This window comes from Euprymna scolopes, chromosome 46 (assembly GCF_053919585.1).
Source record: "Euprymna scolopes isolate OS-2025 chromosome 46, ASM5391958v1, whole genome shotgun sequence".
NCBI lineage: Eukaryota > Metazoa > Mollusca > Cephalopoda > Sepiida > Sepiolidae > Euprymna > Euprymna scolopes.
The window spans coordinates 92,982,654-93,126,832 of record NC_136527.1 but is presented as its reverse complement, the minus strand read 5'-3'; positions in this window follow the sequence as shown (position 1 = coordinate 93,126,832).

Here is a 144,179-nt window from a genome sequence, read left to right as displayed (position 1 = left end):
TAATTCCTAAAACTTCTTATATCATTCTCCATTTTTTTTCAAACTGCATCTCCACCGAAACACAAGGTCACAGAGTGGCACTAGGCAGATCAAATGATTACATTTTTTTTATGGATCATTCTTTTCTGAGCCTATTAAAATAGCTGCCACTTGGCAGGCGTAAGTCGACTTAAAGTGTTCTTGTACGCATGCGCAAATATACATTTTTACGTTAAAGTTGGTTCTTTTTTAACTGTCTCATATCTGTCTTATTTAAGATCATATGCGTTTTGTTTATTTATCGCGGACTATTTTCCTCGTCTTTATTAGTTGTTGTTTCGTGACGTTTTCGCCAACTATTCCTCTGGCCTTTGTCAAGTGGTTACCGCGACGGGATAGGAACTCCGTATCTCCTAACTGCATTCTCAGCAATTACTGCCTTCCATAGTTGTCGTCTAAAAAATAAATCATTAAATAATACTCATCTTAATAAGCATTCCAATTAATTAAATTATATAAACGTTTTATAGTGTGTAAAAACACCAAAAACTTTTCCAGATAGGTAGAAGAGTAACTTATCTTACATAACATTTGTTATATTTTTTACCACCTTTTTTAATCTCTGTGGATTGTAAAACAAACCCTGCTGTTTCTATTTTTATTACTACAAATCTTATATATGGCATAATCACGTTGACACACCGGTTCTCGCCAGATCACAGAAGTTAAGCAACATTGAACCTAGCCAGTACGAGATGGGTGACCATTTGGGAATTCTAGGCACTGTGTGTGCTTTCCGCTTGTCTCGGCATTTGTATCCAGTTGTCCTGAACCTCCACTTGCCACTGGTATTCAACAATGTCGACTCAGGGGAGGTCGGGCTGGAGATTGCGCAACTCTTGCCACAAAAATTTCATGTGCAGGCACCCTTACCATGGGTATCCTTAGTCTGTCAAGACTGAAGGAAGCCTTGTACTACTAATCGTAATTAGTCTGTCTAGAAATGTAATCGATTAACTAAAATAATATGAGAGTTCAATAGAAACGTTGTTTTAATTTGAATAAAATATGCGCGGCTCTATACAGACTTCTTTCTCCATGTGAATTTTATTCTATTCAAATTAAAACAACGTTTCTATTGAACTCTCATTCTTGACGTTATTCTTACGTTACCTTCAAACATTTCAAAATACCACCGCCAGATACAATGCAAGGCTCTAAATTTACAGCATGGCAAGGAAGAAGAAAAGGAAAATAAGAAAAAAAAAACAGAAGATGGAGTATACCTCTGAAAAATATTTGTGATGAATTTCAAACAAGTAAAATATTTGTTTAATTTCCTAATATTACATTATGATTTGGCTTTCAAGCGCACTTGATGCGTATTTTATTTTATATAAATAATATATTAACTTTAACCATTTATTTGATATTATTTGATTCAAGGATGGAAAAAATTCACCAGATAAAAGTATATATACCGTACTTTGTGGTAATTGCATCAAGTCCAGGGTAATTGCACCAAAGTGCTCTTTTGGCAACCACGCATATAAAGAGGACTTCTTTTTTTTAGTTGATGCAATTACCCCAAAGTAGGGTATACATTTTTTATTAAATGATTAATAATTGGCAAAAAAATATAGAAACAGTTTTAAACGATTTTTATTAATCGTCTGTGATTTCTTTTATTTATTTAATAATTTAAAATGCAAAAAAAAAAGAAATTTAAAAACAGTTTTTTTTTTTTTGTTGTTTTCTTTTTGGCTCAACAGTGTTCCGGTATTAACATTTGTAATAACAGGTTAATTTGATTCCCAAAATATATGGTGGAATTAAGAAACGAAAAAAGAATGGAGAGAATGGAAAATGATCTGTATGCCTAACTATATCAGTTTTAGAAGTTTCCAGGCGATGAGAATGGGGGAAAACTGAACATTCCCCCCCCCCCCAAAAAAAAAGATTTTAAGCAATAAAAAATAATGAATATATTGATAGAAGAAGAAACACTGTTGGGTGAAGGGTGGGGGTAAGAAAACAGGAAATAATTTTTTTTTTGGAGGGGGGAGGGTTAAATTGATTAGATATTAGGGAGGTAGAGGAGAAAAGAGGAAGAAGAAGAAGATCCGGGAAGAGAAGGGGAAAGAAAGAGAGAGCAGATCTGAAAATAAAGAAAAGATCTGGAGAGAGAGAGGGGGTATGGAAGAGGAAGACGAAATCCGGGAAGAGGGGGGGGGGAGGGTATGGACATAAAAAAACATTTAAGCAATCAAAAATAATTAATATTTTGATAAAATAACATTGTTGGGGGAGGAGGTAGGAAAACAGGAAAGAGTTTTTTTTAGAGGGGGGAGGAGGGATTAAATTAATTAGATATGATTTGGAGAGAGAGGAGAGTGAGGAGGAGAGAGAGAGTGGCTGGGGGAAGAGGAAGAAAAAGATCCAGGGAAGAGAGCAGGGGAAGGGAAAGAGAGAAAAGATCTGGGGAGAAAATGAAGAGCAAGGAAGAGGGAGGGAGAGAAAATGGGAAGAGAGAGAGAGAGCAGTTTGAAATATAGGAAGACATAAGGCAGACTATGGATGGGATGAAGATAGAGAAAAAGGTCAGAAGGTCAGTGAGGGTCATCAAAGGTCAAGGCAAACAGGCTGGCATTATTATGGCAGGAACTTTATTTGCTTTACATCAACTCGATTTGAGTCATTTAAAGCGGAAACTATACATTTTTGCAAAAGATTGCATAAGATTCAGTTGAAAGCAAGTTACTATTTTACCCTTGAAGGGAGTAGGGGTTAATACCTTTCGCAATAGTATTAGTGCATAGTTAGACACAGTAGATATGACAGAATTTTGATGTGGCATAGCTGATTCAATAGTCCATAATGGCGTCCATTAATCGCAGCCCTCTCTCAAGATATGGAGGCATAATTGATGGAAATAAAGAAAACTGGAGGAATAATAGATGGAGGTAAAATAGATGGAGGTATAATAGATGGAATCGCTCATTTTTTTTTAAAATCAAATCGATTGATTGCCTGCTCTAGTTGGGGACCTATTGCGGTGCATCGAAAGCTTAACATGCTTTCCTGCAGTGACTTAATCCACAATATGTTATAGTCTTCATTGCACTGTAGAGAATCTATTGTTAATTCTATAAAATTATTTTTATATATACTGGCTTGAATTCAAGTTTAAAATACAAAACTCAAGTATCATGCTTCAATTGTGCTCTAAACAGAAACATTCAGTTCGAACGCGATCCTGTCGTATAAAAGAACCTACTGTTGATTTTATGAAATTATTTTTACATAATCGCTTGAATCAAATTTAAACATACAAACTTCAAATATCATGGTTCACTTGTGCTTTAAAAAGGAAGCATTCATTTCGAACGTGCCCCTGTCATATAAAAGAATGCACAGTCGATTTTATAAGGTGGGCCTTTCTGCTTGTGTGGTGATAAAACTTCTCACGTGCACTTGTGATGTTAGGTTGTATAAAAGTGTTAACTTTGGTCAAATTCGGACTGTACTTTCTTTAATCGGATTTTTTTTGAATTATCGATTTTCATTACTCATCAGTCGTATTTCAATATAATACCTATGTAAGAACATCCACAGACAGATCAATAAAATAATCGGCCTAGCTGTTTCTGAGTTTATAGGGAACAAGCTCTCTCTCACACACTCACACACACTTGCATAAACACACACACACACACTCACTCGCATAAACAGACACATACACTCACGCACATACTTGTATAAACACACACACTCACACATACACTACTCGCATAAACACACACATACACTCACAAAAACACACACATGCACACACTCGCATAAACACACACACACTCGCATAAACAAACACATACACTCATGCACATACTCGCATAAACACACACACACTCACCCACACACTCGCATAGACACACACGTACACTCACAAACACACACTCACATATACACACACACATACACTCACACACACTCGCATAAACACACACTCACACACACACACATTCGCATAAACAAACACATAAACAAACAAACACACAAACAAACATACTAACACAGCTCCTTTTATACAATAGTAGAGAAATAGATATTTAGCATTTATTGATGGAACATGAAATGAACTTGGCCTTCGGGCCAGGATCAAAGTGTAGTATCCTTCATGACGCAGTTTTTTTTTTATTTTTGTTACTGACCAGAGTGTCCCCCTTTTTTGGGGAGCTGGTTTCCCTCCACACTAAAAACCGACCTTATGTCTAACTCTGCCCTCGAGGGGAGGCAATGAAAAAAAAAAAAAACGAGATTGAGGAAAGTTTTTAAATTTCATTTTTGGCTAGGAGTAAACTCACCATCGTAAAATTGTTGTCTTTTCTGTAAATTGGGGATCATCTAAGTCCATTAAAGCCATAGAATGACTGCGGTATTTTGGCGAGAGTGTCTAGTGTTGGATGAGTCTAAAAAGTAGAGGCAAAGTTGCATGTTCACCGACCTCCAATTTTTTACCCCCGCCTCCCGATTCGGATTTCATGTCTAAGCAGAAAGGAAAAATTTCGACCTGTTATATTTTATTGCGTAAATCATTGTAAAGTTTTTGTTTATGTTAAATAAATTGGTCAGGAGCAAAGTGTAGTAACTGTTCTATTACTGCACTTTATTTTTCTGTCCTTGGTCAGTGAAAGAGAAATTTGTCTAGATGGAGGCAATTTAAATTTTTGCTCTAAGCCAGTGTTGCATTTTGGGCAATTGTTTTTATTTCGCCCTCTATGTTAAAAACTGACCTCGTAACTTAACTCTGCTCTCGTGGGGAGGCAAGTAAATAAGAAGAGTGTCTTCTCAACGGGGTCTGCAAATGCATTTGAGAGCGATAAGAGACGCATAAATACTTCAACTAGTATCTCATTTCACCTTGAGAAAGAGAGAGAGAGAGAGAGAGACACACAGAAAAGGAGTAGGAGAAGTAAAACAAAAAAAAGGAACCACAAATAAGGAATCATACCAGCGACCCCCTTTTACATAGTGCTATAAAATGATGGATTTGCACTCCTCCGCTCTGAATATTGTCGACCCTCGAGTTTGGACAATGGGTGTGTTTTGCCCTGAAGCTTGCGAACCTTACGCCCCTCCTGCAAAAAGGCACGTGATTCTAACATAAATGGCGGCCTACAAGTCAGGGAGGAGGTAGACGATGAGGAGGCAGTGGCAGCAGTGGATGTTGGGACATGGTGGGAAGTAGGGGGAGAGGAGGAGGCGGACGTGGATGTCACAGATGTTGAAGTTGTCGTCGACACAGAGTGCAGACAGGGAGCTGGTCCGGTCGACCCCCCAGTCTTACACTGCGTGTTTTGCGACCACCACTGGATATTTTGAACGTTTGAGGCCTGCGTATTTACAGAACCTGTCTGGGTCACGCACTTTGTGCTAGCAGTTGCAAAATTGCCACCGGGAGTAGCTGTAGAAGAGGAAGTGGCAGTAGTGATGGATGCGGTAGTCACGGCAACAGAAGTCAATGCCGTCGTGGTGGTGGTGGTAGGAGTAATGGAAGAGGTGGTTGAGAAAGGCGTGGCTGTTGAAAGATGGGTGAGTTTGTGAGATGTCGACGTCAAAGTCGTCGACGTAAGCGGCTTCGATACGCCAACGCTGGAAGAACTTTCTGCTGCCGATGAAGAAGGGCAGTCCGTAGCACCAAATGTGTTTGGAAGTACTTGAGAAGCGGAACAGTGAAGACCAGATTTCTGTTCCGATGGGGCAATTTTCTTCGGAGAGGTATGAAACGGTGTACCTAACATACTCTGACCCACAACCTCAGACATCTTAGTTTGAAGCCCCCCGCCGTCACCTGAAGAGATGGCTGGTGTTGGGCTATCGCCGCGTTGTGTTGTGGCAGTACCGGTTTCTAATTCTTTGACCAGATTTGGGTCAAATTTACCGACAAGGTGGCGAACGGTTTTCCCGTCTCCAAGCGGTAAGTCAACCCCTTCCGGTGGAACAGCCAACATCGATTCATCCATACTTTTAGCTTTTAGAATTCGGACTCTTTCAGGGTCAACATGCGTCACGGTACTTTTGTCGCTTGGGTGAACGTTCTTTGATCCGGAGTCCTTACTGCCGGCAACTGCATGGCACTCGGATTGTCTCTCGATGAAATGGCAAGACAATGGCGAATCACGGGCATTGGACATGGCAGCCCCTTCAAACAGGTGCGACTTGGATGCAGAGAGATCTTTGATGATGTTGGGCGGTGGTTCCTTAGACCTCTGTTCGATGTGCTTCGTCATCTTTGTCACACATCCGGACAAGATGGATGGCTCTTCTGAGGACGACAGCACATTTGCATTGACAGCAGACGCTTGTTCTTTACTAGGTAGGGTAACCGGGGTTGTCTTTGAATGGCACGGATCATGATCCTGGTCCAGATCTGTCTGTGATTTATCGTCAGATCCCTGAAACTCCTGTTTTCTTAAAGCTTTCGGCGTAAGCTGCGCAGTTGTGGTGGTGTTAACGGCGTCGACACCTGCTGGCGTGCTAGCTGTATTTTTCGGACTGACACAGGTTGATGTGGTTTTGCTAGCAGTTGTGCTGGGAATGTTGGCAGTGGATGCGGCAGTGGTAGTTGTTGGAGGTGTAGATGAGGGTGGCATAACTTTCGAGGAAGTTGCCTGAACCCCCAAGGCAGTAGTCAGGGTGGTTTGGTTCGGGCTTTCTGACAGGCCAGCCAGATCTTCCGTTTCTTTGTCGAAGGAGTCTTTTGCCAAGCATTCATAATCTGTAAAAGATGAAAGAAAATTAATTCAATAAAAATGCTGTTCTCAAATATAACAGTCACTGGGTCAGGATTTTATTTTGGAAATGATATGAAAGTAGGTATCACAAACCAGCCTAGAGTTTAGCATGCAAAAATGGGTAAATAAGTGAAAGTTCTTTTAATTTCAACTTGTAATAACTCATTTTTCTTTTTAGGGTATTTTATAAAATTTGGACGTAAACAAAATTTAACCTTTTCTCTTCATGTAACGTAGTCGTCACACGCGTTTTCAGGAGAAAGCATATCCCTTTATAAAAATTGTTATAAAATATTTACTTTATAATGTTAGATATAGAGACGTGCCAATGTACATTTGAAATCCGAGTTGTGCACCCACGCACATTCCAGATGGAATTGATCTACATTTTTGTGTTTCATAAAAATGACTGGAATTGTAATCCATCTATATATATCTATAAAAGTGAACGTGTCTGTGTGCGTGTCTGTGTACATTTCCCTTCATTACCGTTCAGTTTGTTCAGGTATGCTGAAAACGAATATCGCAAGGAAAATTAGCAGAGACAAATAGTTTTGGAGCAAGTTTTATTAATGCGTGTAATGCATGTATTGCAAAATGTAAACCAATGGCGACCATGTTTGAACAGGCGGCATATGAAAGGGGCAAAACCTCAGTTTGTTCAGGTATGCTGAAAACGAATATCGCAAGGAAAATTAGCGCAGACAGACGAATAGTTTTCGAAATATTAATGCGTGTATTTTGAAATGTAAATCACTGGCGACCATGTTTGAGCAGGCGGCATATGAAAGGGGCCAACCCTCAGTTTGTTCAGGTAAGCTGAAAACGAATATCGCAAGGAAAATTAGCAGGGACAAATAGTTTTGGAGCTAGTTTTATTAATGCGTGTATTTTGAAATGTAAACCACTGGCGACCATGTTGAACGGGCGGCGTATGAAAGGGGCCAACCCTCAGTTTGTTTAGGTATGCTGAAAACGAATATCGCAAGGAAAATTAGCACAGACAAATAGTTTTCGAGACAGTTTTATTAATGCATGTATTTTGAAATGAAAAGGGAAAACTAGCAAATCAAAGTATTGACATATTTTTTATTTTACAAAGGAATCACTACTTATGAAGGCCCAGAGACCACTCGAGGGTTTAAAGAGTGTACAGTAGTCAATGGGACAATATCACAGTAATCGTTAGAAGTGTAAATTTGGTAAATTGGATTACTTAAGAGGAACGGCTCATCAAGAACTTGTTTGCATTGGAATTGAAGACGACGAAATAAAAATATAAAGTTGAAAGAACTAGCGAAAAATATCATTTTAACGATGCCTTTCAAATCGTAAACTGAGTGTTTACATTTTTTTACATTTTTCGAAGACAATAAAAAGTTTTTTTAAAAAAAAGCAAACGTTTAGAATCCTAAAAAGATCTCCCGGGAGCATTTTTGCAACATGAAAAATATACAAACCAAAATAAAGAGAGGAGGCCACCCTACTCAAAAATATGGTTTATTACATCGCCTAAAAAAAAAAAAGAAGAATCGGGGGCTCCAATAATACGATAATTTGGTGGGGAAGTAAATTGTTTTCTTTTTTCTAACTTGGTTTTAAAAAGTTTTTATTGCTAACATTTATTTTCATAAACTCTAACCATTCCTCACAACCCTAATCCGGCCGGTCGGGGAATAAGTTTTTATTTTTTTAAATTTTGTTGAAACCGACAACACACATACGCACGCACGAACACACATACACACACGCACGCACGCACGCACGCACACATAAGCATAACGCTTGTCAGCAAGCTAAAGAAGAGAGAAAGTGGGGGAAGGAGATCGTGTTCTCTGCACTGCACGTGCCGGGGTCAAACAGAAGTTAAATGAAATCGATTACAAATGGCTCCACAAAGTTGTGTCTGAACTTTTTATTCTATGAAACTTAAGAGTAATAAAACGAAATAATCGTGACCCGTGGAAATTCCACGGCGAATATTTCGCATTCAATAGAACAAAACGAAAAAGTAGTGAACAAATAAATATATAAGAAAATGAATGTTACCAAAGGCAAGATAAGTTACTCTTCTACCTACATAGATCAAGTTTTTATTGTTTTAACTCATTTTAAAACGTTCATTTAACGCAAACAAAAGTAGCGCACAGTTTTAAGTTAGAACAATAAATAAGTGTCTGACATTTTACAGACATCTTGTGAGACTCGATAATCGCTCCAAACTCGAAAATTAAGCAAAATACTGGTAGCAACACATCCAATAAATGTCAGCAAACGTTCGAACATGTTTTCTTTTTCACATTAGCGAAACTCTTATCAGAGCAAAAGCGAAAATGAAAAGCAAACACAAATGAAGAAGTCGGTTTTTATCGTTGAGCATAAAAAAAAGAGTATCTAATCTAATAAACCCCGTGCTATAGGTCAATCTCCAAAGTCTGTCCCATCGCCTCAGTGTTGTATCCCTGTTTACAAGTACTTTAATCGGATGTGCTCTGATGAACCCATAGCACTTATACCAGTGCCCGGAAAACTTGTCCCGGAAAAACTCGTCTCCGGAAAAACCGTACCCGGAAAACTCGTACCGTTCAGTTTGTTCAGGTATGCTGAAAACGAATATCGCAAGGAAAATTAGCAGAGACAAATAGTTTTGGAGCTAGTTTTATTAGTTCGTGTATTTTAAAATGTAAATCCCTGGCGACCATGTTTGAACAGGCGGCATATGAAAGGGGCCAACCCTCAGTTTGTTCAGGTATGCTGAAAACGAATATCGCAAGGAAAATTAGCAGAGAGAAATAGTTTTTGTGCTAGTTTTATTAATGCGTGTATTTTGAAATGTAAATCACTGGCGACCATGTTTAAACAGGCGGCATATGAAAGGGGCCAACCCTCAGTTTGTTCAGGTATGCTGAAAACGAATATCGCGAGGAAAGTTAGCACAGACAAATAGTTTTCAAGACAGTTTTATTAATGCGTGCATTTTGAAATGAAAAGGAAAACTAGCACATCAAAGTATTGAAATATTTTTTGTTTTACAAAGGAATCACTACTTATCAAGGCCCAGAGACCACTCGAGGGTTTAAAGAGTGTGCAGTAGTCAATGGGACAATATCATAGTAATCGTTAGAAGTATAAATTTTTTAAATTGGATTACTTAAGAGGAACGGCTTATCAAGAACTTGTTTACATTGGACTTGAAGACGACGAAATAAAAATATAAAATTTAAAGAACTCGCTAAAAATATTTTAACGATGCCTTTCAACTCGTAAACTGCTTGTTTACATTTGTGTACATTTTTCGAAGATAATAAAAAGTGTAAAAAAAAGTAAACGTTTAGAATCCTAAAAAAATCTCCCGGAAGAATTTTTGCAACATAAAAAATATACAAACCAAAATAAAGAGAGGAGGCAACCCTACTCAAAAATATGGTTTATTACATCGCTTAAAAAAAAGAAGAATCGGGGCCTCCAATAATACGATAATTTGGTGGGGAACTAAATTGTGTTCTTCTTTCTAACTTGGTTTTAAAAAGTTTTTATTGCTAACATTTATTTTTATAAACTCTAACCACACCTCACAACCCTAATCCGGCCGGTCGGGAAAAAGTTTTTATTTTTTTAAAATTTGTTGAAACCGACGAAATGAATTTTAATGTAAACTTCGTTTGACGTTGGCACGTCGCACGCACGCACGCACAGACACATACACACACATACACACGCACACATAAGCATTCGCTTGTCACCAAGCTAAAGAAGAGAGAAAGTGGGGGAAGGAGAGAAAGGGTCGTGTTCTCTGCCGGGGTCAAACGTAAGTTTAAAAAAATGGCTCGACAAAGTTGTGTCTGAACTTTTTATTCTATGAAACTTAAGATTAATAAAACGAAATAATCGTGACCCGTGGAAATTCCACGGCGAATATTTCGCATTCAATAAGAACAAAACGAAAAAGTAGTGAACAAATAAATATATAAGAAAATGTTGTTTTAACTTATTTTAAAACGTTTATTTAACACAAACAAAAGTAGCGCACAGTTTTAAGTTAGAATAATAAAGAAGTGTCTGATATTTTACAGTCATCTTGTGAGACTCGACAATCGCTCCAAACTCGAAAATTAAGCAAAATACTGGTAGCAACACATCCAATAAATGTCAGCAAACGTTCGAACATGTTTTCTTTTTCACATTAGCGAAACTCTTATTAGAGCAAAAGTTAAAATGAGAAGCAAACACAAATGAAGAAGTCGGTTTTTATCGTTGAGCACAAAAACAAAAACAAAAAGAGTATCTAATCTAATAGGCCTCGTGCTATAGGCCAATCTCTAAAGTCTGTCCCATCGCCTCAGTGTTGCATCCCTGTTTACAAGTACTTTAATGAGATGTGCTCTGATGAATCCATAGCACTTATACCAGTGCCCGGAAAACTTGTCCCGGGAAAACTCGTCTCCGGAAAAACCGTACCCGGAAAACTCGTACTGTTCAGTTTGTTCAGGTATGCTGAAAACGAATATCGCAAGGTAAATTAGCAGAGAAAAATAGTTTTGGAGCTAGTTTTATTAATGCGTTTGACCATGTTTGAACAGGCGGCATATGAAATGGGCCAACCCTCAGTTTGTTGAGGTATGCTGAAAACGAATATCGCAAGGAAAATTAGCACAAACAGACAGACTACAAGTTTTGGAACTAGTTTTATTAATGCGTGTATTTTGAAATGTAAATAACTGGCGACCATGTTTTAACAGGCGGCATATGAAAGGGGCCAACCCTCAGTTTGTTCAGGTATGCTGAAAACGAATATCGAAAGGAAAATTAACAGAGAAAGACAGACTACTAGTTTTTGAGCTAGTTTTATTATTACGTGTATTTTTAAATATAAATCACTGGCGAGCATGTTTGAACAGGCGGCATATGAAAGAGGCCAACCCTCAGTTTGTTCAGGTATGCTGAAAACGAATATCGCAAGGAAAATTGGCAGAGACAGACAGACAGACTACTAGTTTTGGAGCTAGTTTTATTAATGCGTGTATTTTGAAATGTAAATCACTGGTGACCATGTTTGAACAGGCGGCATATGAAAGGGGCCAAGCCTCTGTTTGTTTAGGTATGCTGAAAACGAATATCGCAAGGAAAATTAGCAGAGAAAGACAAATAGTTTTCGAGATATTATTGTTTGTATTTTTAAATATAAATGCATAAACACACACATACACACACACTTTCATAAACAAACACACTCGCATAAACATACACATACACAGAAACACACGTACACACAAATACACACCAACACAAATCAACTTTCCGTTAAAAACTGTCATGAGCTGGGGAGGGGTGGGTGGCATAAGTGTCAAGCGAATTTGAAAGTTAACGAAATGGATTTCATTTCAACTTCGTTTGCCAATTCCCCTTCCCTTCGCCCACTCCCCCCCACCTGCCCCTCTCTCTCTCTCTCTCTCTCTCGCACGCGCGCGCGCGCTCTCGCGCGCTTCTCCGTGTCCTTATATATAGACAGACAGAGAGGGAAAAGGGGGGGAGAGACCGAAAGAGACAGAGAATGTGTCTACGCTCTCGTCCACCAACGACGCACACACCCACATACACACACACACTTGCATTAACACACACATACACAGACGCACACACGTCTACATTCACTCTTCAAACTTGTGGGAACATGCCAACCGGATGCTAACGTCTCCAGCATAGAGACAAAATAAAAAAAATCTTCGTTTGCACATGGCTCCACGCATCGCTTCCGTTTGGAAAAAGAAAAATAAGAAACCATAAAAAGAATTATGAACCAATGGCAGAGCTCCCCGCCGAAAATAAAGGCCTGAAATATGACAGCCGCTGGGAGCCGGTTTACGACTATAAAAGGAGGGGACCAGAAAGAAGACGAACAGAAGAAAAGAGATTCGCCCAGCTGTGTCAGTGAACGCACGGACATTCTTCCACCCGACCTCGCTCTCCAGTTAAAAGCCTGATACATATCACCGAAGTAGCACGACTGGCCGCCACTTACCACCCCCGTCGTCTGAAAAGATAACCGCCGCCCTGCCGCTGCTTTATTTTTGCCTATTTCTCTGATGTCAAACAAATTTAAGGTATTTATATTTTCCTCATTTCAAAGTAGACAAGTAGACGACGCATTTATTTAAGGTGTGTAAACTGCACGAGTGTTCAAATGAACGTTGTTACTATGCGCACAGTTCATAAACAAGTCGAATTTCTTTTCAAATTTCGACACTTGTGTAGTTTACACGATTTTCACGTTTAACGTCTTTTTATATTTAATTTTATATTTTATTATACAAAATACTGTTAGAAACCCAGCCAATAAAAATTACCGTGACAATTGTGCAGTTTATAAACCGTGGTGTTCTTGGATAAAATATTTTAAATTTAAATCTAAATTAACGTCTTTTAATTTAATTTGTTAGATGAAAGTATATATATAATATTATTTAAGGGCGGTCGATAAACTGTATAATTACCGTGAGAATGGTGCAGTTTATAAACCGTGGTGTTCTTGGATAAAATATTTTTAATTTAAATCTAAATTAGCGTCTTTTAATTTAATTTGTTAGATGAAAGTATATATATAATATTATTTAAGGGCGTTCGATAAACTTTAGAATTACCGTGACAATTGTGCAGTTTATAAACCGTGCTGTTCTTGGATAAAATATTTTTAATTTAAATCTAAATTAACGTCTTTTAATTTAATTTGTTAGATGAAAGTATATATATAATATTATTTAAGGGCGGTCAATAAACTTTAGAATTACCGTGACAATTGTGCAGTTTATAAACCGTGGTGTCCTTGGATAAACTATTTTTAATTTAAATCTAAATTAACGTCTTTTAATTTAATTTGTTAGATGAAAGTATATATATAATATTATTTAAGGGCGTTCGATAAACTGTAGAATTACCGTGACAATTGTGCAGTTTATAGACCGTGCTTTCCTTGTATAAAATTCTGGATGTGTATTTTCCCCCCTAAAGTCCAACCCTATCCTCACCGTGGTAGGGGGGTGTAACGTTGTAGTTTAACAGCTACACGGCTAAATGGGCTCTGGCAAAAAAAAAAAAAAAATCCAGAAAATGTCGGCATGAGTTTGTTGCGTCCGTCATCTGGTCGTCTTTTTATACGCTTGCATGTGGCGAGCAAAAAGGCGTGAAGGGGGCAGGCTGAAAGGAGAACAATACCCGAAAGATGTAAACCGAACGAAAGAGAAAAATGGGCCTCCCTCCAAGGCCCTGTGTTCTCCCCAGCCTGCTCCCAGTTTCCCCGACTTTGCATGCAACTGGTTTTGAGCTTTTGGAAAGCTCTTTTCTCAGTGTCGGGGTGTTGACTCCACTTCCAAGTTAACAAATAGCTGCAAGTCTGGGTACGGTCCGATTGGTTCCGAAGCTCTTCCGCTGTGAGGTGCGCTTTCGAATCTCCCGAAGGGGGCTACCCTCTAAGCAGGCGACACGTGCTCGTGTTACTATGTAATGCATGCTTGCCTCGACTCGACTAAGGACGACTAGAGTTCGACTAGATTGTGTGCTCACAAGCCGCTTTAAGGCCGCTTTTATTATTCCTACTGTCTACGAACTCCGAAACGGTATGGTAGTGCAATTATATATGACCGTCCTCCAATACGAAATGGTAGTGCAATTATATACGACGGTCCTCCGATATGATAGTAGGAATGCCAGTTTTGTGAGCGATCATCGCCGTCTTATGAACACAAACTAGTGGTATCTTTACGAATCCTGTTGGGTAGAGAGAACACCCCTGTTTTCTGCTCCGCCTGTTATTCTGAGTAGAAACCGCTTTTTAGGAGATGTTCGCAGCAAAGCTTGTTTTTATATAGTGCCCCTCCTTTCGGGAGTTCATCACCTCGCTGCCCAGACGAGAGCTTTCCCCAGTGGAACCTCTTTTTTTTTTCTTATTTTTATTTTATTTTCCAGTTTAATGGCGAACGAACAGTCACCAGCAATTGGTCTGCACCGACAGGAAGATGAGTATAGTATCACCCTTTCTTCTTTCTGTTTCGATTTCAGTCTTTGTGATTTGATAATTTAATTTAACTGTTTCCATTGTTCCAGCTTTCACAGAGCAGTAGATTATCAACACTATAAATATCATCTCTTTTTTATAGATTGGAACAAGCAACAAAACCTAGCAGCATCACCGTTCCTGTCTGCCACATGTCTTGTGCAGTTTGAATCAAGTATTTCTTTCTTTGCGTTCAAGCACATCTGGGTACAATCAAACTGTGTATGATGTATGTCTATCTGTTTCTTCCAACATTAGCATCTCGAAGTGTTGGCAGCAATCATTGTCATAGAAGTAGAGTAAGTATTCTTTTTCTTTCCTTCTGTGTGTATATTTTTGTAATTTCAGGTACTCCTCTTGATCATGATGGAATTCTACTATCAGCTATTGTGAGAATTATGTGGATTGGAAAAAACAACTGAATCCAGCAGCATCAGCTATCCTAGCTGCCACATGTTTCCTGTAGTTACAGAAGTCCTCAAGTAAGTGTTTCTTTCTTTGTGTACATGCACATCTGGGTCCAATCAAATTCTAAACTATTAGCTTTATTTAAATGAATGCAGTTCTGCTTGTATTTCTTCTCATCAGCTAACTTATGCAACTGCAAAAAAGAAATAGTAGTACATGTGTGTTTGATCATAGCCAGAAAGTTAAATATATCATTTTAAAAAAATCCATTAGTTATGTTGTCTCTCTTTATTATATAAATCAAAAAAAATTGTTAATAATTAAAAGAAAAAAATCATCACAGTAAAAATTATATATATGTAACAAAAAACACAAACAAACATGAAATTGCCATGAGTTTCAGCAAGAAGCAGAAAAGAGAAAAAGTGGAGATAACACCTGGGAAGTAACAGGTAAGAATTTTCTTTATTTCTTTTATTTCTTGTCTCGAATAGCACATAGATTTTTTTCATGTATATATTAAAAAAGAAATAACCCAAGTCCAAAAATTGATGGAAAAACTAAGCATTAAAGTTCAATTAAGCATTAAAAAAATAACTTCTAATAATTATGTGATCTACATATACAAATTGTCTCCCTTGAATATATATATATACATATGTATGTATAAATATGTATAAATATATTTATTCAAGGGAGACAATTTATATATTGTCTCCCTTGAATATATATATATAACCAACCCAGAGATGTCTCGTGATGCGGAGTTCGAATCGTTCGACTGGTATTAATCGTGACACCCTGCACTGAAGATTCCCTTGAATATATACTAGTATGGGTTCCTGGCGTAGCCCCGGTGTTTGGTGGTGTATGCTCACCCCCCCCCCCCCACAACCAAAAAAAAAAGCAAAAAAACTGTTAATTGTTTTTGATTTGCCCCCTATTATGAACCCTTAAAATTGTTTGTTTTGGGCTCAAATCAAGATATTAAGTTAGATCCATGTCCAAGAAAACTATATCTAAAATTTCAAGTGTTTAGCCCCATAATTGTCGGAGTTTTGTAGAGTTCTCAAAGGTCAAATCGTTGAACTTTGACACCTTAATCGACAAATTTCTGTCCAAATACCAATCGCATAGATTTTCCAAAATCTCAGTACCCTGTATATCAAATTTTGAGTCTGTAGACTAAAATTGACAGAGTTATTGCCTAGGGAAATGTACACACACACAGACATTTTCACTTTTATAGATAGAAAGATATATGAGAGACAGAAAGATAACTATATACAATTATTAATGAATTAGTAGAGATAGTTGTTAAATTTTTGGGGATATGTATGGCAATTTAGATGACAAGACTTACTGCTAGAGTGCTCAATGCATTAGTAAAGGTTACTGTTTAGACTTAAAATATATATAGAGAAATTCAAATGGCAGGACTTATATGTAGATCGCTCAATACATCAGGAGAGCAAGGTAATAAGTTTAAAAACTGCATACGTCAATTTAGATAACCACACTGTTTTTGGTATTCATGTGTGAATATGACATAATGTAATATAAATTTTAATAATTTTATTCAAAATGTTATGATTCTCAATAAAAAATCCAAAATGTCAATATTGCTCTATGTATGATAAAGCATTGGCATATAATTTTCTTTCAATAATATAAACGTTTGATAATATCAGCTCTTTCTAGTGATGAGCACTTATTTAAAGTGTAATTATTAAGTAAAAATCTAAATAAATGTGTTTATTGCTCTGTCTTACTCATATAACTTTAGTTAAATCTTAATATTTATATCTCTTGTAATAAAATAAACGTTTTATAATATTAGCTCTGTCATGTGTTGAGCACTTACTTCAAGTGTAATTATTAAGCAAAAATCTAAATAAAATGTCTTCATTGCTCTATGTCTTATTAGGCACTCTTATATAACTCTAGTTAAATCTTAATGTTTATTAATCCTTTAATAAAATAAACGTTTTATAATATCAGCTCTGTCTAGTGTTGAGCGCTTATTTCAAGTGTAATTATTAAGTAAAAATCTAAATAAAATGTGTTCATTGCTCTATGTCTTATTGAGCACCCTTATATAACTCTAGTTAAATCTTAATATTTATATCTCTTGTAATAAAATAAACGTTTTATACTATCAGCTCTGTCTAGTGTTAAGCAGTTATTTAAAATGTAATTATTAAGTAAAAATCTAAATAAAATGTCTTTATTGCTCTATGTCTTATTGAGCACCCTTATATACCTCTGGTTAAATCTTAATGATTATTTATCCTATAATTAATTAATCGTTTTATAATATCAGCTCTGTTTAGAGTTGAGCACTTGTTTTATAGTGTATTTATTAAGTAAAAATCTAAATAAAATGTCTTTATTGCTCTATGTCTCATTAAGCAGTCTTATATACCTCTGGTTAAATCTTAATGATTATTTATCCTGTAATTAATTAATCGGTTTATAATATCAGCAAGTTAAATCTTTGTTTATTTATCTTTTAATAAAATAGAAGTTTTATAATATCAGCTCTGTCTAGAGTTGAGCACTTATTTTAAAGTGTATTTATTAAGTAAAAATCTAAATAAAATGTCTTTATTGCTCTATGTCTCATTGAGCACTCTTATATAACTCTAGTTAAACCTTAATGTTTATTTATCCTGTAATAAATAGACGTTTTATAATATCAGCTCTGTCTAGTGTTGAGCACTTATTTAAAATGTAATTATTAAGTAAAAATCTAAATAAAATGTGTTCATTGCTCTATGTCTCATTGAGCACTCTTATATAACTTTGGTTAAATCTTAATATTTATATCTCTTGTAATAAAATAAACGTTTTATAGTATTAGCTGTGTCTAGTGTTGAGCACTTATTTAAAGTGTATTTATTAAGTAGAAATCTTAATAAAATGTCTTTATTGCTCTGTCTCATTAAGCAGTCTTTTATACCTCTGGTTAAATCTTAATGATTATTTATCCTGTAATTAATTAATCGTTTTATAATATCAGCTCTGTCTAGAGTTGAGCACTTATTTTAAAGTGTAATTATTAAGTAAAAATCTAAATAAAATGTCTTCATTGCTCTATATCTTATTGAGCACTTTTATATAACTCTGGTTAAATCTTAATGCTTATTTATCCTGTAATAAAATAGACGTTTTATAATATCAGCTCTGTCTAGAGTTGAGCACTTATTTTAAAGTGTATTTATTAAGTAAAAATCTAAATAAAATGTCTTTATTGCTCTGTCTCATTAAGCAGTCTTATATAACTCTGGTGAAATCTTAATGATTATTTATCCTGTAATTAATTAATCGTTTTATAATATCAGCTCTGTCTAGAGTTGAGCACTTATTTTAAAGTGTAATTATTAAGTAAAAATCTAAATAAAATGTGTTCATTGCTCTATATCTTATTGAGCACTTTTATATAACTCAAGCTAAATCTTTGTTTATTTATCCTTTAATAAAATAGACGTTTTATAATATCAGCTCTGTCTAGAGTTGAGCACTTATTTTAAAGTGTATTTATTAAGTAAAAATCTAAATAAAATGTCTTTATTGCTCTATGTCTCATTGAGCACTCTTATATAACTTTGGTTTAATCTTAATGTTTATTTATCCTGTAATAAATAGACGTTTTATAATATCAGCTCCGTCTAGTATTGAGCACTTATTTTAAAGTGTATTTATTAAGTAAAAATCTAAATAAAATGTCTTTATTGCTCTATGTTTCATTAAGCAGTCTTATATACCTCTGGTTAAATCTTAATGTTTATTTATCCTGTAATTAATTAATCGTTTTATAATATCAGCTCTGTCTAGAGTTGAGCACTTATTTTAAAGTGTAATTATTAAGTAAAAATCTAAATAAAATGTGTTCATTGCTCTATATCTTATTGAGCACTTTCATATAACTCAAGCTAAATCTTTGTTTATTTATCCTTTAATAAAATAGACGTTTTATAATATCAGCTCTGTCTAGAGTTGAGCACTTATTTTAAAGTGTATTTATTAAGTAAAAATCTAAATAAAATGTCTTTATTGCTCTGTCTCATTGAGCACTCTTATATAGCTTTGGTTTAATCTTAATGTTTATTTATCCTGTAATAAATAGACGTTTTATAATATCAGCTCCGTCTAGTATTGAGCACTTATTTTAAAGTGTATTTATTAAGTAAAAATCTAAATAAAATGTCTTTATTGCTCTATGTTTCATTAAGCAGTCTTATATACCTCTGGTTAAATCTTAATGTTTATTTATCCTGTAATTAATTAATCGTTTTATAATATCAGCTCTGTCTAGAGTTGAGCACTTATTTTAAAGTGTATTTATTAAGTAAAAATCTAAATAAAATGTCTTTATTGCTCTATGTCTCATTAAGCAGTCTTATATACCTCTGGTTAAATCTTAATGCTTATTTATCCTGTAAAAAATTAATCGTTTTATAATATCAGCAAGTTAAATCTTTGTTTATTTATCTTTTAATAAAATAGAAGTTTTATAATATCAGCTCTGTCTAGTTTTGAGCACTTATTTAAAATGTAATTAATCAGTTAAAATGTAAATAAAATGGCTTTATTGCTCTATGTCTCATTGAGCACTCTTATATAACTTTGGTTTAATCTTAATGTTTATTTATCCTGTAATAAATAGACGTTTATAATATCAGCTCCGTCTAGTATTGAGCACTTATTTAATATGTAATTATTAAGTAAAAATCTAAATAAAATGTCTTTATTGCTCTATGTCTCATTGAGCACTCTTATATAACTCTGGTTAAATCTTAATGCTTATTTATCCTGTAATAAAATAGACGTTTTATAATATCAGCTCTGCCTAGTGTTGAGCACTTATTTAAAATGTAATTATTAAGTAAAAATCTAAATAAAATGTCTTTATTGCTCTGTCTTATTGAGCACTCTTATATAACTCTGGTTAAATCTTAATGTTTATTTAGCCTGTAATAAAATAAACGTTTTATAATATCAGCTCTGTCTAGTGTTGAGCACTTATTTAAAGTGTAATTATTAAGTAAAAATCTAAATAAAATGTCTTTATTGCTCTATGTCTTATTGAGCACTCTTATATAACTCTGGTTAAATCTTAATGTTTATTTAGCCTGTAATAAAATAAACGTTTTATAATATCAGCTCTGTCTTGAGCACATTTTTAAAATGTAATTATTAAGTAAAAATCTTAGTAAATGTATTTATTGCTCTGTCTCATTGAGCACTCTTAATTAACTCTGATAAATCTTAATATTTATATCTCTTGTAATAAAATAAACGTTTTATAATATCAGCTCTGTCTAGTGTTGAGCAGTTATTTAGAGTGTAATTATTAACTAAAAATCTAAATAAAATGTCTTTATTGCTCTATATCTCATTGAGCACTCTTATATAACTCTGGTTCAATATTAATGTGTATTTATCCTGTAATAAAATAAACGTTTTATAATATCAGCTCTGGCTAGTTTTGAGCACTATTTCAAGTGTAATTATTCAGTAAAAATCTAAATAAATTATATAATGCTCGTTCTTAGATATTTGAATAAAAGTAACCTGTTATAATATCAGCTCTTTTTTCAAAGCTTTGTATTTAGTTTTGAAAACATTTGTCATTTATAGCAGAGAAATTTCCTTTAAGAGTGCTCAATGTATGAGTTAATTTTTGGAGTTATTTGAAAAATACAAATTTCTGTTATGCGATCAAAAATTTTCTTTGAGACTGCAAAATAGATAAGTACAGCTCTGTAGTGAGTTTTAAAATTGTGTATTGCGAGTATGCTGGAAAAGTAATTACCAGAGTGCTTAATACTGTGGTAGAGTTCTGTGGAAAGATTTGAAAGAATTTTTCTCATTTGTGCTAGACAAATTTACTTTGAGTAAAGCTCTTTCGTACGTTTAAACAATATATATATATATATATATATATATATACATACATACATATATATATGCCAATGATGCTTGCATGTGCTCCATAGTTTAATATAGCTGTGTAGTAAATTTAACAATTGTGTTGTTTAATTATGCAAGACGATTTTACTTTAAGAGTGCTCAATGCATTTATAGAGCTTTGTAGTAAGATTTGGAAACATTTTGGCAATTATTTTAGACAAATCTACTTCCAGAGTGCTTAATATATTAGTAGAGCTAAATAAAACATTTGAGAAACAGATATGGCATTTCAACTGCATAAATTTATTTTTACAGAGTTCAATACATTAGTAGAGCTAAATATAGACTTTCAAAAAATATGTATGGCAATTCAGCTACACGAATATACTTTGAGAGTGCTCAATACATTAGTAGACGAAAGCATAAAATTCAGAAAACATGAAGAACTCTGCAGTATGTTTTAAAAACCTAAATGTCAATACGTAAGTATAGATATACTGTAAGTTTTTAATATATATATATATATATATATATATATATATATGACAAGTATTTGAAACAAGCTTCCTATTTGAGTGCCTAATATATTTGATAGCTCTATGGTAACTTTAAAAAACATATTTCCAAATTATGTTAGACAAATTGTCTTTGAGAGTGCTCATTTTTAAGTAGAGCTCTGTAGAAAATTTTTGAGACATGTTCAGCAATTTAAGTTCATATCAGTTAATAAATAGAGCTATATAGTGAGTTTTGCAAGCTTATATGTCACTTATCCTAGACAAGTTAACTCTTGTAGCTGTGCAATACATAAGTAGAGTTCTGCATTAGTTTTGGGGGTATGGTTCTCACTTTATTAGGGCAATAACTTGGACACATTATACTCTGGACAAATCCATTGAGGACAACCAAAGGTACCCTGTTTTTTTTTTCCACTCTGTTGAATAAGACTCATCCGTCTTGGTTCACTCTTGGGACATTAAAACAAAAAAGGTGAAGAATTAAAAAAAAAAACGAATGCAAAAATGTAAATGTCTTTGCAAGTCATTCATTTTCATAACACAAAAACATCTGTAAGAACTTGATAAAAGAATGCACAAACAATAAAATACAACTTTGCTGTCTTGGAATCTAAAATCAGTAGAAACTTCCCCTACTGAAATTCCCGCACACCTCAAAAAAAAAAAAAGAATCCTTCCTAATGCAATACTTTTCAAGCAATTACAGTGTCAGACTTGGTACTGCAATGACTCTGTAAACTGAAAAAATATGTATAAAAAAAAATTGTTAAGCAAAATTGATTCATGTTAACACCTCTCCCAACACCACAGATTAACTACAAAAATACTTGATAAAGCAAAACCCAATTACAAATGTGTATGAAAAAAATCAAAATAAAAAAAAATCAAAAAAATCAACCAAGCAATGGATCATGATTTTCTGGTGTTTGATGGAATGTGAGTAGGCATACAGCCTGGATAATTTTCAAAGGTAAGTGATGATATTCATTATTATAGTCTTTTTGGATTAGTTAGATAGATCTCATAACTATAATTGTTTTATGTATATATTTATATGTCTAGATGTTATGTGTGCTATTTGTATGTTCCCTTTAGAAAAGAAAATTTAACTTAAATACACGTTGATGTGTCAAGGTAACAGCAGGCATCGATCGGGCACTTCCAGACGCCAACCTACACGGTGCAGAGAAAGAACAGAAAAAAAACTAAGTCCCGATGTGCCTAGCAGATCAGAAGGCATTTTGCTACGCCTACATGCACCCAACATGGAAGTAGGCGTCGATCGGGCACTTCCAGACACTTACTTACACTGTTTTGATCTTGGAAATTTTCAATTGTATACACGTTGACTTGCCTTGGTCTATAGGATTCTCATTTACCTATACCTACGTCCCCTCTTGTTTGGACTTAGAAATTTTCAATTGAATACACGTTGAAATGACTTGGTCTATAGGATTCTCATTTACCTATACCTTCATCCCCTCTTGTTTGGACTTAGAAATTTTCAATTGAATACACGTTGAGATGACTTGGTCTATAGGATTCTCATTTACCTATACCTACGTCCCCTCTTGTTTGGACTTAGAAATTTTCAAATGATTACAATCTGAGATGCCTTGGTCTATAGGATTCTCATCTACCTATACCTACATCCCCTCTTGTTTGGACTTAGAAATTTTCAATTGAATACACGTTGAGAGGACTTGGTCTATAGGATTCTCATTTACCTATACCTACGTCCCCTCTTGTTTGGACTTAGAAATTTTCAATTGAATACCCGCTGAAATGACTTGGTCTATAGGATTCTCATTTACCTATACCTACGTCCCCTCTTGTTTGGACTTAGAAATTTTCAATTGAATACACGTTGAGAGGACTTGGTCTATAGGATTCTCATTTACCTATACCTACGTCCCCTCTTGTTTGGACTTAGAAATTTTCAATTGAATACACGCTGAAATGACTTGGTCTATAGGATTCTCATTTACCTATACCTGCGTCCCCTCTTGTTTGGACTTAGAAATTTTCAATTGAATACACGTTGAGATGACTTGGTCTATAGGATTCTCATTTACCTATACATACGTCCCCTCTTGTTTGGACTTAGAAATTTTCAATTGAATACACGTTGAGATGACTTGGTCTGTAAGATTCTCATTTACCTATACCTGCGTCCCCTCTAGTTTGGACTTAGAAATTTTCAATTGAATACACGTTGAGATGACTTGGTCTATAAGATTCTCATTTACCTATACCTGCGTCCCCTCTAGTTTGGACTTAGAAATTTTCAATTGAATACACGTTGAGATGACTTGGTCTATAGGATTCTCATTTACCTATACCTACGTCCCCTCTTGTTTGGACTTAGAAATTTTCAATTGAATACACGTTGAGATGACTTGGTCTATAGGATTCTCATTTACCTATACCTGCGTCCCCTCTTGTTTGGACTTAGAAATTTTCAATTGAATACACGTTGAGATGACTTGGTCTATAGGATTCTCATTTACCTATACCTTCGTCCCCTCTTGTTTGGACTTAGAAATTTTCAATTGAATACACGTTGAGATGACTTGGTCTATAGGATTCTCATTTACCTATACCTACGTCCCCTCTTGTTTGGACTTGGAAATTTTCAATTGAATACACGCTGAGATGACTTGGTCTATAGGATTCTCATTTACCTATACCTGCGTCCCCTCTTGTTTGGACTTAGAAATTTTCAATTGAATACACGTTGAGAGGACTTGGTCTATAGGATTCTCATTTACCTATACCTACGTCCCCTCTTGTTTGGACTTAGAAATTTTCAATTGAATACATGTTGAGATGACTTGGTCTATAGGATTCTCATTTACCTATACCTTCATCCCCTCTTGTTTGGACTTAGAAATTTTCAATTGAATACACGCTGAGATGACTTGGTCTATAGGATTCTCATTTACCTATACCTTCATCCCCTCTTGTTTGGACTTAGAAATTTTCAATTGAATACACGCTGAGATGACTTGGTCTATAGGATTCTCATTTACCTATACATACGTCCCCTCTTGTTTGGACTTAGAAATTTTCAATTGAATACACGTTGAGATGACTTGGTCTATAGGATTCTCATTTACCTATACCTACGTCCCCTCTTGTTTGGACTTAGAAATTTTCAATTGAACACACGTTGAGATGACTTGGTCTATAGGATTCTCATTTACCTATACCTTCGTCCCCTCTTGTTTGGACTTAGAAATTTTCAATTGAATACACGTTGAGATGACTTGGTCTATAAGATTCTCATTTACCTATACCTTCGTCCCCTCTTGTTTGGACTTAGAAATTTTCAATTGAATACACGTTGAGATGACTTGGTCTATAAGATTCTCATTTACCTATACCTGCGTCCCCTCTAGTTTGGACTTAGAAATTTTCAATTGAATACACGTTGAGATGACTTGGTCTATAAGATTCTCATTTACCTATACCTGCGTCCCCTCTAGTTTGGACTTAGAAATTTTCAATTGAATACACGTTGAGATGACTTGGTCTATAGGATTCTCATTTACCTATACCTACGTCCCCTCTTGTTTGGACTTAGAAATTTTCAATTGAATACACGTTGAGATGACTTGGTCTATAGGATTCTCATTTACCTATACCTGCGTCCCCTCTTGTTTGGACTTAGAAATTTTCAATTGAATACACGTTGAGATGACTTGGTCTATAGGATTCTCATTTACCTATACCTTCGTCCCCTCTTGTTTGGACTTAGAAATTTTCAATTGAATACACGTTGAGATGACTTGGTCTATAAGATTCTCATTTACCTATACCTTCGTCCCCTCTTGTTTGGACTTAGAAATTTTCAATTGAATACACGTTGAGATGACTTGGTCTATAAGATTCTCATTTACCTATACCTGCGTCCCCTCTAGTTTGGACTTAGAAATTTTCAATTGAATACACGTTGAGATGACTTGGTCTATAGGATTCTCATTTACCTATACCTACGTCCCCTCTTGTTTGGACTTAGAAATTTTCAATTGAATACACGTTGAGATGACTTGGTCTATAGGATTCTCATTTACCTATACCTGCGTCCCCTCTTGTTTGGACTTAGAAATTTTCAATTGAATACACGCTGAAATGACTTGGTCTATAGGATTCTCATTTACCTATACCTACGTCCCCTCTTGTTTGGACTTAGAAATTTTCAATTGAATACATGTTGAGATGACTTGGTCTATAGGATTCTCATTTACCTATACCTACGTCCCCTCTTGTTTGGACTTAGAAATTTTCAATTGAATACACGCTGAGATGACTTGGTCTATAGGATTCTCATTTACCTATACCTACGTCCCCTCTTGTTTGGACTTAGAAATTTTCAATTGAATACATGTTGAGATGACTTGGTCTATAGGATTCTCATTTACCTATATCTTCGTCCCCTCTTGTTTGGACTTAGAAATTTTCAATTGAATACACGCTGAGATGACTTGGTCTATAGGATTCTCATTTACCTATACCTTCATCCCCTCTTGTTTGGACTTAGAAATTTTCAATTGAATTCACGTTGAGATGACTTGGTCTATAGGATTCTCATTTACCTATACCTGCGTCCCCTCTTGTTTGGACTTAGAAATTTTCAATTGAATACACGTTGAGATGACTTGGTCTATAGGATTCTCATTTACCTATACCTGCGTCCCCTCTTGTTTGGACTTAGAAATTTTCAATTGAATACACGCTGAAATGACTTGGTCTATAGGATTCTCATTTACCTATACCTACGTCCCCTCTTGTTTGGTCTTAGAAATTTTCAATTGAATACACGTTGAGATGACTTGGTCTATAGGATTCTCATTTACCTATACCTACGTCCCCTCTTGTTTGGACTTAGAAATTTTCAATTGAATACATGTTGACTTGACCTGGTCTATAGGATTCTCATTTACCTATACCTGCGTCCCCTCTTGTTTGGACTTAGAAATTTTCAATTGAATACACGTTGAGATGACTTGGTCTATAGGATTCTCATTTACCTATACCTTCGTCCCCTCTTGTTTGGACTTAGAAATTTTCAATTGAATACACGCTGAGATGACTTGGTCTATAGGATTCTCATTTACCTATACCTTCATCCCCTCTTGTTTGGACTTAGAAATTTTCAATTGAATACATGTTGACTTGACTTGGTCTATAGGATTCTCATTTACCTATACCTTCATCCCCTCTTGTTTGGACTTAGAAATTTTCAATTGAATACACGTTGAGATGACTTGGTCTATAGGATTCTCATTTACCTATACCTTCATCCCCTCTTGTTTGGACTTAGAAATTTTCAATTGAATACATGTTGAGATGACTTGGTCTATAGGATTCTCATTTACCTATATCTTCGTCCCCTCTTGTTTGGACTTAGAAATTTTCAATTGAATACACGCTGAGATGACTTGGTCTATAGGATTCTCATTTACCTATACCTTCATCCCCTCTTGTTTGGACTTAGAAATTTTCAATTGAATTCACGTTGAGATGACTTGGTCTATAGGATTCTCATTTACCTATACCTGCGTCCCCTCTTGTTTGGACTTAGAAATTTTCAATTGAATACACGTTGAGATGACTTGGTCTATAGGATTCTCATTTACCTATACCTGCGTCCCCTCTTGTTTGGACTTAGAAATTTTCAATTGAATACACGCTGAAATGACTTGGTCTATAGGATTCTCATTTACCTATACCTACGTCCCCTCTTGTTTGGTCTTAGAAATTTTCAATTGAATACACGTTGAGATGACTTGGTCTATAGGATTCTCATTTACCTATACCTACGTCCCCTCTTGTTTGGACTTAGAAATTTTCAATTGAATACATGTTGACTTGACTTGGTCTATAGGATTCTCATTTACCTATACCTGCGTCCCCTCTTGTTTGGACTTAGAAATTTTCAATTGAATACACGTTGAGATGACTTGGTCTATAGGATTCTCATTTACCTATACCTTCGTCCCCTCTTGTTTGGACTTAGAAATTTTCAATTGAATACACGCTGAGATGACTTGGTCTATAGGATTCTCATTTACCTATACCTTCATCCCCTCTTGTTTGGACTTAGAAATTTTCAATTGAATACATGTTGACTTGACTTGGTCTATAGGATTCTCATTTACCTATACCTTCATCCCCTCTTGTTTGGACTTAGAAATTTTCAATTGAATACACGTTGAGATGACTTGGTCTATAGGATTCTCATTTACCTATACCTTCATCCCCTCTTGTTTGGACTTAGAAATTTTCAATTGAATACACGCTGAGATGACTTGGTCTATAGGATTCTCATTTACCTATACCTTCATCCCCTCTTGTTTGGACTTAGAAATTTTCAATTGAATTCACGTTGAGATGACTTGGTCTATAGGATTCTCATTTACCTATACCTGCGTCCCCTCTTGTTTGGACGTAGAAATTTTCAATTGAATACACGTTGAGATGACTTGGTCTATAGGATTCTCATTTACCTATACCTGCGTCCCCTCTTGTTTGGACTTAGAAATTTTCAATTGAATACACGCTGAAATGACTTGGTCTATAGGATTCTCATTTACCTATACCTACGTCCCCTCTTGTTTGGTCTTAGAAATTTTCAATTGAATACACGTTGAGATGACTTGGTCTATAGGATTCTCATTTACCTATACCTACGTCCCCTCTTGTTTGGACTTAGAAATTTTCAATTGAATACATGTTGACTTGACTTGGTCTATAGGATTCTCATTTACCTATACCTGCGTCCCCTCTTGTTTGGACTTAGAAATTTTCAATTGAATACACGTTGAGATGACTTGGTCTATAGGATTCTCATTTACCTATACCTTCGTCCCCTCTTGTTTGGACTTAGAAATTTTCAATTGAATACACGCTGAGATGACTTGGTCTATAGGATTCTCATTTACCTATACCTTCATCCCCTCTTGTTTGGACTTAGAAATTTTCAATTGAATACATGTTGACTTGACTTGGTCTATAGGATTCTCATTTACCTATACCTTCATCCCCTCTTGTTTGGACTTAGAAATTTTCAATTGAATACACGCTGAGATGACTTGGTCTATAGGATTCTCATTTACCTATACCTGCGTCTCCTCTTGTTTGGACTTAGAAATTTTCAATTGAATACACGCTGAGATGACTTGGTCTATAGGATTCTCATTTACCTATACCTTCATCCCCTCTTGTTTGGACTTAGAAATTTTCAATTGAATACACGTTGAGATGACTTGGTCTATAGGATTCTCATTTACCTATACCTTCATCCCCTCTTGTTTGGACTTAGAAATTTTCAATTGAATACACGCTGAGATGACTTGGTCTATAGGATTCTCATTTACCTATACCTTCATCCCCTCTTGTTTGGACTTAGAAATTTTCAATTGAATACACGTTGAGATGACTTGGTCTATAGGATTCTCATTTACCTATACCTTCATCCCCTCTTGTTTGGACTTAGAAATTTTCCATTGAATACACTTTGAAATGACTTGGTCTATAGGATTCTCATTTACCTATACCTTCGTCCCCTCTTGGTTGGACTTAGAAATTTTCAATTGAATACACGTTGAGATGACTTGGTCTATAGGATTCTCATTTACCTATACCTTCATCCCCTCTTGTTTGGACTTAGAAATTTTCAATTGAATACACTTTGAGATGACTTGGTCTATAGGATTCTCATCTTCCTATACCTACGTCCCCTCTTGTTTGGACTTAGAAATTTTCAATTGAATACACGTTGAAATGACTTGGTCTATAGGATTCTCATTTACCTATACCTACATCCCCTCTTGTTTGGATTTAGAAATTGTCAATTGAATACACGTTTACTTGACTTGGTCTATAGGATTCTCATTTACCTATACCTACGTCCCCTCTTTTTTGGACTTAGAAATTTTCAATTGAATACACGTTGACTTGTCTTGGCCTTATCATCCCCTCCTCACCCCTATGCCAGAATGTTCGACCACCCTATATTCTTTAATGGAACTTTTTTCAAATTGAAAATGTCTGGTTATTTTTAACTCGTTTGAAAAGCTGGTTAAGAAGTAATACCTGTAAGATTATGTATTAACTTTAGCTCGAAGTAATGCATACTTTAAAAGAAAAAAAAATTAATTTACCACAAATCAGATGAGGTATTGTTTGAATCCTTCCCCGGCATCTATAATAGCCACGATAAAGTCTTGTTAAGTGGTAAGGGCCATCTAGAGGCAAGAGCAGGGTGTAGAGACGGCTCGTCTGTTAAGATGTGGTTGTTCAGTGACGCGGGGTATAGGCGCGGCTTGTCTGATCGTGACGTTGTGGAAATGACGCGTTATACCCGCAGATGTTCAAAATCCCCTTTTCTTTGCGCTCGAGATGACAAAAGCTTCCGTTTCTCGTATCAGGGCAAGATCTCATCTTGTAACATACATCAAAACAACAATGATATAAATGTGGGTGTGCCACAGGGGTCAATCCTTGGCCCTTTATTATTCCTGATTTTCATAAACGAATTCCCTGATAAAATTGTCTCTGAGATGGGTATATTTGCTGATGACACTATGCTCTATAACAGACTCAAAGGAAAAATAAATGAAGACATATCTAAGGAAATTGCTAAAAACTCTCGAGGACGCATAGTAGCATGTCTGTAGTAGAATGGGGCCAAAACTGGATGGTAATATTTAATGCCGGCAAGATTAAGCTTATTTCTTTTAATGGGGCCGTAACTGGTTGGTAATGTTTAATGCTGCCAAGACTAAGCTCATTTCGTTTAATAATTACAAGAAACTTTCTCAAATACTGAATGCCATGACTAATGATAAACTGCCTGAAAGTATTTCCCTCAAGATTCTAGGGTTAACATTCACAGACCAGAAAGAAAGAGGTTGTCATGACCAAGATTGACATCAAGACTGTTCCTCATATTATTGTCATTATTTCTCCCCAAGCAACACCTATCTACAACTCTCACTGGCTAGGTTTCACTTCTGCGTGCTCATGTTCAATAGAATCTTCCCTTGGTGAACAATGGTAACACTCTGCTGGTTTGTAATGACTGTGCTCCAATGATATCATCAGAAAAAAAAACTTCATCATTCAAAAATATTTTCTCCAATCTATTGTTCCCCCTCGCCAAACTTTCACAAGAAACACCCGTCCAGCAGAAAACACTATCACTAATTCCCCCCCCACTGTTTATCTGTGCCTAAACCTAAACGTAGATTCCATGAGCAAAGCTTCTTTCTTAAAACTACACGCCTATGGAATGGTCTTCCGTTTTTCTGCTTTCCAGCTGACTACAATATGGTTGTCTTCAAGTTTAATGTAAACAAGTTTTTGAGGAGCCGTTCCATATAAGTAAACAAATTTACCGAATCTCCATTGCTAATGGTTACTATATTGTCTAATGCACCTTTGGCAGTCGGACTGACGTATACCCACAATTTGTTGTCTCTGCTTTTGTATTCAATGTATTTTGTGTCTTTCTTCCAAACCCTTACACGACCACTACAACAACCTCAATAGCTTCGCCATCCAGATATACTTTATTGGCTTCATGAGACAAAATGCACCAAACATTGATGCTTTTTGTTTTTCTATTTCCTTTTGAAAAACTTCATCATGTTCTGCAAAACCAAAAACAAATACAACCCACCTTTTCCCTCTTCCTAATTCCCCTTTCTGTCTCCCCCCCCACTTCCTGACTGGTTTCCTAACTTAAAATGTACCAAACATTAATACTGTAACACTTTTCCCTTGTGGGAATTAAAATGCAGACACAAGACTGAACCCTTAAGCTTACTGTAAACTGTTTTTGACTCCTGGTGGGGGCATGAGACCAATGAATTCGTCAATCATTTTTATAACCACCGGCTGTGCTAAACCAACCAATGAAATCTTCCAAAGTTAATATAAAAATTGTCGAATTTTGGATTCAGTCAGTTCGCCGTTAACTACATCACGGACCGCATTTGATTCTTGGCCGCCATCTTGGTTACTGCCAATTACACTCAGGATCTGATCTGAACTATGCCGCCATCTTTGTTCAACATAATGTCTCAACACTTAACAGTAACACTAATTATCTTTATTGTCTGCACGCCTGTGGAATTGTCTTCCATTTTCCTGCTTTCCAGCTGGCTACACTGTGGTTGTCTTCACGTCTAACGTAAACAAGTTTTTGATGAGCCATTCCATACGAGTTAACGAATTTACCGAATTTCCATTACTAACGATTACTATATTGTCCAATTTCTACTGTACACTCTTTAACCCTTATCCTCGAGTGGCCTCTTGGCCTTCATAAGTGGTGATGCCTGTGTAAACCCCCCCCCCAAAAAAAACTGTATTTCTCGTGGTAGATTCCACGAACAAAGCTTCTTTCTCAGAAGTGCATGCCTGTGGAACTCTGTTCCGTTTGCCTGTTTCCCACCTGACTACAACTTGGATGTCTTCAAGTCCAACATAAACAAATTCCTGATGAACCGCCCCCTTAAGTAATCCAATTCATCAAATCTCCATTACTAACGATAACTACAATATTATCCCGTTGATTACTGTACACGTAATAATCCTTATCCTCGAGTGGCCTCCAGGCCTGGATAAGTGGTGACTCCTATGTAAAAAAAGAGAGGGTAATTCTTGTGTGCCCAAATGCTTCTAAGTACCACAAAAACATTGATTTTTTCTTTTCTTTTTTTTTACTCTTTCACTCCAAACGAACGATGTTGCCACTTGGAATGTAACATTACTATTTGGGATCGTGTCTAACGGGGGACTGCGGAGAGTCGAACAGCGAGATGTTTGTTCACATTACATTTAAATATCTGCAGATTAATGCAGTCAGGGAAGCAGGAAACAAGGAAAAAATTCCAAAGTCTAACAGTTAAACGGAAGAAGGAAGAGTAGAATGCTTTCCGGCATCTAGGGACATCAATAATGAAGGGGTGAGATTTTGCTTATTGTCGACTCTTTCTACTACAACCATTGATCACCACACATTCAAAGAAAAACAAAGACTTTTATTTAACTTCAATCATTGTAATACGTTTTATTGCGTGTGTGTGTGTATATATAAATATATATATATATATATATATATACATGTATTTTTTTTTGTTTGTTGTTGTTGATTTATAAAGTTCATTTTAATATTTTTGTTGACTGTTTTTTGTTTCATTTTTTATTTTTTATCCAAAGCATATACCAATTTTTTTCAGCAGACTTGAAGCATTTTACTGAGAAATTAGAAAAAAATAAAAAATAAATTAAAAAAAATAATAATAATAAAAATGTTTGGAACCACAATTAAATTTTTTTCCCCCTTATAGAAAAAAAATACATTTTTCTCTTTTATTTTCACTTTAAAAGACTGTGTGGGGTTATTTTGAGAGGTGGGGGAGGGAAATATTTATATATAAATTTTTTTTTTTCCATTAAAAAAATTATTTTTTTCACTTTAATTAATTTATTTATATTTTTTTTGGTTTTTTATTTCGTCCATTTTTCTTTTTTTAAATTTGGAATGGGTTGTGGTTGAGGATGTTTTAAAAAAATCATATATAAACATTAAAAAAAATGAAAACATTGTCTTTTTATTCTTAAAAAAATTGGGATTGTATGTTTTTTTTACTTCATTTCAAAGCATATAGTTTTCTGGGTTTTTTTTGTTTTTTTTTTCAAATCTTTCTAAAATTTGTTGAACTTTTGGAGGAGGTCATCATTTCCGTCATAAATTAAATAACGCTGTAAAACGGGAGGATGAGAGGTCAACTCGTTAAAACAAACAAAAAACGACAAAACATCTACAAGAATGAAGGTAAAATGTTTAGAGAAAGAACACAGAAAGAAGGATCAAATATGTCACTGAATTGCATGAGCCGTAAAAAAAAACAAAAAAAACCTTATCCCCAAGTAGCCTCCGGGCCTTGATAATGGTGACTTCCATGTAAAAAAAAATGGAAGAATCTAGGATCATTTAACAAACGAAAGGAAAATTGATGAATTAATAATGCCCAAATTTTCTTAATCTAATTCCTAAAACTTCTTATATCATTCTCGATTTTTTTTCAAACTGCATCTCCACCGAAACACAAGGTCACAGAGTGGCACTAGGCAGATCAAATGATTACATTTTTTTTATGGATCATTCTTTTCTGAGCCTATTAAAATAGCTGCCACTTGGCAGGCGTAAGTCGACTTAAAGTGTTCTTGTACGCATGCGCAAATATACATTTTTACGTTAAAGTTGGTTCTTTTTTAACTGTCTCATATCTGTCTTATTTAAGATCATATGCGTTTTGTTTATTTATCGCGGACTATTTTCCTCGTCTTTATTAGTTGTTGTTTCGTGACGTTTTCGCCAACTATTCCTCTGGCCTTTGTCAAGTGGTTACCGCGACGGGATAGGAACTCCGTATCTCCTAACTGCATTCTCAGCAATTACTGCCTTCCATAGTTGTCGTCTAAAAAATAAATCATTAAATAATACTCATCTTAATAAGCATTCCAATTAATTAAATTATATAAACGTTTTATAGTGTGTAAAAACACCAAAAACTTTTCCAGATAGGTAGAAGAGTAACTTATCTTACATAACATTTGTTATATTTTTTACCACCTTTTTTTAATCTCTGTGGATTGTAAAACAAACCCTGCTGTTTCTATTTTTATTACTACAAATCTTATATATGGCATAATCACGTTGACACACCGGTTCTCGCCAGATCACAGAGGTTAAGCAACATTGAACCTAGCCAGTACGAGATGGGTGACCATTTGGGAATTCTAGGCACTGTGTGTGCTTTCCGCTTGTCTCGGCATTTGTATCCAGTTGTCCTGAACCTCCACTTGCCACTGGTATTCAACAATGTCGACTCAGAGGAGGTGGGGCTGGAGATTGCGCAACTCTTGCCACAAAAATTTCATGTGCAGGCACCCTTACCATGGGTATCCTTAGTCTGTCAAGACTGAAGGAAGCCTTGTAATACTAATCGTAATTAGTCTGTCTAGAAATGTAATCGATTAACTAAAATAATATGAGAGTTCAATAGAAACGTTGTTTTAATTTGAATAAAATATGCGCGGCTCTATACAGACTTCTTTCTCCATGTGAATTTTATTCTATTCAAATTAAAACAACGTTTCTATTGAACTCTCATTCTTGACGTTATTCTTACGTTACCTTCAAACATTTCAAAATACCACCGCCAGATACAATGCAAGGCTCTAAATTTACAGCATGGCAAGGAAGAAGAAAAGGAAAATAAGAAAAAAAAAACAGAAGATGGAGTATACCTCTGAAAAATATTTGTGATGAATTTCAAACAAGTAAAATATGTGTTTAATTTCCTAATATTACATTATGATTTGGCTTTCAAGCGCACTTGATGCGTATTTTATTTTATATAAATAATATATTAACTTTAACCATTTATTTGATATTATTTGATTCAAGGATGGAAAAAATTCACCAGATAAAAGTATATATACCGTACTTTGTGGTAATTGCATCAAGTCCAGGGTAATTGCACCAAAGTGCTCTTTTGGCAACCACGCATATAAAGAGGACTTCTTTTTTTTAGTTGATGCAATTACCCCAAAGTAGGGTATACATTTTTTATTAAATGATTAATAATTGGCAAAAAAATATAGAAACAGTTTTAAACGATTTTTATTAATCGTCTGTGATTTCTTTTATTTATTTAATAATTTAAAATGCAAAAAAAAAAAAAATTTAAAAACAGTTTTTTTTTTTGTTGTTTTCTTTTTGGCTCAACAGTGTTCCGGTATTAACATTTGTAATAACAGGTTAATTTGATTCCCAAAATATATGGTGGAATTAAGAAACGAAAAAAGAATGGAGAGAATGGAAAATGATCTGTATGCCTAACTATATCAGTTTTAGAAGTTTCCAGGCGATGAGAATGGGGGAAAACTGAACATTCCCCCCCCCCCCAAAAAAATTTTAAGCAATAAAAAATAATGAATATATTGATAGAAGAAGAAACACTGTTGGGTGAAGGGTGGGGGTAAGAAAACAGGAAATAATTTTTTTTTGGGGGGGGGAGGGTTAAATTGATTAGATATTAGGGAGGTAGAGGAGAAAAGAGGAAGAAGAAGAAGATCCGGGAAGAGAAGGGGAAAGAAAGAGAGAGCAGATCTGAAAATAAAGAAAAGATCTGGAGAGAGAGAGGGGGTATGGAAGAGGAAGACGAAATCCGGGAAGAGGGGGGGAGGGTATGGACATAAAAAAACATTTAAGCAATCAAAAATAATTAATATTTTGATAAAATAACATTGTTGGGGGAGGAGGTAGGAAAACAGGAAAGAGTTTTTTTTAGAGGGGGGGAGGAGGGATTAAATTAATTAGATATGATTTGGAGAGAGAGGAGAGTGAGGAGGAGAGAGAGAGAGAGTGGCTGGGGGAAGAGGAAGAAAAAGATCCAGGGAAGAGAGCAGGGGAAGGGAAAGAGAGAAAAGATCTGGGGAGAAAATGAAGAGCAAGGAAGAGGGAGGGAGAGAAAATGGGAAGAGAGAGAGAGAGCAGTTTGAAATATAGGAAGACATAAGGCAGACTATGGATGGGATGAAGATAGAGAAAAAGGTCAGAAGGTCAGTGAGGGTCATCAAAGGTCAAGGCAAACAGGCTGGCATTATTATGGCAGGAACTTTATTTGCTTTACATCAACTCGATTTGAGTCATTTAAAGCGGAAACCATACATTTTTGCAAAAGATTGCATAAGATTCAGTTGAAAGCAAGTTACTATTTTACCCTTGAAGGGAGTAGGGGTTAATACCTTTCGCAATAGTATTAGTGCATAGTTAGACATAGTAGATATGACAGAATTTTGATGTGGCATAGCTGATTCAATAGTCCATAATGGCGTCCATTAATCGCAGCCCTCTCTCAAGATATGGAGGCATAATTGATGGAAATAAAGAAAAACTGGAGGAATAATAGATGGAGGTAAAATAGATGGAGGTATAATAGATGGAATCGCTCATTTTTTTTTTAAATCAAATCGATTGATTGCCTGCTCTAGTTGGGGACCTATTGCGGTGCATCGAAAGCTTAACATGCTTTCCTGCAGTGACTTAATCCACAATATGTTATAGTCTTCATTGCACTGTAGAGAATCTATTGTTAATTCTATAAAATTATTTTTATATATACTGGCTTGAATTCAAGTTTAAAATACAAAACTCAAGTATCATGCTTCAATTGTGCTCTAAACAGAAACATTCAGTTCGAACGCGATCCTGTCGTATAAAAGAACCTACTGTTGATTTTATGAAATTATTTTTACATAATCGCTTGAATCAAATTTAAACATACAAACTTCAAATATCATGGTTCACTTGTGCTTTAAAAAGGAAGCATTTATTTCGAACGTGTCCCTGTCATATAAAAGAATGCACAGTCGATTTTATAAGGTGGGCCTTTCTGCTTGTGTGGTGATAAAACTTCTCACGTGCACTTGTGATGTTAGGTTGTATAAAAGTGTTAACTTTGGTCAAATTCGGACTGTACTTTCTTTAATCGGATTTTTTTTGAATTATCGATTTTCATTACTCATCAGTCGTATTTCAATATAATACCTATGTAAGAACATCCACAGACAGATCAATAAAATAATCGGCCTAGCTGTTTCTGAGTTTATAGGGAACAAACTCTCTCTCACACACTCACACACACTTGCATAAACACACACACACACACTCACTCGCATAAACAGACACATACACTCACGCACATACTTGTATAAACACACACACTCACACATACACTACTCGCATAAACACACACATACACTCACAAAAACACACACATGCACACACTCGCATAAACACACACACACTCGCATAAACAAACACATACACTCACGCACATACTCGCATAAACACACACACACTCACCCACACACTCGCATAGACACACACGTACACTCACAAACACACACTCACATATACACACACACATACACTCACACACACTCGCATAAACACACACTCACACACACACACATTCGCATAAACAAACACACAAACAAACACACAAACAAACATACTAACACAGCTCCTTTTATACAATAGTAGAGAAATAGATATTTAGCATTTATTGATGGAACATGAAATGAACTTGGCCTTCGGGCCAGGATCAAAGTGTAGTATCCTTCATGACGCAGTTTTTTTTTATTTTTGTTACTGACCAGAGTGTCCCCCTTTTTTGGGGAGCTGGTTTCCCTCCACACTAAAAACCGACCTTATGTCTAACTCTGCCCTCGAGGGGAGGCAATGAAAAAAAAAAAAAAACGAGATTGAGGAAAGTTTTTAAATTTCATTTTTGGCTAGGAGTAAACTCACCATCGTAAAATTGTTGTCTTTTCTGTAAATTGGGGATCATCTAAGTCCATTAAAGCCATAGAATGACTGCGGTATTTTGGCGAGAGTGTCTAGTGTTGGATGAGTCTAAAAAGTAGAGGCAAAGTTGCATGTTCACCGACCTCCAATTTTTTACCCCCGCCTCCCGATTCGGATTTCATGTCTAAGCAGAAAGGAAAAATTTCGACCTGTTATATTTTATTGCGTAAATCATTGTAAAGTTTTTGTTTATGTTAAATAAATTGGTCAGGAGCAAAGTGTAGTAACTGTTCTATTACTGCACTTTATTTTTCTGTCCTTGGTCAGTGAAAGAGAAATTTGTCTAGATGGAGGCAATTTAAATTTTTGCTCTAAGCCAGTGTTGCATTTTGGGCAATTGTTTTTATTTCGCCCTCTATGTTAAAAACTGACCTCGTAACTTAACTCTGCTCTCGTGGGGAGGCAAGTAAATAAGAAGAGTGTCTTCTCAACGGGGTCTGCAAATGCATTTGAGAGCGATAAGAGACGCATAAATACTTCAACTAGTATCTCATTTCACCTTGAGAAAGAGAGAGAGAGAGACACACACACAGAAAAGGAGTAGGAGAAGTAAAACAAAAAAAAGGAACCACAAATAAGGAATCATACCAGCGACCCCCTTTTACATAGTGCTATAAAATGATGGATTTGCACTCCTCCGCTCTGAATATTGTCGACCCTCGAGTTTGGACAATGGGTGTGTTTTGCCCTGAAGCTTGCGAACCTTACGCCCCTCCTGCAAAAAGGCACGTGATTCTAACATAAATGGCGGCCTACAAGTCAGGGAGGAGGTAGACGATGAGGAGGCAGTGGCAGCAGTGGATGTTGGGACATGGTGGGAAGTAGGGGGAGAAGAGGAGGCGGACGTGGATGTCACAGATGTTGAAGTTGTCGTCGACACAGAGTGCAGACAGGGAGCTGGTCCGGTCGACCCCCCAGTCTTACACTGCGTGTTTTGCGACCACCACTGGATATTTTGAACGTTTGAGGCCTGCGTATTTACAGAACCTGTCTGGGTCACGCACTTTGTGCTAGCAGTTGCAAAATTGCCACCGGGAGTAGCTGTAGAAGAGGAAGTGGCAGTAGTGATGGATGCGGTAGTCACGGCAACAGAAGCCAATGCCGTCGTGGTGGTGATGGTAGGAGTAATGGAAGAGGTGGTTGAGAAAGGCGTGGCTGTTGAAAGATGGGTGAGTTTGTGAGATGTCGACGTCAAAGTCGTCGACGTAAGCGGCTTCGATACGCCAACGCTGGAAGAACTTTCTGCTGCCGATGAAGAAGGGCAGTCCGTAGCACCAAATGTGTTTGGAAGTACTTGAGAAGCGGAACAGTGAAGACCAGATTTCTGTTCCGATGGGGCAATTTTCTTCGGAGAGGTATGAAACGGTGTACCTAACATACTCTGACCCACAACCTCAGACATCTTAGTTTGAAGCCCCCCGCCGTCACCTGAAGAGATGGCTGGTGTTGGGCTATCGCCGCGTTGTGTCGTGGCAGTACCGGTTTCTAATTCTTTGACCAGATTTGGGTCAAATTTACCGACAAGGTGGCGAACGGTTTTTCCGTCTCCAAGCGGTAAGTCAACCCCTTCCGGTGGAACAGCCAACATCGATTCATCCATACTTTTAGCTTTTAGAATTCGGACTCTTTCAGGGTCAACATGCGTCACGGTACTTTTGTCGCTTGGGTGAACGTTCTTTGATCCGGAGTCCTTACTGCCGGCAACTGCATGGCACTCGGATTGTCTCTCGATGAAATGGCAAGACAATGGCGAATCACGGGCATTGGACATGGCAGCCCCTTCAAACAGGTGCGACTTGGATGCAGAGAGATCTTTGATGATGTTGGGCAGTGGTTCCTTAGACCTCTGTTCGATGTGCTTCGTCATCTTTGTCACACATCCGGACAAGATGGATGGCTCTTCTGAGGACGACAGCACATTTGCATTGACAGCAGACGCTTGTTCTTTACTAGGTAGGGTAACCGGGGTTGTCTTTGAATGGCACGGATCATGATCCTGGTCCAGATCTGTCTGTGATTTATCGTCAGATCCCTGAAACTCCTGTTTTCTTAAAGCTTTCGGCGTAAGCTGCGCAGTTGTGGTGGTGTTAACGGCGTCGACACCTGCTGGCGTGCTAGCTGTATTTTTCGGACTGACACAGGTTGATGTGGTTTTGCTAGCAGTTGTGCTGGGAATGTTGGCAGTGGATGCGGCAGTGGTAGTTGTTGGAGGTGTAGATGAGGGTGGCATAACTTTCGGGGAAGTTGCCTGAACCCCCAAGGCAGTAGTCAGGGTGGTTTGGTTCGGGCTTTCTGACAGGCCAGCCAGATCTTCCGTTTCTTTGTCGAAGGAGTCTTTTGCCAAGCATTCATAATCTGTAAAAGATGAAAGAAAATTAATTCAATAAAAATGGTGTTCTCAAATATAACAGTCACTGGGCCAGGATTTTATTTTGGAAATGATATGAAAGTAGGTATCACAAACCAGCCTAGAGTTTAGCATGCAAAAATGGGTAAATAAGTGAAAGTTCTTTTAATTTCAACTTGTAATAACTCATTTTTTTTTTTAGGGTATTTTATAAAATTTGGACGTAAACAAAATTTAACCTTTTCTCTTCATGTAACGTAGTCGTCACACGCGTTTTCAGGAGAAAGCATATCCCTTTATAAAAATTGTTATAAAATATTTACTTTATAATGTTAGATATAGAGACGTGCCAATGTACATTTGAAATCCGAGTTGTGCACCCACGCACATTCCAGATGGAATTGATCTACATTTTTGTGTTTCATAAAAATGACTGGAATTGTAATCCATCTATATATATCTATAAAAGTGAACGTGTCTGTGTGCGTGTCTGTGTACATTTCCCTATGAAATAACTCTGTCAATTTTTAGTCTACAGACTCGAAATTTGATATACAGGGTACTGAGCTTTGGGAAAATTGATGTGATCGGTTTTTGGCCAGAAATTTGGCGATTAAGAGGTCAAAGTTCAACGATTTGACCTTTGAGAACTCTACCAAACTCCTCCGACAATTTTGGGTCTACACACTTAAAATTTTAGATATAGGTTTCTTGGACATGGATCTAACTTAATAACTTGATTTGAGCACAAAACAATAAATTTTAAGGGGTAATAATAGGGGTCAAAGTTAAAAAAACTTGACCGCTTTTTTTTTTTGTTCAACATACACTTCCAAACACATGGGCAACACTGGGCTGAAATGCTAGTCATCACAAAAACAAAGAACTGTTTACATTCGAAAGTCAGAAGTTATGAATTGCACAATGCAAAATAAAAAAGAAGAATGTGGTATTTTGATGTTTATAATTCCAGGAATGTCGATTTATCACTATATAAGGGGAAAATAAACGACAGAAAATAGTAGAGAGCAGACTGACAGCAGTGAGCATGATTGACATTTTGACATCTCTCCGTCAGCGAGCCACACACCAACCAACCCCACATAATTAGCATCTCTCATGCTCTCTCTCTCTCTCTCCCTCTATTTGTCAATAAACAAAAAGCTTAATCGTAAATAAAACTTATACTTTGAAATTCATCTGTACTGATTTTAAGAATAGTGACAAAAAATTTTCAATGTGTATATATTATATACATTACATATACATTCAATAACACACATAATAAAATAATAATTAATAATATATGTATTACAATACTTAATAAATAATTAATTATTAATTTTATAATAATATTGAAAAAAAAATTGTTAATTATTTCATGCAGAAACGTTGTTTTGCTTGAAGGGGAAGCCAGATAAAAAAAACCCTTGCTTTTGACGCAGTTTGCAAGCCGCACACGCGCAAACCATCATCATGATCTTCTGCTTTAAAAAGCTAAATTTGTGGCGATATAGCATCCGTATCCTCCTGGCCATATCGATAATGCACTCGTAACGTAAGTTATGCGATTTCACGCCCAGCATGCATCAATTTATTTTCTTCTGCTTACAAAATTTTGCTTTCTGTTTTGCTTCTGGCTGATGGCACCCAAGTCCCGTTTTATTTTCTCTTTTAATGACCGCAATCTCACAAATCAAAAAAAAAAAATTTTATTTATGACCGGGCAACGCCGGGGCATCCTTGCAGCATTTCTATTTTGCTTTTGGTTTCACTTCTGCCTGATGAGTTTTTTCTTTAAACTGAATTTTACCACCGAGCAATGCCAGGTGCCCCTCCCACTCGTTAATCCAGAATATAAATCTCACCAGCGTGCCAGAGGTTTACTTGGCCAAAAATGTGGTGAGACGACAACAACTACGGATGGCAGTGATGGCTGAGAATGCAGTTAGGAGATTCAAAGTTCCTATCCGTCGCGGTTACCACCTGACGAAGGCCAGAGGAATAGTTGGCCGAAACGTTGTGAATAAACAAACCAATAAAAGATGAAAAACAACAACTAATAAAGATGAGAATAATAGTCCGAAATAAAATAAATTAATATATATGATGCTCATCTCAAAAATGAATTCCAATTAAGGAATAATATATATCTCACCAGCCTGTTTAAATGTATGTATGTATGTTTGTATGTCTGCCTAAAATTTTCGACAGAGGCGACAGATTTTCACGAGATCAGTATCGTTTCGAAGCTCGACCCTTCGGACAACAAATATCAAACAATTAGCTAAAAACATTCATTCCTTCAGCCTCAACTGGGCACTTTTCTACAGAGAGGGGGTCAGTTTTTTTCATTTACTAAAATACACACACACCTCCAAACACCCGGGCAATGCCGGGTACCCCCCCCTAGTAATAAATAAATTATAAATAATGATAATAATAATGAAAATGTCAACCCACTTTTCATTGTTCTGCGAACACTACCTCCTGTAATCTCAACTTGTTCAGCACCGTAACGGTAGACCATGATATCCTTAACGTGGCTCTTCTCAGTATAAGACGACAACAGGTGGTCCTCCACACCAGCAGCAGCAGCAGCAGCAGGGTACAAAGGGTGGAGCATTTCCGAGTTGGGCCCCTCGTCGGGAAACAAATCGCCGCAATCCAACGACCCTGACTGCTGATAAAAAAGAAGCTCGGATGAACCAAAATTTCCTGGTGACAAAATCGGGGTGCAAGTCTTCCGTCGTTTCGTCCGTTCTAACCGTGAGCGGTCACTTTCTGATCCCAAGCTCGATGACCTTTGGACAGGGTTCTTTTTTGTTTCTTCATGAAAGAGACCCATAGCAGTCAGTTCATGGCAACTTGACCTACAGGAAAGAAAAAAATAAAAATAAAAGACACAAAACTCAAAGGTAAGCAAGAAATGGCAAAAACACTAGAGGATGACCTCCAATCTGTAGTGGAATGGGGGACAAAAATGGTTGGTCACATTCAATGCTGCCAAGATTAAACTTGTTTCCTTCAATAACTACAAGAAACCTTCTCTATCACCAATAGCAATAGCCAAAGACTCTTTATCCGAAGGTACATCTTTTAAACTCCTCGGCCTAACGTTCACATGAAAAATGAGTTGGACCAATTACATTGAGAGCATTGCCAGGACTGCCGCGAAAAAGGTAGGTTCGCACATTCCAGATGGAATTGATCTACATTTTTGTGTTTCATAAAAATGACTGGAATTGTAATCCATCTATATATATCTATAAAAGTGAACGTGTCTGTGTGCGTGTCTGTGTACATTCCCCTTCATTACCGTTCAGTTTGTTCAGGTATGCTGAAAACGAATATCGCAAGGAAAATTAGCAGAGACAAATAGTTTTGGAGCAAGTTTTATTAATGCGTGTATTGCGAAATGTAAACTAATGGCGACCATGTTTGAACAGGCGGCATATGAAAGGGGCAAAACCTCAGTTTGTTCAGGTATGCTGAAAACGAATATCGCAAGGAAAATTAGCGCAGACAGACGAATAGTTTTCGAAATATTAATGCGTGTATTTTGAAATGTAAATCACTGGCGACCATGTTTGAGCAGGCGGCATATGAAAGGGGCCAACCCTCAGTTTGTTCAGGTAAGCTGAAAACGAATATCGCAAGGAAAATTAGCAGGGACAAATAGTTTTGGAGCTAGTTTTATTAATGCGTGTATTTTGAAATGTAAACGACTGGCGACCATGTTGAACGGGCGGCGTATGAAAGGGGCCAACCCTCAGTTTGTTTAGGTATGCTGAAAACGAATATCGCAAGGAAAATTAGCACAGACAAATAGTTTTCGAGACAGTTTTATTAATGCATGTATTTTGAAATGAAAAGGGGAAACTAGCAAATCAAAGTATTGACATATTTTTTATTTTACAAAGGAATCACTACTTATGAAGGCCCAGAGACCACTCGAGGGTTTAAAGAGTGTACAGTAGTCAATGGGACAATATCACAGTAATCGTTAGAAGTGTAAATTTGGTAAATTGGATTACTTAAGAGGAACAGCTCATCAAGAACTTGTTTGCATTGGAATTGAAGACGACGAAATAAAAATATAAAGTTGAAAGAACTAGCGAAAAATATCATTTTAACGATGCCTTTCAAATCGTAAACTGAGTGTTTACATTTTTTTACATTTTTCGAAGACAATAAAAAGTTTAAAAAAAAAAAAGCAAACCTTTAGAATCCTAAAAAGATCTCCCGGGAGCATTTTTGCAACATGAAAAATATACAAACCAAAATAAAGAGAGGAGGCCACCCTACTCAAAAATATGGTTTATTACATCGCCTAAAAAAAAATAAGAATCGAGGGCTCCAATAATACGATAATTTGGTGGGGAAGTAAATTGTTTTCTTTTTTCTAACTTGGTTTTAAAAAGTTTTTATTGCTAACATTTATTTTCATAAACTCTAACCATTCCTCACAACCCTAATCCGGCCGGTCGGGGAATAAGTTTTTATTTTTTTAAATTTTGTTGAAACCGACAACACACATACGCACGCACGTACACACATACACACACGCACGCACGCACGCACGCACGCACACATAAGCATAACGCTTGTCAGCAAGCTAAAGAAGAGAGAAAGTGGGGGAAGGAGATCGTGTTCTCTGCACTGCACGTGCCGGGGTCAAACAGAAGTTAAATGAAATCGATTACAAATGGCTCCACAAAGTTGTGTCTGAACTTTTTATTCTATGAAACTTAAGAGTAATAAAACGAAATAATCGTGACCCGTGGAAATTCCACGGCGAATATTTCGCATTCAATAGAACAAAACGAAAAAGTAGTGAACAAATAAATATATAAGAAAATGAATGTTAGCAAAGGCAAGATAAGTTACTCTTCTACCTACATAGATCAAGTTTTTATTGTTTTAACTCATTTTAAAACGTTCATTTAACGCAAACAAAAGTAGCGCACAGTTTTAAGTTAGAACAATAAATAAGTGTCTGACATTTTACAGACATCTTGTGAGACTCGATAATCGCTCCAAACTCGAAAATTAAGCAAAATACTGGTAGCAACACATCCAATAAATGTCAGCAAACGTTCGAACATGTTTTCTTTTTCACATTAGCGAAACTCTTATCAGAGCAAAAGCGAAAATGAAAAGCAAACACAAATGAAGAAGTCGGTTTTTATCGTTGAGCATAAAAAAAAGAGTATCTAATCTAATAAACCCCGTGCTATAGGTCAATCTCCAAAGTCTGTCCCATCGCCTCAGTGTTGTATCCCTGTTTACAAGTACTTTAATCGGATGTGCTCTGATGAACCCATAGCACTTATACCAGTGCCCGGAAAACTTGTCCCGGGAAAACTCGTCTCCGGAAAAACCGTACCCGGAAACCTCGTACCGTTCAGTTTGTTCAGGTATGCTGAAAACGAATATCGCAAGGAAAATTAGCAGAGACAAATAGTTTTGGAGCTAGTTTTATTAGTTCGTGTATTTTAAAATGTAAATCCCTGGCGACCATGTTTGAACAGGCGGCATATGAAAGGGGCCAACCCTCAGTTTGTTCAGGTATGCTGAAAACGAATATCGCAAGGAAAATTAGCAGAGAGAAATAGTTTTTGTGCTAGTTTTATTAATGCGTGTATTTTGAAATGTAAATCACTGGCGACCATGTTTAAACAGGCGGCATATGAAAGGGGCCAACCCTCAGTTTGTTCAGGTATGCTGAAAACGAATATCGCGAGGAAAGTTAGCACAGACAAATAGTTTTCAAGACAGTTTTATTAATGCGTGCATTTTGAAATGAAAAGGAAAACTAGCACATCAAAGTATTGAAATATTTTTTGTTTTACAAAGGAATCACTACTTATCAAGGCCCAGAGACCACTCGAGGGTTTAAAGAGTGTGCAGTAGTCAATGGGACAATATCATAGTAATCGTTAGAAGTATAAATTTTTTAAATTGGATTACTTAAGAGGAACGGCTTATCAAGAACTTGTTTACATTGGACTTGAAGACGACGAAATAAAAATATAAAATTTAAAGAACTCGCTAAAAATATTTTAACGATGCCTTTCAACTCGTAAACTGCTTGTTTACATTTGTGTACATTTTTCGAAGATAATAAAAAGTGTAAAAAAAAGTAAACGTTTAGAATCCTAAAAAAATCTCCCGGAAGAATTTTTGCAACATAAAAAATATACAAACCAAAATAAAGAGAGGAGGCAACCCTACTCAAAAATATGGTTTATTACATCGCTTAAAAAAAAGAAGAATCGGGGCCTCCAATAATACGATAATTTGGTGGGGAAGTAAATTGTGTTCTTTTTTCTAACTTGGTTTTAAAAAGTTTTTATTGCTAACATTTATTTTCATAAACTCTAACCACAACTCACAACCCTAATCCGGCCGGTCGGGAAAAAGTTTTTATTTTTTTTAAATTTGTTGAAACCGACGAAATGAATTTTAATGTAAACTTCGTTTGACGTTGGCACGTCGCACGCACGCACGCACAGACACATACACACACATACACACGCACACATAAGCATTCGCTTGTCACCAAGCTAAAGAAGAGAGAAAGTGGGGGAAGGAGAGAAAGGGTCGTGTTCTCTGCTGGGGTCAAACGTAAGTTTAAAAAAATGGCTCGACAAAGTTGTGTCTGAACTTTTTATTCTATGAAACTTAAGATTAATAAAACGAAATAATCGTGACCCGTGGAAATTCCACGGCGAATATTTCGCATTCAATAAGAACAAAACGAAAAAGTAGTGAACAAATAAATATATAAGAAAATGTTGTTTTAACTTATTTTAAAACGTTTATTTAACGCAAACAATAGTAGCGCACAGTTTTAAGTTAGAATAATAAAGAAGTGTCTGATATTTTACAGTCATCTTGTGAGACTCGACAATCGCTCCAAACTCGAAAATTAAGCAAAATACTGGTAGCAACACATCCAATAAATGTCAGCAAACGTTCGAACATGTTTTCTTTTTCACATTAGCGAAACTCTTATTAGAGCAAAAGTTAAAATGAGAAGCAAACACAAATGAAGAAGTCGGTTTTTATCGTTGAGCACAAAAACAAAAACAAAAAGAGTATCTAATCTAATAGGCCTCGTGCTATAGGCCAATCTCTAAAGTCTGTCCCATCGCCTCAGTGTTGTATCCCTGTTTACAAGTACTTTAATGAGATGTGCTCTGATGAATCCATAGCACTTATACCAGTGCCCGGAAAACTTGTCCCGGGAAAACTCGTCTCCGGAAAAACCGTACCCGGAAAACTCGTACTGTTCAGTTTGTTCAGGTATGCTGAAAACGAATATCGCAAGGTAAATTAGCAGAGAAAAATAGTTTTGGAGCTAGTTTTTTTAATGCGTGTATTGTGAAATGTAAATCACTGGCGACCATGTTTGAACAGGCGGCATATGAAATGGGCCAACCCTCAGTTTGTTGAGGTATGCTGAAAACGAATATCGCAAGGAAAATTAGCACAAACAGACAGACTACAAGTTTTGGAACTAGTTTTATTAATGCGTGTATTTTGAAATGTAAATAACTGGCGACCATGTTTTAACAGGCGGCATATGAAAGGGGCCAACCCTCAGTTTGTTCAGGTATGCTGAAAACGAATATCGAAAGGAAAATTAACAGAGAAAGACAGACTACTAGTTTTTGAGCTAGTTTTATTATTACGTGTATTTTTAAATATAAATCACTGGCGAGCATGTTTGAACAGGCGGCATATGAAAGAGGCCAACCCTCAGTTTGTTCAGGTATGCTGAAAACGAATATCGCAAGGAAAATTGGCAGAGACAGACAGACAGACTACTAGTTTTGGAGCTAGTTTTATTAATGCGTGTATTTTGAAATGTAAATCACTGGCGACCATGTTTGAACAGGCGGCATATGAAAGGGGCCAAGCCTCTGTTTGTTTAGGTATGCTGAAAACGAATATCGCAAGGAAAATTAGCAGAGAAAGACAAATAGTTTTCGAGATATTATTGTTTGTATTTTTAAATATAAATGCATAAACACACACATACACACACACTTTCATAAACAAACACACTCGCATAAACATACACATACACAGAAACACACGTACACACAAATACACACCAACACAAATCAACTTTCCGTTAAAAACTGTCATGAGCTGGGGAGGGGTGGGTGGCATAAGTGTCAAGCGAATTTGAAAGTTAACGAAATGGATTTCATTTCAACTTCGTTTGCCAATTCCCCTTTCCTTCGCCCACTCCCCCCCACCTGCCCCCCCTCTCTCTCTCTCTCTCTCTCGCGCGCGCGCGCGCTCTCGCGCGCTTCTCCGTGTCCTTATATATAGACAGACAGAGAGGGAAAAGGGGGGGAGAGACCGAAAGAGACAGAGAATGTGTCTACGCTCTCGTCCACCAACGACGCACACACCCACATACACACACACACTTGCATTAACACACACATACACAGACGCACACACGTCTACATTCACTCTTCAAACTTGTGGGAACATGCCAACCGGATGCTAACGTCTCCAGCATAGAGACAAAATAAAAAAAATCTTCGTTTGCACATGGCTCCACGCATCGCTTCCGTTTGGAAAAAGAAAAATAAGAAACCATAAAAAGAATTATGAACCAATGGCAGAGCTCCCCGCCGAAAATAAAGGCCTGAAATATGACAGCCGCTGGGAGCCGGTTTACGACTATAAAAGGAGGGGACCAGAAAGAAGACGAACAGAAGAAAAGAGATTCGCCCAGCTGTGTCAGTGAACGCACGGACATTCTTCCACCCGACCTCGCTCTCCAGTTAAAAGCCTGATACATATCACCGAAGTAGCACGACTGGCCGCCACTTACCACCCCCGTCGTCTGAAAAGATAACCGCCGCCCTGCCGCTGCTTTATTTTTGCCTATTTCTCTGATGTCAAACAAATTTAAGGTATTTATATTTTCCTCATTTCAAAGTAGACAAGTAGACGACGCATTTATTTAAGGTGTGTAAACTGCACGAGTGTTCAAATGAACGTTGTTACTATGCGCACAGTTCATAAACAAGTCGAATTTCTTTTCAAATTTCGACACTTGTGTAGTTTACACGATTTTCACGTTTAACGTCTTTTTATATTTAATTTTATATTTTATTATACAAAATACTGTTAGAAACCCAGCCAATAAAAATTACCGTGACAATTGTGCAGTTTATAAACCGTGGTGTTCTTGGATAAAATATTTTAAATTTAAATCTAAATTAACGTCTTTTAATTTAATTTGTTAGATGAAAGTATATATATAATATTATTTAAGGGCGGTCGATAAACTGTATAATTACCGTGAGAATGGTGCAGTTTATAAACCGTGGTGTTCTTGGATAAAATATTTTTAATTTAAATCTAAATTAACGTCTTTTAATTTAATTTGTTAGATGAAAGTATATATATAATATTATTTAAGGGCGTTCGATAAACTTTAGAATTACCGTGACAATTGTGCAGTTTATAAACCGTGCTGTTCTTGGATAAAATATTTTTAATTTAAATCTAAATTAACGTCTTTTAATTTAATTTGTTAGATGAAAGTATATATATAATATTATTTAAGGGCGGTCAATAAACTTTAGAATTACCGTGACAATTGTGCAGTTTATAAACCGTGGTGTCCTTGGATAAACTATTTTTAATTTAAATCTAAATTAACGTCTTTTAATTTAATTTGTTAGATGAAAGTATATATATAATATTATTTAAGGGCGTTCGATAAACTGTAGAATTACCGTGACAATTGTGCAGTTTATAGACCGTGCTTTCCTTGTATAAAATTCTGGATGTGTATTTTCCCCCCTAAAGTCCAACCCTATCCTCACCGTGGTAGGGGGGTGTAACGTTGTAGTTTAACAGCTACACGGCTAAATGGGCTCTGGCAAAAAAAAAAAAAAAAATCCAGAAAATGTCGGCATGAGTTTGTTGCGTCCGTCATCTGGTCGTCTTTTTATACGCTTGCATGTGGCGAGCAAAAAGGCGTGAAGGGGGCAGGCTGAAAGGAGAACAATACCCGAAAGATGTAAACCGAACGAAAGAGAAAAATGGGCCTCCCTCCAAGGCCCTGTGTTCTCCCCAGCCTGCTCCCAGTTTCCCCGACTTTGCATGCAACTGGTTTTGAGCTTTTGGAAAGCTCTTTTCTCAGTGTCGGGGTGTTGACTCCACTTCCAAGTTAACAAATAGCTGCAAGTCTGGGTACGGTCCGATTGGTTCCGAAGCTCTTCCGCTGTGAGGTGCGCTTTCGAATCTCCCGAAGGGGGCTACCCTCTAAGCAGGCGACACGTGCTCGTGTTACTATGTAATGCATGCTTGCCTCGACTCGACTAAGGACGACTAGAGTTCGACTAGATTGTGTGCTCACAAGCCGCTTTAAGGCCGCTTTTATTATTCCTACTGTCTACGAACTCCGAAACGGTATGGTAGTGCAATTATATATGACCGTCCTCCAATACGAAATGGTAGTGCAATTATATACGACGGTCCTCCGATATGATAGTAGGAATGCCAGTTTTGTGAGCGATCATCGCCGTCTTATGAACACAAACTAGTGGTATCTTTACGAATCCTGTTGGGTAGAGAGAACACCCCTGTTTTCTCCTCCGCCTGTTATTCTGAGTAGAAACCGCTTTTTAGGAGATGTTCGCAGCAAAGCTTGTTTTTATATAGTGCCCCTCCTTTCGGGAGTTCATCACCTCGCTGCCCAGACGAGAGCTTTCCCCGGTGGAACCTCTTTTTTTTTCTTATTTTTATTTTATTTTCCAGTTTAATGGCGAACGAACAGTCACCAGCAATTGGTCTGCACCGACAGGAAGATGAGTATAGTATCACCCTTTCTTCTTTCTGTTTCGATTTCAGTCTTTGTGATTTGAAAATTTAATTTAACTGTTTCCATTGTTCCAGCTTTCACACAGCAGTAGATTATCAACACTATAAATATCATCTCTTTTTTATAGATTGGAACAAGCAACAAAACCTAGCAGCATCACCGTTCCTGTCTGCCACATGTCTTGTGCAGTTTGAATCAAGTATTTCTTTCTTTGCGTTCAAGCACATCTGGGTACAATCAAACTGTGTATGATGTATGTCTATCTGTTTCTTCCAACATTAGCATCTCAAAGTCTTGGCAGCAATCATTGTCATAGAAGTAGAGTAAGTATTCTTTTTCTTTCCTTCTGTGTGTATATTTTTGTAATTTCAGGTACTCCTCTTGATCATGATGGAATTCTACTATCAGCTATTGTGAGAATTATGTGGATTGGAAAAAACAACTGAATCCAGCAGCATCAGCTATCCTAGCTGCCACATGTTTCCTGTAGTTACAGAAGTCCTCAAGTAAGTGTTTCTTTCTTTGTGTACATGCACATCTGGGTAAAATCAAATTCTAAACTATTAGCTTTATTTAAATGAATGCAGTTCTGCTTGTATTTCTTCTCATCAGCTAACTTATGCAACTGCAAAAAAGAAATAGTAGTACATGTGTGTTTGATCATAGCCAGAAAGTTAAATATATCATTTTCAAAAAATCCATTAGTTATGTTGTCTCTCTTTATTATATAAATCAAAAAAAATTTGTTAATAATTAAAAGAAAAAAAATCATCACAGTAAAAATTATATATATGTAACAAAGAACACAAACAAACATGAAATTGCCATGAGTTTCAGCAAGAAGCAGAAAAGAGAAAAAGTGGAGATAACACCTGGGAAGTAACAGGTAAGAATTTTCTTTATTTCTTTTATTTCTTGTCTCGAATAGCACATAGATTTTTTTCATGTATATATTAAAAAAGAAATAACCCAAGTCCAAAAATTGATGGAAAAACTAAGCATTAAAGTTCAATTAAGCATTAAAAAAATAACTTCTAATAATTATGTGATCTATATACAAATTGTCTCCCTTGAATATATATATATACATATGTATGTATAAATATGTATAAATATATTTATTCAAGGGAGACAATTTATATATTGTCTCCCTTGAATATATCCCAGAGATGTCTCGTGATGCGGAGTTCGAATCGTTCGACTGGTATTAATCGTGACACCCTGCACTGAAGATTCCCTTGAATATATACTAGTATGGGTTCCTGGCGTAGCCCCGGTGTTTGGTGGTGTATGCTCACCCTCCCCCCCACAACCAAAAAAAAAAAGCAAAAAAACGGTTAATTGTTTTTGATTTGCCCCCTATTATGAACCCTTAAAATTGTTTGTTTTGGGTTCAAATCAAGATATTAAGTTAGATCCATGTCCAAGAAAACTATATCTAAAATTTCAAGTGTTTAGCCCCATAATTGTCGGAGGAGTTTTGTAGAGTTCTCAAAGGTCAAATCGTTGAACTTTGACACCTTAATCGACAAATTTCTGTCCAAATACCAATCGCATAGATTTTCCAAAATCTCAGTACCCTGTATATCAAATTTTGAGTCTGTAGACTAAAATTGACAGAGTTATTGCCTAGGGAAATGTACACACACACACAGACATTTTCACTTTTATAGATAGAAAGATATATAATGAGAGACAGAAAGATAACTATATACAATTATTAATGAATTAGTAGAGATAGTTGTTAAATTTTTGGGGATATGTATGGCAATTTAGATGACAAGACTTACTGCTAGAGTGCTCAATGCATTAGTAAAGGTTACTGTTTAGACTTAAAATATATATAGAGAAATTCAAATGGCAGGACTTATATGTAGATCGCTCAATACATCAGTAGAGCAAGGTAATAAGTTTAAAAAATGCATACGTCAATTTAGATAACCACACTGTTTTTGGTATTCATGTGTGAATATGACATAATGTAATATAAATTTTAATAATTTTATTCAAAATGTTATGATTCTCAATAAAAAATACAAAATGTCAATATTGCTCTATGTATGATAAAGCATTGGCATATAATTTTCTTTCAATAATATAAACGTTTGATAATATCAGCTCTTTCTAGTGATGAGCACTTATTTAAAGTGTAATTATTAAGTAAAAATCTAAATAAATGTGTTTATTGCTCTGTCTTACTCATATAACTTTAGTTAAATCTTAATATTTATATCTCTTGTAATAAAATAAACGTTTTATAATATTAGCTCTGTCATGTGTTGAGCACTTACTTCAAGTGTAATTATTAAGCAAAAATCTAAATAAAATGTCTTCATTGCTCTATGTCTTATTAGGCACTCTTATATAACTCTAGTTAAATCTTAATATTTATATCTCTTGTAATAAAATAAACGTTTTATACTATCAGCTCTGTCTAGTGTTAAGCAGTTATTTAAAATGTATTTATTAAGTAAAAATCTAAAAAAAATGTCTTTATTGCTCTATGTCTCATTAAGCACTCTTATATAACTCTAGTTAAACCTTAATGTTTATTTATCCTGTAATAAATAGACGTTTTATAATATCAGCTCTGTCTAGTGTTGAGCACTTATTTAAAATGTAATTATTAAGTAAAAATCTAAATAAAATGTGTTCATTGCTCTATGTCTCATTGAGCACTCTTATATAACTTTGGTTAAATCTTAATATTTATATCTCTTGTAATAAAATAAACGTTTTATAGTATTAGCTGTGTCTAGAGTTGAGCACTTATTTTAAAGTGTATTTATTAAGTAAAAATCTAAATAAAATGTCTTTATTGCTCTATGTTTTATTAAGCAGTCTTATATACCTCTGGTTAAATCTTAATGTTTATTTATCCTGTAATTAATCAATCGTTTTATAATATCAGCTCTGTCTAGAGTTGAGCACTTATTTTAAAGTGTATTTATTAAGTAAAAATCTAAATAAAATGTCTTTATTGCTCTATGTCTCATTAAGCAGTCTTATATAACTCTGGTGAAATCTTAATGATTATTTATCCTGTAATTAATTAATCGTTTTATAATATCAGCTCTGTCTAGAGTTGAGCACTTATTTTAAAGTGTAATTATTAAGTAAAAATCTAAATAAAATGTGTTCATTGCTCTATATCTTATTGAGCACTTTTATATAACTCAAGCTAAATCTTTGTTTATTTATCCTTTAATAAAATAGACGTTTTATAATATCAGCTCTGTCTAGAGTTGAGCACTTATTTTAAAGTGTATTTATTAAGTACAAATCTAAATAAAATGTCTTTATTGCTCTATGTCTCATTGAGCACTCTTATATAACTTTGGTTTAATCTTAATGTTTATATCTCTTGTAATAAAATAAACGTTTTATAGTATTAGCTGTGTCTAGAGTTGAGCACTTATTTTAAAGTGTATTTATTAAGTAAAAATCTAAATAAAACGTCTTTATTGCTCTATGTTTCATTAAGCAGTCTTATATACCTCTGGTTAAATCTTAATGTTTATTTATCCTGTAATTAATTAATCGTTTTATAATATCAGCTCTGTCTAGAGTTGAGCACTTATTTTAAAGTGTATTTATTAAGTAAAAATCTAAATAAAATGTGTTCATTGCTCTATGTCTCATTAAGCAGTCTTATATACCTCTGGTTAAATCTTAATGTTTATTTATCCTGTAATTAATTAATCGTTTTATAATATCAGCTCTGTCTAGAGTTGAGCACTTATTTTAAAGTGTATTTATTAAGTAAAAATCTAAATTAAATGTCTTTATTGCTCTATGTCTCATTAAGCAGTCTTATATACCTCTGGTTAAATCTTAATGATTATTTATCCTGTAATTAATTAATCGTTTTATAATATCAGCTCTGTCTAGAGTTGAGCACTTATTTTAAAGTGTATTTATTAAGTAAAAATCTAAATAAAATGTCTTTATTTCTCTGTCTCATTAAGCAGTCTTATATAACTCAAGCTAAATCTTTGTTTATTTATCCTTTAATAAAATAGACGTCTTATAATATCAGCTCTGTCTAGAGTTGAGCACTTATTTTAAAGTGTATTTATTAAGTAAAAATCTAAATAAAATGTCTTTATTGCTCTATGTCTCATTGAGCACTCTTATATAACTTTGGTTTAATCTTAATGTTTATATCTCTTGTAATAAAATAAACGTTTTATAGTATTAGCTGTGTCTAGAGTTGAGCACTTATTTTAAAGTGTATTTATTAAGTAAAAATCTAAATAAAATGTCTTTATTGCTCCATGTTTCATTAAGCAGTCTTATATACCTCTGGTTAAATCTTAATGTTTATTTATCCTGTAATTAATTAATCGTTTTATAATATCAGCTTTGTCTAGAGTTGAGCACTTATTTTAAAGTGTATTTATTAAGTAAAAATCTAAATAAAATGTCTTTATTGCTCTATGTCTCATTAAGCAGTCTTATATACCTCTGGTTAAATCTTAATGATTATTTATCCTGTAAAAAATTAATCGTTTTATAATATCAGCAAGTTAAATCTTTGTTTATTTATCTTTTAATAAAATAGAAGTTTTATAATATCAGCTCTGTCTAGAGTTGAGCACTTATTTCAAGTGTAATTATTAAGTAAAAATCTAAATAAAATGTCTTTATTGCTCTATGTCTCATAGAGCACTCTTATATAACTCTGGTTAAATCTTAATGCTTATTTATCCTGTAATAAAATAGACGTTTTATAATATCAGCTCGGCCTAGTGTTGAGCACTTATTTAAAATGTAATTAATCAGTAAAAATGTAAATAAAATGGCTTTATTGCTCTATGTCTCATTGAGCACTCTTATATAACTTTGGTTTAATCTTAATGTTTATTTATCCTGTAATAAATAGACGTTTTATAATATCAGCTCCGTCTAGTATTGAGCACTTATTTTAAAGTGTATTTATTAAGTAAAAATCTAAATAAAATGTCTTTATTGCTCTATGTCTCATTGAGCACTCTTATATAACTTTGGTTAAATCTTAATATTTATATCTCTTGTAATAAAATAAACGTTTTATAGTATTAGCTGTGTCTAGAGTTGAGCACTTATTTTAAAGTGTATTTATTAAGTAAAAATCTAAATAAAATGTCTTTATTGCTCTATGTTTCATTAAGCAGTCTTATATACCTCTGGTTAAATCTTAATGTTTATTTATCCTGTAATTAATTAATCGTTTTATAATATCAGCTCTGTCTAGAGTTGAGCACTTATTTTAAAGTGTATTTATTAAGTACAAATCTAAATAAAATGTCTTTATTGCTCTATGTCTCATTAAGCAGTCTTATATAACTTTGGTTTAATCTTAATGATTATTTATCCTGTAAAAAATTAATCGTTTTATAATATCAGCAAGTTAAATCTTTGTTTATTTATCTTTTAATAAAATAGAAGTTTTATAATATCAGCTCTGTCTAGTTTTGAGCACTTATTTAAAATGTAATTAATCAGTAAAAATGTAAATAAAATGGCTTTATTGCTCTATGTCTCATTGAGCACTCTTATATAACTTTGGTTTAATCTTAATGTTTATTTATCCTGTAATAAATAGACGTTTATAATATCAGCTCCGTCTAGTATTGAGCACTTATTTAATATGTAATTATTAAGTAAAAATCTAAATAAAATGTCTTTATTGCTCTATGTCTCATTGAGCACTCTTATATAACTCTGGTTAAATCTTAATGCTTATTTATCCTGTAATAAAATAGACGTTTTATAATATCAGCTCTGCCTAGTGTTGAGCACTTATTTAAAATGTAATTATTAAGTAAAAATCTAAATAAAATGTCTTTATTGCTCTATGTCTTATTGAGCACTCTTATATAACTCTGGTTAAATCTTAATGTTTATTTAGCCTGTAATAAAATAAACGTTTTATAATATCAGCTCTGTCTAGTGTTGAGCACTTATTTAAAGTGTAATTATTAAGTAAAAATCTAAATAAAATGTCTTTATTGCTCTGTCTTATTGAGCACTCTTATATAACTCTGGTTAAATCTTAATGTTTATTTAGCCTGTAATAAAATAAACGTTTTATAATATCAGCTCTGTCTTGAGCACATTTGTAAAATGTAATTATTAAGTAAAAATCTTAATAAATGTATTTATTGCTCTGTCTCATTGAGCACTCTTAATTAACTCTGATAAATCTTAATATTTATATCTCTTGTAATAAAATAAACGTTTTATAATATCAGCTCTGTCTAGTGTTGAGCACTTATTTAGAGTGTAATTATTAACTAAAAATCTAAATAAAATGTCTTTATTGCTCTATATCTCATTGAGCACTCTTATATAACTCTGGTTCAATATTAATGTGTATTTATCCTGTAATAAAATAAACGTTTTATAATATCAGCTCTGGCTAGTTTTGAGCACTATTTCAAGTGTAATTATTCAGTAAAAATCTAAATAAATTATATAATGCTCGTTCTTAGATATTTGAATAAAAGTAACCTGTTATAATATCAGCTCTTTTTTCGAAGCTTTGTATTTAGTTTTGAAAACATTTGTCATTTATAGCAGAGAAATTTCCTTTAAGAGTGCTCAATGTATGAGTTAATTTTTGGAGTTATTTGAAAAATACAAATTTCTGTTATGCGATCAAAAATTTTCTTTGAGACTGCAAAATAGATAAGTACAGCTCTGTAGTGAGTTTTAAAATTGTGTATTGCGAGTATGCTGGAAAAGTAATTACCAGAGTGCTTAATACTGTGGTAGAGTTCTGTGGAAAGATTTGAAAGAATTTTTCTCATTTGTGCTAGACAAATTTACTTTGAGTAAAGCTCTTTCGTACGTTTAAACAATATATATATATATATATATATATATATATATATATATATATATATATATACATACATACATATATATATGCCAATGATGCTTGCATGTGCTCCATAGTTTAATATAGCTGTGTAGTAAATTTAACAATTGTGTTGTTTAATTATGCAAGACGATTTTACTTTAAGAGTGCTCAATGCATTTATAGAGCTTTGTAGTAAGATTTGGAAACATTTTGGCAATTATTTTAGACAAATCTACTTCCAGAGTGCTTAATATATTAGTAGAGCTAAATAAAACATTTGAGAAACAGATATGGCATTTCAACTGCATAAATTTATTTTTACAGAGTTCAATACATTAGTAGAGCTAAATATAGACTTTCAAAAAATATGTATGGCAATTCAGCTACACGAATATACTTTGAGAGTGCTCAATACATTAGTAGACGAAAGCATAAAATTCAGAAAACATGAAGAACTCTGCAGTATGTTTTAAAAACCTAAATGTCAATACGTAAGTATAGATATACTGTAAGTTTTTAATATATATATATATATGACAAGTATTTGAAACAAGCTTCCTATTTGAGTGCCTAATATATTTGATAGCTCTATGGTAACTTTAAAAAACATATTTCCAAATTATGTTAGACAAATTGTCTTTGAGAGTGCTCATTTTTAAGTAGAGCTCTGTAGAAAATTTTTGAGACATGTTCAGCAATTTAAGTTCATATCAGTTAATAAATAGAGCTATATAGTGAGTTTTGCAAGCTTATATGTCACTTATCCTAGACAAGTTAACTCTTGTAGCTGTGCAATACATAAGTAGAGTTCTGCATTAGTTTTGGGGGTATGGTTCTCACTTTATTAGGGCAATAACTTGGACACATTATACTCTGGACAAATCCATTGAGGACAACCAAAGGTACCCTGTTTTTTTTCCACTCTGTTGAATAAGACTCATCCGTCTTGGTTCATTCTTGGGACATTAAAACAAAAAAGGTGAAGAATTAAAAAAAAAAACGAATGCAAAAATGTAAATGTCTTTGCAAGTCATTCATTTTCATAACACAAAAATATCTGTAAGAAATTGATAAAAGAATGCACAAACAATAAAATACAACTTTGCTGTCTTGGAATCTAAAATCAGTAGAAACTTCCCCTACTGAAATTCCCGCACACCTCAAAAAAAAAAAAAGAATCCTTCCTAATGCAATACTTTTCAAGCAATTACAGTGTCAGACTTGGTACTGCAATGACTCTGTAAACTGAAAAAATATGTATAAAAAAAAATTGTTAAGCAAAATTGATTCATGTTAACACCTCTCCCAACACCACAGATTAACTACAAAAATACTTGATAAAGCAAAACCCAATTACAAATGTGTATGAAAAAAATCAAAATAAAAAAAATCAAAAAAATCAACTAAGCAATGGATCATGATTTTCTGGTGTTTGATGGAATGTGAGTAGGCATACAGCCTGGATAATTTTCAAAGGTAAGTGATGATATTCATTATTATTGTCTTTTTGGATTAGTTAGATATATCTCATAACTATAATTGTTTTATGTATATATTTATATGTCTAGATGTTATGTGTGCTATTTGTATGTTCCCTTTAGAAAAGAAAATCTACAAGTGTATTCTGATGTAAAATTAACCAGTAAAACCAATGCTTGTATTTCTGATACACCAACTATTTCTTATTAGCATATAAGTTGAATCATGAAATTTATCTCCCTTGCCTGTCTCTCTTTATACCTCTGTATTTATCTAGATCTGTCTATCTCTCTCTTCTTATTCTTTATCCCTATTAGCCGTCTTGCCAACCCCTATGTGCGAACTTATAAATGTCAACATGTCTAGATTGATAAGCTTCTCATTTACCGGTACCTAACTCCCGTTTTGAAGTTAGAGGTTTTAACTTGAATACACGTTGATCTGTCAAGGTAACAGTAGGCATCGATCGGGCACTTCCAGACGCCAACCTACACGGTGCAGAGAAAGAACAGAAAAAAAACTAAGTCCCGATGTGCCTAGCAGATCAGAAGGCATTTTGCTACGCCTACATGCACCCAACATGGAAGTAGGCGTCGATCGGGCACTTCCAGACACTTACTTACACTGTTTTGATCTTGGAAATTTTCAATTGTATACACGTTGACTTGTCTTGGTCTATAGGATTCTCATTTACCTATACCTACGTCCCCTCTTGTTTGGACTTAGAAATTTTAATTGGATACACGTTGACTTGACTTAGTCTATAGGATTCTCATCTACCTATACCAACGTCCCCTCTTGTTGGGACTTAGAAATTTTAATTGGATACACGTTGACTTGACTTAGTCTATAGGATTCTCATCTACCTATACCAACGTCCCCTCTTGTTTAGACTTAGAAATTTTCAAATGATTACAATCTGAGATGCCTTGGTCTATAGGATTCTCATCTACCTATACCTACATCCCCTCTAGTTTGGACTTAGAAATTTTCAATTGAATACACGTTGACTTGCCTTGGTCTATAGGATTCTCATTTACCTATACCTACGTCCCCTCTTGTTTGGACTTAGAAATTTTCAATTGAATACACGTTGAGATGACTTGGTCTATAGGATTCTCATTTACCTATACCTTCGTCCCCTCTTGTTTGGACTTAGAAATTTTCAATTGAATACACGTTGAAATGACTTGGTCTACAGGATTCTCATTTACCTATACCTTCGTCCCCTCTTGTTTGGACTTAGAAATTTTCAATTGAATACACGTTGAAATGACTTGGTCTATAGGATTCTCATTTACCTATACCTACGTCCCCTCTTGTTTGGACGTAGAAATTTTCAATTGATTACACGTTGAAATAACTTGGTCTATAGGATTCTCATTTACCTATACCTTCGTCCCCTCTTGTTTGGACGTAGAAATTTTCAATTGAATACACGTTGAGATGACTTGGTCTATAGGATTCTCATTTACCTATACCTACGTTCCCTCTTGTTTTGACTTAGAAATTTTCAATTGAATACACGTTGAGATGACTTGGTCTATAGGATTCTCATTTACCTATACCTTCGTCCCCTCTTGTTTTGACTTAGAAATTTTCAATTGAATACACGTTGAGATGACTTGGTCTATAGGATTCTCATTTACCTATACCTACGTTCCCTCTTGTTCTGACTTGGAAATTTTCAATTGAATACACGTTGAGATGACTTGGTCTATAGGATTCTCATTTACCTATACCTACGTCCCTCTTGTTTGGACTTAGAAATTTTCAATTGAATACACGTTGACTTTCCTTGGTCTATAGGATTCTCATTTACCTATACCTACGTCCCTCTTGTTTGGACTTAGAAATTTTCAATTGAATACACGTTGACTTTCCTTGGTCTATAGGATTCTCATTTACCTATACCTACGTTCCCTCTTGTTTTGACTTAGAAATTTTCAATTGAATACACGTTGAGATGACTTGGTCTATAGGATTCTCATTTACCTATACCTACGTTCCCTCTTGTTTTGACTTAGAAATTTTCAATTGAATACACGTTGATATGCCTTGGTCTATAGGATTCTCATTTACCTATACCTACGTTCCCTCTTGTTCTGACTTGGAAATTTTCAATTGAATACACGTTGAGATGACTTGGTCTATAGGATTCTCATTTACCTATACCTTCGTCCCCTCTTGTTTGGACTTAAAAATTTTCAATTGAATACACGTTGAGATGACTTGGTCTATAGGATTCTCATTTACCTATACCTTCGTCCCCTCTTGTTTTGACTTAGAAATTTTCAATTGAATACACGTTGAGATGACTTGGTCTATAGGATTCTCATTTACCTATACCTACGTTCCCTCTTGTTCTGACTTGGAAATTTTCAATTGAATACACGTTGAGATGACTTGGTCTATAGGATTCTCATTTACCTATACCTTCGTCCCCTCTTGTTTGGACTTAAAAATTTTCAATTGAATACACGTTGAGATGACTTGGTCTATAGGATTCTCATTTACCTATACCTGCGTCCCCTCTTGTTTGGACTTAGAAATTTTCAATTGAATACACGCTGAGATGACTTGGTCTATAGGATTCTCATTTACCTATACATACGTCCCCTCTTGTTTGGACTTAGAAATTTTCAATTGAATACACGTTGAGATGACTTGGTCTATAGGATTCTCATTTACCTATACCTGCGTCCCCTCTTGTTTGGACTTAGAAATTTTCAATTGAATACACGTTGAGATGACTTGGTCTATAGGATTCTCATTTACCTATACCTACGTCCCCTCTTGTTTTGACTTAGAAATTTTCAATTGAATACACGTTGAGATGACTTGGTCTATAGGATTCTCATTTACCTATACCAACGTCCCCTCTTGTTTGGACTTAGAAATTTTCAATTGAATACACGTTGAGATGACTTGGTCTATAGGATTCTCATTTACCTATACCTTCATCCCCTCTTGTTTGGACTTAGAAATTTTCAATTGAATACATGTTGAGATGACTTGGTCTATAGGATTCTCATTTACCTATACCTACGTCCCCTCTTGTTTGGACTTAGAAATTTTCAATTGATTACACGTTGAAATGACTTGGTCTATAGGATTCTCATTTACCTATACCTTCATCCCCTCTTGTTTGGACTTAGAAATTTTCAATTGAATACACGCTGAGATGACTTGGTCTATAGGATTCTCATTTACCTATACTCACGTCCTCTCTTGTTTGGACTTAGAAATTTTCAATTGAATACACGTTGAGATGACTTGGTCTATAGGATTCTCATTTACCTATACCTTCGTCCCCTCTTGTTTGGACTTAGAAATTTTCAATTGAATACACGTTGAAATGACTTGGTCTATAGGATTCTCATTTACCTATACCTTCATCCCCTCTTTTTTGGATTTAGAAATTTTCAATTGAATACACGTTGACTTGTCTTGGCCTTATCATCCCCTCCTCACCCCTATGCCAGAATGTTCGACCACCTTATATTCTTTAATGGAACTTTTTTCAAATTGAAAATGTCTGGTTATTTTTAACTCGTTTGAAAAGCTGGTTAAGAAGTAATACCTGTAGGATTATGTATTAACTTTAGCTCGAAGTAATGCATACTTTAAAAGAAAAAAAAATTAATTTACCACAAATCAGATGAGGTATTGTTTGAATCCTTCCCCGGCATCTATAATAGCCACGATAAAGTCTTGTTAAGTGGTAAGGGCCATCTAGAGGCGAGAGCAGGGTGTAGAGACGGCTCGTCTGTTAAGATGTGGTTGTTCAGTGACGCGTGGTATAGGCACGGCTTGTCTGATCGTGACGTTGTGGAAATGACGCGTTATACCCGCAGATGTTAAAAATCCCCTTTTCTTTGCGCTCGAGATGACAAAAGCTTCCGTTTCTCGTATCAGGGCAAGATTTCATCTTGTAACATACATCAAAACAACAATGATATAAATGTGGGTGTGCCACAGGGGTCAATCCTTGGCCCTTTATTATTCCTGATTTTCATAAACGACTTCCCTGATAAAATTGTCTCTGAGATGGGTATATTTGCTGATGACACTATGCTCTATAACAGACTCAAAGGAAAATAAATGAAGACATATCTAAGGAAATTGCTAAAAACTCTCGAGGACGCATAGTAGCATGTCTGTAGTAGAATGGGGCCAAAACTGGATGGTAATGTTTAATGCCGGCAAGATTAAGCTTATTTCTTTTAATGGGGCCGTAACTGGTTGGTAATGTTTAATGCTGCCAAGACTAAGCTCATTTCGTTTAATAATTACAAGAAACTTTCTCAAATACTGAATGCCATGACTAATGATAAACTAGTATTTCCCTCAAGATTCTAGGGTTAACATTCACAGACCAGAAAGAAAGAGGTTGTCATGACCAAGATGGACATCAAGACTGTTCCTCATATTATTGTCATTATTTCTCCCCAAGCAACACCTATCTACAACTCTCACTGGCTAGGTTTCACTTCTGCGTGCTCATGTTCAATAGAATCTTCCCTTGGTGAACAATGGTAACACTCTGCTGGTTTGTAATGACTGTGCTCCACTGATATCATCAGAAAAAAAAACTTCATCATTCAAAAATATTTTCTCCAATCTATTGTTCCCCCTCGCCAAACTTTCACAAGAAACACCCGTCCAGCAGAAAACACTATCACTAATTTCCCCCCCCCCACTGTTTATCTGTGCCTAAACCTAAACGTAGATTCCATGAGCAAAGCTTCTTTCTTAAAACTACACGCCTGTGGAATGGTCTTCCGTTTTTCTGCTTTCCAGCTGACTACAATATGGTTGTCTTCAAGTTTAATGTAAACAAGTTTTTGAGGAGCCGTTCCATATAAGTAAACAAATTTACCGAATCTCCATTGCTAATGGTTACTATATTGTCTAATGCACCTTTGGCAGTCGGACTGACGTATACCCACAATTTGTTGTCTCTGCTTTTGTATTCAATGTATTTTGTGTCTTTCTTCCAAACCCTTACACGACCACTGCAACAACCTCAATAGCTTCGCCATCCAGATATACTTTATTGGCTTCATGAGACAAAATGCACCAAACATTGATGCTTTTTGTTTTTCTATTTCCTTTTGAAAAACTTCATCATGTTCTGCAAAACCAAAAACAAATACAACCCACCTTTTCCCTCTTCCTAATTCCCCTTTCTGTCTCCCCCCATCCCACTTCCTGACTGGTTTCCTAACTTAAAATGTACCAAACATTAATACTGTAACACTTTTCCCTTGTGGGAATTAAAATGCAGACACAAGACTGAACCCTTAAGCTTACTGTAAACTGTTTTTGACTCCTGGTGGGGGCATGAGACCAATGAATTCGCCAATCATTTTTATAACCACCGGCTGTGCTAAACCAACCAATGAAATCTTCCAAAGTTAATATAAAAATTGTCGAATTTTGGATTCAGTCAGTTCGCCGTTAACTACATCACGGACTGCATTTGATTCTTGGCCGCCATCTTGGTTACTGCCAATTACACTCAGGATCTGATCTGAACTATGCCGCCATCTTTGTTCAACATAATATCTCAACACTTAACAGTAACACTAATTATCTTTATTGTCTGCACGCTTGTGGAATTGTCTTCCATTTTCCTGCTTTCCAGCTGGCTACACTGTGGTTGTCTTCAAGTCTAACGTAAACAAGTTTTTGATGAGTCATTCCATACGAGTTAACAAATTTACCGAATTTCCATTACTAACGATTACTATATTGTCCAATTTCTACTGTACACTCTTTAACCCTTATCCTCGAGTGGCCTCTTGGCCTTCATAAGTGGTGATGCCTGTGTAAAAAAAAAACCCCAAAAACTGTATTTCTCGTGGTTAACGGTGGCTCTGCGGGTTTGTTCCTTGCTAACGGAGTCAGAAACGGCTTCGTTGCTGGGTTCGAATCTCTCGAGCTGCAGTGATAGTGACACCCTGCACTGATAATTCCAGAAAGGATGAAACACTAGTGTCCATAGGTATTTAAAAAAATAATTATGGTGATAATTATATATATATATATATATATATATATATATATATATATATATATATGAGAGAGAGAGAGAGAGAGAGAGAAATAGATATATATATATATATAGAGAGAGAGAGAAATAGATATATATATATATATAGAGAGAGAGAGAAATAGATATATATATATAGAGAGAGAGAGAGAGAAATAGATATATATATAGAGAGAGAGAGAGAAATAGATATATATATATAGAGAGAGAGAGAAATAGATATATATATATAGAGAGAGAGAGAGAAATAGATATATATATATATATAGAGAGAGAGAGAGAGAAATATATATATATATATAGAGAGAGAGAGAGAAATAGATATATATATATAGAGAGAGAGAGAGAGAGAGAAATAGATATATATATATATATATATAGAGAGAGAGAGAAATAGAAAGGAACAAACCAAGTTATGTGTTCATCAACAGTTGCCATATTGTCCAATTTCTACTGTACACTCTTGAACCCTTATCCTCGAGTGGCCTCTTGGCCTTGATAAGTGGTGATGCCTATGTAAAAAAAAAATTGGATACGTCACTTCCATTCTTTATCTTGATCGCTGGACATTGAACAAGACGCCCGCACATCCCACAGCTCTGCACCTTATGCTAGACAATGCATCACAAGAACTCCTACACGCATCATCTACCAGCACACACGCACTGCACATGCTCATTTTTTTCCTCTAAATAAATCTATATATTTACGAATCTCATAAATCGGTGACTTTCTGTGTATCATTACTTCTACATACGGCATAATCACGTTGACACACCGATTCCCGCTGGATCACCGAAGTTAAGCAACGTTGAACCTGGTCAGTACTAAATGGGTGACAATTTGGGACTTTCAGTGGATGCAACATGAATGCTATTTCCAAAATAACTGACTGCAACAAGAAAACTATTTCCAAAATAACTGAATGCAACATGAATAGTATAAAAAAAAACTGACTGCAACAAGAAAACTATTTCCAAAATAACTGAATGCAACATGAATAGTATAAAAAAAAAACTGACTGCAACAAGAAAACTATTTCCAAAATAACTGAATGCAACATGAATAGTATAAAAAAAAAAATGAATGCAACAAGAAAACTATTTCCAAAATAACTGAATGCAACATGAATAGTATATAAAAAAAACTGACTGCAACAAGAAAACTATTTCCAAAATAACTGGATGCAACATGAATACTATTTCCGAAATAACTGGATTCAGCATTAAATAACTCAAAAAGTGTTGATATGCCGTAAACAGATATACTTTATCCACATCTCAATTATGATTTGATTCCATTGTCTTGCACTTCTTGTACATAAATTCATTATTCTTTCTCAATATATGATTGCCTACATCACAAGATCTCCAGCTACACTATAACTGGAAATGTTTTCCCAATTAGTAAATCATTTCTCTCTGATATGCTCATAAAAGTAGTGGTGGATGGGCACAAAGTCCCTCAAGGGTCCATCCTGGGCCCAACTCTCTTCCTCATCTACATCAATGATCTGCCAAAACACATACTTAGATCATTCGTTGGCATCTATGCTGATAAAACTACGATCTAAAGGCTGATAAAACTACGATCTAAAGGCCGTAAATGAGAAAGTTCTCTCTGATTCTCTCTCCTCTGACCTTGAGTGCGTGCTGCAGTGGGGGAAGAGGTGGCTGGCTACTTTTAATGCATCTAATACCAAGCTTCTTTCTTTACATCATCAACGCTCTGATCCCCATCTGGCATCAATTGAAATGGATGTCTCTCGTCTTGGGGAGGCTTCATGTTTTGACAAGCTTCTGGGCTTGACCTTTACTCCTGATCTTAAATGGAGCACATACATCAAATCTGTTGCCAAGGTCTCTGGGAAAAGTAGATATCTCACTACTGATGCAATTCTCTATGTAAAAGCCAAGTACGACTAAGGATGGAGTACTGCTGCCACATCTGGGAAGGAACTGCTAAAAACAGCTTATCCTACCTTGACAGAGTTCAAAATAGACTTCATATCTTAGTGGGGGATGCCCTTTTCTCTTCCCTGCAACCTCTCTCCCACAGAAGAAATGTTTCAAGCTCGTCTGAGCTTCAATCTCTGGTCCCCCCCCATCGCCAATCTTTCGCAAAAAACACCCATCTAGCTGAAACCACTGGCAATAATTTTCCCCACTCTTTAACTGTGCCAAAATCCAAACGTAGATTCCACGAACAAAGCTTCTTTCTCAGAAGTGCCCGCCTGTGGAACTCTGTTCCGTTTGCCTGTTTCCCACCTGACTACAACTTGGATGTCTTCAAGTCCAACATAAACAAATTCCTGATGAACCGCCCCTTAAGTAATCCAATTCATCAAATCTCCATTACTAACGATAACTACAATATTATCCCGTTGATTACTGTACACGTAATAATCCTTATCCTCGAGTGGCCTCCAGGCCTGGATAAGTGGTGACTCCTATGTGAAAAAAGAGAGGGTAATTCTTGTGTGCCCAAATGCTTCTAAGTACCACAAAAACATTGATTTTTTCTTTTCTTTTTTTTTACTCTTTCACTCCAAACGAACGATGTTGCCACTTGGAATGTAACATTACTATTTGGGATCGTGTCTAACGGGGGACTGCGGAGAGTCGAACAGCGAGATGTTTGTTCACATTACATTTAAATATCTGCAGATTAATGCAGTCAGGGAAGCAGGAAACAAGGAAAAAATTCCAAAGTCTAACAGTTAAACGGAAGAAGGAAGAGTAGAATGCTTTCCGGCATCTAGGGACATCAATAATGAAGGGGTGAGATTTTGCTTATTGTCGACTCTTTCTACTACAACCATTGATCACCACACATTCAAAGAAAAACAAAGACTTTTATTTAACTTCAATCATTGTAATACGTTTTATTGCGTGTGTGTGTGTATATATAAATATATATATATATACATGTATTTTTTTTTGTTTGTTGTTGTTGATTTATAAAGTTCATTTTAATATTTTTGTTGACTGTTTTTTGTTTCATTTTTTATTTTTTATCCAAAGCATATACCAATTTTTTTTCAGCAGACTTGAAGCATTTTACTGAGAAATTAGAAAAAAATAAAAAATAAATTAAAAAAAATAATAATAATAAAAATGTTTGGAACCACAATTAATTTTTTTTCCCCTTATAGAAAAAAAATACATTTTTCTCTTTTATTTTCACTTTAAAAGACTGTGTGGGGTTATTTTGAGAGGTGGGGGAGGGAAATATTTATATATAAATTTTTTTTTTTCCATTAAAAAAATTATTTTTTTCACTTTAATTAATTTATTTATATTTTTTTTGGTTTTTTATTTCGTCCATTTTTCTTTTTTTAAATTTGGAATGGGTTGTGGTTGAGGATGTTTTAAAAAAATCATATATAAACATTAAAAAAAATGAAAACATTGTCTTTTTATTCTTAAAAAAATTGGGATTGTATGTTTTTTTACTTCATTTCAAAGCATATAGTTTTCTGGTTTTTTTTTTGTTTTTTTTTCAAATCTTTCTAAAATTTGTTGAACTTTTGGAGGAGGTCATCATTTCCGTCATAAATTAAATAACGCTGTAAAACGGGAGGATGAGAGGTCAACTCGTTAAAACAAACAAAAAAACGACAAAACATCTACAAGAATGAAGGTAAAATGTTTAGAGAAAGAACACAGAAAGAAGGATCAAATATGTCACTGAATTGCATGAGCCGTAAAAAAAAAACAAAAAAAAACCTTATCCCCAAGTAGCCTCCGGGCCTTGATAATGGTGACTTCCATGTAAAAAAAAATGGAAGAATCTAGGATCATTTAACAAAGGAAAGGAAAATTGATGAATTAATAATGCCCAAATTTTCTTAATCTAATTCCTAAAACTTCTTATATCATTCTCCATTTTTTTTTTCAAACTGCATCTCCACCGAAACACAAGGTCACAGAGTGGCACTAGGCAGATCAAATGATTACATTTTTTTTATGGATCATTCTTTTCTGAGCCTATTAAAATAGCTGCCACTTGGCAGGCGTAAGTCGACTTAAAGTGTTCTTGTACGCATGCGCAAATATACATTTTTACGTTAAAGTTGGTTCTTTTTTAACTGTCTCATATCTGTCTTATTTAAGATCATATGCGTTTTGTTTATTTATCGCGGACTATTTTCCTCGTCTTTATTAGTTGTTGTTTCGTGACGTTTTCGCCAACTATTCCTCTGGCCTTTGTCAAGTGGTTACCGCGACGGGATAGGAACTCCGTATCTCCTAACTGCATTCTCAGCAATTACTGCCTTCCATAGTTGTCGTCTAAAAAATAAATCATTAAATAATACTCATCTTAATAAGCATTCCAATTAATTAAATTATATAAACGTTTTATAGTGTGTAAAAACACCAAAAACTTTTCCAGATAGGTAGAAGAGTAACTTATCTTACATAACATTTGTTATATTTTTTACCACCTTTTTTAATCTCTGTGGATTGTAAAACAAACCCTGCTGTTTCTATTTTTATTACTACTAATCTTATATATGGCATAATCACGTTGACACACCGGTTCTCGCCAGATCACAGAGGTTAAGCAACATTGAACCTAGCCAGTACGAGATGGGTGACCATTTGGGAATTCTAGGCACTGTGTGTGCTTTCCGCTTGTCTCGGCATTTGTATCCAGTTGTCCTGAACCTCCACTTGCCACTGGTATTCAACAATGTCGACTCAGAGGAGGTGGGGCTGGAGATTGCGCAACTCTTGCCACAAAAATTTCATGTGCAGGCACCCTTACCATGGGTATCCTTAGTCTGTCAAGACTGAAGGAAGCCTTGTAATACTAATCGTAATTAGTCTGTCTAGAAATGTAATCGATTAACTAAAATAATATGAGAGTTCAATAGAAACGTTGTTTTAATTTGAATAAAATATGCACGGCTCTATACAGACTTCTTTCTCCATGTGAATTTTATTCTATTCAAATTAAAACAACGTTTCTATTGAACTCTCATTCTTGACGTTATTCTTACGTTACCTTCAAACATTTCAAAATACCACCGCCAGATACAATGCAAGGCTCTAAATTTACAGCATGGCAAGGAAGAAGAAAAGGAAAATAAGAAAAAAAAACAGAAGATGGAGTATACCTCTGAAAAATATTTGTGATGAATTTCAAACAAGTAAAATATTTGTTTAATTTCCTAATATTACATTATGATTTGGCTTTCAAGCGCACTTGATGCGTATTTTATTTTATATAAATAATATATTAACTTTAACCATTTATTTGATATTATTTGATTCAAGGATGGAAAAAATTCACCAGATAAAAGTATATATACCGTACTTTGTGGTAATTGCATCAAGTCCAGGGTAATTGCACCAAAGTGCTCTTTTGGCAACCACGCATATAAAGAGGACTTCTTTTTTTTAGTTGATGCAATTACCCCAAAGTAGGGTATACATTTTTTATTAAATGATTAATAATTGGCAAAAAAATATAGAAACAGTTTTAAACGATTTTTATTAATCGTCTGTGATTTCTTTTATTTATTTAATAATTTAAAATGCAAAAAAAAAAAAAAATTTAAAAACAGTTTTTTTTGTTTGTTTTCTTTTTGGCTCAACAGTGTTCAGGTATTAACATTTGTAATAACAGGTTAATTTGATTCCCAAAATATATGGTGGAATTAAGAAACGAAAAAAGAATGGAGAGAATGGAAAATGATCTGTATGCCTAACTATATCAGTTTTAGAAGTTTCCAGGCGATGAGAATGGGGGAAAACTGAACATTCCCCCCCCCCAAAAAAAAAATTTTAAGCAATAAAAAATAATGAATATATTGATAGAAGAAGAAACACTGTTGGGTGAAGGGTGGGGGTAAGAAAACAGGAAATAATTTTTTTTTTGGGGGGGGAGGGTTAAATTGATTAGATATTAGGGAGGTAGTGGAGAAAAGAGGAAGAAGAAGAAGATCCGGGAAGAGAAGGGGAAAGAAAGAGAGAGCAGATCTGAAAATAAAGAAAAGATCTGGAGAGAGAGAGGGGGTATGGAAGAGGAAGACGAAATCCGGGAAGAGGAGGGGAGGGTATGGACATAAAAAAACATTTAAGCAATCAAAAATAATTAATATTTTGATAAAATAACATTGTTGGGGGAGGAGGTAGGAAAACAGGAAAGAGTTTTTTTTAGAGGGGGGAGGAGGGATTAAATTAATTAGATATGATTTGGAGAGAGAGGAGAGTGAGGAGGAGAGAGAGAGAGTGGCTGGGGGAAGAGGAAGAAAAAGATCCAGGGAAGAGAGCAGGGGAAGGGAAAGAGAGAAAAGATCTGGGGAGAAAATGAAGAGCAAGGAAGAGGGAGGGAGAGAAAATGGGAAGAGAGAGAGAGCAGTTTGAAATATAGGAAGACATAAGGCAGACTATGGATGGGATGAAGATAGAGAAAAAGGTCAGAAGGTCAGTGAGGGTCATCAAAGGTCAAGGCAAACATGCTGGCATTATTATGGCAGGAACTTTATTTGCTTTACATCAACTCGATTTGAGTCATTTAAAGCGGAAACTATACATTTTTGCAAAAGATTGCATAAGATTCAGTTAAAGCAAGTTACTATTTTACCCTTGAAGGGAGTAGGGGTTAATACCTTTCGCAATAGTATTAGTGCATAGTTAGACACAGTAGATATGACAGAATTTTGATGTGGCATAGCTGATTCAATAGTCCATAATGGCGTCCATTAATCGCAGCCCTCTCTCAAGATATGGAGGCATAATTGATGGAAATAAAGAAAAACTGGAGGAATAATAGATGGAGGTAAAATAGATGGAGGTATAATAGATGGAATCGCTCATTTTTTTTTTAAATCAAATCGATTGATTGCCTGCTCTAGTTGGGGACCTATTGCGGTGCATCGAAAGCTTAACATGCTTTCCTGCAGTGACTTAATCCACAATATGTTATAGTCTTCATTGCACTGTAGAGAATCTATTGTTAATTCTATAAAATTATTTTTATATATACTGGCTTGAATTCAAGTTTAAAATACAAAACTCAAGTATCATGCTTCAATTGTGCTCTAAACAGAAACATTCAGTTCGAACGCGATCCTGTCGTATAAAAGAACCTACTGTTGATTTTATGAAATTATTTTTACATAATCGCTTGAATCAAATTTAAACATACAAACTTCAAATATCATGGTTCACTTGTGCTTTAAAAAGGAAGCATTCATTTCGAACGTGCCCCTGTCATATAAAAGAATGCACAGTCGATTTTATAAGGTGGGCCTTTCTGCTTGTGTGGTGATAAAACTTCTCACGTGCACTTGTGATGTTAGGTTGTATAAAAGTGTTAACTTTGGTCAAATTCGGACTGTACTTTCTTTAATCGGATTTTTTTTGAATTATCGATTTTCATTACTCATCAGTCGTATTTCAATATAATACCTATGTAAGAACATCCACAGACAGATCAATAAAATAATCGGCCTAGCTGTTTCTGAGTTTATAGGGAACAAACTCTCTCTCACACACTCACACACACTTGCATAAACACACACACACACACTCACTCGCATAAACAGACACATACACTCACGCACATACTTGTATAAACACACACACTCACACATACACTACTCGCATAAACACACACATACACTCACAAAAACACACACATGCACACACTCGCATAAACACACACACACTCGCATAAACAAACACATGCACTCACGCACATACTCGCATAAACACACACACACTCACCCACACACTCGCATAGACACACACGTACACTCACAAACACACACTCACATATACACACACACATACACTCACACACACTCGCATAAACACACACACACACACACATTCGCATAAACAAACACACAAACAAACAAACACACAAACAAACATACTAACACAGCTCCTTTTATACAATAGTAGAGAAATAGATATTTAGCATTTATTGATGGAACATGAAATGAACTTGGCCTTCGGGCCAGGATCAAAGTGTAGTATCCTTCATGACGCAGTTTTTTTTTATTTTTGTTACTGACCAGAGTGTCCCCCTTTTTTGGGGAGCTGGTTTCCCTCCACACTAAAAACCGACCTTATGTCTAACTCTGCCCTCGAGGGGAGGCAATGAAAAAAAAAAAAAACGAGATTGAGGAAAGTTTTTAAATTTCATTTTTGGCTAGGAGTAAACTCACCATCGTAAAATTGTTGTCTTTTCTGTAAATTGGGGATCATCTAAGTCCATTAAAGCCATAGAATGACTGCGGTATTTTGGCGAGAGTGTCTGGTGTTGGATGAGTCTAAAAAGTAGAGGCAAAGTTGCATGTTCACCGACCTCCAATTTTTTACCCCCGCCTCCCGATTCGGATTTCATGTCTAAGCAGAAAGGAAAAATTTCGACCTGTTATATTTTATTGCGTAAATCATTGTAAAGTTTTTGTTTATGTTAAATAAATTGGTCAGGAGCAAAGTGTAGTAACTGTTCTATTACTGCACTTTATTTTTCTGTCCTTGGTCAGTGAAAGAGAAATTTGTCTAGATGGAGGCAATTTAAATTTTTGCTCTAAGCCAGTGTTGCATTTTGGGCAATTGTTTTTATTTCGCCCTCTATGTTAAAAACTGACCTCGTAACTTAACTCTGCTCTCGTGGGGAGGCAAGTAAATAAGAAGAGTGTCTTCTCAACGGGGTCTGCAAATGCATTTGAGAGCGATAAGAGACGCATAAATACTTCAACTAGTATCTCATTTCACCTTGAGAAAGAGAGAGAGAGAGAGAGAGACACACAGAAAAGGAGTAGGAGAAGTAAAACAAAAAAAAGGAACCACAAATAAGGAATCATACCAGCGACCCCCTTTTACATAGTGCTATAAAATGATGGATTTGCACTCCTCCGCTCTGAATATTGTCGACCCTCGAGTTTGGACAATGGGTGTGTTTTGCCCTGAAGCTTGCGAACCTTACGCCCCTCCTGCAAAAAGGCACGTGATTCTAACATAAATGGCGGCCTACAAGTCAGGGAGGAGGTAGACGATGAGGAGGCAGTGGCAGCAGTGGATGTTGGGACATGGTGGGAAGTAGGGGGAGAAGAGGAGGCGGACGTGGATGTCACAGATGTTGAAGTTGTCGTCGACACAGAGTGCAGACAGGGAGCTGGTCCGGTCGACCCCCCAGTCTTACACTGCGTGTTTTGCGACCACCACTGGATATTTTGAACGTTTGAGGCCTGCGTATTTACAGAACCTGTCTGGGTTACGCACTTTGTGCTAGCAGTTGCAAAATTGCCACCGGGAGTAGCTGTAGAAGAGGAAGTGGCAGTAGTGATGGATGCGGTAGTCACGGCAACAGAAGCCAATGCCGTCGTGGTGGTGGTGGTAGGAGTAATGGAAGAGGTGGTTGAGAAAGGCGTGGCTGTTGAAAGATGGGTGAGTTTGTGAGATGTCGACGTCAAAGTCGTCGACGTAAGCGGCTTCGATACGCCAACGCTGGAAGAACTTTCTGCTGCCGATGAAGAAGGGCAGTCCGTAGCACCAAATGTGTTTGGAAGTACTTGAGAAGCGGAACAGTGAAGACCAGATTTCTGTTCCGATGGGGCAATTTTCTTCGGAGAGGTATGAAACGGTGTACCTAACATACTCTGACCCACAACCTCAGACATCTTAGTTTGAAGCCCCCCGCCGTCACCTGAAGAGATGGCTGGTGTTGGGCTATCGCCGCGTTGTGTTGTGGCAGTACCGGTTTCTAATTCTTTGACCAGATTTGGGTCAAATTTACCGACAAGGTGGCGAACGGTTTTCCCGTCTCCAAGCGGTAAGTCAACCTCTTCCGGTGGAACAGCCAACATCGATTCATCCATACTTTTAGCTTTTAGAATTCGGACTCTTTCAGGGTCAACATGCGTCACGGTACTTTTGTCGCTTGGGTGAACGTTCTTTGATCCGGAGTCCTTACTGCCGGCAACTGCATGGCACTCGGATTGTCTCTCGATGAAATGGCAAGACAATGGCGAATCACGGGCATTGGACATGGCAGCCCCTTCAAACAGGTGCGACTTGGATGCAGAGAGATCTTTGATGATGTTGGGCGGTGGTTCCTTAGACCTCTGTTCGATGTGCTTCGTCATCTTTGTCACACATCCGGACAAGATGGATGGCTCTTCTGAGGACGACAGCACATTTGCATTGACAGCAGACGCTTGTTCTTTACTAGGTAGGGTAACCGGGGTTGTCTTTGAATGGCACGGATCATGATCCTGGTCCAGATCTGTCTGTGATTTATCGTCAGATCCCTGAAACTCCTGTTTTCTTAAAGCTTTCGGTTGTGGTGCTGTTAACGGCGTCGACACCTGCTGGCGTGCTAGCTGTATTTTTCGGACTGACACAGGTTGATGTGGTTTTGCTAGCAGTTGTGCTGGGAATGTTGGCAGTGGATGCGGCAGTGGTAGTTGTTGGAGGTGTAGATGAGGGTGGCATAACTTTCGAGGAAGTTGCCTGAACCCCCAAGGCAGTAGTCAGGGTGGTTTGGTTCGGGCTTTCTGACAGGCCAGCCAGATCTTCCGTTTCTTTGTCGAAGGACTCTTTTGCCAAGCATTCATAATCTGTAAAAGATGAAAGAAAATTAATTCAATAAAAATGCTGTTCTCAAATATAACAGTCACTGGGCCAGGATTTTATTTTGGAAATGATATGAAAGTAGGTATCACAAACCAGCCTAGAGTTTAGCATGCAAAAATGGGTAAATAAGTGAAAGTTCTTTTAATTTCAACTTGTAATAACTCATTTTTGGCCTATAGCACGAGGCCTATTAGATTAGATACTCTTTTTACAGTTTTGGAGCAAGTTTTATTAATGCGTGTAATGCATGTATTGCAAAATGTAAACCAATGGCGACCATGTTTGAACAGGCGGCATATGAAAGGGGCAAAACCTCAGTTTGTTCAGGTATGCTGAAAACGAATATCGCAAGGAAAATTAGCGCAGACAGACGAATAGTTTTCGAAATATTAATGCGTGTATTTTGAAATGTAAATCACTGGCGACCATGTTTGAGCAGGCGGCATATGAAAGGGGCCAACCCTCAGTTTGTTCAGGTAAGCTGAAAACGAATATCGCAAGGAAAATTAGCAGGGACAAATAGTTTTGGAGCTAGTTTTATTAATGCGTGTATTTTGAAATGTAAACCACTGGCGACCATGTTGAACGGGCGGCGTATGAAAGGGGCCAACCCTCAGTTTGTTTAGGTATGCTGAAAACGAATATCGCAAGGAAAATTAGCACAGACAAATAGTTTTCGAGACAGTTTTATTAATGCATGTATTTTGAAATGAAAAGGGGAAACTAGCAAATCAAAGTATTGACATATTTTTTATTTTACAAAGGAATCACTACTTATGAAGGCCCAGAGACCACTCGAGGGTTTAAAGAGTGTACAGTAGTCAATGGGACAATATCACAGTAATCGTTAGAAGTGTAAATTTGGTAAATTGGATTACTTAAGAGGAACGGCTCATCAAGAACTTGTTTGCATTGGAATTGAAGACGACGAAATAAAAATATAAAGTTGAAAGAACTAGCGAAAAATATCATTTTAACGATGCCTTTCAAATCGTAAACTGAGTGTTTACATTTTTTTACATTTTTCGAAGACAATAAAAAGTTAAAAAAAAAAAAGCAAACCTTTAGAATCCTAAAAAGATCTCCCGGGAGCATTTTTGCAACATGAAAAATATACAAACCAAAATAAAGAGAGGAGGCCACCCTACTCAAAAATATGGTTTATTACATCGCCTAAAATAAAAAGAAGAATCGGGGCCTCCAATAATACGATAATTTGGTGGGGAAGTAAATTGTTTTCTTTTTTCTAACTTGGTTTTAAAAAGTTTTTATTGCTAACATTTATTTTCATAAACTCTAACCATTCCTCACAACCCTAATCCGGCCGGTCGGGGAATAAGTTTTTATTTTTTTAAATTTTGTTGAAACCGACAACACACATACGCACGCACGAACACACATACACACACGCACGCACGCACACATAAGCATAACGCTTGTCAGCAAGCTAAAGAAGAGAGAAAGTGGGGGAAGGAGATCGTGTTCTCTGCACTGCACGTGCCGGGGTCAAACAGAAGTTAAATGAAATCGATTACAAATGGCTCCACAAAGTTGTGTCTGAACTTTTTATTCTATGAAACTTAAGAGTAATAAAACGAAATAATCGTGACCCGTGGAAATTCCACGGCGAATATTTCGCATTCAATAGAACAAAACGAAAAAGTAGTGAACAAATAAATATATAAGAAAATGAATGTTACCAAAGGCAAGATAAGTTACTCTTCTACCTACATAGATCAAGTTTTTATTGTTTTAACTCATTTTAAAACGTTCATTTAACGCAAACAATAGTAGCGCACAGTTTTAAGTTAGAACAATAAATAAGTGTCTGACATTTTACAGACATCTTGTGAGACTCGATAATCGCTCCAAACTCGAAAATTAAGCAAAATACTGGTAGCAACACATCCAATAAATGTCAGCAAACGTTCGAACATGTTTTCTTTTTCACATTAGCGAAACTCTTATCAGAGCAAAAGCGAAAATGAAAAGCAAACACAAATGAAGAAGTCGGTTTTTATCGTTGAGCATAAAAAAAAGAGTATCTAATCTAATAAACCCCGTGCTATAGGTCAATCTCCAAAGTCTGTCCCATCGCCTCAGTGTTGTATCCCTGTTTACAAGTACTTTAATCGGATGTGCTCTAATAAATCCATAGCACTTATACCAGTGCCCGGAAAACTTGTCCAGGGAAAACTCGTCTCCGGAAAAACCGTACCCGGAAAACTCGTACCGTTCAGTTTGTTCAGGTATGCTGAAAACGAATATCGCTAGGAAAATTAGCAGAGACAAATAGTTTTGGAGCTAGTTTTATTAGTTCGTGTATTTTAAAATGTAAATCCCTGGCGACCATGTTTGAACAGGCGGCATATGAAAGGGGCCAACCCTCAGTTTGTTCAGGTATGCTGAAAACGAATATCGCAAGGAAAATTAGCAGAGAGAAATAGTTTTTGTGCTAGTTTTATTAATGCGTGTATTTTGAAATGTAAATCACTGGCGACCATGTTTAAACAGGCGGCATATGAAAGGGGCCAACCCTCAGTTTGTTCAGGTATGCTGAAAACGAATATCGCGAGGAAAGTTAGCACAGACAAATAGTTTTCAAGACAGTTTTATTAATGCGTGCATTTTGAAATGAAAAGGAAAACTAGCACATCAAAGTATTGAAATATTTTTTGTTTTACAAAGGAATCACTACTTATCAAGGCCCAGAGACCACTCGAGGGTTTAAAGAGTGTGCAGTAGTCAATGGGACAATATCATAGTAATCGTTAGAAGTATAAATTTTGTAAATTGGATTACTTAAGAGGAACGGCTTATCAAGAACTTGTTTACATTGGACTTGAAGACGACGAAATAAAAATATAAAATTTAAAGAACTCGCTAAAAATATTTTAACGATGCCTTTCAACTCGTAAACTGCTTGTTTACATTTGTGTACATTTTTCGAAGATAATAAAAAGTGTAAAAAAAAATAAACGCTTAGAATCCTAAAAAAATCTCCCGGAAGAATTTTTGCAACATAAAAAATATACAAACCAAAATAAAGAGAGGAGGCAACCCTACTCAAAAATATGGTTTATTACATCGCTTAAAAAAAAGAAGAATCGGGGCCTCCAATAATACGATAATTTGGTGGGGAAGTAAATTGTGTTCTTTTTTCTAACTTGGTTTTAAAAAGTTTTTATTGCTAACATTTATTTTCATAAACTCTAACCACAACTCACAACCCTAATCCGGCCGGTCGGGAAAAAGTTTTTATTTTTTTAAAATTTGTTGAAACCGACGAAATGAATTTTAATGTAAACTTCGTTTGACGTTGGCACGTCGCACGCACGCACGCACAGATACATACACACACATACACACGCACACATAAGCATTCGCTTGTCACCAAGCTAAAGAAGAGAGAAAGTGGGGGAAGGAGAGAAAGGGTCGTGTTCTCTGCACTGCACGTGCCGGGGTCAAACGTAAGTTTAAAAAAATGGCTCGACAAAGTTGTGTCTGAACTTTTTATTCTATGAAACTTAAGATTAATAAAACGAAATAATCGTGACCCGTGGAAATTCCACGGCGAATATTTCGCATTCAATAAGAACAAAACGAAAAAGTAGTGAACAAATAAATATATAAGAAAATGTTGTTTTAACTTATTTTAAAACGTTTATTTAACACAAACAAAAGTAGCGCACAGTTTTAAGTTAGAACAATAAAGAAGTGTCTGATATTTTACAGTCATCTTGTGAGACTCGACAATCGCTCCAAACTCGAAAATTAAGCAAAATACTGGTAGCAACACATCCAATAAATGTCAGCAAACGTTCGAACATGTTTTCTTTTTCACATTAGCGAAACTCTTATTAGAGCAAAAGTTAAAATGAGAAGCAAACACAAATGAAGAAGTCGGTTTTTATCGTTGAGCACAAAAACAAAAACAAAAAGAGTATCTAATCTAATAGGCCTCGTGCTATAGGCCAATCTCCAAAGTCTGTCCCATCGCCTGTTGCATCCCTGTTTACAAGTACTTTAATGAGATGTGCTCTGATGAATCCATAGCACTTATACCAGTGCCCGGAAAACTTGTCCCGGGAAAACTCGTCTCCGGAAAAACCGTACCCGGAAAACTCGTACTGTTCAGTTTGTTCAGGTATGCTGAAAACGAATATCGCAAGGTAAATTAGCAGAGAAAAATAGTTTTGGAGCTAGTTTTATTAATGCGTGTATTGTGAAATGTAAATCACTGGCGACCATGTTTGAACAGGCGCCATATGAAAGGGACCAACCCTCAGTTTGTTCAGGTATGCTGAAAATGAATATCGCAAGGAAAATTAGCAGAGACAAATAGTTTTGGAGCTAGTTTTATCAATGCGTGTATTTTGAAATGTAAATAACTGGCGACCATGTTGAACAGGCGGCATATGAAATGGGCCAACCCTCAGTTTGTTGAGGTATGCTGAAAACGAATATCGCAAGGAAAATTAGCACAAACAGACAGACTACAAGTTTTGGAACTAGTTTTATTAATGCGTGTATTTTGAAATGTAAATAACTGGCGACCATGTTTTAACAGGCGGCATATGAAAGGGGCCAACCCTCAGTTTGTTCAGGTATGCTGAAAACGAATATCGCAAGGAAAATTAACAGAGAAAGACAGACTACTAGTTTTTGAGCTAGTTTTATTATTACGTGTATTTTTAAATATAAATCACTGGCGAGCATGTTTGAACAGGCGGCATATGAAAGAGGCCAACCCTCAGTTTGTTCAGGTATGCTGAAAACGAATATCGCAAGGAAAATTGGCAGAGACAGACAGACAGACTACTAGTTTTGGAGCTAGTTTTATTAATGCGTGTATTTTGAAATGTAAATCACTGGCGACCATGTTTGAACAGGCGGCATATGAAAGGGGCCAAGCCTCTGTTAGTTTAGGTATGCTGAAAACGAATATCGCAAGGAAAATTAGCAGAGAAAGACAAATAGTTTTCGAGATATTATTGTTTGTATTTTTAAATATAAATGCATAAACACACACATACACACACACTTTCATAAACAAACACACTCGCATAAACATACACATACACAGACACACACGTACACACAAATACACACCAACACAAATCAACTTTCCGTTAAAAACTGTCATGAGCTGGGGAGGGGTGGGTGGCATAAGTGTCAAGCGAATTTGAAAGTTAACGAAATGGATTTCATTTCAACTTCGTTTGCCAATTCCCCTTCCCTTCGCCCACTCCCCCCCCCCACCTGCCCCCCTCTCTCTCTCTCTCTCTCTCGCGCGCGCGCTATCGCGCGCTTCTCCGTGTCCTTATATATAGACAGACAGAGAGGGAAAAGGGGGGGAGAGACCGAAAGAGACAGAGAATGTGTCTACGCTCTCGTCCACCAACGACGCACACACCCACATACACACACACACTTGCATTAACACACACATACACAGACGCACACACGTCTACATTCACTCTTCAAACTTGTGGGAACATGCCAACCGGATGCTAACGTCTCCAGCATAGAGACAAAATAAAAAAAATCTTCGTTTGCACATGGCTCCACGCATCGCTTCCGTTTGGAAAAAGAAAAATAAGAAACCATAAAAAGAATTATGAACCAATGGCAGAGCTCCCCGCCGAAAATAAAGGCCTGAAATATGACAGCCGCTGGGAGCCGGTTTACGACTATAAAAGGAGGGGACCAGAAAGAAGACGAACAGAAGAAAAGAGATTCGCCCAGCTGTGTCAGTGAACGCACGGACATTCTTCCACCCGACCTCGCTCTCCAGTTAAAAGCCTGATACATATCACCGAAGTAGCACGACTGGCCGCCACTTACCACCCCCGTCGTCTGAAAAGATAACCGCCGCCCTGCCGCTGCTTTATTTTTGCCTATTTCTCTGATGTCAAACAAATTTAAGGTATTTATATTTTCCTCATTTCAAAGTAGACAAGTAGACGACGCATTTATTTAAGGTGTGTAAACTGCACGAGTGTTCAAATGAACGTTGTTACTATGCGCACAGTTCATAAACAAGTCGAATTTCTTTTCAAATTTCGACACTTGTGTAGTTTACACGATTTTCACGTTTAACGTCTTTTTATATTTAATTTTATATTTTATTATACAAAATACTGTTAGAAACCCAGCCAATAAAAATTACCGTGACAATTGTGCAGTTTATAAACCGTGGTGTTCTTGGATAAAATATTTTAAATTTAAATCTAAATTAACGTCTTTTAATTTAATTTGTTAGATGAAAGTATATATATAATATTATTTAAGGGCGGTCGATAAACTGTATAATTACCGTGAGAATGGTGCAGTTTATAAACCGTGGTGTTCTTGGATAAAATATTTTTAATTTAAATCTAAATTAACGTCTTTTAATTTAATTTGTTAGATGAAAGTATATATATAATATTATTTAAGGGCGTTCGATAAACTTTAGAATTACCGTGACAATTGTGCAGTTTATAAACCGTGCTGTTCTTGGATAAAATATTTTTAATTTAAATCTAAATTAACGTCTTTTAATTTAATTTGTTAGATGAAAGTATATATATAATATTATTTAAGGGCAGTCAATAAACTTTAGAATTACCGTGACAATTGTGCAGTTTATAAACCGTGGTGTTCTTGGATAAACTATTTTTAATTTAAATCTAAATTAACGTCTTTTAATTTAATTTGTTAGATGAAAGTATATATATAATATTATTTAAGGGCGTTCGATAAACTGTATAATTACCGTGAGAATGGTGCAGTTTATAAACCGTGGTGTTCTTGGATAAAATATTTTTAATTTAAATCTAAATTAACGTCTTTTAATTTAATTTGTTAGATGAAAGTATATATATAATATTATTTAAGGGCGTTCGATAAACTTTAGAATTACCGTGACAATTGTGCAGTTTATAAACCGTGCTGTTCTTGGATAAAATATTTTTAATTTAAATCTAAATTAACGTCTTTTAATTTAATTTGTTAGATGAAAGTATATATATAATATTATTTAAGGGCGGTCAATAAACTTTAGAATTACCGTGACAATTGTGCAGTTTATAAACCGTGGTGTTCTTGTATAAACTATTTTTAATTTAAATCTAAATTAACGTCTTTTAATTTAATTTGTTAGATGAAAGTATATATATAATATTATTTAAGGGCGTTCGATAAACTGTAGAATTACCGTGACAATTGTGCAGTTTATAGACCGTGCTTTCCTTGTATAAAATTCTGGATGTGTATTTTCCCCCCTAAAGTCCAACCCTATCCTCACCGTGGTAGGGGGGTGTAACGTTGTAGTTTAACAGCTACACGGCTAAATGGGCTCTGGCAAAAAAAAAAACAAAATCCAGAAAATGTCGGCATGAGTTTGTTGCGTCCGTCATCTGGTCGTCTTTTTATACGCTTGCATGTGGCGAGCAAAAAGGCGTGAAGGGGGCAGGCTGAAAGGAGAACAATACCCGAAAGATGTAAACCGAACGAAAGAGAAAAATGGGCCTCCCTCCAAGGCTCTGTGTTCTCCCCAGCCTGCTCCCAGTTTCCCCGACTTTGCATGCAACTGGTTTTGAGCTTTTGGAAAGCTCTTTTCTCAGTGTCGGGGTGTTGACTCCACTTCCAAGTTAACAAATAGCTGCAAGTCTGGGTACGGTCCGATTGGTTTCGAAGCTCTTCCGCTGTGAGGTGCGCTTTCGAATCTCCCGAAGGGGGCTACCCTCTAAGCAGGCGACACGTGCTCGTGTTACTATGTAATGCATGCTTGCCTCGACTCGACTAAGGACGACTAGAGTTCGACTAGATTGTGTGCTCACAAGCCGCTTTAAGGCCGCTTTTATTATTCCTACTGTCTACGAACTCCGAAACGGTATGGTAGTGCAATTATATATGACCGTCCTCCAATACGAAATAGTAGTGCAATTATATACGACGGTCCTCCGATATGATAGTAGGAATGCCAGTTTTGTGAGCGATCATCGCCGTCTTATGAACACAAACTAGTGGTATCTTTACGAATCCTGTTGGGTAGAGAGAACACCCCTGTTTTCTCCTCCGCCTGTTATTCTAAGTAGAAACCGCTTTTTAGGAGATGTTCGCAGCAAAGCTTGTTTTTATATAGTGCCCCTCCTTTCGGGAGTTCATCACCTCGCTGCCCAGACGAGAGCTTTCCCCGGTGGAACCTCTTTTTTTTTTCTTATTTTTATTTTATTTTCCAGTTTAATGGCGAACGAACAGTCACCAGCAATTGGTCTGCACCGACAGGAAGATGAGTATAGTATCACCCTTTCTTCTTTCTGTTTCGATTTCAGTCTTTGTGATTTGAAAATTTAATTTAACTGTTTCCATTGTTCCAGCTTTCACAGAGCAGTAGATTATCAACACTATAAATATCATCTCTTTTTTATAGATTGGAACAAGCAACAAAACCTAGCAGCATCACCGTTCCTGTCTGCCACATGTCTTGTGCAGTTTGAATCAAGTATTTCTTTCTTTGCGTTCAAGCACATCTGGGTACAATCAAACTGTGTATGATGTATGTCTATCTGTTTCTTCCAACATTAGCATCTCAAAGTCTTGGCAGCAATCATTGTCATAGAAGTAGAGTAAGTATTCTTTTTCTTTCCTTCTGTGTGTATATTTTTGTAATTTCAGGTACTCCTCTTGATCATGATGGAATTCTACTATCAGCTATTGTGAGAATTATGTGGATTGGAAAAAACAACTGAATCCAGCAGCATCAGCTATCCTAGCTGCCACATGTTTCCTGTAGTTACAGAAGTCCTCAAGTAAGTGTTTCTTTCTTTGTGTACATGCACATCTGGGTAAAATCAAATTCTAAACTATTAGCTTTATTTAAATGAATGCAGTTCTGCTTGTATTTCTTCTCATCAGCTAACTTATGCAACTGCAAAAAAGAAATAGTAGTACATGTGTGTTTGATCATAGCCAGAAAGTTAAATATATCATTTTCAAAAAATCCATTAGTTATGTTGTCTCTCTTTATTATATAAATCAAAAAAAAATTGTTTATAATTAAAAGAAAAAAAAATCATCACAGTAAAAATTATATATATGTAACAAAGAACACAAACAAACATGAAATTGCCATGAGTTTCAGCAAGAAGCAGAAAAGAGAAAAAGTGGAGATAACACCTGGGAAGTAACAGGTAAGAATTTTCTTTATTTCTTTTATTTCTTGTCTCGAATAGCACATAGATTTTTTTCATGTATATATTAAAAAAGAAATAACCCAAGTCCAAAAATTGATGGAAAAACTAAGCATTAAAGTTCAATTAAGCATTAAAAAAATAACTTCTAATAATTATGTGATCTATATACAAATTGTCTCCCTTGAATATATATATATACATATGTATGTATAAATATGTATAAATATATTTATTCAAGGGAGACAATTTATATATTGTCTCCCTTGAATATATCCCAGAGATGTCTCGTGATGCGGAGTTCGAATCGTTCGACTGGTATTAATCGTGACACCCTGCACTGAAGATTCCCTTGAATATATACTAGTATGGGTTCCTGGCGTAGCCCCGGTGTTTGGTGGTGTATGCTCACCCCCCCCCCACAACCAAAAAAAAAGCAAAAAAACGGTTAATTGTTTTTGATTTGCCCCCTATTATGAACCCTTAAAATTGTTTGTTTTGGGCTCAAATCAAGATATTAAGTTAGATCCATGTCCAAGAAAACTATATCTAAAATTTCAAGTGTTTAGCCCCATAATTGTCGGAGAAGTTTTGTAGAGTTCTCAAAGGTCAAATCGTTGAACTTTGACACCTTAATCGACAAATTTCTGTCCAAATACCAATCGCATAGATTTTCCAAAATCTCAGTACCCTGTATATCAAATTTTGAGTCTGTAGACTAAAATTGACAGAGTTATTGCCTAGGGAAATGTACACACACACACAGACATTTTCACTTTTATAGATAGAAAGATATATAATGAGAGACAGAAAGATAACTATATACAATTATTAATGAATTAGTAGAGATAGTTGTTAAATTTTTGGGGATATGTATGGCAATTTAGATGACAAGACTTACTGCTAGAGTGCTCAATGCATTAGTAAAGGTTACTGTTTAGACTTAAAATATATATAGAGAAATTCAAATGGCAGGACTTATATGTAGATCGCTCAATACATCAGTAGAGCAAGGTAATAAGTTTAAAAAATGCATACGTCAATTTAGATAACCACACTGTTTTTGGTATTCATGTGTGAATATGACATAATGTAATATAAATTTTAATAATTTTATTCAAAATGTTATGATTCTCAATAAAAAATACAAAATGTCAATATTGCTCTATGTATGATAAAGCATTGGCATATAATTTTCTTTCAATAATATAAACGTTTGATAATATCAGCTCTTTCTAGTGATGAGCACTTATTTAAAGTGTAATTATTAAGTAAAAATCTAAATAAAATGTGTTCATTGCTCTGTCTTACTCATATAACTTTAGTTAAATCTTAATATTTATATCTCTTGTAATAAAATAAACGTTTTATAATATTAGCTCTGTCATGTGTTAAGCACTTACTTCAAGTGTAATTATTAAGCAAAAATCTAAATAAAATGTCTTCATTGCTCTATGTCTTATTAGGCACTCTTATATAACTCTAGTTAAATCTTAATGTTTATTAATCCTTTAATAAAATAAACGTTTTATAATATCAGCTCTGTCTAGTGTTGAGCGCTTATTTCAAGTGTAATTATTAAGTAAAAATCTAAATAAAATGTGTTCATTGCTCTATGTCTTATTGAGCACTCTTATATAACTCTAGTTAAATCTTAATATTTATATCTCTTGTAATAAAATAAACGTTTTATAATATCAGCTCTGTCTAGTGTTAAGCAGTTATTTAAAATGTAATTATTAAGTAAAAATCTAAATAAAATGTCTTTATTGCTCTATGTCTTATTGAGCACCCTTATATACCTCCGGTTAAATCTTAATGATTATTTATCCTGTAATTAATTAATCGTTTTATAATATCAGCTCTGTTTAGAGTTGAGCACTTATTTTATAGTGTATTTATTAAGTAAAAATCTAAATAAAATGTCTTTATTGCTCTGTCTCATTAAGCAGTCTTATATACCTCTGGTTAAATCTTAATGATTATTTATCCTGTAATTAATTAATCGGTTTATAATATCAGCAAGTTAAATCTTTGTTTATTTATCTTTTAATAAAATAGAAGTTTTATAATATCAGCTCTGTCTAGAGTTGAGCACTTATTTTAAAGTGTATTTATTAAGTAAAAATCTAAATAAAATGTCTTTATTGCTCTATGTCTCATTGAGCACTTATATAACTCTAGTTAAACCTTAATGTTTATTTATCCTGTAATAAATAGACGTTTTATAATATCAGCTCTGTCTAGTGTTGAGCACTTATTTAAAATGTAATTATTAAGTAAAAATCTAAATAAAATGTGTTCATTGCTCTATGTCTCATTGAGCACTCTTATATAACTTTGGTTAAATCTTAATATTTATATCTCTTGTAATAAAATAAACGTTTTATAGTATTAGCTGTGTCTAGTGTTGAGCACTTATTTAAAGTGTATTTATTAAGTAAAAATCTAAATAAAATGTCTTTATTGCTCTATGTCTCATTAAGCAGTCTTATATACCTCTGGTTAAATCTTAATGATTATTTATCCTGTAATTAATTAATCGTTTTATAATATCAGCTCTGTCTAGAGTTGAGCACTTATTTTAAAGTGTATTTATTAAGTAAAAATCTAAATAAAATGTCCTTATTGCTCTATTTCTCATTAAGCAGTCTTTTATACCTCTGGTTAAATCTTAATGATTATTTATCCTGTAATTAATTAATCGTTTTATAATATCAGCTCTGTCTAGGATTGAGCACTTATTTTAAAGTGTATTTATTAAGTAAAAATCTAAATAAAATGTCTTTATTGCTCTGTCTCATTAAGCCGTCTTATATACCTCTGGTTAAATCTTAATGATTTTTATCCTGTAAAAAATTAATCGTTTTATAATATCAGCAAGTTAAATCTGTGTTTATTTATCTTTTAATAAAATAGAAGTTTTATAATATCAGCTCTGTCTAGAGTTGAGCACTTATTTCAAGTGTAATTATTAAGTAAAAATCTAAATAAGATGTCTTTATTGCTCTATGTCTCATAGAGCACTCTTATATAACTCTGGTTAAATCTTAATGCTTATTTATCCTGTAATAAAATAGACGTTTTGTAATATCAGCTCGGCCTAGTGTTGAGCACTTATTTAAAATGTAATTAATCAGTAAAAATGTAAATAAAATGGCTTTATTGCTCTATGTCTCATTGATCACTCTTATATAACTCTAGTTAAATCTTAATATTTATATCTCTTGTAATAAAATAAACGTTTTATAATATACCTCTGGTTAAATCTTAATGATTATTTATCCTGTAATTAATTAATCGTTTTATAATATCAGCTCTGTCTAGAGTTGAGCACTTATTTTAAAGTGTATTTATTAAGTAAAAATCTAAATAAAATGTCTTTATTGCTCTATGTCTCATTAAGCAGTCTTATATACCTCTGGTTAAATCTTAATGATTATTTATCCTGTAATTAATTAATCGTTTTATAATATCAGCTCTGTCTAGAGTTGAGCACTTATTTTAAAGTGTATTTATTAAGTAAAAATCTAAATAAAATGTCTTTATTGCTCTATGTCTCATTAAGCAGTCTTATATACCTCTGGTTAAATCTTAATGATTATTTATCCTGTAATTAATTAATCGTTTTATAATATCAGCTCTGTCTAGAGTTGAGCACTTATTTAAAAGTGTATTTATTAAGTAAAAATCTAAATAAAATGTCTTTATTGCTCTATCTCTCATTGAGCAGTCTTATATACCTCTGGTTAAATCTTAATGTTTATTTATCCTGTAATTAATTAATCGTTTTATAATATCAGCTCTGTCTAGAGTTGAGCACTTATTTTAAAGTGTATTTATTAAGTAAAAATCTAAATAAAATGTCTTTATTGCTCTATGTCTCATTAAGCAGTCTTATATACCTCTGGTTAAATCTTAATGATTATTTATCCTGTAAAAAATTAATCGTTTTATAATATCAGCAAGTTAAATCTTTGTTTATTTATCTTTTAATAAAATAGAAGTTTTATAATATCAGCTCTGTCTAGTTTTGAGCACTTATTTAAAATGTAATTAATCAGTAAAAATGTAAATAAAATGGCTTTATTGCTCTATGTCTCATTGAGCACTCTTATATAACTTTGGTTTAATCTTAATGTTTATTTATCCTGTAATAAATAGACGTTTATAATATCAGCTCCGTCTAGTATTGAGCACTTATTTAATATGTAATTATTAAGTAAAAATCTAAATAAAATGTCTTTATTGCTCTATGTCTCATTGAGCACTCTTATATAACTCTGGTTAAATCTTAATGTTTATTTAGCCTGTAATAAAATAAACGTTTTATAATATCAGCTCTGGCTAGTTTTGAGCACTATTTCAAGTGTAATTATTCAGTAAAAATCTAAATAAATTATATAATGCTCGTTCTTAGATATTTGAATAAAAGTAACCTGTTATAATATCAGCTCTTTTTTCGAAGCTTTGTATTTAGTTTTGAAAACATTTGTCATTTATAGCAGAGAAATTTCCTTTAAGAGTGCTCAATGTATGAGTTAATTTTTGGAGTTATTTGAAAAATACAAATTTCTGTTATGCGATCAAAAATTTTCTTTGAGACTGCAAAATAGATAAGTACAGCTCTGTAGTGAGTTTTAAAATTGTGTATTGCGAGTATGCTGGAAAAGTAATTACCAGAGTGCTTAATACTGTGGTAGAGTTCTGTGGAAAGATTTGAAAGAATTTTTCTCATTTGTGCTAGACAAATTTACTTTGAGTAAAGCTCTTTCGTACGTTTAAACAATATATATATATATATATATATATATATATACATACATACATATATATATGCCAATGATGCTTGCATGTGCTCCATAGTTTAATATAGCTGTGTAGTAAATTTAACAATTGTGTTGTTTAATTATGCAAGACGATTTTACTTTAAGAGTGCTCAATGCATTTATAGAGCTTTGTAGTAAGATTTGGAAACATTTTGGCAATTATTTTAGACAAATCTACTTCCAGAGTGCTTAATATATTAGTAGAGCTAAATAAAACATTTGAGAAACAGATATGGCATTTCAACTGCATAAATTTATTTTTACAGAGTTCAATACATTAGTAGAGCTAAATATAGACTTTCAAAAAATATGTATGGCAATTCAGCTACACGAATATACTTTGAGAGTGCTCAATACATTAGTAGCCGAAAGCATAAAATTCAGAAAACATGAAGAACTCTGCAGTATGTTTTAAAAACCTAAATGTCAATACGTAAGTATAGATATACTGTAAGTTTTTAATATATATATATATATATATATATATATATATATATATATATATATATATATATATATATATATATATATGACAAGTATTTGAAACAAGCTTCCTATTTGAGTGCCTAATATATTTGATAGCTCTATGGTAACTTTAAAAAACATATTTCCAAATTATGTTAGACAAATTGTCTTTGAGAGTGCTCATTTTTAAGTAGAGCTCTGTAGAAAATTTTTGAGACATGTTCAGCAATTTAAGTTCATATCAGTTAATAAATAGAGCTATATAGTGAGTTTTGCAAGCTTATATGTCACTTATCCTAGACAAGTTAACTCTTGTAGCTGTGCAATACATAAGTAGAGTTCTGCATTAGTTTTGGGGGTATGGTTCTCACTTTATTAGGGCAATAACTTGGACACATTATACTCTGGACAAATCCATTGAGGACAACCAAAGGTACCCTGTTGTTTTCCACTCTGTTGAATAAGACTCATCCGTCTTGGTTCACTCTTGGGACATTAAAACAAAAAAGGTGAAGAATTAAAAAAAAAAAACGAATGCAAAAATGTAAATGTCTTTGCAAGTCATTCATTTTCATAACACAAAAATATCTGTAAGAAATTGATAAAAGAATGCACAAACAATAAAATACAACTTTGCTGTCTTGGAATCTAAAATCAGTAGAAACTTCCCCTACTGAAATTCCCGCACACCTCAAAAAAAAAAAAAGAATCCTTCCTAATGCAATACTTTTCAAGCAATTACAGTGTCAGACTTGGTACTGCAATGACTCTGTAAACTGAAAAAATATGTATAAAAAAAAATTGTTAAGCAAAATTGATTCATGTTAACACCTCTCCCAACACCACAGATTAACTACAAAAATACTTGATAAAGCAAAACCCAATTACAAATGTGTATGAAAAAAATCAAAATAAAAAAAATCAAAAAAATCAACCAAGCAATGGATCATGATTTTCTGGTGTTTGATGGAATGTGAGTAGGCATACAGCCTGGATAATTTTCAAAGGTAAGTGATGATATTCATTATTATTGTCTTTTTGGATTAGTTAGATATATCTCATAACTATAATTGTTTTATGTATATATTTATATGTCTAGATGTTATGTGTGCTATTTGTATGTTCCCTTTAGAAAAGAAAATCTACAAGTGTATTCTGATGTAAAATTAACCAGTAAAACCAATGCTTGTATTTCTGATACACCAACTATTTCTTATTAGCATATAAGTTGAATCATGAAATTTATCTCCCTTGCCTGTCTCTCTTTATACCTCTGTATGTATCTAGATCTGTCTATCTCTCTCTTCTTATTCTTTATCCCTATTAGCCGTCTTGCCAACCCCTATGTGCGAACTTATAAATTTACACATGTCTAGATTGATAAGCTTCTCATTTACCGGTACCTAACTCCCATTTTGAAGTTAGAGGTTTTAACTTGAATACACGTTGATATGTTAAGGTAACAGTAGGCATCGATCGGGCACTTCCAGACGCCAACCTACACGGTGCAGAGAAATAACAGAAAAAAAACTAAGTCCCGATGTGCCTAGCAGATCAGAAGGCATTTTGCTACGCCTACATGCACCCAACATGGAAGTAGGCGTCGATCGGGCACTTCCAGACACTTACTTACACTGTTTTGATCTTGGAAATTTTCAATTGTATACACGTTGACTTGCCTTGGTCTATAGGATTCTCATTTACCTATACCTACGTCCCCTCTTGTTTGGACTTAGAAATTTTCAATTGAATACACGTTGACTTGACATGATCTATAGGATTCTCATCTTCCTATACCTACGTCCCCTCTTGTTTCGACTTAGAAATGTTAATTGGATACACGTTGACTTGACTTAGTCTATAGGATTCTCATCTACCTATACCAACGTCCCCTCTTGTTGGGACTTAGAAATTTTCAAATGATTACAATCTGAGATGCCTTGGTCTATAGGATTCTCATTTACCTATACCTACGTCCCCTCTTGTTTGGACTTAGAAATTTTCAATTGAATACACGTTGAAATGACTTGGTCTATAGGATTCTCATTTACCTATACCTTCGTCCCCTCTTGTTTGGACTTAGAAATTTTCAATTGAATACACGTTCAGATGACTTGGTCTATAGGATTCTCATTTACCTATACCTTCGTCCCCTCTTGTTTGGACTTAGAAATTTTCAATTGAATACACGTTGAGATGACTTGGTCTATAGGATTCTCATTTACCTATACCTGCGTCCCCTCTTGTTTGGACTTAGAAATTTTCAATTGAATACACGTTGAGATGACTTGGTCTATAGGATTCTCATTTACCTATACCTTCGTCCCCTCTTGTTTGGACTTAGAAATTTTCAATTGAATACACGTTGAGATGACTTGGTCTATAGGATTCTCATTTACCTATACCTTCATCCCCTCTTGTTTGGACGTAGAAATTTTCAATTGAATACACGTTGAGATGACTTGGTCTATAGGATTCTCATTTACCTATACCTGCGTCCCCTCTTGTTTGGACTTAGAAATTTTCAATTGAATACACGTTGAGATGACTTGGTCTATAGGATTCTCATTTACCTATACCTTCGTCCCCTCTTGTTTGGACTTAGAAATTTTCAATTGAATACACGTTGACTTGCATTGGTCTATAGGATTCTCATCTACCTATATCCACATCCCCTGTTGTTTGGACTTAGAAATTTTCAATTGAATACACGTTGACTTGCATTGGTCTATAGGATTCTCATCTACCTATATCCACATCCCCTCTTGTTTGGACTTAGAAATTTTCAATTGAATACACGTTGACTTGCATTGGTCTATAGGATTTTCATCTACCTATATCCACATCCCCTGTTGTTTGGACTTAGAAATTTTCAATTGAATACACGTTGACTTGCATTGGTCTATAGGATTCTCATCTACCTATATCCACATCCCCTCTTGTTTGGACTTAGAAATTTTCAATTGAATACACGTTGACTTGCATTGGTCTATAGGATTTTCATCTACCTATATCCACATCCCCTGTTGTTTGGACTTAGAAATTTTCAATTGAATACACGTTGACTTGCATTGGTCTATAGGATTCTCATCTACCTATATCCACATCCCCTGTTGTTTGGACTTAGAAATTTTCAATTGAATACACGTTGACTTGCATTGGTCTATAGGATTTTCATCTACCTATATCCACATCCCCTGTTGTTTGGACTTAGAAATTTTCAATTGAATACACGTTGACTTGCATTGGTCTATAGGATTCTCATCTACCTATATCCACATCCCCTCTTGTTTGGACTTAGAAATTTTCAATTGAATACACGTTGACTTGCATTGGTCTATAGGATTCTCATCTACCTATATCCACATCCCCTGTTGTTTGGACTTAGAAATTTTCAATTGAATACACGTTGACTTGCATTGGTCTATAGGATTCTCATCTACCTATATCCACATCCCCTGTTGTTTGGACTTAGAAATTTTCAATTGAATACACGTTGACTTGCATTGGTCTATAGGATTCTCATCTACCTATATCCACATCCCCTTTTGTTTGGACTTAGAAATTTTCAATTGAATACACGTTGACTTGCATTGGTTTATAGGATTCTCATCTACCTATATCCACATCCCCTGTTGTTTGGACTTAGAAATTTTCAATTGAATACACGTTGACTTGCATTGGTCTATAGGATTCTCATCTACCTATATCCACATCCCCTGTTGTTTGGACTTAGAAATTTTCAATTGAATACACGTTGACTTGCATTGGTCTATAGGATTCTCATCTACCTATATCCACATCCCCTCTTGTTTGGACTTAGAAATTTTCAATTGAATACACGTTGACTTGCATTGGTCTATAGGATTCTCATCTACCTATATCCACATCCCCTGTTGTTTGGACTTAGAAATTTTCAATTGAATACACGTTGACTTGCATTGGTCTATAGGATTCTCATCTACCTATATCCACATCCCCTGTTGTTTGGACTTAGAAATTTTCAATTGAATACACGTTGACTTGCATTGGTCTATAGGATTTTCATCTACCTATATCCACATCCCCTTTTGTTTGGACTTAGAAATTTTCAATTGAATACACGTTGACTTGCATTGGTCTATAGGATTCTCATCTACCTATATCCACATCCCCTCTTGTTTGGACTTAGAAATTTTCAATTGAATACACGTTGACTTGCATTGGTCTATAAGATTCTCATCTACCTATATCCACATCCCCTGTTGTTTGGACTTAGAAATTTTCAATTGAATACACGTTGACTTGCATTGGTCTATAGGATTCTCATCTACCTATATCCACATCCCCTGTTGTTTGGACTTAGAAATTTTCAATTGAATACACGTTGACTTGCATTGGTCTATAGGATTCTCATCTACCTATATCCACATCCACTGTTGTTTGGACTTAGAAATTTTCAATTGAATACACGTTGACTTGCATTGGTCTATAGGATTCTCATCTACCTATATCCACATCCCCTGTTGTTTGGACTTAGAAATTTTCAATTGAATACACGTTGACTTGCATTGGTCTATAGGATTCTCATCTACCTATATCCACATCCCCTGTTGTTTGGACTTAGAAATTTTCAATTGAATACACGTTGACTTGCATTGGTCTATAGGATTCTCATCTACCTATATCCACATCCCCTGTTGTTTGGACTTAGAAATTTTCATTTGAATACACGTTGACTTGCATTGGTCTATAGGATTCTCATCTACCTATATCCACATCCCCTTTTGTTTGGACTTAGAAATTTTCAATTGAATACACGTTGACTTGCATTGGTCTATAGGATTCTCATCTACCTATATCCACATCCCCTTTTGTTTGGACTTAGAAATTTTCAATTGAATACACGTTGACTTGCATTGGTCTATAGGATTCTCATCTACCTATATCCACATCCCCTCTTGTTTGGACTTAGAAATTTTCAATTGAATACACGTTGACTTGCATTGGTCTATAGGATTCTCATATACCTATATCCACATCCCCTGTTGTTTGGACTTAGAAATTTTCAATTGAATACACGTTGACTTGCATTGGTCTATAGGATTCTCATCTACCTATATCCACATCCCCTTTTGTTTGGACTTAGAAATTTTCAATTGAATACACGTTGACTTGCATTGGTCTATAGGATTCTCATCTACTTTATCCACATCCCCTCTTGTTTGGACTTAGAAATTTTCAATTGAATACACGTTGACTTGCATTGGTCTATAGGATTCTCATATACCTATATCTACATCCCCTTTTGTTTGGACTAAGAAATTTTCATTTGAATACACGTTGACTTGCATTGGTCTATAAGATTCTCATCTACCTATATCCACATCCCCTGTTGTTTGGACTTAGAAATTTTCAATTGAATACACGTTGACTTGCATTGGTCTATAGGATTCTCATCTACCTATATCCACATCCCCTCTTGTTTGGACTTAGAAATTTTCAATTGAATACACGTTGACTTGCATTGGTCTATAGGATTCTCATCTACCTATATCCACATCCCCTGTTGTTTGGACTTAGAAATATTCAATTGAATACACGTTGACTTGCATTGGTCTATAGGATTCTCATCTACCTATATCCACATCCCCTTTTGTTTGGACTTAGAAATTTTCAATTGAATACACGTTGACTTGCATTGGTCTATAGGATTCTCATCTACCTATATCCACATCCCCTGTTGTTTGGACTAAGAAATTTTCAATTGAATACACGTTGACTTGCATTGGTCTATAGGATTCTCATCTACCTATATCCACATCCCCTTTTGTTTGGACTTAGAAATATTCAATTGAATACACGTTGACTTGCATTGGTCTATAGGATTCTCATCTACCTATATCCACATCCCCTGTTGTTTGGACTTAGAAATTTTCAATTGAATACACGTTGACTTGCATTGGTCTATAGGATTCTCATCTACCTATATCCACATCCCCTGTTGTTTGGACTTAGAAATTTTCAATTGAATACACGTTGACTTGCATTGGTCTATAGGATTCTCATCTACCTATATCCACATCCCCTCTTGTTTGGACTTAGAAATTTTCAATTGAATACACGTTGACTTGCATTGGTCTATAGGATTCTCATCTACCTATATCCACATCCCCTGTTGTTTGGACTTAGAAATTTTCAATTGAATACACGTTGACTTGCATTGGTCTATAGGATTCTCATATACCTATATCTACATCCCCTTTTGTTTGGACTAAGAAATTTTCATTTGAATACACGTTGACTTGCATTGGTCTATAAGATTCTCATCTACCTATATCCACATCCCCTGTTGTTTGGACTTAGAAATTTTCAATTGAATACACGTTGACTTGCATTGGTCTATAGGATTCTCATCTACCTATATCCACATCCCCTCTTGTTTGGACTTAGAAATTTTCAATTGAATACACGTTGACTTGCATTGGTCTATAGGATTCTCATCTACCTATATCCACATCCCCTGTTGTTTGGACTTAGAAATTTTCAATTGAATACACGTTGACTTGCATTGGTCTATAGGATTCTCATCTACCTATATCCACATCCCCTTTTGTTTGGACTAAGAAATTTTCAATTGAATACACGTTGACTTGCATTGGTCTATAGGATTCTCATCTACCTATATCCACATCCCCTGTTGTTTGGACTTAGAAATTTTCAATTGAATACACGTTGACTTGCATTGGTCTATAGGATTCTCATCTACCTATATCCACATCCCCTGTTGTTTGGACTAAGAAATTTTCAATTGAATACACGTTGACTTGCATTGGTCTATAGGATTCTCATCTACCTATATCCACATCCCCTCTTGTTTGGACTTAGAAATTTTCAATTGAATACACGTTGACTTGCATTGGTCTATAGGATTTTCATCTACCTATATCCACATCCCCTGTTGTTTGGACTTAGAAATTTTCAATTGAATACACGTTGACTTGCATTGGTCTATAGGATTCTCATCTACCTATATCCACATCCCCTGTTGTTTGGACTTAGAAATTTTCAATTGAATACACGTTGACTTGCATTGGTCTATAGGATTTTCATCTACCTATATCCACATCCCCTGTTGTTTGGACTTAGAAATTTTCAATTGAATACACGTTGACTTGCATTGGTCTATAGGATTCTCATCTACCTATATCCACATCCCCTCTTGTTTGGACTTAGAAATTTTCAATTGAATACACGTTGACTTGCATTGGTCTATAGGATTCTCATCTACCTATATCCACATCCCCTGTTGTTTGGACTTAGAAATTTTCAATTGAATACACGTTGACTTGCATTGGTCTATAGGATTCTCATCTACCTATATCCACATCCCCTGTTGTTTGGACTTAGAAATTTTCAATTGAATACACGTTGACTTGCATTGGTCTATAGGATTCTCATCTACCTATATCCACATCCCCTTTTGTTTGGACTTAGAAATTTTCAATTGAATACACGTTGACTTGCATTGGTTTATAGGATTCTCATCTACCTATATCCACATCCCCTGTTGTTTGGACTTAGAAATTTTCAATTGAATACACGTTGACTTGCATTGGTCTATAGGATTCTCATCTACCTATATCCACATCCCCTGTTGTTTGGACTTAGAAATTTTCAATTGAATACACGTTGACTTGCATTGGTCTATAGGATTCTCATCTACCTATATCCACATCCCCTCTTGTTTGGACTTAGAAATTTTCAATTGAATACACGTTGACTTGCATTGGTCTATAGGATTCTCATCTACCTATATCCACATCCCCTGTTGTTTGGACTTAGAAATTTTCAATTGAATACACGTTGACTTGCATTGGTCTATAGGATTCTCATCTACCTATATCCACATCCCCTGTTGTTTGGACTTAGAAATTTTCAATTGAATACACGTTGACTTGCATTGGTCTATAGGATTTTCATCTACCTATATCCACATCCCCTTTTGTTTGGACTTAGAAATTTTCAATTGAATACACGTTGACTTGCATTGGTCTATAGGATTCTCATCTACCTATATCCACATCCCCTCTTGTTTGGACTTAGAAATTTTCAATTGAATACACGTTGACTTGCATTGGTCTATAAGATTCTCATCTACCTATATCCACATCCCCTGTTGTTTGGACTTAGAAATTTTCAATTGAATACACGTTGACTTGCATTGGTCTATAGGATTCTCATCTACCTATATCCACATCCCCTGTTGTTTGGACTTAGAAATTTTCAATTGAATACACGTTGACTTGCATTGGTCTATAGGATTCTCATCTACCTATATCCACATCCACTGTTGTTTGGACTTAGAAATTTTCAATTGAATACACGTTGACTTGCATTGGTCTATAGGATTCTCATCTACCTATATCCACATCCCCTGTTGTTTGGACTTAGAAATTTTCAATTGAATACACGTTGACTTGCATTGGTCTATAGGATTCTCATCTACCTATATCCACATCCCCTGTTGTTTGGACTTAGAAATTTTCAATTGAATACACGTTGACTTGCATTGGTCTATAGGATTCTCATCTACCTATATCCACATCCCCTGTTGTTTGGACTTAGAAATTTTCATTTGAATACACGTTGACTTGCATTGGTCTATAGGATTCTCATCTACCTATATCCACATCCCCTTTTGTTTGGACTTAGAAATTTTCAATTGAATACACGTTGACTTGCATTGGTCTATAGGATTCTCATCTACCTATATCCACATCCCCTTTTGTTTGGACTTAGAAATTTTCAATTGAATACACGTTGACTTGCATTGGTCTATAGGATTCTCATCTACCTATATCCACATCCCCTCTTGTTTGGACTTAGAAATTTTCAATTGAATACACGTTGACTTGCATTGGTCTATAGGATTCTCATATACCTATATCCACATCCCCTGTTGTTTGGACTTAGAAATTTTCAATTGAATACACGTTGACTTGCATTGGTCTATAGGATTCTCATCTACCTATATCCACATCCCCTTTTGTTTGGACTTAGAAATTTTCAATTGAATACACGTTGACTTGCATTGGTCTATAGGATTCTCATCTACTTTATCCACATCCCCTCTTGTTTGGACTTAGAAATTTTCAATTGAATACACGTTGACTTGCATTGGTCTATAGGATTCTCATATACCTATATCTACATCCCCTTTTGTTTGGACTAAGAAATTTTCATTTGAATACACGTTGACTTGCATTGGTCTATAAGATTCTCATCTACCTATATCCACATCCCCTGTTGTTTGGACTTAGAAATTTTCAATTGAATACACGTTGACTTGCATTGGTCTATAGGATTCTCATCTACCTATATCCACATCCCCTCTTGTTTGGACTTAGAAATTTTCAATTGAATACACGTTGACTTGCATTGGTCTATAGGATTCTCATCTACCTATATCCACATCCCCTGTTGTTTGGACTTAGAAATATTCAATTGAATACACGTTGACTTGCATTGGTCTATAGGATTCTCATCTACCTATATCCACATCCCCTTTTGTTTGGACTTAGAAATTTTCAATTGAATACACGTTGACTTGCATTGGTCTATAGGATTCTCATCTACCTATATCCACATCCCCTGTTGTTTGGACTAAGAAATTTTCAATTGAATACACGTTGACTTGCATTGGTCTATAGGATTCTCATCTACCTATATCCACATCCCCTTTTGTTTGGACTTAGAAATATTCAATTGAATACACGTTGACTTGCATTGGTCTATAGGATTCTCATCTACCTATATCCACATCCCCTGTTGTTTGGACTTAGAAATTTTCAATTGAATACACGTTGACTTGCATTGGTCTATAGGATTCTCATCTACCTATATCCACATCCCCTGTTGTTTGGACTTAGAAATTTTCAATTGAATACACGTTGACTTGCATTGGTCTATAGGATTCTCATCTACCTATATCCACATCCCCTCTTGTTTGGACTTAGAAATTTTCAATTGAATACACGTTGACTTGCATTGGTCTATAGGATTCTCATCTACCTATATCCACATCCCCTGTTGTTTGGACTTAGAAATTTTCAATTGAATACACGTTGACTTGCATTGGTCTATAGGATTCTCATCTACCTATATCCACATCCCCTGTTGTTTGGACTTAGAAATTTTCAATTGAATACACGTTGACTTGCATTGGTCTATAGGATTCTCATATACCTATATCTACATCCCCTTTTGTTTGGACTAAGAAATTTTCATTTGAATACACGTTGACTTGCATTGGTCTATAAGATTCTCATCTACCTATATCCACATCCCCTGTTGTTTGGACTTAGAAATTTTCAATTGAATACACGTTGACTTGCATTGGTCTATAGGATTCTCATCTACCTATATCCACATCCCCTCTTGTTTGGACTTAGAAATTTTCAATTGAATACACGTTGACTTGCATTGGTCTATAGGATTCTCATCTACCTATATCCACATCCCCTGTTGTTTGGACTTAGAAATTTTCAATTGAATACACGTTGACTTGCATTGGTCTATAGGATTCTCATCTACCTATATCCACATCCCCTTTTGTTTGGACTAAGAAATTTTCAATTGAATACACGTTGACTTGCATTGGTCTATAGGATTCTCATCTACCTATATCCACATCCCCTGTTGTTTGGACTTAGAAATTTTCAATTGAATACACGTTGACTTGCATTGGTCTATAGGATTCTCATCTACCTATATCCACATCCCCTGTTGTTTGGACTAAGAAATTTTCAATTGAATACACGTTGACTTGCATTGGTCTATAGGATTCTCATCTACCTATATCCACATCCCCTTTTATTTGGACTTAGAAATTTTCAATTGAATACACGTTGACTTGCATTGGTCTATAGGATTCTCATCTACCTATATCCACATCCCCTGTTGTTTGGACTAAGAAATTTTCAATTGAATACACGTTGACTTGCATTGGTCTATAAGATTCTCATCTACCTATATCCACATCCCCTTTTGTTTGGACTTAGAAATTTTCAATTGAATACACGTTGACTTGCATTGGTCTATAGGATTCTCATCTACCTATATCCACATCCCCTGTTGTTTGGACTTAGAAATTTTCAATTGAATACACGTTGACTTGCATTGGTCTATAGGATTCTCATCTACCTATATCCACATCCCCTGTTGTTTGGACTTAGAAATTTTCAATTGAATACACGTTGACTTGCATTGGTCTATAGGATTCTCATCTACCTATATCCACATCCCCTGTTGTTTGGACTTAGAAATTTTCAATTGAATACACGTTGACTTGCATTGGTCTATAGGATTTTCATCTACCTATATCCACATCCCCTGTTGTTTGGACTTAGAAATTTTCATTTGAATACACGTTGACTTGCATTGGTCTATAGGATTCTCATCTACCTATATCCACATCCCCTTTTGTTTGGACTTAGAAATATTCAATTGAATACACGTTGACTTGCATTGGTCTATAGGATTCTCATCTACCTATATCCACATCCCCTCTTGTTTGGACTTAGAAATTTTCAATTGAATACACGTTGACTTGCATTGGTCTATAAGATTCTCATCTACCTATATCCACATCCCCTTTTGTTTGGACTTAGAAATTTTCAATTGAATACACGTTGACTTGCATTGGTCTATAGGATTCTCATCTACCTATATCCACATCCCCTGTTGTTTGGACTTAGAAATTTTCAATTGAATACACGTTGACTTGCATTGGTCTATAGGATTCTCATCTACCTATATCCACATCCCCTGTTGTTTGGACTTAGAAATTTTCAATTGAATACACGTTGACTTGCATTGGTCTATAGGATTCTCATCTACCTATATCCACATCCCCTGTTGTTTGGACTTAGAAATTTTCAATTGAATACACGTTGACTTGCATTGGTCTATAGGATTCTCATCTACCTATATCCACATCCCCTGTTGTTTGGACTTAGAAATTTTCAATTGAATACACGTTGACTTGCATTGGTCTATAGGATTTTCATCTACCTATATCCACATCCCCTGTTGTTTGGACTTAGAAATTTTCATTTGAATACACGTTGACTTGCATTGGTCTATAGGATTCTCATCTACCTATATCCACATCCCCTTTTGTTTGGACTTAGAAATATTCAATTGAATACACGTTGACTTGCATTGGTCTATAGGATTCTCATCTACCTATATCCACATCCCCTCTTGTTTGGACTTAGAAATTTTCAATTGAATACACGTTGACTTGCATTGGTCTATAAGATTCTCATCTACCTATATCCACATCCCCTTTTGTTTGGACTTAGAAATTTTCAATTGAATACACGTTGACTTGCATTGGTCTATAGGATTCTCATCTACCTATATCCACATCCCCTGTTGTTTGGACTTAGAAATTTTCATTTGAATACACGTTGACTTGCATTGGTCTATAGGATTCTCATCTACCTATATCCACATCCCCTGTTGTTTGGACTTAGAAATTTTAAATTGAATACACGTTGACTTGCATTGGTCTATAGGATTCTCATCTACCTATATCCACATCCCCTTTTGTTTGGACTTAGAAATTTTCAATTGAATACACGTTGACTTGCATTGGTCTATAGGATTCTCATCTACCTATATCCACATCCCCTCTTGTTTGGACTTAGAAATTTTCAATTGAATACACGTTGACTTGCATTGGTCTATAGGATTCTCATATACCTATATCTACATCCCCTTTTGTTTGGACTAAGAAATTTTCATTTGAATACACGTTGACTTGCATTGGTCTATAAGATTCTCATCTACCTATATCCACATCCCCTGTTGTTTGGACTTAGAAATTTTCAATTGAATACACGTTGACTTGCATTGGTCTATAGGATTCTCATCTACCTATATCCACATCCCCTTTTGTTTGGACTTAGAAATTTTCAATTGAATACACGTTGACTTGCATTGGTCTATAGGATTCTCATCTACCTATATCCACATCCCCTCTTGTTTGGACTTAGAAATTTTCAATTGAATACACGTTGACTTGCATTGGTCTATAGGATTCTCATATACCTATATCTACATCCCCTTTTGTTTGGACTAAGAAATTTTCATTTGAATACACGTTGACTTGCATTGGTCTATAAGATTCTCATCTACCTATATCCACATCCCCTGTTGTTTGGACTTAGAAATTTTCAATTGAATACACGTTGACTTGCATTGGTCTATAGGATTCTCATCTACCTATATCCACATCCCCTTTTGTTTGGACTTAGAAATTTTCAATTGAATACACGTTGACTTGCATTGGTCTATAGGATTCTCATCTACCTATATCCACATCCCCTCTTGTTTGGACTTAGAAATTTTCAATTGAATACACGTTGACTTGCATTGGTCTATAGGATTCTCATATACCTATATCTACATCCCCTTTTGTTTGGACTAAGAAATTTTCATTTGAATACACGTTGACTTGCATTGGTCTATAAGATTCTCATCTACCTATATCCACATCCCCTGTTGTTTGGACTTAGAAATTTTCAATTGAATACACGTTGACTTGCATTGGTCTATAGGATTCTCATCTACCTATATCCACATCCCCTTTTGTTTGGACTTAGAAATTTTCAATTGAATACACGTTGACTTGCATTGGTCTATAGGATTCTCATCTACCTATATCCACATCCCCTCTTGTTCGACCACCCTATATTCTTTAATGGAACTTTTTTCAAATTGAAAATGTCTGGTTATTTTTAACTCGTTTGAAAAGCTGGTTAAGAAGTAATACCTATAGGGTTATGTATTAACTTTAGCTCGAAGTAATGCATACTTTTGAAGAAAAAAAATTAATTTACCACAAATCAGAGGAGGTATTGTTTTAATCCTTCCCCGGCATCTATAATAGCCACGATAAAGTCTTGTTAAGTGGTGAGGGCCATCTAGAGGCGAGAGCAGGGTGTAGAGACGGCTCGTCTGTTAAGATGTGGTTGTTCAGTGACGCGGGGTATAGGCGCGGCTTGTCTGATCGTGACGTTGTGGAAATGACGCGTTATACCCGCTGATGTTAAAAATCCCCTTTTCTTTGCGCTCGAGATGACAAAAGCTTCCGTTTCTCGTATCAGGGCAAGATCTCATCTTGTAACATACATCAAAACAACAATGATATAAATGTGGGTGTGCCACAGGGGTCAATCCTTGGCCCTTTATTATTCCTGATTTTCATAAACGACTTCCCTGATAAAATTGTCTCTGAGATGGGTATATTTGCTGATGACACTATGCTCTATAACAGACTCAAAGGAAAAATAAATGAAGACATATCTAAAGAAATTGCTAAAAACTCTCGAGGACGCATAGTAGCATGTCTGTAGTAGAATGGGGCCAAAACTGGATGGTAATGTTTAATGCCGGCAAGATTAAGCTTATTTCTTTTAATGGGGCCGTAACTGGTTGGTAATGTTTAATGCTGCCAAGACTAAGCTCATTTCGTTTAATAATTACAAGAAACTTTCTCAAATACTGAATGCCATGACTAATGATAAACTGCCTGAAAGTATTTCCCTCAAGATTCTAGGGTTAACATTCACAGACCAGAAAGAAAGAGGTTGTCATGACCAAGATGGACATCAAGACTGTTCCTTATATTATTGTCATTATTTCTCCCCAAGCAACACCTATCTACAACTCTCACTGGCTAGGTTTCACTTCTGCGTGCTCATGTTCAATAGAATCTTCCCTTGGTGAACAATGGTAACACTCTGCTGGTTTGTAATGACTGTGCTCCACTGATATCATCAGAAAAAAAAACTTCATCATTCAAAAATATTTTCTCCAATCTATTGTTCCCCCTCGCCAAACTTTCGCAAGAAACACCTGTCCAGCAGAAAACACTATCACTAATTTCCCCCCCCCACTGTTTATCTGTGCCTAAACCTAAACGTAGATTCCATGAGCAAAGCTTCTTTCTTAAAACTACACGCCTATGGAATTGTCTTCCGTTTTTCTGCTTTCCAGCTGACTACAATATGGTTGTCTTCAAGTTTAATGTAAACAAGTTTTTGAGGAGCCGTTTCATATAAGTAAACAAATTTACCGAATCTCCATTGCTAATGGTTACTATATTGTCTAATGCACCTTTGGCAGTCGGACTGACGTATACCCACAATTTGTTGTCTCTGCTTTTGTATTCAATGTATTTTGTGTCTTTCTTCCAAACCCTTACACGACCACTACAACAACCTCAATAGCTTCGCCATCCAGATATACTTTATTGGATTCATGAGACAAAATGCACCAAACATTGCTGCTTTTTGTTCTATTTCCTTTTGAAAAACTTCATCATGTTCTGCAAAACCAAAAACAAATACAACCCACCTTATCCCTCTTCCTAATTCCCCTTTCTGTCTCCCCCCCCACTTCCTGACTGGTTTCCTAACTTAAAATGTACCAAACATTAATACTGTAACACTTTTCCCTTGTGGGAATTAAAATGCAGACACAAGACTGAACCCTTAAGCTTACTGTAAACTGTTTTTGACTCCTGGTGGGGGCATGAGACCAATGAATTCGTCAATCATTTTTATAACCACCGGCTGTGCTAAACCAACCAATGAAATCTTCCAAAGTTAATATAAAAATTGTCGAATTTTGGATTCAGTCAGTTCGCCGTTAACTACATCACGGACCGCATTTGATTCTTGGCCGCCATCTTGGTTACTGCCAATTACACTCAGGATCTGATCTGAACTATGCCGCCATCTTTGTTCAACATAATGTCTCAACACTTAACAGTAACACTAATTATCTTTATTGTCTGCACGCTTGTGGAATTGTCTTCCATTTTCCTGCTTTCCAGCTGGCTACACTGTGGTTGTCTTCAAGTCTAACGTAAACAAGTTTTTGATGAGTCATTCCATACGAGTTAACAAATTTACCGAATTTCCATTACTAACGATTACTATATTGTCCAATTTCTACTGTACACTCTTTAACCCTTATCCTCGAGTGGCCTCTTGGCCTTCATAAGTGGTGATGCCTGTGTAAAAAAAAAAACCCCAAAACTGTATTTCTCGTGGTTAACGGTGGCTCTGCGGGTTTGTTCCTTGCTAACGGAGTCAGAAACGGCTTCGTTGCTGGGTTCGAATCTCTCGAGCTGCAGTGATAGTGACACCCTGCACTGATAATTCCCGAAAGGATGAAACACTAGTGTCCATAGGTATTTAAAAAAATAATTATGGTGATAATTATATATATATATATATATATATAGAGAGAGAGAGAGAAATAGATATATATATATATAGAGAGAGAGAGAGAAATAGATATATATATATAGAGAGAGAGAGAGAGAAATAGATATATATATATATATATATAGAGAGAGAGAGAAATAGATATATATATATATAGAGAGAGAGAGAGAGAAATAGATATATATATATAGAGAGAGAGAGAGAGAAATAGATATATATATATATAGAGAGAGAGAGAGAAATAGATATATATATATATAGAGAGAGAGAAATATATATATATAGAGAGAGAGAGAGAGAAATATATATATATATATATAGAGAGAGAGAGAGAAATAGGTATATATATATATAGAGAGAGAGAGAGAGAGAAATAGGTATATATATATATATATATAGAGAGAGAGAGAGAGAGAAATAGATATATATATATATATAGAGAGAGAGAGAGAAATAGATATATATATATATAGAGAGAGAGAGAAATAGAAAGGAACAAACCAAGTTATGTGTTCATCAACAGTTGCCATATTGTCCAATTTCTACTGTACACTCTTGAACTCTTATCCTCGAGTGGCCTCTTGGCCTTGATAAGTGGTGATGCCTATGTAAAAAAAAAAAAATTGGATACGTCACTTCCATTCTTTATCTTGATCGCTGGACATTGAACAAGACGCCCGCACATCCCACAGCTCTGCACCTTATGCTAGACAATGCATCACAAGAACTCCTACACGCATCATCTACCAGCACACACGCACTGCACATGCTCATTTTTTTCCTCTAAATAAATCTATATATTTACGAATCTCATAAATCGGTGACTTTCTGTGTATCATTACTTCTACATACGGCATAATCACGTTGACACACCGATTCCCGCTGGATCACCGAAGTTAAGCAACGTTGAACCTGGTCAGTACTAAATGGGTGACAATTTGGGACTTTCAGTGGATGCAACATGAATGCTATTTCCAAAATAACTGAATGCAACAAGAAAACTATTTCCAAAATAACTGAATGCAACATGAATACTATTTCCGAAATAACTGGATTCAGCATTAAATAACTCAAAAAGTGTTGATATGCCGTAAACAGATATACTTTATCCACATCTCAATTATGATTTGATTCCATTGTCTTGCACTTCTTGTACATAAATTCATTATTCTTTCTCAATATATGATTGCCTACATCACAAGATCTCCAGCTACACTATAACTGGAAATGTTTTCCCAATTAGTAAATCATTTCTCTCTGATAGGCTCATAAAAGTAGTGGTGGATGGGCACAAAGTCCCTCAAGGGTCCATCCTGGGACCAACTCTCTTCCTCATCTACATCAATGATCTGCCAAAACACATACTTAGATCATTCGTTGGCATCTATGCTGATAAAACTACGATCTAAAGGCTGATAAAACTACGATCTAAAGGCCGTAAATGAGAAAGTTCTCTCTGATTCTCTCTCCTCTGACCTTGAGTGCGTGCTGCAGTGGGGGAAGAGGTGGCTGGCTACTTTTAATGCATCTAATACCAAGCTTCTTTCTTTACATCATCAACGCTCTGATCCCCATCTGGCATCAATTGAAATGGATGTCTCTCGTCTTGGGGAGGCTTCATGTTTTGACAAGCTTCTGGGCTTGACCTTTACTCCTGATCTTAAATGGAGCACATACATCAAATCTGTTGCCAAGGTCTCTGGGAAAAGTAGATATCTCACTACTGATGCAATTCTCTATGTAAAAGCCAAGTACGACTAAGGATGGAGTACTGCTGCCACATCTGGGAAGGAACTGCTAAAAACAGTTTATCCTACCTTGACAGAGTTCAAAATAGACTTCATATCTTAGTGGGGGATGCCCTTTTCTCTTCCCTGCAACCTCTCTCCCACAGAAGAAATGTTTCAAGCTCGTCTGAGCTTCAATCTTTGGTCCCCCCCCATCGCCAATCTTTCGCAAAAAACACCCATCTAGCTGAAACCACTGGCAATAATTTTCCCCACTCTTTAACTGTGCCAAAATCCAAACGTAGATTCCACGAACAAAGCTTCTTTCTCAGAAGTGGAACTCTGTTCCGTTTGCCTGTTTCCCACCTGACTACAACTTGGATGTCTTCAAGTCCAACATAAACAAATTCCTGATGAACCGCCCCTTAAGTAATCCAATTCATCAAATCTCCATTACTAACGATAACTACAATATTATCCCGTTGATTACTGTACACATAATAATCCTTATCCTCGAGTGGCCTCCAGGCCTGGATAAGTGGTGACTCCTATGTAAAAAAAGAGAGGGTAATTCTTGTGTGCCCAAATGCTTCTAAGTACCACAAAAACATTGATTTTTTCTTTTCTTTTTTTTTACTCTTTCACTCTAAACGAACGATGTTGCCACTTGGAATGTAACATTACTATTTGGGATCGTGTCTAACGGGGGACTGCGGAGAGTCGAACAGCGAGATGTTTGTTCATATTACATTTAAATATCTGCAGATTAATGCAGTCAGGGAAGCAGGAAACAAGGAAAAAATTCCAAAGTCTAACAGTTAAACGGAAGAAGGAAGAGTAGAATACTTTCCGGCATCTAGGGACATCAATAATGAAGGGGTGAGATTTTGCTTATTGTCGACTCTTTCTACTACAACCATTGATCACCACACATTCAAAGAAAAACAAAGACTTTTATTTAACTTCAATCATTGTAATACGTTTTATTGCGTGTGTGTGTGTGTGTATATATAAATATATATATATATATATATATATATATACATGTATTCTTTTTGTTTGTTGTTGTTGATTTATAAAGTTCATTTTAATATTTTTGTTGACTGTTTTTTGTTTCATTTTTTATTTTTTATCCAAAGCATATACCAATTTTTTTCAGCAGACTTGAAGCATTTTACTGAGAAATTAGAAAAAAATAAAAAATAAATTAAAAAAAATAATAATAATAAAAATGTTTGGAACCACAATTAAATTTTTTTTTCCCCTTATAGAAAAAAAATACATTTTTCTCTTTTATTTTCACTTTAAAAGACTGTGTGGGGTTATTTTGAGAGGTGGGGGAGGGAAATATTTATATATAAATTTTTTTTTTTCCATTAAAAAAATTATTTTTTTCACTTTAATTAATTTATTTATATTTTTTTTTGTTTTTTATTTCGTCCATTTTTCTTTTTTTAAATTTGGAATGGGTTGTGGTTGAGGATGTTTTAAAAAAATCATATATAAACATTAAAAAAAATGAAAACATTGTCTTTTTATTCTTAAAAAAATTGGGATTGTATGTTTTTTTTACTTCATTTCAAAGCATATAGTTTTCTGGTTTTTTTTGTTTTTTTTTTCAAATCTTTCTAAAATTTGTTGAACTTTTGGAGGAGGTCATCATTTCCGTCATAAATTAAATAACGCTGTAAAACGGGAGGATGAGAGGTCAACTCGTTAAAACAAACAAACAACGACAAAACATCTACAAGAATGAAGGTAAAATGTTTAGAGAAAGAACACAGAAAGAAGGATCAAATATGTCACTGAATTGCATGAGCCGTAAAAAAAAAACAAAAAAAAAACCTTATCCCCAAGTAGCCTCCGGGCCTTGATAATGGTGACTTCCATGTAAAAAAAAAATGGAAGAATCTAGGATCATTTAACAAACGAAAGGAAAATTGATGAATTAATAATGCCCAAATTTTCTTAATCTAATTCCTAAAACTTCTTATATCATTCTCCATTTTTTTTTTTTCAAACTGCATCTCCACCGAAACACAAGGTCACAGAGTGGCACTAGGCAGATCAAATGATTACATTTTTTTTATGGATCATTCTTTTCTGAGCCTATTAAAATAGCTGCCACTTGGCAGGCGTAAGTCGACTTAAAGTGTTCTTGTACGCATGCGCAAATATACATTTTTACGTTAAAGTTGGTTCTTTTTTAACTGTCTCATATCTGTCTTATTTAAGATCATATGCGTTTTGTTTATTTATCGCGGACTATTTTCCTCGTCTTTATTAGTTGTTGTTTCGTGACGTTTTCGCCAACTATTCCTCTGGCCTTTGTCAAGTGGTTACCGCGACGGGATAGGAACTCCGTATCTCCTAACTGCATTCTCAGCAATTACTGCCTTCCATAGTTGTCATCTAAAAAATAAATCATTAAATAATACTCATCTTAATAAGCATTACAATTAATTAAATTATATAAACGTTTTATAGTGTGTAAAAACACCAAAAACTTTTCCAGATAGGTAGAAGAGTAACTTATCTTACATAACATTTGTTATATTTTTTACCACCTTTTTTAATCTCTGTGGATTGTAAAACAAACCCTGCTGTTTCTATTTTTATTACTACTAATCTTATATATGGCATAATCACGTTGACACACCGGTTCTCGCCAGATCACAGAGGTTAAGCAACATTGAACCTAGCCAGTACGAGATGGGTGACCATTTGGGAATTCTAGGCACTGTGTGTGCTTTCCGCTTGTCTCGGCATTTGTATCCAGTTGTCCTGAACCTCCACTTGCCACTGGTATTCAACAATGTCGACTCAGAGGAGGTGGGGCTGGAGATTGCGCAACTCTTGCCACAAAAATTTCATGTGCAGGCACCCTTACCATGGGTATCCTTAGTCTGTCAAGACTGAAGGAAGCCTTGTAATACTAATCGTAATTAGTCTGTCTAGAAATGTAATCGATTAACTAAAATAATATGAGAGTTCAATAGAAACGTTGTTTTAATTTGAATAAAATATGCACGGCTCTATACAGACTTCTTTCTCCATGTGAATTTTATTCTATTCAAATTAAAACAACGTTTCTATTGAACTCTCATTCTTGACGTTATTCTTACGTTACCTTCAAACATTTCAAAATACCACCGCCAGATACAATGCAAGGCTCTAAATTTACAGCATGGCAAGGAAGAAGAAAAGGAAAATAAGAAAAAAAAAAACAGAAGATGGAGTATACCTCTGAAAAATATTTGTGATGAATTTCAAACAAGTAAAATATGTGTTTAATTTCCTAATATTACATTATGATTTGGCTTTCAAGCGCACTTGATGCGTATTTTATTTTATATAAATAATATATTAACTTTAACCATTTATTTGATATTATTTGATTCAAGGATGGAAAAAATTCACCAGATAAAAGTATATATACCGTACTTTGTGGTAATTGCATCAAGTCCAGGGTAATTGCACCAAAGTGCTCTTTTGGCAACCACGCATATAAAGAGGACTTCTTTTTTTTAGTTGATGCAATTACCCCAAAGTAGGGTATACATTTTTTATTAAATGATTAATAATTGGCAAAAAAATATAGAAACAGTTTTAAACGATTTTTATTAATTGTCTGTGATTTCTTTTATTTATTTAATAATTTAAAATGCAAAAACAAAAAAAATTTAAAAACAGTTTTTTTTTGTTGTTGTTTTCTTTTTGGCTCAACAGTGTTCCGGTATTAACATTTGTAATAACAGGTTAATTTGATTCCCAAAATATATGGTGGAATTAAGAAACGAAAAAAGAATGGAGAGAATGGAAAATGATCTGTATGCCTAACTATATCAGTTTTAGAAGTTTCCAGGCGATGAGAATGGGGGAGAACTGAACATTCCCCCCCCCCAAAAAAAAATTTTAAGCAATAAAAAATAATGAATATATTGATAGAAGAAGAAACACTGTTGGGTGAAGGGTGGGGGTAAGAAAACAGGAAATAATTTTTTTTTTGGGGGGGGAGGGTTAAATTGATTAGATATTAGGGAGGTAGAGGAGAAAAGAGGAAGAAGAAGAAGATCCGGGAAGAGAAGGGGAAAGAAAGAGAGAGCAGATCTGAAAATAAAGAAAAGATCTGGAGAGAGAGAGGGGGTATGGAAGAGGAAGACGAAATCCGGGAAGAGGGGGGGAGGGTATGGACATAAAAAAACATTTAAGCAATCAAAAATAATTAATATTTTGATAAAATAACATTGTTGGGGGAGGAGGTAGGAAAACAGGAAAGAGTTTTTTTTAGAGGGGGGGGGGAGGAGGGATTAAATTAATTAGATATGATTTGGAGAGAGAGGAGAGTGAGGAGGAGAGAGAGAGAGTGGCTGGGGGAAGAGGAAGAAAAAGATCCAGGGAAGAGAGCAGGGGAAGGGAAAGAGAGAAAAGATCTGGGGAGAAAATGAAGAGCAAGGAAGAGGGAGGGAGAGAAAATGGGAAGAGAGAGAGAGAGCAGTTTGAAATATAGGAAGACATAAGGCAGACTATGGATGGGATGAAGATAGAGAAAAAGGTCAGAAGGTCAGTGAGGGTCATCAAAGGTCAAGGCAAACATGCTGGCATTATTATGGCAGGAACTTTATTTGCTTTACATCAACTCGATTTGAGTCATTTAAAGCGGAAACTATACATTTTTGCAAAAGATTGCATAAGATTCAGTTGAAAGCAAGTTACTATTTTACCCTTGAAGGGAGTAGGGGTTAATACCTTTCGCAATAGTATTAGTGCATAGTTAGACACAGTAGATATGACAGAATTTTGATGTGGCATAGCTGATTCAATAGTCCATAATGGCGTCCATTAATCGCAGCCCTCTCTCAAGATATGGAGGCATAATTGATGGAAATAAAGAAAAACTGGAGGAATAATAGATGGAGGTAAAATAGATGGAGGTATAATAGATGGAATCGCTCATTTTTTTTTTAAATCAAATCGATTGATTGCCTGCTCTAGTTGGGGACCTATTGCGGTGCATCGAAAGCTTAACATGCTTTCCTGCAGTGACTTAATCCACAATATGTTATAGTCTTCATTGCACTGTAGAGAATCTATTGTTAATTCTATAAAATTATTTTAATATATACTGGCTTGAATTCAAGTTTAAAATACAAAACTCAAGTATCATGCTTCAATTGTGCTCTAAACAGAAACATTCAGTTCGAACGCGATCCTGTCGTATAAAAGAACCTACTGTTGATTTTATGAAATTATTTTTACATAATCGCTTGAATCAAATTTAAACATACAAACTTCAAATATCATGGTTCACTTGTGCTTTAAAAAGGAAGCATTCATTTCGAACGTGCCCCTGTCATATAAAAGAATGCACAGTCGATTTTATAAGGTGGGCCTTTCTGCTTGTGTGGTGATAAAACTTCTCACGTGCACTTGTGATGTTAGGTTGTATAAAAGTGTTAACTTTGGTCAAATTCGGACTGTACTTTCTTTAATCGGATTTTTTTTGAATTATCGATTTTCATTACTCATCAGTCGTATTTCAATATAATACCTATGTAAGAACATCCACAGACAGATCAATAAAATAATCGGCCTAGCTGTTTCTGAGTTTATAGGGAACAAACTCTCTCTGACACACTCACACACACTTGCATAAACACACACACACACACTCACTCGCATAAACAGACACATACACTCACGCACATACTTGTATAAGCACACACACTCACACATACACTACTCGCATAAACACACACATACACTCACAAAAACACACACATGCACACACTCACATAAACACACACACTCGCATAAACAAACACATACACTCACGCACATACTCGCATAAACACACACACACTCACCCACACACTCGCATAGACACACACGTACACTCACAAACACACACTCACATATACACACACACATACACTCACACACACTCGCATAAACACACACTCACACACACACATTCGCATAAACAAACACACAAACAAACAAACACACAAACAAACATACTAACACAGCTCCTTTTATACAATAGTAGAGAAATAGATATTTAGCATTTATTGATGGAACATGAAATGAACTTGGCCTTCGGGCCAGGATCAAAGTGTAGTATCCTTCATGACGCAGTTTTTTTTTTATTTTTGTTACTGACCAGAGTGTCCCCCTTTTTTGGGGAGCTGGTTTCCCTCCACACTAAAAACCGACCTTATGTCTAACTCTGCCCTCGAGGGGAGGCAATGAAAAAAAAAAAAAACGAGATTGAGGAAAGTTTTTAAATTTCATTTTTGGCTAGGAGTAAACTCACCATCGTAAAATTGTTGTCTTTTCTGTAAATTGGGGATCATCTAAGTCCATTAAAGCCATAGAATGACTGCGGTATTTTGGCGAGAGTGTCTAGTGTTGGATGAGTCTAAAAAGTAGAGGCAAAGTTGCATGTTCACCGACCTCCAATTTTTTACCCCCGCCTCCCGATTCGGATTTCATGTCTAAGCAGAAAGGAAAAATTTCGACCTGTTATATTTTATTGCGTAAATCATTGTAAAGTTTTTGTTTATGTTAAATAAATTGGTCAGGAGCAAAGTGTAGTAACTGTTCTATTACTGCACTTTATTTTTCTGTCCTTGGTCAGTGAAAGAGAAATTTGTCTAGATGGAGGCAATTTAAATTTTTGCTCTAAGCCAGTGTTGCATTTTGGGCAATTGTTTTTATTTCGCCCTCTATGTTAAAAACTGACCTCGTAACTTAACTCTGCTCTCGTGGGGAGGCAAGTAAATAAGAAGAGTGTCTTCTCAACGGGGTCTGCAAATGCATTTGAGAGCGATAAGAGACGCATAAATACTTCAACTAGTATCTCATTTCACCTTGAGAAAGAGAGAGAGAGAGAGACACACACACACACAGAAAAGGAGTAGGAGAAGTAAAACAAAAAAAAGGAACCACAAATAAGGAATCATACCAGCGACCCCCTTTTACATAGTGCTATAAAATGATGGATTTGCACTCCTCCGCTCTGAATATTGTCGACCCTCGAGTTTGGACAATGGGTGTGTTTTGCCCTGAAGCTTGCGAACCTTACGCCCCTCCTGCAAAAAGGCACGTGATTCTAACATAAATGGCGGCCTACAAGTCAGGGAGGAGGTAGACGATGAGGAGGCAGTGGCAGCAGTGGATGTTGGGACATGGTGGGAAGTAGGGGGAGAGGAGGAGGCGGACGTGGATGTCACAGATGTTGAAGTTGTCGTCGACACAGAGTGCAGACAGGGAGCTGGTCCGGTCGACCCCCCAGTCTTACACTGCGTGTTTTGCGACCACCACTGGATATTTTGAACGTTTGAGGCCTGCGTATTTACAGAACCTGTCTGGGTCACGCACTTTGTGCTAGCAGTTGCAAAATTGCCACCGGGAGTAGCTGTAGAAGAGGAAGTGGCAGTAGTGATGGATGCGGTAGTCACGGCAACAGAAGCCAATGCCGTCGTGGTGGTGGTGGTAGGAGTAATGGAAGAGGTGGTTGAGAAAGGCGTGGCTGTTGAAAGATGGGTGAGTTTGTGAGATGTCGACGTCAAAGTCGTCGACGTAAGCGGCTTCGATACGCCAACGCTGGAAGAACTTTCTGCTGCCGATGAAGAAGGGCAGTCCGTAGCACCAAATGTGTTTGGAAGTACTTGAGAAGCGGAACAGTGAAGACCAGATTTCTGTTCCGATGGGGCAATTTTCTTCGGAGAGGTATGAAACGGTGTACCTAACATACTCTGACCCACAACCTCAGACATCTTAGTTTGAAGCCCCCCGCCGTCACCTGAAGAGATGGCTGGTGTTGGGCTATCGCCGCGTTGTGTCGTGGCAGTACCGGTTTCTAATTCTTTGACCAGATTTGGGTCAAATTTACCGACAAGGTGGCGAACGGTTTTCCCGTCTCCAAGCGGTAAGTCAACCCCTTCCGGTGGAACAGCCAACATCGATTCATCCATACTTTTAGCTTTTAGAATTCGGACTCTTTCAGGGTCAACATGCGTCACGGTACTTTTGTCGCTTGGGTGAACGTTCTTTGATCCGGAGTCCTTACTGCCGGCAACTGCATGGCACTCGGATTGTCTCTCGATGAAATGGCAAGACAATGGCGAATCACGGGCATTGGACATGGCAGCCCCTTCAAACAGGTGCGACTTGGATGCAGAGAGATCTTTGATGATGTTGGGCGGTGGTTCCTTAGACCTCTGTTCGATGTGCTTCGTCATCTTTGTCACACATCCGGACAAGATGGATGGCTCTTCTGAGGACGACAGCACATTTGCATTGACAGCAGACGCTTGTTCTTTACTAGGTAGGGTAACCGGGGTTGTCTTTGAATGGCACGGATCATGATCCTGGTCCAGATCTGTCTGTGATTTATCGTCAGATCCCTGAAACTCCTGTTTTCTTAAAGCTTTCGGCGTAAGCTGCGCAGTTGTGGTGGTGTTAACGGCGTCGACACCTGCTGGCGTGCTAGCTGTATTTTTCGGACTGACACAGGTTGATGTGGTTTTGCTAGCAGTTGTGCTGGGAATGTTGGCAGTGGATGCGGCAGTGGTAGTTGTTGGAGGTGTAGATGAGGGTGGCATAACTTTCGAGGAAGTTGCCTGAACCCCCAAGGCAGTAGTCAGGGTGGTTTGGTTCGGGCTTTCTGACAGGCCAGCCAGATCTTCCGTTTCTTTGTCGAAGGAGTCTTTTGCCAAGCATTCATAATCTGTAAAAGATGAAAGAAAATTAATTCAATAAAAATGCTGTTCTCAAATATAACAGTCACTGGGCCAGGATTTTATTTTGGAAATGATATGAAAGTAGGTATCACAAACCAGCCTAGAGTTTAGCATGCAAAAATGGGTAAATAAGTGAAAGTTCTTTTAATTTCAACTTGTAATAACTCATTTTTTTTTTTAGGGTATTTTATAAAATTTGGACGTAAACAAAATTTAACCTTTTCTCTTCATGTAACGTAGTCGTCACACGCGTTTTCAGGAGAAAGCATATCCCTTTATAAAAATTGTTATAAAATATTTACTTTATAATGTTAGATATAGAGACGTGCCAATGTACATTTGAAATCCGAGTTGTGCACCCACGCACATTCCAGATGGAATTGATCTACATTTTTGTGTTTCATAAAAATGACTGGAATTGTAATCCATCTATATATATCTATAAAAGTGAACGTGTCTGTGTGCGTGTCTGTGTACATTTCCCTTCATTACCGTTCAGTTTGTTCAGGTATGCTGAAAACGAATATCGCAAGGAAAATTAGCAGAGACAAATAGTTTTGGAGCAAGTTTTATTAATGCGTGTAATGCATGTATTGCAAAATGTAAACCAATGGCGACCATGTTTGAACAGGCGGCATATGAAAGGGGCAAAACCTCAGTTTTTTCAGGTATTCTGAAAACGAATATCGCAAGGAAAATTAGCAGAGACAAATAGTTTTGGAGCTAGTTTTATTAATGCGTGTATTGCGAAATGTAAACTAATGGCGACCATGTTTGAACAGGCGGCATATGAAAGGGGCAAATCCTCAGTTTGTTCAGGTATGCTGAAAACGAATATCGCAAGGAAAATTAGCGCAGACAGACGAATAGTTTTCGAAATATTAATGCGTGTATTTTGAAATGTAAATCACTGGCGACCATGTTTGAGCAGGCGGCATATGAAAGGGGCCAACCCTCAGTTTGTTCAGGTAAGCTGAAAACGAATATCGCAAGGAAAATTAGCAGGGACAAATAGTTTTGGAGCTAGTTTTATTAATGCGTGTATTTTGAAATGTAAACCACTGGCGACCATGTTGAACGGGCGGCGTATGAAAGGGGCCAACCCTCAGTTTGTTTAGGTATGCTGAAAACGAATATCGCAAGGAAAATTAGCACAGACAAATAGTTTTCGAGACAGTTTTATTAATGCGTGCATTTTGAAATGAAAAGGGAAAACTAGCAAATCAAAGTATTGACATATTTTTTATTTTACAAAGGAATCACTACTTATGAAGGCCCAGAGACCACTCGAGGGTTTAAAGAGTGTACAGTAGTCAATGGGACAATATCACAGTAATCGTTAGAAGTGTAAATTTGGTAAATTGGATTACTTAAGAGGAACGGCTCATCAAGAACTTGTTTGCATTGGACTTGAAGACGACGAAATAAAAATATAAAGTTGAAAGAACTAGCGAAAAATATCCTTTTAACGATGCCTTTCAAATCGTAAACTGAGTGTTTACATTTTTTTACATTTTTCGAAGACAATAAAAAGTTAAAAAAAAAAAAAAGCAAACCTTTAGAATCATAAAAAGATCTCCCGGGAGCATTTTTGCAACATGAAAAATATACAAACCGAAATAAAGAGAGGAGGCCACCCTACTCAAAAATATGGTTTATTACATCGCCTAAAAAAAAAGAAGAATCGGGGGCTCCAATAATACGATAATTTGGTGGGGCAGTAAATTGTTTTCTTTTTTCTAACTTGGTTTTAAAAAGTTTTTATTGCTAACATTTATTTTCATAAACTCTAACCATTCCTCACAACCCTAATCCGGCCGGTCGGGGAATAAGTTTTTATTTTTTTAAATTTTGTTGAAACCGACAACACACATACGCACGCACGAACACACATACACACACGCACGCACGCACGCACGCACACATAAGCATAACGCTTGTCAGCAAGCTAAAGAAGAGAGAAAGTGGGGGAAGGAGATCGTGTTCTCTGCACTGCACGTGCCGGGGTCAAACAGAAGTTAAATGAAATCGATTACAAATGGCTCCACAAAGTTGTGTCTGAACTTTTTATTCTATGAAACTTAAGAGTAATAAAACGAAATAATCGTGACCCGTGGAAATTCCACGGCGAATATTTCGCATTCAATAGAACAAAACGAAAAAGTAGTGAACAAATAAATATATAAGAAAATGAATGTTACCAAAGGCAAGATAAGTTACTCTTCTACCTACATAGATCAAGTTTTTATTGTTTTAACTCATTTTAAAACGTTCATTTAACGCAAACAAAAGTAGCGCACAGTTTTAAGTTAGAACAATAAATAAGTGTCTGACATTTTACAGACATCTTGTGAGACTCGATAATCGCTCCAAACTCGAAAATTAAGCAAAATACTGGTAGCAACACATCCAATAAATGTCAGCAAACGTTCGAACATGTTTTCTTTTTCACATTAGCGAAACTCTTATTAGAGCAAAAGTTAAAATGAGAAGCAAACACAAATGAAGAAGTCGGTTTTTATCGTTGAGCACAAAAACAAAAACAAAAAGAGTATCTAATCTAATAGGCCTCGTGCTATAGGCCAATCTCTAAAGTCTGTCCCATCGCCTCAGTGTTGCATCCCTGTTTACAAGTACTTTAATGAGATGTGCTCTGATGAATCCATAGCACTTATACCAGTGCCCGGAAAACTTGTCCCGGGAAAACTCGTCTCCGGAAAAACCGTACCCGGAAAACTCGTACTGTTCAGTTTGTTCAGGTATGCTGAAAACGAATATCGCAAGGTAAATTAGCAGAGAAAAATAGTTTTGGAGCTAGTTTTATTAATGCGTGTATTGTGAAATGTAAATAACTGGCGACCATGTTGAACAAGCGGCATATGAAATGGGCCAACCCTCAGTTTGTTTAGGTATGCTGAAAACGAATATCGCAAGGAAAATTAGCACAAACAGACAGACTACAAGTTTTGGAACTAGTTTTATTAATGCGTGTATTTTGAAATGTAAATCACTGGCGAGCATGTTTGAACAGGCGGCATATGAAAGAGGCCAACCCTCAGTTTGTTCAGGTATGCTGAAAACGAATATCGCAAGGAAAATTGGCAGAGACAGACAGACAGACTACTAGTTTTGGAGCTAGTTTTATTAATGCGTGTATTTTGAAATGTAAATCACTGGCGACCATGTTTGAACAGGCGGCATATGAAAGGGGCCAAGCCTCTGTTTGTTTAGGTATGCTGAAAACGAATATCGCAAGGAAAATTAGCAGAGAAAGACAAATAGTTTTCGAGATATTATTGTTTGTATTTTTAAATATAAATGCATAAACACACACATACACACACACTTTCATAAACAAACACACTCGCATAAACATACACATACACAGAAACACACGTACACACAAATACACACCAACACAAATCAACTTTCCGTTAAAAACTGTCATGAGCTGGGGAGGGGTGGGTGGCATAAGTGTCAAGCGAATTTGAAAGTTAACGAAATGGATTTCATTTCAACTTCGTTTGCCAATTCCCCTTCCCTTCGCCCACTCCCCCCCACCTGCCCCCCCCCCTCTCTCTCTCTCTCTCTCTCTCGCGCGCGCGCGCTCTCGCGCGCTTCTCCGTGTCCTTATATATAGACAGACAGAGAGGGAAAAGGGGGGGAGAGACCGAAAGAGACAGAGAATGTGTCTACGCTCTCGTCCACCAACGACGCACACACCCACATACACACACACACTTGCATTAACACACACATACACAGACGCACACACGTCTACATTCACTCTTCAAACTTGTGGGAACATGCCAACCGGATGCTAACGTCTCCAGCATAGAGACAAAATAAAAAAAATCTTCGTTTGCACATGGCTCCACGCATCGCTTCCGTTTGGAAAAAGAAAAATAAGAAACCATAAAAAGAATTATGAACCAATGGCAGAGCTCCCCGCCGAAAATAAAGGCCTGAAATATGACAGCCGCTGGGAGCCGGTTTACGACTATAAAAGGAGGGGACCAGAAAGAAGACGAACAGAAGAAAAGAGATTCGCCCAGCTGTGTCAGTGAACGCACGGACATTCTTCCACCCGACCTCGCTCTCCAGTTAAAAGCCTGATACATATCACCGAAGTAGCACGACTGGCCGCCACTTACCACCCCCGTCGTCTGAAAAGATAACCGCCGCCCTGCCGCTGCTTTATTTTTGCCTATTTCTCTGATGTCAAACAAATTTAAGGTATTTATATTTTCCTCATTTCAAAGTAGACAAGTAGACGACGCATTTATTTAAGGTGTGTAAACTGCACGAGTGTTCAAATGAACGTTGTTACTATGCGCACAGTTCATAAACAAGTCGAATTTCTTTTCAAATTTCGACACTTGTGTAGTTTACACGATTTTCACGTTTAACGTCTTTTTATATTTAATTTTATATTTTATTATACAAAATACTGTTAGAAACCCAGCCAATAAAAATTACCGTGACAATTGTGCAGTTTATAAACCGTGGTGTTCTTGGATAAAATATTTTAAATTTAAATCTAAATTAACGTCTTTTAATTTAATTTGTTAGATGAAAGTATATATATAATATTATTTAAGGGCGGTCGATAAACTGTATAATTACCGTGACATGGTGCAGTTTATAAACCGTGGTGTTCTTGGATAAAATATTTTTAATTTAAATCTAAATTAACGTCTTTTAATTTAATTTGTTAGATGAAAGTATATATATAATATTATTTAAGGGCGTTCGATAAACTTTAGAATTACCGTGACAATTGTGCAGTTTATAAACCGTGCTGTTCTTGGATAAAATATTTTTAATTTAAATCTAAATTAACGTCTTTTAATTTAATTTGTTAGATGAAAGTATATATATAATATTATTTAAGGGCGGTCAATAAACTTTAGAATTACCGTGACAATTGTGCAGTTTATAAACCGTGGTGTCCTTGGATAAACTATTTTTAATTTAAATCTAAATTAACGTCTTTTAATTTAATTTGTTAGATGAAAGTATATATATAATATTATTTAAGGGCGTTCGATAAACTGTAGAATTACCGTGACAATTGTGCAGTTTATAGACCGTGCTTTCCTTGTATAAAATTCTGGATGTGTATTTTCCCCCCTAAAGTCCAACCCTATCCTCACCGTGGTAGGGGGGTGTAACGTTGTAGTTTAACAGCTACACGGCTAAATGGGCTCTGGCAAAAAAAAAAAAAAAATCCAGAAAATGTCGGCATGAGTTTGTTGCGTCCGTCATCTGGTCGTCTTTTTATACGCTTGCATGTGGCGAGCAAAAAGGCGTGAAGGGGGCAGGCTGAAAGGAGAACAATACCCGAAAGATGTAAACCGAACGAAAGAGAAAAATGGGCCTCCCTCCAAGGCCCTGTGTTCTCCCTAGCCTGCTCCCAGTTTCCCCGACTTTGCATGCAACTGGTTTTGAGCTTTTGGAAAGCTCTTTTCTCAGTGTCGGGGTGTTGACTCCACTTCCAAGTTAACAAATAGCTGCAAGTCTGGGTACGGTCCGATTGGTTCCGAAGCTCTTCCGCTGTGAGGTGCGCTTTCGAATCTCCCGAAGGGGGCTACCCTCTAAGCAGGCGACACGTGCTCGTGTTACTATGTAATGCATGCTTGCCTCGACTCGACTAAGGACGACTAGAGTTCGACTAGATTGTGTGCTCACAAGCCGCTTTAAGGCCGCTTTTATTATTCCTACTGTCTACGAACTCCGAAACGGTATGGTAGTGCAATTATATATGACCGTCCTCCAATACGAAATGGTAGTGCAATTATATACGACGGTCCTCCGATATGATAGTAGGAATGCCAGTTTTGTGAGCGATCATCGCCGTCTTATGAACACAAACTAGTGGTATCTTTACGAATCCTGTTGGGTAGAGAGAACACCCCTGTTTTCTCCTCCGCCTGTTATTCTGAGTAGAAACCGCTTTTTAGGAGATGTTCGCAGCAAAGCTTGTTTTTATATAGTGCCCCTCCTTTCGGGAGTTCATCACCTCGCTGCCCAGACGAGAGCTTTCCCCAGTGGAACCTCTTTTTTTTCTTATTTTTATTTTATTTTCCAGTTTAATGGCGAACGAACAGTCACCAGCAATTGGTCTGCACCGACAGGAAGATGAGTATAGTATCACCCTTTCTTCTTTCTGTTTCGATTTCAGTCTTTGTGATTTGAAAATTTAATTTAACTGTTTCCATTGTTCCAGCTTTCACACAGCAGTAGATTATCAACACTATAAATATCATCTCTTTTTTATAGATTGGAACAAGCAACAAAACCTAGCAGCATCACCGTTCCTGTCTGCCACATGTCTTGTGCAGTTTGAATCAAGTATTTCTTTCTTTGCGTTCAAGCACATCTGGGTACAATCAAACTGTGTATGATGTATGTCTATCTGTTTCTTCCAACATTAGCATCTCAAAGTCTTGGCAGCAATCATTGTCATAGAAGTAGAGTAAGTATTCTTTTTCTTTCCTTCTGTGTGTATATTTTTGTAATTTCAGGTACTCCTCTTGATCATGATGGAATTCTACTATCAGCTATTGTGAGAATTATGTGGATTGGAAAAAACAACTGAATCCAGCAGCATCAGCTATCCTAGCTGCCACATGTTTCCTGTAGTTACAGAAGTCCTCAAGTAAGTGTTTCTTTCTTTGTGTACATGCACATCTGGGTCCAATCAAATTCTAAACTATTAGCTTTATTTAAATGAATGCAGTTCTGCTTGTATTTCTTCTCATCAGCTAACTTATGCAACTGCAAAAAAGAAATAGTAGTACATGTGTGTTTGATCATAGCCAGAAAGTTAAATATATCATTTTAAAAAAATCCATTAGTTATGTTGTCTCTCTTTATTATATAAATCAAAAAAAATTGTTAATAATTAAAAGAAAAAAAATCATCACAGTAAAAATTATGTATATGTAACAAAGAACACAAACAAACATGAAATTGCCATCAGTTTCAGCAAGAAGCAGAAAAGAGAAAAAGTGGAGATAACACCTGGGAAGTAACAGGTAAGAATTTTCTTTATTTCTTTTATTTCTTGTCTCGAATAGCACATAGATTTTTTTCATGTATATATTAAAAAAGAAATAACCCAAGTCCAAAAATTGATGGAAAAACTAAGCATTAAAGTTCAATTAAGCATTAAAAAAATAACTTCTAATAATTATGTGATCTACATATACAAATTGTCTCCCTTGAATATATATATATACATATGTATGTATAAATATGTATAAATATATTTATTCAAGGGAGACAATTTATATATTGTCTCCCTTGAATATATATATATATAACCAACCCAGAGATGTCTCGTGATGCGGAGTTCGAATCGTTCGACTGGTATTAATCGTGACACCCTGCACTGAAGATTCCCTTGAATATATACTAGTATGGGTTCCTGGCGTAGCCCCGGTGTTTGGTGGTGTATGCTCACCCCCCCCCACAACCAAAAAAAAAAGCAAAAAAACGGTTAATTGTTTTTGATTTGCCCCCTATTATGAACCCTTAAAATTGTTTGTTTTGCGTTCAAATCAAGATATTAAGTTAGATCCATGTCCAAGAAAACTATATCTAAAATTTCAAGTGTTTAGCCCCATAATTGTCGGAGGAGTTTTGTAGAGTTCTCAAAGGTCAAATCGTTGAACTTTGACACCTTAATCGACAAATTTCTGTCCAAATACCAATCGCACAGATTTTCCAAAATCTCAGTACCCTGTATATCAAATTTTGAGTCTGTAGACTAAAATTGACAGAGTTATTGCCTAGGGAAATGTACACACACACACAGACATTTTCACTTTTATAGATAGAAAGATATATAATGAGAGACAGAAAGATAACTATATACAATTATTAATGAATTAGTAGAGATAGTTGTTAAATTTTTGGGGATATGTATGGCAATTTAGATGACAAGACTTACTGCTAGAGTGCTCAATGCATTAGTAAAGGTTACTGTTTAGACTTAAAATATATATAGAGAAATTCAAATGGCAGGACTTATATGTAGATCGCTCAATACATCAGTAGAGCAAGGTAATAAGTTTAAAAAATGCATACGTCAATTTAGATAACCACACTGTTTTTGGTATTCATGTGTGAATATGACATAATGTAATATAAATTTTAATAATTTTATTCAAAATGTTATGATTCTCAATAAAAAATACAAAATGTCAATATTGCTCTATGTATGATAAAGCATTGGCATATAATTTTCTTTCAATAATATAAACGTTTGATAATATCAGCTCTTTCTAGTGATGAGCACTTATTTAAAGTGTAATTATTAAGTAAAAATCTAAATAAATGTGTTTATTGCTCTGTCTTACTCATATAACTTTAGTTAAATCTTAATATTTATATCTCTTGTAATAAAATAAACGTTTTATAATATTAGCTCTGTCATGTGTTGAGCACTTACTTCAAGTGTAATTATTAAGCAAAAATCTAAATAAAATGTCTTCATTGCTCTATGTCTTATTAGGCACTCTTATATAAGTCTAGTTAAATCTTAATGTTTATTAATCCTTTAATAAAATAAACGTTTTATAATATCAGCTCTGTCTAGTGTTGAGCGCTTATTTCAAGTGTAATTATTAAGTAAAAATCTAAATAAAATGTGTTCATTGCTCTATGTCTTATTGAGCACACTTATATAACTCTAGTTAAATCTTAATATTTATATCTCTTGTAATAAAATAAACGTTTTATACTATCAGCTCTGTCTAGTGTTAAGCAGTTATTTAAAATGTAATTATTAAGTAAAAATCTAAATAAAATGTCTTTATTGCTCTATGTCTCATTAAGCAGTCTTATATACCTCTGGTTAAATCTTAATGATTATTTATCCTGTAATTAATTAATCGTTTTATAATATCAGCTCTGTCTAGGGTTGAGCACTTATTTTAAAGTGTATTTATTAAGTAAAAATCTAAATAAAATGTCTTTATTGCTCTATGTCTCATTAAGCAGTCTTTTATACCTCTGGTTAAATCTTAATGATTATTTATCCTGTAATTAATTAATCGTTTTATAATATCAGCTCTGTCTAGAGTTGAGCACTTATTTTAAAGTGTATTTATTAAGTAAAAATCTAAATAAAATGTCTTTATTGCTCTGTCTCATTAAACAGTCTTTTATACCTCTGGTTAAATCTTAATGATTATTTATCCTGTAATTAATTAATCGTTTTATAATATCAGCTCTGTCTAGAGTTGAGCACTTATTTTAAAGTGTATTTATTAAGTAAAAATCTAAATAAAATGTCTTTATTGCTCTATGTCTCATTAAGCAGTCTTATATAAATCTGGTGAAATCTTAATGATTATTTATCCTGTAATTAATTAATCGTTTTATAATATCAGCTCTGTCTAGTGTTGAGCACTTATTTAAAGTGTATTTATTAAGTAAAAATCTTAATAAAATATCTTTATTGCTCTATGTCTCATTAAGCAGTCTTTTATACCTCTGGTTAAATCTTAATGATTATTTATCCTGTAATTAATTAATCGTTTTATAATATCAGCTCTGTCTAGGATTGAGCACTTATTTTAAAGTGTATTTATTAAGTAAAAATCTAAATAAAATGTGTTTATTGCTCTATGTCTCATTGAGCACTCTTATATAACTTTGGTTAAATCTTAATATTTATATCTCTTGTAATAAAATAAACGTTTTATAGTATTAGCTGTGTCTAGAGTTGAGCACTTATTTTAAAGTGTATTTATTAAGTAAAAATCTAAATAAAATGTCTTTATTGCTCTATGTTTCATTAAGCAGTCTTATATACCTCTGGTTAAATCTTAATGATTATTTATCCTGTAAAAAATTAATCGTTTTATAATATCAGCAAGTTAAATCTTTGTTTATTTATCTTTTAATAAAATAGAAGTTTTATAATATCAGCTCTGTCTAGTTTTGAGCACTTATTTAAAATGTAATTAATCAGTAAAAATGTAAATAAAATGGCTTTATTGCTCTATGTCTCATTGAGCACTCTTATATAACTTTGGTTTAATCTTAATGTTTATTTATCCTGTAATAAATAGACGTTTATAATATCAGCTCCGTCTAGTATTGAGCACTTATTTAATATGTAATTATTAAGTAAAAATCTAAATAAAATGTCTTTATTGCTCTATGTCTCATTGAGCACTCTTATATAACTCTGGTTAAATCTTAATGCTTATTTATCCTGTAATAAAATAGACGTTTTATAATATCAGCTCTGCCTAGTGTTGAGCACTTATTTAAAATGTAATTATTAAGTAAAAATCTAAATAAAATGTCTTTATTGCTCTATGTCTTATTGAGCACTCTTATATAACTCTGGTTAAATCTTAATGTTTATTTAGCCTGTAATAAAATAAACGTTTTATAATATCAGCTCTGTCTAGTGTTGAGCACTTATTTAAAGTGTAATTATTAAGTAAAAATCTAAATAAAATGTCTTTATTGCTCTATGTCTTATTGAGCACTCTTATATAACTCTGGTTAAATCTTAATGTTTATTTAGCCTGTAATAAAATAAACGTTTTATAATATCAGCTCTGTCTTGAGCACATTTTTAAAATGTAATTATTAAGTAAAAATCTTAATAAATGTATTTATTGCTCTGTCTTATTGAGCACTCTTAATTAACTCTGATAAATCTTAATATTTATATCTCTTGTAATAAAATAAACGTTTTATAATATCAGCTCTGTCTTGTGTTGAGCACTTATTTAGAGTGTAATTATTAACTAAAAATCTAAATAAAATGTCTTTATTGCTCTATATCTCATTGAGCACTCTTATATAACTCTGGTTCAATATTAATGTGTATTTGTCCTGTATTAAAATAAACGTTTTATAATATCAGCTCTGGCTAGTTTTGAGCACTATTTCAAGTGTAATTATTCAGTAAAAATCTAAATAAATTATATAATGCTCGTTCTTAGATATTTGAATAAAAGTAACCTGTTATAATATCAGCTCTTTTTTCGAAGCTTTGTATTTAGTTTTGAAAACATTTGTCATTTATAGCAGAGAAATTTCCTTTAAGAGTGCTCAATGTATGAGTTAATTTTTGGAGTTATTTGAAAAATACAAATTTCTGTTATGCGATCCAAAATTTTCTTTGAGACTGCAAAATAGATAAGTACAGCTCTGTAGTGAGTTTTAAAATTGTGTATTGCGAGTATGCTGGAAAAGTAATTACCAGAGTGCTTAATACTGTGGTAGAGTTCTGTGGAAAGATTTGAAAGAATTTTTCTCATTTGTGCTAGACAAATTTACTTTGAGTAAAGCTCTTTCGTACGTTTAAACAATATATATATATATATATATATATATATATATATATACATACATACATATATATATGCCAATGATGCTTGCATGTGCTCCATAGTTTAATATAGCTGTGTAGTAAATTTAACAATTGTGTTGTTTAATTATGCAAGACGATTTTACTTTAAGAGTGCTCAATGCATTTATAGAGCTTTGTAGTAAGATTTGGAAACATTTTGGCAATTATTTTAGACAAATCTACTTCCAGAGTGCTTAATATATTAGTAGAGCTAAATAAAACATTTGAGAAACAGATATGACATTTCAACTGCATAAATTTATTTTTACAGAGTTCAATACATTAGTAGAGCTAAATAGACTTTCAAAAAATATGTATGGCAATTCAGCTACACGAATATACTTTGAGAGTGCTCAATACATTAGTAGACGAAAGCATAAAATTCAGAAAACATGAAGAACTCTGCAGTATGTTTTAAAAACCTAAATGTCAATACGTAAGTATAGATATACTGTAAGTTTTTAATATATATATATATATATATATATATATATATATATATATATATATGACAAGTATTTGAAACAAGCTTCCTATTTGAGTGCCTAATATATTTGATAGCTCTATGGTAACTTTAAAAAACATATTTCCAAATTATGTTAGACAAATTGTCTTTGAGGGTGCTCATTTTTAAGTAGAGCTCTGTAGAAAATTTTTGAGACATGTTCAGCAATTTAAGTTCATATCAGTTAATAAATAGAGCTATATAGTGAGTTTTGCAAGCTTATATGTCACTTATCCTAGACAAGTTAACTCTTGTAGCTGTGCAATACATACGTAGTGTTCTGCATTAGTTTTGGGGGTATGGTTCTCACTGTATTAGGGCAATAACTTGGACACATTATACTCTGGACAAATCCATTGAGGACAACCAAAGGTACCCTGTTTTTTTTCCACTTTGTTGAATAAGACTCATCCGTCTGTGTTCACTCTTGGGACATTAAAACAAAAAAGGTGAAGAATTAAAAAAAAAAAACGAATGCAAAAATGTAAATGTCTTTGCAAGTCATTCATTTTCATAACACAAAAATATCTGTAAGAAATTGATAAAAGAATGCACAAACAATAAAATACAACTTTGCTGTCTTGGAATCTAAAATCAGTAGAAACTTCCCCTACTGAAATTCCCGCACACCTCAAAAAAAAAAAAAGAATCCTTCCTAATGCAATACTTTTCAAGCAATTACAGTGTCAGACTTGGTACTGCAATGACTCTGTAAACTGAAAAAATATGTATAAAAAAAAATTGTTAAGCAAAATTGATTCATGTTAACACCTCTCCCAACACCACAGATTAACTACAAAAATACTTGATAAAGCAAAACCCAATTACAAATGTGTATGAAAAAAATCAAAATAAAAAAAAATAAAAAAAATCAACCAAGCAATGGATCATGATTTTCTGGTGTTTGATGGAATGTGAGTAGGCATACAGCCTGGATAATTTTCAAAGGTAAGTGATGATATTCATTATTATTGTCTTTTTGGATTAGTTAGATATATCTCATAACTATAATTGTTTTATGTATATATTTATATGTCTAGATGTTATGTGTGCTATTTGTATGTTCCCTTTAGAAAAGAAAATTTAACTTAAATACACGTTGATGTGTCAAGGTAACAGCAGGCATCGATCGGGCACTTCCAGACGCCAACCTACACGGTGCAGAGAAAGAACAGAAAAAAAACTAAGTCCCGATGTGCCTAGCAGATCAGAAGGCATTTTGCTACGCCTACATGCACCCAACATGGAAGTAGGCGTCGATCGGGCACTTCCAGACACTTACTTACACTGTTTTGATCTTGGAAATTTTCAATTGTATACACGTTGACTTGACTTGGTCTATAGGATTCTCATTTACCTATACCTACGTCCCCTCTTGTTTGGACTTAGAAATTTTCAATTGAATACACGTTGACTTGACTTGATCTATAGGATTCTCATCTTCCTATACCTACGTCCCCTCTTGTTTGGACTTAGAAATTTTAATTGGATACACGTTGACTTGACTTAGTCTATAGGATTCTCATTTACCTATACCTTCATCCCCTCTTGTTTGGACTTAGAAATTTTCAATTGAATACACGTTGAGATGAGTTGGTCTATAGGATTCTCATTTACCTATACCTACGTCCCCTCTTGTTTGGACTTAGAAATTTTCAATTGAATACACGTTGAGATGACTTGGTCTATAGGATTCTCATTTACCTATACCTTCGTCCCCTCTTGTTTGGACTTAGAAATTTTCAATTGAATACACGTTGAAATGACTTGGTCTATAGGATTCTCATTTACCTATACCTTCGTCCCCTCTTGTTTGGACTTAGAAATTTTCAATTGAATACACGTTGAAATGACTTGGTCTATAGGATTCTCATTTACCTATACCTTCATCCCCTCTTGTTTGGACTTAGAAATTTTCAATTGAATACACGTTGAGATGACTTGGTCTATAGGATTCTCATTTACCTATACCTTCGTCCCCTCTTGTTTGGACTTAGAAATTTTCAATTGAATACACGTTGAGATGACTTGGTCTATAGGATTCTCATTTACCTATACCTTCGTCCCCTCTTGTTTGGACTTAGAAATTTTCAATTGAATACACGTTGAGATGACTTGGTCTATAGGATTCTCATTTACCTATACCTGCGTCCCCTCTTGTTTTGACTTGGAAATTTTCAATTGAATACACGTTGAGATGACTTGGTCTATAGGATTCTCATTTACCTATACCTTCGTCCCCTCTTGTTTGGACTTAGAAATTTTCAATTGAATACACGTTAAAATGACTTGGTCTATAGGATTCTCATTTACCTATACCTTCGTCCCCTCTTGTTTTGACTTGGAAATTTTCAATTGAATACACGTTGAGATGACTTGGTCTATAGGATTCTCATTTACCTATACCTTCGTCCCCTCTTGTTTGGACTTAGAAATTTTCAATTGAATACACGTTGAGATGACTTGGTCTATAGGATTCTCATTTACCTATACCTGCGTCCCCTCTTGTTTTGACTTGGAAATTTTCAATTGAATACACGTTGAGATGACTTGGTCTATAGGATTCTCATTTACCTATACCTTCGTCCCCTCTTGTTTGGACTTAGAAATTTTCAATTGAATACACGTTGAAATGACTTGGTCTATAGGATTCTCATTTACCTATACCTTCTCCCCTCTTGTTTTGACTTAGAAATTTTCAATTGAATACACGTTGAAATGACTTGGTCTATAGGATTCTCATTTACCTATACCTTCGTCCCCTCTTGTTTGGACTTAGAAATTTTCAATTGAATACACGTTGAGATGACTTGGTCTATAGGATTCTCATTTACCTATACCTACGCCCCCTCTTGTTTGGACTTAGAAATTTTCAATTGAATACACGTTGAGATGACTTGGTCTATAGGATTCTCATTTACCTATACCTTCGTCCCCTCTTGTTTGGACTTAGAAATTTTCAATTGAATACACGTTGAAATGACTTGGTCTATAGGATTCTCATTTACCTATACCTTCGTCCCCTCTTGTTTGGACTTAGAAATTTTCAATTGAATACACGTTGAGATGACTTGGTCTATAAGATTCTCATTTACCTATACCTTCGTCCCCTCTTGTTTGGACTTAGAAATTTTCAATTGAATACACGTTGAAATGACTTGGTCTATAGGATTCTCATTTACCTATACCTTCGTCCCCTCTTGTTTGGACTTAGAAATTTTCAATTGAATACACGTTGAGATGACTTGGTCTATAGGATTCTCATTTACCTATACCTTCGTCCCCTCTTGTTTGGACTTAGAAATTTTCAATTGAATACACGTTGAGATGACTTGGTCTATAGGATTCTCATTTACCTATACCTTCGTCCCCTCTTGTTTGGACTTAGAAATTTTCAATTGAATACACGTTGAAATGACTTGGTCTATAGGATTCTCATTTACCTATACCTTCGTCCCCTCTTGTTTGGACTTAGAAATTTTCAATTGAATACACGTTGAAATGACTTGGTCTATAGGATTCTCATTTACCTATACCTTCGTCCCCTCTTGTTTGGACTTAGAAATTTTCAATTGAATACACGTTGAAATGACTTGGTCTATAGGATTCTCATTTACCTATACCTTCGTCCCCTCTTGTTTGGACTTAGAAATTTTCAATTGAATACACGTTGAGATGACTTGGTCTATAGGATTCTCATTTACCTATACCTACGCCCCCTCTTGTTTGGACTTAGAAATTTTCAATTGAATACACGTTGAGATGACTTGGTCTATAGGATTCTCATTTACCTATACCTTCGTCCCCTCTTGTTTGGACTTAGAAATTTTCAATTGAATACACGTTGAAATGACTTGGTCTATAGGATTCTCATTTACCTATACCTTCGTCCCCTCTTGTTTGGACTTAGAAATTTTCAATTGAATACACGTTGAGATGACTTGGTCTATAAGATTCTCATTTACCTATACCTTCGTCCCCTCTTGTTTGGACTTAGAAATTTTCAATTGAATACACGTTGAAATGACTTGGTCTATAGGATTCTCATTTACCTATACCTTCGTCCCCTCTTGTTTGGACTTAGAAATTTTCAATTGAATACACGTTGAGATGACTTGGTCTATAGGATTCTCATTTACCTATACCTTCGTCCCCTCTTGTTTGGACTTAGAAATTTTCAATTGAATACACGTTGAGATGACTTGGTCTATAGGATTCTCATTTACCTATACCTTCGTCCCCTCTTGTTTGGACTTAGAAATTTTCAATTGAATACACGTTGAGATGACTTGGTCTATAGGATTCTCATTTACCTATACCTTCGTCCCCTCTTGTTTGGACTTAGAAATTTTCAATTGAATACACGTTGAAATGACTTGGTCTATAGGATTCTCATTTACCTATACCTTCGTCCCCTCTTGTTTGGACTTAGAAATTTTCAATTGAATACACGTTGAGATGACTTGGTCTATAGGATTCTCATTTACCTATACCTTCGTCCCCTCTTGTTTGGACTTAGAAATTTTCAATTGAATACACGTTGAGAGATGACTTGGTCTATAGGATTCTCATTTACCTATACCTTCGTCCCCTCTTGTTTGGACTTAGAAATTTTCAATTGAATACACGTTGAGATGACTTGGTCTATAGGATTCTCATTTACCTATACCTACGTCCCCTCTTGTTTGGACTTAGAAATTTTCAATTGAATACACGTTGAGATGACTTGGTCTTTCGGATTCTCATTTACCTATACCTTCCTCCTCTTGTTTGGACTTAGAAATTTTCAATTGAATACACGTTGAAATGACTTGGTCTATAGGATTCTCATTTACCTATACCTACGTCCCCTCTTGTTTGGACTTAGAAATTTTCAATTGAATACACGTTGAGATGACTTGGTCTATAGGATTCTCATTTACCTATACCTTCGTCCCCTCTTGTTTGGACTTAGAAATTTTCAATTGAATACACGTTGAGAGATGACTTGGTCTATAGGATTCTCATTTACCTATACCTTCGTCCCCTCTTGTTTGGACTTAGAAATTTTCAATTGAATACACGTTGAGATGACTTGGTCTATAGGATTCTCATTTACCTATACCTTCGTCCCCTCTTGTTTGGACTTAGAAATTTTCAATTGAATACACGTTGAGATGACTTGGTCTATAGGATTCTCATTTACCTATACCTACGTCCCCTCTTGTTTGGACTTAGAAATTTTCAATTGAATACACGTTGAGATGACTTGGTCTATAGGATTCTCATTTACCTATACCTTCGTCCCCTCTTGTTTGGACTTAGAAATTTTCAATTGAATACACGTTGAGAGATGACTTGGTCTATAGGATTCTCATTTACCTATACCTTCGTCCCCTCTTGTTTGGACTTAGAAATTTTCAATTGAATACACGTTGAGATGACTTGGTCTATAGGATTCTCATTTACCTATACCTTCGTCCCCTCTTGTTTGGACTTAGAAATTTTCAATTGAATACACGTTGAGATTACTTGGTCTATAGGATTCTCATTTACCTATACCTTCGTCCTCTTGTTTGGACTTAGAAATTTTCAATTGAATACACGTTGAGATGACTTGGTCTATAGGATTCTCATTTACCTATACCTTCGTCCCCTCTTGTTTGGACTTAGAAATTTTCAATTGAATACACGTTGAGATGACTTGGTCTATAGGATTCTCATTTACCTATACCTTCGTCCCCTCTTGTTTGGACTTAGAAATTTTCAATTGAATACACGTTGAGATGACTTGGTCTATAGGATTCTCATTTACCTATACCTTCGTCCCCTCTTGTTTGGACTTAGAAATTTTCAATTGAATACACGTTGAGATGACTTGGTCTATAGGATTCTCATTTACCTATACCTTCGTCCCCTCTTGTTTGGACTTAGAAATTTTCAATTGAATACACGTTGAAATGACTTGGTCTATAGGATTCTCATTTACCTATACCTTCATCCCCTCTTGTTTGGACTTAGAAATTTTCAATTGAATACACGTTGAAATGACTTGGTCTATAGGATTCTCATTTACCTATACCTTCATCCCCTCTTGTTTGGACTTAGAAATTTTCAATTGAATACACGTTGAAATGACTTGGTCTATAGGATTCTCATTTACCTATACCTTCGTCCCCTCTTGTTTGGACTTAGAAATTTTCAATTGAATACACGTTGAGATGACTTGGTCTATAGGATTCTCATTTACCTATACCTTCGTCCCCTCTTGTTTGGACTTAGAAATTTTCAATTGAATACACGTTGAAATGACTTGGTCTATAGGATTCTCATTTACCTATACCTTCATCCCCTCTTGTTTGGACTTAGAAATTTTCAATTGAATACACGTTGAAATGACTTGGTCTATAGGATTCTCATTTACCTATACCTGCGTCCCCTCTTGTTTGGACTTAGAAATTTTCAATTGAATACACGTTGAAATGACTTGGTCTATAGGATTCTCATTTACCTATACCTTCATCCCCTCTTGTTTGGACTTAGAAATTTTCAATTGAATACACGTTGAAATGACTTGGTCTATAGGATTCTCATTTACCTATACCTTCGTCCCCTCTTGTTTGGACTTAGAAATTTTCAATTGAATACACGTTGAGATGACTTGGTCTATAGGATTCTCATTTACCTATACCTTCATCCCCTCTTTTTTGGATTTAGAAATTGTCAATTGAATACACGTTGACTTGACTTGGTCTATAGGATTCTGATTTACCTATACCTACATCCCCTCTTGTTTGGACTTAGAAATTGTCAATTGAATACACGTTTACTTGACTTGGTCTATAGGATTCTGATTTACCTATACCTACGTCCCCTCTTTTTTGGACTTAGAAATTTTCAATTGAATACACGTTGACTTGACTTGGCCTTATCATCCCCTCCTCACCCCTATGCCAGAATGTTCGACCACCCTATATTCTTTAATGGAACTTTTTTCAAATTGAAAATGTCTGGTTATTTTTAACTCGTTTGAAAAGCTGGTTAAGAAGTAATACCTGTAGGGTTATGTATTAACTTTAGCTCGAAGTAATGCATACTTTAAAAGAAAAAAAAATTAATTTACCACAAATCAGATGAGGTATTGTTTGAATCCTTCCCCGGCATCTATAATAGCCACGATAAAGTCTTGTTAAGTGGTAAGGGCCATCTAGAGGCGAGAGCAGTGTTTAGAGACGGCTCGTCTGTTAAGATGTGGTTGTTCAGTGACGCGTGGTATAGGCACGGCTTGTCTGATCGTGACGTTGTGGAAATGACGCGTTATACCCGCCGATGTTAAAAATCCCCTTTTCTTTGCGCTCGAGATGACAAAAGCTTCCGTTTCTCGTATCAGTGCAAGATTTCATCTTGTAACATACATCAAAACAACAATGATATAAATGTGGGTGTGCCACAGGGGTCAATCCTTGGCCCTTTATTATTCCTGATTTTCATAAACGACTTCCCTGATAAAATTGTCTCTGAGATGGGTATATTTGCTGATGACACTATGCTCTATAACAGACTCAAAGGAAAATAAATGAAGACATATCTAAGGAAATTGCTAAAAACTCTCGAGGACGCATAGTAGCATGTCTGTAGTAGAATGGGGCCAAAACTGGATGGTAATGTTTAATGCCGGCAAGATTAAGCTTATTTCTTTTAATGGGGCCGTAACTGGTTGGTAATGTTTAATGCTGCCAAGACTAAGCTCATTTCGTTTAATAATTACAAGAAACTTTCTCAAATACTGAATGCCATGACTAATGATAAACTAGTATTTCCCTCAAGATTCTAGGGTTAACATTCACAGACCAGAAAGAAAGAGGTTGTCATGACCAAGATGGACATCAAGACTGTTCCTCATATTATTGTTATTATTTCTCCCCAAGCAACACCTATCTACAACTCTCACTGGCTAGGTTTCACTTCTGCGTGCTCATGTTCAATAGAATCTTCCCTTGGTGAACAATGGTAACACTCTGCTGGTTTGTAATGACTGTGCTCCACTGATATCATCAGAAAAAAAAACTTCATCATTCAAAAATATTTTCTCCAATCTATTGTTCCCCCTCGCCAAACTTTCACAAGAAACACCCGTCCAGCAGAAAACACTATCACTAATTCCCCCCCACTGTTTATCTGTGCCTAAACCTAAACGTAGATTCCATGAGCAAAGCTTCTTTCTTAAAACTACACGCCTGTGGAATGGTCTTCCGTTTTTCTGCTTTCCAGCTGACTACAATATGGTTGTCTTCAAGTTTAATGTAAACAAGTTTTTGAGGAGCCGTTCCATATAAGTAAACAAATTTACCGAATCTCCATTGCTAATGGTTACTATATTGTCTAATGCACCTTTGGCAGTCGGACTGACGTATACCCACAATTTGTTGTCTCTGCTTTTGTATTCAATGTATTTTGTGTCTTTCTTCCAAACCCTTACACGACCACTGCAACAACCTCAATAGCTTCGCCATCCAGATATACTTTATTGGCTTCATGAGACAAAATGCACCAAACATTGATGCTTTTTGTTTTTCTATTTCCTTTTGAAAAACTTCATCATGTTCTGCAAAACCAAAAACAAATACAACCCACCTTTTCCCTCTTCCTAATTCCCCTTTCTGTCTCCCCCCCCCACTTCCTGACTGGTTTCCTAACTTAAAATGTACCAAACATTAATACTGTAACACTTTTCCCTTGTGGGAATGAAAATGCAGACACAAGACTGAACCCTTAAGCTTACTGTAAACTGTTTTTGACTCCTGGTGGGGGCATGAGACCAATGAATTCGTCAATCATTTTTATAACCACCGGCTGTGCTAAACCAACCAATGAAATCTTCCAAAGTTAATATAAAAATTGTCGAATTTTGGATTCAGTCAGTTCGCCGTTAACTACATCACGGACCGCATTTGATTCTTGGCCGCCATCTTGGTTACTGCCAATTACACTCAGGATCTGATCTGAACTATGCCGCCATCTTTGTTCAACATAATGTCTCAACACTTAACAGTAACACTAATTATCTTTATTGTCTGCACGCTTGTGGAATTGTCTTCCATTTTCCTGCTTTCCAGCTGGCTACACTGTGGTTGTCTTCAAGTCTAACGTAAACAAGTTTTTGATGAGTCATTCCATACGAGTTAACAAATTTACCGAATTTCCATTACTAACGATTACTATATTGTCCAATTTCTACTGTACACTCTTTAACCCTTATCCTCGAGTGGCCTCTTGGCCTTCATAAGTGGTGATGCCTGTGTAAAAAAAAACCCCCAAAAACTGTATTTCTCGTGGTTAACGGTGGCTCTGCGGGTTTGTTCCTTGCTAACGGAGTCAGAAACGGCTTCGTTGCTGGGTTCGAATCTCTCGAGCTGCAGTGATAGTGACACCCTGCACTGATAATTCCCGAAAGGATGAAACACTAGTGTCCATAGGTATTTAAAAAAATAATTATGGTGATAATTATATATATATATATATATATATAGAGAGAGAGAGAGAGAAATAGATATATATATAGAGAGAGAAATAGATATATATATATATAGAGAGAGAGAGAAATAGATATATATATATAGAGAGAGAGAGAGAAATAGATATATATATAGAGAGAGAGAGAGAGAGAAATAGAAAGGAACAAACCAAGTTATGTGTTCATCAACAGTTGCTATATTGTCCAATTTCTACTGTACACTCTTGAACCCTTATCCTCGAGTGGCCTCTTGGCCTTGATAAGTGGTGATGCCTATGTAAAAAAAAAAAATTGGATACGTCACTTCCATTCTTTATCTTGATCGCTGGACATTGAACAAGACGCCCGCACATCCCACAGCTCTGCACCTTATGCTAGACAATGCATCACAAGAACTCCTACACGCATCATCTACCAGCACACACGCACTGCACATGCTCATTTTTTTCCTCTAAATAAATCTATATATTTACGAATCTCATAAATCGGTGACTTTCTGTGTATCATTACTTCTACATACGGCATAATCACGTTGACACACCGATTCCCGCTGGATCACCGAAGTTAAGCAACGTTGAACCTGGTCAGTACTAAATGGGTGACAATTTGGGACTTTCAGTGGATGCAACATGAATGCTATTTCCAAAATAACTGAATGCAACAAGAAAACTATTTCCAAAATAACTGGATACAACATGAACACTATTAAAAAAAAAATGAATGCAACAAGAAAACTATTTCCAAAATAACTGAATGCAACATGAATAGTATAAAAAAAAACTGACTGCAACAAGAAAACTATTTCCAAAATAACTGAATTCAACATGAATAGTATAAAAAAAAACTGACTGCAACAAGAAAACTATTTCCAAAATAACTGAATGCAACATGAATAGTATAAAAAAAAAACTGACTGCAACAAGAAAACTATTTCCAAAATAACTGGATGCAACATGAATACTATTTCCGAAATAACTGGATTCAGCATTAAATAACTCAAAAAGTGTTGATATGCCGTAAACAGATATACTTTATCCACATCTCAATTATGATTTGATTCCATTGTCTTGCACTTCTTGTACATAAATTCATTATTCTTTCTCAATATATGATTGCCTACATCACAAGATCTCCAGCTACACTATAACTGGAAATGTTTTCCCAATTAGTAAATCATTTCTCTCTGATAGGCTCATAAAAGTAGTGGTGGATGGGCACAAAGTCCCTCAAGGGTCCATCCTGGGCCCAACTCTCTTCCTCATCTACATCAATGATCTGCCAAAACACATACTTAGATCATTCGTTGGCATCTATGCTGATAAAACTACGATCTAAAGGCTGATAAAACTACGATCTAAAGGCCGTAAATGAGAAAGTTCTCTCTGATTCTCTCTCCTCTGACCTTGAGTGCGTGCTGCAGTGGGGGAAGAGGTGGCTGGCTACTTTTAATGCATCTAATACCAAGCTTCTTTCTTTACATCATCAACGCTCTGATCCCCATCTGGCATCAATTGAAATGGATGTCTCTCGTCTTGGGGAGGCTTCATGTTTTGACAAGCTTCTGGGCTTGACCTTTACTCCTGATCTTAAATGGAGCACATACATCAAATCTGTTGCCAAGGTCTCTGGGAAAAGTAGATATCTCACTACTGATGCAATTCTCTATGTAAAAGCCAAGTACGACTAAGGATGGAGTACTGCTGCCACATCTGGGAAGGAACTGCTAAAAACAGCTTATCCTACCTTGACAGAGTTCAAAATAGACTTCATATCTTAGTGGGGGATGCCCTTTTCTCTTCCCTGCAACCTCTCTCCCACAGAAGAAATGTTTCAAGCTCGTCTGAGCTTCAATCTCTGGTCCCCCCCCATCGCCAATCTTTCGCAAAAAACACCCATCTAGCTGAAACCACTGGCAATAATTTTCCCCACTCTTTAACTGTGCCAAAATCCAAACGTAGATTCCACGAACAAAGCTTCTTTCTCAGAAGTGCCCGCCTGTGGAACTCTGTTCCGTTTGCCTGTTTCCCACCTGACTACAACTTGGATGTCTTCAAGTCCAACATAAACAAATTCCTGATGAACCGCCCCTTAAGTAATCCAATTCATCAAATCTCCATTACTAACGATAACTACAATATTATCCCGTTGATTACTGTACACGTAATAATCCTTATCCTCGAGTGGCCTCCAGGCCTGGATAAGTGGTGACTCCTATGTGAAAAAAGAGAGGGTAATTCTTGTGTGCCCAAATGCTTCTAAGTACCACAAAAACATTGATTTTTTCTTTTCTTTTTTTTTACTCTTTCACTCCAAACGAACGATGTTGCCACTTGGAATGTAACATTACTATTTGGGATCGTGTCTAACGGGGGACTGCGGAGAGTCGAACAGCGAGATGTTTGTTCACATTACATTTAAATATCTGCAGATTAATGCAGTCAGTGAAGCAGGAAACAAGGAAAAAATTCCAAAGTCTAACAGTTAAAGGGAAGAAGGAAGAGTAGAATGCTTTCCGGCATCTAGGGACATCAATAATGAAGGGGTGAGATTTTGCTTATTGTCGACTCTTTCTACTACAACCATTGATCACCACACATTCAAAGAAAAACAAAGACTTTTATTTAACTTCAATCATTGTAATACGTTTTATTGCGTGTGTGTGTGTGTGTGTATATATATATATATATATATATATATATGTATTCTTTTTGTTTGTTGTTGTTGATTTATAAAGTTCATTTTAATATTTTTGTTGACTGTTTTTTGTTTCATTTTTTATTTTTTATCCAAAGCATATACCAATTTTTTTCAGCAGACTTGAAGCATTTTACTGAGAAATTAGAAAAAAATAAAAAATAAATTAAAAAAAATAATAATAATAAAAATGTTTGGAACCACAATTAAATTTTTTTCCCCCTTATAGAAAAAAAATACATTTTTCTCTTTTATTTTCACTTTAAAAGACTGTGTGGGGTTATTTTGAGAGGTGGGGGAGGGAAATATTTATATATAAATTTTTTTTTTCCATTAAAAAAATTATTTTTTTCACTTTAATTAATTTATTTATATTTTTTTGGTTTTTTATTTCGTCCATTTTTCTTTTTTTAAATTTGGAATGGGTTGTGGTTGAGGATGTTTTAAAAAAATCATATATAAACATTAAAAAAAATGAAAACATTGTCTTTTTATTCTTAAAAAAATTGGGATTGTATGTTTTTTTACTTCATTTCAAAGCATATAGTTTTCTGTTTTTTTTTTGTTTTTTTTTCAAATCTTTCTAAAATTTGTTGTACTTTTGGAGGAGGTCATCATTTCCGTCATAAATTAAATAACGCTGTAAAACGGGAGGATGAGAGGTCAACTCGTTAAAACAAACAAAAAACGACAAAACATCTACAAGAATGAAGGTAAAATGTTTAGAGAAAGAACACAGAAAGAAGGATCAAATATGTCACTGAATTGCATAAGCCGTAAAAAAAAAACAAAAAAAAACCTTATCCCCAAGTAGCCTCCGGGCCTTGATAATGGTGACTTCCATGTAAAAAAAAAAATGGAAGAATCTAGGATCATTTAACAAATGAAAGGAAAATTGATGAATTAATAATGCCCAAATTTTCTTAATCTAATTCCTAAAACTTCTTATATCATTCTCCATTTTTTTTCAAACTGCATCTCCACCGAAACACAAGGTCACAGAGTGGCACTAGGCAGATCAAATGATTACATTTTTTTATGGATCATTCTTTTCTGAGCCTATTAAAATAGCTGCCACTTGGCAGGCGTAAGTCGACTTAAAGTGTTCTTGTACGCATGCGCAAATATACATTTTTACGTTAAAGTTGGTTCTTTTTTAACTGTCTCATATCTGTCTTATTTAAGATCATATGCGTTTTGTTTATTTATCGCGGACTATTTTCCTCGTCTTTATTAGTTGTTGTTTCGTGACGTTTTCGCCAACTATTCCTCTGGCCTTTGTCAAGTGGTTACCGCGACGGGATAGGAACTCCGTATCTCCTAACTGCATTCTCAGCAATTACTGCCTTCCATAGTTGTCGTCTAAAAAATAAATCATTAAATAATACTCATCTTAATAAGCATTCCAATTAATTAAATTATATAAACGTTTTATAGTGTGTAAAAACACCAAAAACTTTTCCAGATAGGTAGAAGAGTAACTTATCTTACATAACATTTGTTATATTTTTTACCACCTTTTTTTAATCTCTGTGGATTGTAAAACAAACCCTGCTGTTTCTATTTTTATTACTACTAATCTTATATATGGCATAATCACGTTGACACACCGGTTCTCGCCAGATCACAGAGGTTAAGCAACATTGAACCTAGCCAGTACGAGATGGGTGACCATTTGGGAATTCTAGGCACTGTGTGTGCTTTCCGCTTGTCTCGGCATTTGTATCCAGTTGTCCTGAACCTCCACTTGCCACTGGTATTCAACAATGTCGACTCAGGGGAGGTGGGGCTGGAGATTGCGCAACTCTTGCCACAAAAATTTCATGTGCAGGCACCCTTACCATGGGTATCCTTAGTCTGTCAAGACTGAAGGAAGCCTTGTACTACTAATCGTAATTAGTCTGTCTAGAAATGTAATCGATTAACTAAAATAATATGAGAGTTCAATAGAAACGTTGTTTTAATTTGAATAAAATATGCGCGGCTCTATACAGACTTCTTTCTCCATGTGAATTTTATTCTATTCAAATTAAAACAACGTTTCTATTGAACTCTCATTCTTGACGTTATTCTTACGTTACCTTCAAACATTTCAAAATACCACCGCCAGATACAATGCAAGGCTCTAAATTTACAGCATGGCAAGGAAGAAGAAAAGGAAAATAAGAAAAAAAAAACAGAAGATGGAGTATACCTCTGAAAAATATTTGTGATGAATTTCAAACAAGTAAAATATTTGTTTAATTTCCTAATATTACATTATGATTTGGCTTTCAAGCGCACTTGATGCGTATTTTATTTTATATAAATAATATATTAACTTTAACCATTTATTTGATATTATTTGATTCAAGGATGGAAAAAATTCACCAGATAAAAGTATATATACCGTACTTTGTGGTAATTGCATCAAGTCCAGGGTAATTGCACCAAAGTGCTCTTTTGGCAACCACGCATATAAAGAGGATTTCTTTTTTTTAGTTGATGCAATTACCCCAAAGTAGGGTATACATTTTTTATTAAATGATTAATAATTGGCAAAAAAATATAG